The sequence below is a fragment of the Loxodonta africana genome, chromosome 4 (assembly GCF_030014295.1).
Source record: "Loxodonta africana isolate mLoxAfr1 chromosome 4, mLoxAfr1.hap2, whole genome shotgun sequence".
Lineage (NCBI taxonomy): Eukaryota > Metazoa > Chordata > Mammalia > Proboscidea > Elephantidae > Loxodonta > Loxodonta africana.
The window spans coordinates 105,936,635-106,079,598 of record NC_087345.1 but is presented as its reverse complement, the minus strand read 5'-3'; the positions used below and the strand labels follow the sequence as shown (position 1 = coordinate 106,079,598).

At 38.4% G+C, this 142,964-nt stretch overlaps 1 protein-coding gene across 1 annotated transcript; it reads right to left on the bottom strand.

Moving 5' to 3' along the window:
• Nucleotides 1–49,654: 49,654 nt before the first annotated feature.
• PKP2 (plakophilin 2) lies at nucleotides 49,655–134,810 on the bottom strand. The gene is made up of 13 exons (XM_003405716.4): nucleotides 134,586–134,810; nucleotides 117,048–117,160; nucleotides 115,794–116,491; nucleotides 108,667–108,802; nucleotides 93,868–94,075; nucleotides 84,708–84,885; nucleotides 70,722–70,839; nucleotides 69,643–69,807; nucleotides 68,533–68,706; nucleotides 59,626–59,779; nucleotides 55,474–55,663; nucleotides 50,118–50,205; nucleotides 49,655–49,965 (listed from the first exon to the last, which is right to left on the bottom strand). The coding sequence occupies exons 1-13, from the start codon at nucleotides 134,806–134,808 to the stop codon at nucleotides 49,897–49,899; spliced, it is 2,514 nt and encodes an 837-aa protein (XP_003405764.1). The 5' UTR covers nucleotides 134,809–134,810; the 3' UTR covers nucleotides 49,655–49,896.
• Between the last annotated feature and the right edge of the window lie 8,154 nt (nucleotides 134,811–142,964).

The window sequence follows — 142,964 nt, the reverse complement described above, 5'->3', positions numbered from 1 at the left end:
GCAGGGGATCCAGGTCCAAAATCCCATTTTAGAGTCTAATTCCTAGGAGCACTTTCAGTACCAACCATGTTAGGTAGAGTTCCCAGGAAAACAGAGCCTGAGTTGGAGATTCGTGTGCAGAGTTATTACGGTGTTTTCTTGGGAACAAGACCTGTAATAGAATAATGGAAGCAGGGTTGGGCAGAGAGACAATTTGAACGGTGAACAATTTATGACAGAGGCCTCAGACAATCCCACAGGGCGCTCTGGAATTGGAATTTCCTTTCAGAACCATCCTGAATGGAAGCAAGGGGGCAGAGCCTTTGTATTTATCGAGGAGTCATTAGATTTCGGATGCCCTGAGAAGGAGGCAAAACCTTGGACAAGGCTTTTGGCGGAAGGCTGTACCTGGAGAGGGCCTCAGCTCTGAGCCATCAGCAGCCAACACTCCCAGCAGCTGGGGGATTGAGTGCCTTTGCCCTAAACCAGGGACTTGGGCTATGCCTTAAATCATCCCCTATAAGACTTTTCAATTTCTAAACATTATAGCCATTTAACTAAATGAAATATTATTTAAAAAATTAATTTCTTTGCATGTAAAATCATCAGTGAGTTGAGTTGCATTTCTCATCAACAAAGAGTTACTTCATTAGGATTTTTAGATGCTCATTGAACATAATCCCAATTACTAAAGGAAATAATCAGGGTGTGTTCCTAAGTCTCATGTTGTTACTCAAGATACCTTGAAGTATGCAATCATAACATGTTGATATGTAGTGTTATGTCACATCGCTTTGATCAGGGACAGATTTCGGTATGTGTAGCAGGAAATTCTCCTAAACACACAGCAGATGGTGCTTTCTATTTAGTACCTAACACAGGAAGATTTGAACATTTTTAGAGGGAAGTCTTTCAGTCTTGAGGTTTCTGGTAGCTAATTGTAGCTTCTAAAAGTGCATCAGTAATTTTATATCAGAAAGCATGAGTTCATACTCTGGTTTGATTACTTAGTCACTTCGGGAAATTGTACTTACCCTTACAGAAGTATGCACAGTGTGCCAGCATTACTTGATGATCTATACTAAATAGAGAAGCTATTTGGTAGATGATGAAAAATAGAAAACCTCTACTTGAGATTAGAAATTGTTATATGGCCTTTTAAGATAGATTTGGGTTCTGCTTTGTCTCTTCTTAAGTTTATTTGTATCCTATTAACAGGGAGCAAAATCTAGTACAGAAGGTAACATCAGAGCAGGTGTTGTGTGAGCTTGACAGTAACTTAATGGCAGCAATGATTTGGGAAATAAAATTAACATCAATTATTCTACCATTTCCATTTGTCTTGGTGTAATAGGAAAAATGAGGCTTTGACCAAAGGATATTCAGGAGCAATAGAAGAAGATGGGACTTTTAAACTTTTGCTACTACACACAGGGCTAAAATTTCATGGGACTGGACCCATGACTTGAGCTTGGGTTAAGAAAAGATGTTCGAATTGATTTTTACTGTTTTTATTGGCTTGAAAAGTGAATTAATGAGTGTAAAAAACATATTTTAGAAAACATGGTTTATCTCAACCCTGATAACTTGAGATTGTTAGCTGACCTTAAATTAGGAAGTAGATCTTATTTTTCAATTATCCTTTCCTGCATCAAAATGTCACATACATATCGATTTGAAATGATCCCTATTTTACATACTTTGGTTTTTAAAATGTAAACCATTACAAATATAAGAGCATTCAAAAGGCACAGAAAAAATTTTTTCACTGGTAGTGCCCAACAGTTTACAATAAGACTGTCGTTGTTACTGTTGTTAGTTGCTGTCAAGTTGGCTCCAACTCTTGGAGACCTTATCCATAACAGAACAAAATGTTGCCCAGTCCTGCACCATTTTCAGGATTGTTGGCATGTTTAAGTCCATCATGGTGGCTATTGTGTCAATCCAACTCATTACAGTTAGGTAGTCCTACTTAATTCTGAAGTGTTTCTCTATGTGTAGCACAGTACGTATTCAAATTACAGCAGAGATCTGGGCTGGGTCTGAAATATGAGCTGTCCAAGATGACAGCAGAAAGGAGGCTGAGTAATTCTGATCATTATAATCACTATAAAAAATGATCCCCATGTGGTATCTTATTTCTGTTTGAGATTGGTGGTATTGGTTTCTTCTGGAACATAAGTGGTGACAGGATGTAAAAGGAGTGGACAGGAACAAGGAATAGATATTGTCAGTCATTTCAAGGGTTTAACTACAGCATCTCTTCCAGTTGAAGTACTTCCATGACATTCCTACTTTCTACTCCTTGGGAAAAGAAAAAGAATAATTTTTAAAGGTTGGTTTCAAGTCTTTGTTGTCTTGTATGAAAATTAATAAATCTATCTTCTGCATAATTGCATCCTCTTTCATGGCTTCATTGTTGCTATTATTCTTGAAACCTACACCTTAGGTCCTAAGAATCCACAAACTCTGCCCATCCTTACCTGAACGCAATTTATCCTCTTTCATTGGAAAGGAATTTCTTCCAGGAAGTTCCTCTGTATTAGGTTGTGCAAGGGGAAGAAAATAAACATCCTTTTGGTATTCTCTGCTTTCAGCCAGGATCCATCTGACATCAGCAATGATATCCCTGGTTCCATGTCCTCTTCTGAAACCAGCCTGAATTTCTGGCAGTTCCCTGTCGATATACTGCTGCAGCTGCTTTTGAATGATCTTCAGCAAAATTTTGCTTCCATGTGATATTAATGATATTGTTCTATAATTTCCACATTTTGTTGGATCACCTTTCTTGGGAATAGGCATAAATATGCATCTCTTCCAGTTAGTTGGCCAGGAAGCTGTCTTCCATATTTCTTGGCATAGATGAGTGAGCACCTCCAGCGCTGCATCTGCTTGTTGAAACATCTCAATTGATATTTCATTAATTCCAGGAGCCTTGTTTTTCACCAATCCCTTCAGAGCAGCTTGGACTTCTTCCTTCAGTACCATCGGTTCCTGATCATGTGCCACCTCTTGAAATGGTTGAATATGGACTAATTCTTTTTGGTATAATGACTCTGTGTATTCTTTCCATCTTCTTTTGATGCTTCCTGCATCGTTTAATATTTTCCCCATGGAATCCTTCACTACTGCAACTTGAGGCTTGAATTTTTTCTTCAGTTCTTTCAGCTTGAGAAACGCCAAGCATTTTGGTTTTCCATCTCTAGCTCTTTACACATGTCATTATGATACTTTACTTTGTCTTCTTCAGAGGCGCTTTGAAAAGGCATTCATCTGTGTGGATCATAACAAACTATGGATAACATTGCGAAGAATGGGAATTTCAGAACACTTAACTGTGCTCATGAGGAACCTTTACATAGATCAAGAGGCAGTTGTTCGGACAGAACAAGGGGATAATGATTAGTTTAAAGTCAGGAAAGGTGTGCATCAGGGTTGTATTCTTTCACCATACTTATTTAATCTGCATGCTGAACAAATAATCCGAGAAGCTGGCCTATATGAAGAAGAACAGGGCATCAGGATTGGAGGAAGACTCATTAACAACCTGCATTATGCAGATGACACAACCTTGCTTGCTGAAAGTGAAGAGGACTTGAAGCACTTACTGATGAAGATCAAAGACCACAGCCTTCAGTATGGACTGCACCTCAACAGAAAGAAAACAAAAATCTTCACAACTGGACCAATGAGCAACATGATGATAAATGGAGAAAAGATTGAAATTGTCAAGGATTTCATTGTATTTGGATCCACAATCAACAGCCATGGAAACAGCAGTCAAGAAATCAAAAGACACATTGCATTGGGCAAATCTGCTGCAAAGGACTTCTTCAAAGTATTGAAGAACAAAGATGTCACCCTGAAGACTAAGGTGCTCCTGACCCAAGCCATGGTGTTCTCAATTGCATCATATGCATGTGAAAGCTGGACAATGAATAAAGAAGACCGAAGAAGAGTTGACGCTTTTGAATTGTGGTATTGGAGAAGAATGTTGAATATACCATGGACTGCCAAAAGAATCAACAAATCTGTCTTGGAAGAAGTGCGGCCAGAATGCTCCTTAGAGGCAAGGATGGCAAAACTGCATCTTACATACGTTGGACATGTTGTCAGGAGGGATCAGTCCCTGGAGAAGGACATTATGCTTGGCAGAGTACAGGGTCAGTGGAAAAGAGGAAGACCCTCAACGAGGTGGATTGACACAGTGGCTAGAACAATGAGCTCAAGCATAACAACGATTGTAGGGATGGCGCAGGACCGGGCAGTGTTTCGTTCTGTTGTGCCTGGTGTCACTATGAGTCGGAACCGACTTGACGGCACCTAACAACAACAGCAAGGGGAAGAATGCTTTTAACATGGAGGTTAATCATGCTCCTGCGATGTAGTAAAATGTGAAATCAGTAATGCTTATCCTCTATACAAAAAAAAGGAAGACCATTCAATTCTATTAAAAATACACACGTATGTAAGCTAGTCCACATTTATTGATTGAAGTGGCTCTAAAGCTTTTTGAGCTAGTGGTCATTTTAATATACAAAACATTTTAGAGAAGAGATTAGTTTCTTTTAAGCTGTTGATGGTAGGAGGATATTAAAAAACCAAAAACCAAACCCACTGCCATCGAGTCAATTTGACTCATAGCGACCCTATAGGACAGAGTAGAACTGCCCCTTAGAGTTTCCAAGGAGTGCCTGGTGGATTTGAACTGCCAACCTCTACGTTAGCAGCCATACCACTTAACCACTATGCCACCAGGGTTTCCAGGAGGATCTTAGAAAATGAAACTGTTACTAAATATGTTTCTTTTCGGTGTTAGAATTTAGAGAAGGATACACGCAAGTGCTTTTTTTTTTTTTTTTCTTTCTTTCTTTGTTTTAAACTCCTGTTACAGTTGATGGAATAACAAGGAGGTCTCAGAATTGCCTTAACGGTATGTGTGGTCCTTTATCCACATGGCTGGATAATATTGTGAGATATTTAAGCATTTAAAAAAAATCTTTTATTTCATCCTATCCATTTAAGCAAGTAGCCAGTTCTGTGTGCCAGCGTCTTGGGGAAGGTATAAGTTTGAGAGGAGTGCAGAGTAAATCTGCAATTTTTTGTGGCACTTATTTCCAAAGTTGAATTCCTAGAATCAGAATAAAGTTTGAGGAAATAAGCAAGGAAGTTTGCAGAAGGAGAATAGAAACAACTAGTATTCTCCTTAAAGAGAGACCCTAACCTGGGCAAGAGAATGCAGGCTATTGGTTCAGTTTGGGAATGGAAAGCGACAGGGACCACTGTGGGTTTGGCCAACAAGGATGGCTAGAATGACCAGAATGTATTGGACATGAGGGTTTTTTTTTTCTGGGCATCATGTAAGATGATCAAATCCTGGTGCAATGCTGGAAGGGGGAAAAGGTTCAAAAATGAAGAAAAGCAAACTCCTACTCTTCTATTGGATTAAGGACTCAGAAGTTTGCTCTTCCACTTATTCATTTAACAAATATTTATGAAAAGATACTTGATGAGTCAGGCACCGTTCTAAGAGCTTAGAACACATCAATAAACTAAACAAAGATAGCTGTCCTTGTGGAGATGAAATTGTTTTATTTAAAGAAAATAAAATGCTTTTTCTCTGAGTGGTCCTGTTCTTCACCAACCTTCTCTTTCAGATCTGAGGTCCTTTCCACCCCAATCATTGGAGCATAGAGAAGAATTGAGTACAAAGAAATTGTGGAGGAACCTGCAGATTAGGATGGAGGTTGAGGCATATTGCTAACAAGGGGAGGATATCCCTGGTGGAAGGGTGGAAATAGAAGTGTAGAGTTAAAGGGATCCTGGTCACAGAATTCAAAGAAGTCTTTCCTTTTAATTTCTCTTTACAATTGCTAAGTTGAATTTTTTTTCTTGTGCAACCCTTTCCCAACACCCTCTCCCGCTCTGAGCTTGGTGATAGAGCAGTCCCCACCAGCATTTTGTTTCATATGCTTTCTTGCCAGGACCATGCTTCAGGGGTGATTGGAAAGCCCTGGAAGCTGCCTGTTTGCCAATGTGAATTGAAAAGCTGGCTTGTCTCTTAGAAACAAAATCTTGGAGACACTAAGTGTGATTACATTTTGAAAAGTTTCATTAAAAAGGATAATATCTTCAAGATAAATTTTGAATTTTCCCATTTCTCAATTTAATCAAAAATCTCAGTGATTTTCTGGTCTCTTTGTATAAATGAATCAATTAACTAATCATTGTCCTTCTCATCAAGGCCTACTGTAATTACTTCTCCATTAAAGAAGAAATAAGACAATAAGCAATCAGTCTACTTTTTATAGAGCACCTCCTTTTTGATCAAATCTATTTCTGGCATTTTCTTCTTCTTTTTTTAGTATCTTAAGGCTATGTGCTTCTGTTGTAAGCACCGAATGATCAATTATCTAATGACAGCCAAGTCTGGAAATATCTTCTATCTTTACCACTGTTCCATAACATCACAATGGGAACAATTACGTGCATTTACTTGCCCAAGCAGCAGAGTCACACTACTTCCTCCATCCTCACAACAACAAAAATATGGTACTAAGTTGTTGTACAAAGAGTGCTGGACAAAGAATCATAGACCTGGTCTTGTAACTGAACACCTCTCAAGTTCTTGTCTTGTCCTATTAGCTGATTGAAATAGGAGGGACACCAGTTGCAAGAGAAACAGAAAGTGGAAAGTTCTTTTGTCTGCACAGACAAGGAGTGACACGGGGTCTAGTCACCAGAAGACTTCGAGCTCCTTGGACCGCAGATTTGGGGGTCTTTTATTGAAAGACGGGTTCCGGGTCCTACGCCTCAGTCTCCCTTAGCCTGCCCATTCTTGAAATTCCCCTCCATTGTCCAAGTTTGGGCATTCAGTTGCTGAGTCATCTTGGGCTGGACATACCGGTGGATGGACCTCTCACTCCAGAATGGGCTCCGGGTACAAAGGTGGGCTGGTAAATGTGCTCTCCTCCAGTGGAGGGAGGTTCCAAGTTCAGGTTAGGACATGTCTCTCCCAATCTGTGCAAGTGGGGGGAGTGGGGAATGGTGAGGGAGTGAGGGTGGGTGGGTGGGGGGTTGGGTTGAGGGGGGGGTGGTGCAGCTTTCTGGTGGTTGGACTTCCTGGAAAACACTGCTTAAAATATACCTGCAGTTAGTTGTGACAGGAGTGGGGGAACGGCTTGTAAAACAACTCTATCTTGGGGTGTCTCTCAGGGGTTCCCAAGTGGGATTTCAGGCTCAGCTCAGACTTTACTAGCTGTGTGTCCATAGATAAATCATTTAACCGTTTAGGGCTTGATGTCCTCATTTTTAAAAATTAAGGAACTTGATTGGTGTAGCTCTAAAGTTTCTGCCAGCTCTAAAATTCTGAGATGCCTGTTCGCTATTACATTAGCTGAAGGCCATATTTATTACTTTTTAACTTTACTTTCACTATTTAAGCTACTGAACTAAAGAGGAGGTTAAATGTGTGTTCGTCTATCTCTTCCTTTCCTGAAATTTGTGTAAGTTGTAACAACAAGTTTAAGTAAGTGTCTACATGGTTGTAATTAGAAAAAAAATAGAGTCAAATTATTTTATGACAATTGTGAAAAACAAAGATTTGGAAAATATCAATTAACCAATGAAACATGTACCATATTTTCAGAAATATTCCATCAAGACCCATGCAGCTGTGCCAGATCCAAGCAGTTCTGGTCCTCAGTGATCTCATTCACAGTTATCCACAGGGAGTATGTTATGGATTGAACTGTGTCTCTCCAAAATAGGTGTTGAATTCCTGGCTCTTGTTTTAGGGTCGCTATGAGTTGGAATCGACTCGATAGCAATGGTTTTTTGGGTTTGTACCTGTAGATGTGGTCCTGTTTGGACATAAGGTTTTTTTTGTTGTTGTTGTTATGTAATTGAGCGCATAACAGGGTAGTGTGGATCTTAAACCTAATCATTTCTGGGTTATAAAAAGAGCAGAACAGACAGAGACACACACAAAAACTATCTAAAATTTCTACACTGGATAACAAATTAATAAAAAAAATAGTTAAGGGTTTGTTTTCTCTTTGAGACTACATAATTGTTTAATGTTTCCTTTTAAATCAAATTATACATTCGCATAGTTTAAAGCAGAGTTAAGGGCTTTTAAATATGTTTTATGGAGGATTCCCAAATATGAATCAATTCTCTTTAGCAATATGAGTTTTTTAACAGTCACAATATAGGGGCAAATGGGCACACTGAGCTGGGACAGTGAAATTAGATGATACTAGAAAGGCAAAAAAAAAAAAAAAATTTTTTTTTTAGAAAGGCAATGTGCATAAAGAACAATGAAATGTTGACATAGTTTGATCTAGATCATATGAAATATGGAAAAAGACAGACACAAAGATGCTTATTGGGATATTATTTTAAATATCAAGCTGTTGGAAACAACTAAATATCCAACGATAAAGAAAATATTAAATAAATTATAGTAACTCTTGCTGGTATGTTACATAGCTATTAAAATTGTGGTTATGAAATATTAAATGAAGGCAAGAAACAAAATTATTCATCTTTTGTATTGTGGCAGGAAAGGATTCTCTAAAATAAAAAAAAGGTGGGGGTAGGGTAAGGGACCATAAATGAAGAGATTAAGAACTTTTTGTTAAAAAAAAGGAATGGTAAAAATATACTTAAGATATATACAAGAAGCAACTTATAAAACATATTTTAAATATGTTTAAGAGTACTGAGTATTTAATGAGAAGAAGCCTAATACTATAATAGCAAATGAATAAGTAAACCACACACACACACACACACACACACACCACCCAATGGCAATAAAATACCTTAAACAAACGTTCAGGCTTACCAGTAACTGAAGAATTATAAATTTAAACTGCTTTTTCTTGTAAAATATGTTTTGGTGTCTGAAGAACAATTGAAAATATATTTCAAAATTGTTCATACTTTTTCTAGCAATAATTCCCCTCCTAAAAAGTTAACCTAAGAAAATAATCTGATATTCCTATAAAAGATATGTTTATTGTTATTGAATAGTGAAACACACATACACACACAAAAAACCTTAATGTCCAACAGTAGGGGATAGGTAAAACATATTAATATTTATCCTGTTAGTGTTTGGTGGTTATGGTGAAATCCTCTCCATGAATTTGGAAATAAGAAAAATAATACTGTCCTCTCGAAGTTAAATTGTAATTGCATCATATAAAAGTGGATCATACACAGAAAGTTTAGGCTCATCTGTGTCTGACAGTATGTGACTCACTTCAAAGGTAGCAAGAATTGACCTTGCAAAATTAAAGATAGAAGAGCTAAAGCATATCTATAAGAAAAATGGGTCTAGAATACTAAGTACTGATCAGAAGGGGCTGGTCAGTCTTACAAAACTAAAACCAAACCCATTGGCATCCAGTCAGTTCTGACTAACAGCATGCCTATAGAAGTATTCCAAGTGAAAAAAAAAGGCTACATCTTTTCTCTGTACAGTGGCTACCTGGACTTTACTGATGTTTTCCTTTGTGGATCTTTAAATTATGCTTCCAAGACTGACCAAAGGAGCCCCGGTGGCACAGTGCTTGAGCTCTCAGCTGCTAACCAAAAAATAGACAGCTGCTTTGTGGGAGAAAGATGTGGCAGTCTGCTTCCATAAAGATTACAGCTTTGGAAACCCAGTGGGGCAGTTCTACTCTGTCCTATAGGGTAGCTATGAGTTGGAAGAAGACAGATATGATTCTTCTCCTTGGAAACTTTGTAGTTTAGCAGGAGTTTATATAGTTGGATGGTACCATTGACAAGATTAGGCCCACCATAAGATGAACACATTCAAAAACACCAAAAAACCAAATCCATTGGTGTTGAGTCAATTCCGACTCACAGCAACCCTAAAGGACTGAGCAGAACTGTCCCACAGGGTTTCCAAGGAACACCGGGTGGATTCAAACTGTCGACCTTTTGGTTAGCAGCCATAGCTCTTAACCAGTATGCCACCAGCATTTCCAATGAATACATTAGGCTCTACTACTTTAAGGCCATTTGTGCTAGCAATGTTGGGTTGACATCTATTCTTAATTCTCTATATATGCCTTTCTGTGTTGCAGGGGCTTAAAATCTAAAAGCATTATTTCTCAGATTTCCTTGCAGCTAGTTACCACGTGTCTGTCAGTTTGTTGTACTATTGTGGCTTGTGTGTTGCTGTGATACTGGAAGATACATTACATGTCATTGAATGGTGGGGGAAAAAAAAACCCTTAATGTCCAACAGTAGGGGATGTAGTAGAGGCCAATAGATTTGATGCATTGAACACTAATAACTGAAGACCAGAGGAGTTGTGTAATGACATCAAGGACATCATACATAAAGAAAGCAAGAGATCATTAAAAAGACAGGAAAGAAAGAATAGACCAAAATGGATGTCAGAAAAGACTCTGAAACTTGCTCTTGAACCTCAAGTAGCTAAAGCGAAAGGAAAAAATGATGAAGTAAAAAGGCTGAACAGAAGATTTCAAAGGGTGGCTTGAAGAGACAAAGTAAGGCATTATAATGAAATGTGCAAAGACCTGGAGATGGAGAACCAAAAGAGAGGAACATGTGTGGCATTTCTCAAGCTGAAAGAAATGAAGAAAAAATTCAAGCCTCAAGTTGTAATACTGAAGGTTTCTACAGGGAAAATATTAAACAACACAGGAAGCATCAAAAAAAGAGGGAAAGAATGCACAGAGTTACTGTACTAAAAAGAATTGGTTGATGTTCAACCATTTCAGGACGTAGCATATGATCAAGAACCAATGGGGTGAAGCCAAGATGGTGGAATAGACAGACACTTTCCGCGAGCCCTCTTTACAACAAAGATTTGAAAAAACAAGTGAAAAGAGCATATTTATGACAAGCTGGTAGCCCTGAGCTTCAAAGGCAAGCTTAGAAAATGAACTGAGAGGCAGGGGAAGGAAGAGACCATTCCGAAGCGGAGAGGCGTTACCGGACCTGAATTGCAGGGAGCCCTCAGGCACCATTTCTGAAGCCGCGGGGGCAGCTGGTTCTAGTGTTTGGCCAGTTTCCTCAGGGAGAAGCAGCCAGCCACACAGCCTACTCACACCTCTGGAACCTGAGAAGAATGGCGCTCTCGGCAAAAGTTAAGTACTTGCATATTTTTTTACCGTGCCCCCCTACCCCCAAGCTGGCTTCAGTGGCTGAATTCCCTGGGCCTGAGATAGGCCTGTTGAGTGCTTACAGCCATACTCCCACCCTTGGAGAAGGAAAGACTTTGCAATTGGGGGAAAAGATAATTTGCTAGCTTCACTAACAGGGGAAGTTCAGGACAGAAGCTGCTCCTGTCCAGGCATAACTGGTTGGTGGACTTTGAGCACCTTTCTCGTTTGCATGGACCTGTGTGGGCCTATTTCGGGAGAATAGACCCGTGTTGGCAGACTCCAACTGTTTCAGCTGTGCAGTGGAGAGGTGTGTATTGATGTTTGACGTTGCTTTGCCTATTAAACAAGGCCCTCACCTACCCACATCAGGGACCTAAGGACTGGTAGCTCTGCTCAGGTCACCCAGCCACATGCCACAGGGGTCCAAGGGTAACTGGTACCTCCCAGTCCTTACAACCAAAAACTTTGGATGCCCATGGTCTGTCTGCAGAACCCACCCACCTGCACGCTCTAGGGAACAGGGACACCCTTTCCTCAGAGACACTCGGAGGTCGGTTCTCAGCGCCCTGCCTTGTTGAGTGTGACCCCCTGCTGCAATCAGATACCGGTATATGTGCCAATCACCCCTGCCCCTCTATTACTGTAGGACAGAGCCTGTACCACACACTTGATGGTCAGCTACCTGGATACCTGAGCTGAATTTATACAAGAAAACTGAATGGACTCCTAGACTGATATACCTGAAAACGGCTCTAGCCATCTGGGGACAGGATGTCAGAGCTCTAAGGGCAAAAATAATCAAGCTAGCTCACTCAAGCAACCTGTTTGGGTATATCAAAACAAAAGAAAGCAAGAAGCTATGACACAGGAAGCAAGCATAAACTAATACAATAACTTACACATGGCTCAGAGACAACAGTCAATATTAAGTCATATAAAGAAACAGACCGGCGAGGCCAAGATGGCTGACTAAGTAGACGCTACCTCGGATCCCTCTTACAACAAAGACTCGGAAAAACAAGTGAATCGATCACATACATGACAATCTATGAGCCCTGACCATCAAACACAGATCTAAAGAGTTGACCTGAGTGACAGAGACTGAGAACGAACAGCCACGGGGAAGCAGCGACTGTTTCCGGAGCCTGGAGCCAGCATCCCAGTCAGGAAACCTTGGCGCCGGGCTTTGGACTGGGCGCAGGGGAGCGGAGCACGGCATCCTGAGAGGGTGCAAACACGGGGCGCAGCCCTAGCCCCCAGAACTGACCTCGGGGGAAGCCCAGCCAGTGCACACAGGCAGCGCAGCAACACGGCTGACAGGAAGAGAAGTCACCGGGAGGCAGCGACTGGTTTTGGAGCCAGGAGTGCGGCGTCCCAGCTGGGGAACCTTGGTGCTGGGCTTTGGATTGGGAGCGGAGGAACTAACCACGGCTTCTGAGACAGCACAAGCACAGGACGCGGGCCTGACCCTCGGGGGCAATCTCTACCCAGCCAGCGCACACAGTCCACGCGCCCCTCGGGAATCTCAGATAAAACAGTCATCCCAAGCAAGATAAGTAACTTTGTCTATATTCCGGGGTGCTACTCTCTCCTATTTATCTGAACCCTCCCCTCCCCTTCCCAGGCAGCTTCATTAACATTGGAATTTCCTAAGCCAGAAAGTGAACTGTGCTGCAGTTTTTCTTTCTTTCTTTTTATGGTCTTTTCCTAACCCATTGTCCTGGCCTGAGAGAAGCAGCTACAAAAAACCCAGGGACTAAAAATCCTTCCCTAATTGGACTAAAAACACAACCAGCTCCAGGCAAGCATATGTGACCCACAGTCTTAGGCTTTCATCCCTACAGGGAACAAGGTGGCTATTATACTGCAAAGGCATTTCTGATAGGGATCTGACTGTGATTGTTTTAGTGGATTTACTGGAAAGACAAGTTTCCCAGGTCTGATATCTCTGAGTATTCAACAGAGCCCTCACTGACCCACAACAGGGAACTGAGGGCTGAAGCTCCCCCCAGACCACTTAGCCTCCTGCCTTAGGGGTCTAAGGAGGGTGACACCTACCAATCTGTAGAGGTACTTGCATCAGGGGCCTAAGGTACAGCTGCAGAGCCCACCCACCAAGGTGCTTTAGGAATAGAGACACACCTACCTCACTGACACTTGGGGGAAGCCTGTCAGCATCCTGCCCCTCCTGGAGTGTGAACCCCTGCTGCTACTAGAATCTGGTGCACACAACTATCGCTACTACTTATCTAGGTGGATTGGTGACAGTCTGCACCACACACTTGATGATCCAAAATCAGATTCTACTCAAGAATAGTGAACGGACTCAGGCTTATATATCTGGTAACAGCGCAAACCAGCTGGTAATAGGACATAAGTGAGTCAAGGGCTACAACAATCAAGACAGCGCAATCTAGTAGGCCATCTACATATACTGAAAGAAAACAAAACAAGATAAGACTCAGTGAGCAAATATAGAATAAATCACTACAATATCTTAGTGATGGCTCGGAGAGAGCAGTCGATATCAAACCACATAAAGAAGCAGACCATGACTGCTTCTACAACTGCCCAAACAAAAGAATCAAAATCTTTCCCAATTGAAGATACAATCCTGGAATTGCCAGATACAGAATATAAAAAACTAATTTACAGAATGCTTCAAGACATCAGGGATGACCTCAGAAATGAAATAAGGCAATCTACAGAAAAAGCCAAGGAACACACTGATAAAGCAGTTGAAGAACTCAAAAAGATTATTCAAGAACATAGTGGAAAAATTAATAAGTTGCAAGAATCCATAGAGAGACAGCATTCAGAAATCCAAAAGATTAACAATAAAATTACAGAATTAGACAACGCAATAGGAAGTCAGAGGAGCAGACTCGAGCAATCAGAATGCAGAGTGGGAGATCTGGAGGACCAGGGAATTAACACCAATATAGCTGGAAAAAAATCATATAAAAGAATTAAAAAAAAAATAAAGAAACCCTGAGAATCATGTGGGACTCTATCAAGAAGAATAACTTGCATGTGATTGGAGTCCCAGAACAGGGAGGGAGGACAGAAAACACAGAGAGAATAGTTGAAGATCTGTTGGCCGAAAACTTCCCTGACATCATGAAAGATGAAGGGATATCTATCCAAGATGCTCATCAAACTCCATTTAAGATTGATCCAAAAAGAAAATCACCAAGACATATTATCATCAAACTTGCCAAAACCAAAGATAAAGAGAAAATTTTAAAAGCAGCCAGGGAGAAAAGAAAGGTCTCCTTCAAGGGAGACTCGATAAGAATAAGTTCAGACTACTCAGCAGAAACCATGCAGGCAAGAAGGCAATGGGATGACATACACAGAGAACTGAAGGAGAAAAACTGCCAGCCAAGGATCATATATCCAGCAAAACTCTCCCTGAAATATGAAGGCGAAATTAAGATATTTACAGATAAACACAAGTTTAGAGAATTTGCAAAAACCAAACCAAAGCTACAAGAAATACTAAAGGAAATTGTTTGGTCAGAAAACCAATAATAGCAGATACCAGCACAACACAAGGTCACAGAACAGAGCATCCTGATATCAACTCAAACAGGGAAATCATAAAAACAAATTAAGATTAAAAAAAAAAAAAAACGCTCAAAACAGGGAATCATGGAAGTCAATGTGTAAAAGATCACAATAATCAAAAAGAGGGACTAAATACAGGTGGCATAGAACTGCCACATGGAGAGGGATACAAGGTGATATAGGACAATACAAGTTAGGTTTTTACTTAGAAAAATAGGGGTAAATACTAAGGTAACCACAAAGAGGTATAACAACTCCATAACTTAAAATAAAAACCAAGAAAAACATAACGACTCAGCAAACATAAAGTCAAATACTATGAAAAGGAGGAACACACGATTTGCAAAGAAAAACATCTCAGCACAAAAAAGTAAGTGGAAAAATGAAATTGTCAACAACACACATAAAAAGGCATCAAAATGACAACACTAAACACATACTTATCTATAATTACGCTGAATGTAAATGGACTAAACGCACCAATAAAGAGACAGAGAGTCTCAGACTGGATAAAGAAACACGATCCATCTATATGCTGCCTACAAGAGACACACCTTAGACTTAGAGACACAAACAAACTAAAACTCAAAGGATGGAAAAAAATATATCAAGCAAACCATAAGCAAAAAAGAGCAGGAGTAGAAATATTAATTTCTGACAAAATAGACTTTAAAGTTAAATCCACCACAAAGGATAAAGAAGGACACTACATAATGATAAAAGGGACAACTGACCAGGAAGATATAACCATATTAAATATTTATACACCCCATGACAGGGCTGCAAGATACATAAAACAAATTTTAACAGAACTGAAAAGTGAGATAGACACCTCCACAATTATAGTAGGAGACTTCAACACACCACTTTCGGAGAAGGACAGGACATCCACTAAGAAGCTCAATAGAGACACGGAAGACCTAAGTGCTACAATCAGCCAACTTGATGTCATTGACTTATACAGAACACTCCACCCAACTGCTGCAAAGTATACTTTTTTTTCTAGTGCACATGGAACATTCTCTAGAATAGACCACATATTAGGTCATAAAACAAATCTTTCCAGAATCCAAAACATCGAAATATTACAAAGCATCTTCTCAGACCACAAGGCCGTAAAAGTGGAAATCAATAACAGAAAAATCAGGGAAAAGAAATCAAATACTTGGAAACTGAACAATACCCTCCTGGAAAAAGACTGGGTTATAGAAGACATTAAGGAGGGAATAAAGAAATTCATAGAATGCAACGAGAATGAAAATACTTCCTATCAAAGCCTCTGGGACACAGCAAAAGCAGTGCTCAGAGGCCAATTTATATCGATAAATGCACACATACAAAAAGAAGAAAGAGCCAAAATCAGAGAACTGTCCCTACAACTTGAACAAATAGAAAGTGAGCAACAAAAGAATCCACCAGTCTCCAGAAGAAAACAAATAATAAAAATTAGAGCTGAACTAAATGAATTAGAGAACAGAAAAACAATCGAAAGAATTAACAAAGCCAAAAGCTGGTTCTTTGAAAAAATTAACAAAATTGATAAACCATTGGCCAGACTGACTAAAGAAATACAGGAAAAGAAACAAATAACCCGAATAAGAAATGAGAAGGGCCCCATCACAACAGACCCAACTGAAACTAAAAGAATCATATCAGATTATTACGAAAAATTGTACTCTAACAGATTTGCAAACCTAGAAGAAATGGATGAATTCCTAGAAAAACACTACCTACCTAAACTAACACATTCCGAAGCAGAACAACTAAATAGACCCATAACAAAAAAAGAGATTGAAACGGTAATGAAAAAACTCCCAACAAAAAAAAGCCCTGGCCCGGATGGCTTCACTGCAGACTTCTACCAAACTTTCAGAGAAGAGTTAACACCACCACTACTAAAGGTATTTCAAAGCATAGAAAATGATGGAATACTGCCTAACTCAGTCTATGAAGCCACCATATCCCTGATACCAAAACCAGGTAAAGACATCACAAAAAAAGAATATTACAGACTTATATCCCTCATGAACATAGATGCAAAAATCCTCAACAAAATTCTAGCCAACAGAATTCAACAACATATCAAAAAAATAATCCACCACGACCAAGTGGGATTTATACCAGGTATGTAAGGATGGTTTAATATTAGAAAAACCATTAATGTAATCCACCATATAAATAAAACAAAAGACCAAAACCACATGATCTTATCAATTGATGCAGAAAAGGCATTTGACAAAGTCCAACACCCATTTATGATAAAAACTCTCAGCAAAATAGGAATTGAAGGAAAATTCCTCAACATAATAAAGGGCATCTATACAAAGCCAACAGCCAACATCACTCTAAATGGAGAGAGCCTGAAAGCATTTCCCCTGAGAATGGGAACCAGACAAGGATGCCCTTTATCACCGCTCTTATTCAACAGTGTGCTAGAGGTCCTAGCCAGAGCAATTAGGCTAGACAAAGAAATAAAGGGCATCCGGATTGGCAAGGAAGAAGTACAATTATCTGTTATTTGCAGATGACATGATCTTATACACAGAAAACCCTAAGGAATCCTCCAGAAAACTACTGAAACTAATAGAAGAGTTTGGCAGAGTCTCAGGTTATAAGATAAACATGAAAAAATCAGTTGGATTCCTCTACATCAACAAAAAGAACATCGAAGAGGAAATAACCAAATCAATACCATTCACAGTAGCCCCCAAGAAGATAAAATAGGAATAAATCTTACCGAAGATGTAAAAGACCTATATAAAGAAAACTACAAAGTACTACTACAAGAAACTAAAAAGGATCTACTTAAGGGGAAAAACATACCTTTCTCATGGATAGGAAGACTTAACATAGTAAAAATGTCTATTCTACCAAAAGCCATCTATACATACAGTGCACTTCCAATCCAAATTCCAATAACATTTTTTAATGTGATGGAGAAACAAATCACCAACTTCATATGGAAAGGAAAGAAGCCTCAGATAAGTAAAGCATTACTGAAAAAGAAGAAGAAAGTGGGATGCCTCACTCTGCCTGAGTTTAGAACCTATTATACAGCCACAGTAGTCAAAACAGCTTGGTACTGGTACAACAACAGGCACATAGACCAATGGAACAGAATTGAGAACCCAGATATAAATCCATCCACATATGAGCAGTTGATATTTGACAAAGGCAGCAAAACAGTTAAATGGGGAAAAAGACAGTCTGCTTAACAAACGGTGCTGGCATAACTGGATATCCATTTGCAAGAAAATGAAACAGGACCCATACCTCACACCATGCACAAAAACTAACTCCAAGTGGATCAAAGACCTAAACATAAAGACTAAAATGATAAAGATCATGGAAGAAAAAATAGGGACAACATTAGGAGCCCTAATACAAGGCATAAACAGAATACAAAACATTACCAAAAATGACGAAAAGAAACCAGATAACTGGGAGCTCCTAAAAATCAAACACCTATACTCATCTAAAGACTCCACCAAAAGAGTAAAAAGACCACCTACAGATTGGGAAAGAATTTTCAGCTATGACATCTCTGACCAGCGCCTGATGTCTAAAATCTATATGGTTCTGTTAAAAATCAACCACAAAAAGACAAACAACCCAATCAAGAAGTGGGCAAAGGATATGAACACGCACTTCACTAAAGAAGATATTCAGGCAACTAACAGATACATGAGAAAATGCTCTCGATCATTAGCCATTAGAGAAATGCAAATTAAAACTATGATGAAATTCCATCTCACTCCAACAAGGCTGGCATTAATCCAAAAAAACACAAAATAATAAATGTTGGAGAGGCTGCGGAGAGATTGGAACTCTTATACACTGCTGGTGGGAATGTAAAATGTTACAACTACTTTGGAAATCTATCTGGCGTTTTCTTAAAAAGTTAGAAATAGAACTACCATACAACCCAGAAATCCCACTCCTCGGAATATACCCTAGAGAAATAAGAGCCTTCACAGGAACAGATATATGCACACCCATGTTTATTGCAGCTCTGTTTACAATAGCAAAAAGCTGGAAGCAACCAAGGTGTCCATCAACGGATGAATGGGTAAATAAATTGTGGTATATTCACACAATGGAATACTATGCATCCATAAAGAACAGTGACGAATCTGTGAAACATTTCATAACATGGAGGAACCTGGAAGGCATTATGCTGAGCGAAATTAGTCAGAGGCAAAGGGACAAATATTGTATAAGGCCACTATTATAAGATCTTGAGAAATAGTATAAACTGAGAAGAACACATACATTTGTGGTTACTGGGGGGGAGGGAGGGACGGTGGGAGAGAGTTATTTACTGATTAGTTAGTAGGTAAGAACTACTTTAGGTGAAGGGAAGGACAATACTCAATACGTGGAAGGTCAGCTCAACTGGACTGGACCAAAAGCAAAGAAGTTTCCGGGATAAACTGAATGCTTCAAAGGTCAGCGGAGCAAGGGCGGGGGTCTGGGGACTATGGCTTAAGGGGACTTCTAAGTCAATTGGCAAAATAATTCTATTATGAAAACATTCTGCATCCCACTTTGAAATGTGGTGTCTGGGGTCTTAAATGCTAAGAAGCAGCCATCTAAGATGCATCAATTGGTCTCAACCCACCTGGATCAAAGGAGAATGAAGAACACCAAGGACACAAGGTAATTATGAACCCAAGAGACAGAAAGGGCCTCATGAACCAGAGATTACATCATTCTGAGACCAGAAGAACTAGATGGTGCCTGGCCACAACCGATGACTGCACTGACCGGGAGCACAACAGAGAACCCCTGAGGGAGCAGGAGTTCAGTGGGATGCAGAGCCCAAATTCTCATAAAAAGACCAGACTCAATGGTCTGACTGAGACTAGAGGAATCCCGGCGGTCATGGTCCCCAAACCTTCTGTTGGCCCTGGACAGGAACCATTCCCGAAGACAACTCATCAGACATGGAAAGGACTGGACAATGGGTAGGAAAGAGATGCTGATGAAGAGTGAGCTACTTGTATCAGGTGGACACTTGAGACTGTGTTGGCATCTCCTGTCTGGAGGGGAGATGGGAGGGTAGAGAGGGTTAGAAACTGGCAAAATTGTCATGAAAGGGGAGACTGAAAGGGCTGACTCATTAGGGGGAGAGTAAGTGGGAGTATGGAGTAAGCTGTATATAAGCTTATATGTGACAGACTGACTTGATTTGTAAAAGTTCACATAAAGCTCAATAAAAATTATTTTAAAAAAAAAAGAAGAAACAGACCATGATCACCTCAACAGGCTCTCAAAACAATGAATCCAGGGGTCTTGTAAATGAAAGCCCATTCCTGCATTTACCAGAGCCAGAATATAAAAGTTTAATATACAGAACCCTTCAAGACATCGGAAAGGAAATGAGGCAATATGCAGAACAAGCCAAGGAACACACAGATAAAGCAACTGAAGAACTCAGAAAGATTATTCAGGAACATAAGGAAAAGTTTAATACGCTGGAAAGATCCATAGATAGAAAGCAATCAGAAATTCAGAAGATTAACAATAAAATTTCAGAAGTAGACAACTCAACAGAAAGTCAGAGGAGCAGAAATGAGCAAGCAGAAGCCAGAATTTGTGAACTTGAAGATAAATCACTTGTCACTAATACATATGAACAAAAATCAAATAAAAGAATTAAAAAAATGAAGAAACCTTAAGAATTATGTGGGACTCTATCAAGAGAAATAACCTATGAGTGATTGGAGTGCCAGAACAGGGAGGGATAACAGAAAATACAGAATTGTTGAAGATTTGTTGGCAGAAAACTTCCCTGATATTGTGAAAGATGAGAAGATATCTATCCAAGATGCTCATCAAACTGCACATAAGGTAGATCTGAAAAGAAAGTCACCAAGACATATTATAATCAAACTTGCCAAAGCCAAAGATAAAGAATTATAAGGGTAGCGAGGGAAAAACGAAACGTCACCTACAAAGGAGAGCCAATAAGAATAAGCTTGGACGACTCGGCAGAAGCCATTCAGGCAAGAAGGCAATGGGATGATATATTTAAAAAATTGAAGGAAAAAATTCTCTGCCAAGAATCATATATCCAGCAAAACTGTCTCTTAAATATGAAGGGTGAAATTAAGACATTTCCAGATAAACACGAGTTTAGGGAATTCGTAAAAACCAAACCAAAACTACATGAAATACTAAAGGGAGTTCTTTGGTTAGAAAATCAATAATACCAGGTATCAACCCAAGACTAGAACACTGCACAGAGCAACCAGAAGTCAACCCAGACAGGGAAATCAAAAAAAACAAAGCAAGATTTAAAAAACAAACAAAAAGCTCAAAGCAGGGTAACAGCAATGTTATTATACAAAAGAAGACAACATTAAAATAATAAAGAGGTATGATTACATTTTTTTTTTAAGAAATGTAATCATAGACCTTTCACATGGAGAGGAAAATATGGCAATACAAAGAAATAAAAGTTAGTTTTAAATTTAGAAAAACAGGGGTAAATAATAAGGTGACCACAAAGGAGACAAACTATCCTACTCATCAAAATAAAATACAAGGGAAAAATAGATACTCAGCAGAAACAAAATCAACGACAAATATGGGGAAAGGACAATATATAATCTACTCAGCACATAAAATTAAGTGGGAAAAAGAAACTGTCAACAACACACAAAAAAAGACATCAAAATGATAGCACTAAATTCATACCTATCCATAATTATGCTGAATGTAAATGGACTAAATGCACCAATAAAGAGACAGAGAGTGGCAGAAGGATTAAAAAAACTCGACCTATCAATACGCAGCCTACAAGAGACACGCCTTAGACTTAGAGACACAAACAAACTAAAACTCAAAGGATGGAAAAAATATATCAAGTAAACAACAATCAAAATAGACCAGGAGTGGCAATATTAATTTCTGACAAAATAGACTTTAAAGTTAAATCCATCAGAAAGGATAAGGAAGGACACTATATAATGATTAAAGGACAATACACCAAGAAGATATAACCATATTACATATTTATGCACCCAATCACAGGGCTGCAAGATACATGAAACAAACTCTATCAGCATTAAAAAGTGAGATAGACAGCTCCACAATAATAGTCGGAGACTTCAACACACCACTTTTGGTGAAGGACAGGACATCCAGAAAGAAGCTCAATAAAGACATGGAAGATCTAAATGCCACAATCAACCAACTTGACCTCGTAGACATATACAGAACACTCCACCCAACAGCAGCCAAGTATACTTTCTTTTCTAGTACACATGGAGCATTCTCTAGAATAGATCACATATTAGGTCATAAAGTAAGCCTTAGCAGAATCCAAAACACTGAAATATTACAAAGCATCTTCTCTGACCATAAGGCCATAAAAGTGGAAATCAATAACAGGAAAAGCAGGGAAAAGAAATCAAACACTTGGACACTGAACAATACCCTGCTCAAAAACGACAGGATTATAGAAGACATTAAGGATGGAATAAAGAAATTCATAGAATCCAATGAGAATGAAAACACTTCCTATTAGAACCTTTGGGACACAGCAAAAGCGGTGCTCAGAGGCCAAATTATATCAATAAATGCACACATCCAAAAAGAAGAAAGGGCCAAAATCAAAGAATTATCCCTACAACTTGATCAAATAGAGAGCAACAAAAGAAACCCACAGGCACCAGGAGAAAATAAATAATAAAATTTAGAACTGAACTAAATGAAATAGAAAACAGAAAAACAATTGAAAGAATTAACAAGACCAAAAGCTGTTTGCTGAAAAAATCAACAAAATTGATAAACCACTGGCCAAACTGACAAAAGAAAAATGGCAGAGGAAGCAAATAACCCAAATAAGAAATGAGATGAGCAATATTATGACAGACCCAACTGAAATTAAAAGAATCATATCAGATTACTATGAAAAATTGTACTCTAACAAATTTGAAAACCTAGAAGAAATGGATGAATTCCTAGAAATACACTACCTACCTAAACTAACACAAACAGGTAGAACAACTAAATAGACTCATAACAAAAGAAGAGATTGAAAAGGTAATCAAAAAACTCCCAACAAAAAAAAGCTCTGGTCCAGACGGCTTCACTCCAGAGTTCTATCAAACATTCAGGGAAGAGTTAACACCACTACTACTAAAGGAATTTCAGAGCATGGAAAAGGATGGAATTTTACCAAACGCATTCTATGAAGCCACCATATCTCTGACACCAGAACCAGGTAAAGACACCACAAGAAAAGAAAATTATAGACTTATATCCCTCACGAACGTAGATGCAAAAATCCTCAACAAAATTCTAGCCAATAGAACTCAACAACATGTCAAAAAAAATAATTCACCATGACCAATTGGGATTCATACCAGCTATGCAGGGATGGTTCAACATTAGAAAAACAATTAATGTAATCCATTGCATAAATAAAACAAAAGACAAGAGTCACATGATTTTATCAATTGATACAGAAAAGGCCTTTGACAAAGTTCAACAGACATTCATGACAAAAACTCTCAGCAGAATAGGAATAGAAGGAAATTCCTCAACATAATAAAGGGCATTTATACAAAGCCAACAGCCAACATCACCGTAAATGGGGAGAGCCTAAAAGCATTCCCACTGAGATCAGGAACCAGACAAGGATGCCCTTTATCACCGCTCTTATTCAACATTGTGTTGGAGATACTAGCCAGAGCAATTAGGCTAGATAAAGAAATAAAGCGCATCCAGATTGGCAAAGAAGTAAAAGTATCTCTATTTGCAGATAACATGATCTTATACACAGAAAACCCTAAGGAATCCTCCAGAAAACTACTGAAACTAATAGAAGAGTTCAGCAGAGTATTGGGATACAAGATAAACATACAAAAATCAGTTGGATTCCTCTACGACAACAAAAAGAACATCGAAAAGGAAATCACCAAATCAATGCCATTTACAGTAGCCCCCAAGAAGATAAACTACTTAGGAACATATCTTACCAGAGATGTAAAACTCTTATACAAAGAAAACTACAGTACACTTCTGCAAGAAACCAAAACAGACTTACATAAGTGGAAGAACATACCTTGCTCGTGCATAGGAAGACTTAACATTATAAAAATGTCTATTCTACCAAAAGCAATCTATACATTTAATGCAATTTCAATCCAAATCCCAACGTCATTCTTTAATGAGATGGAGAAACAAGTCACCAACTTCACATGGAAGGGAAAGAGGCCCCGGATAAGTAAAGCATTACTGAAAAAGAAGAACAAAGTGGGATGCCTTACTTTACCAGGTTTTAGAATCTATTATACCGCCACAGTAGTCAAAACAGCCTGGTACTGGTACAACAACAGATACATAGACCAATGGAACAGAATTGAGAATTCAGACATAAATCCATCCATATATGAGCAGTTGTTATTTGACAAAGGCCCCAAAACAGTTAAATGGGAGAAAAGACAATCTTTTTTAACAAATGGTGCTGGCAAACTAGATATCCATCTGAAAAAAATTGAACTAGACACATACCTCACTCCATGCACAAAAACTAACTCAAAATGGATCAAAGACCTAAATATAAAATCTAAAATGATAAAGACCATGGAAGAAAAAATAGGGACAACATTAGGAGCCCTAGTACATGGCATAAACAGTATATAAAACATTTCTTCTGTAGAAGAAAAACTAGGTAACTGGGAGCTCCTAAAAATCAAACATCTATGCTCATCCAAAGACTTCACCAAAAGGGTAAAAAGACTACCTAAAATTGGAATTGTAAATGTTCACTTGAAGCTTAATAAAGGTTAATTGAAAAAAAAAAAAAAAGACTACCTAAAGACTGGGAAATAGTTTTTAGCTATGATATTTCCGATCAGCGCCTGATCTCTAAAATATACATGATATTGCAAAAACTCAACTACAAAAAGACAAATAACCAAATTAAAAAATGGGCAAATGATATGAATAGACACTTCAGTAAAGAAGTCATTCAGGCAGCTAACAGGTACATGAGGAAATGTTCACGATCATTAGCCATTAGAGAAATGCAGATCAAAACTACAATGAGATTTCATCTCACTCCAACAAAGATGGCATTAATCCAAAAAACACAAAATAACAAATGTTGGAGAGGCTGTGGAGAGATTGGAACACTTACACACTGCTGGTGGGGATGTCAAATGGTACAACCACTTTAGAAATTGATTTGGCGCTTCCTTAAAAAGCTAGAAATAGAACTACCATACGATCCAGCAATCCCACTCCTTGGAATATATCCTAGAGAAGGAAGAGTCTTTACACAAACAGATATATGCACACCCATGTTTATTGCAGCACTTGTTTACAATAGGAAAAAGATGGAAGCAACCAAGGTGTCCATCAACAGATCAATGGATAAATCAATTATGGTATATTCACACAATGGAATACTGTGCATCGATAAAGAACAGTGAGGAATCTGTGAAACATTTCATAACATGGGGGAACCTGGAATGCATTATGCTGAGTGAAATTAGTCAGTTGCAAAAGGACAAATATTGTATAAGACCACTATTATAAGAACTTGAGAAATATTTAAACTGAGAGGAAAACATTCTTTTGTGGTTACGAGGCGGGGGGAGGCAGGGTGGGAGAGGGGTATTCACTAATTAGATAGCAGATAAGAATTAATTTAGGTGAAGGGAAAGACAACACACGATACAAGGGAAGTCAGCACAACGGGACTAAACCAAAAGCAAAGAAGTTTCCTGAATAAACTAAATGCTTTGAAGTTCAGCGTAGCAGGGGCAGGGTTTGGGGACCATGGTTTCAGGGGACATCTAAGTCAATTGGCATAATAAAATCTATTAAGAAAACATTCCGCATCCCACTTTGAAGAGTGGTGTCTGGGGTCTTAAACGCTAGCAAGCGGCCATCTAAGATGCATCAATGAGTCTCAACCAACCTGGATCAAAGGAGAAAGAAGAACACCAAGGACACAAGGTAATTATGAACCTAAGAGACAGAAAGGGCCTCATGAACCAGAGACTATATCATCCTGAAACCAGAAGAACTAGATGGTGCCCAGCTACAACCGATGACTGCCCTGACAGGGAACACAACAGAGAACCCTGAGGGAGCAGGAGCGCAGTGGGATGCAGACCCCAAATTCTCATAAAAAGACCACACTTAATGGTCTGACTGAGACTAGAAGGACCACGGTGGTCATGGCCCCCAGACCTTCTGTTGGCCCAGGACAGGAACCATTCCTGAAGCCAACTCTTCAGACAGGGATTGGACTGGACAATGGGTTGGAGAGGGATGCTGGTGAGGAGTGAGCTTCTTGGATCAGGTGGACACTTGAGACTATGCTGGCATCTCCTGCCTGGAGGAGAGATGAGAGGGTAGAGGGGGTTAGAAACTGGTGAAATGGACATGAAAAGAGAGAGTAGAGGGAGAGAGCGGGCTGTTTCATTAAGGGGAGAGTAATTGGGAGTGTGTATCAAGGTGTATATGGGTTTTTGTGTGAGAGACTGACTTGTAAACTTTCACTTAGAGCACAATAAAAATTATTAAAAAAAAAAAAAAAAACCCATTGCCATCAATTCCAACTCTTAGTGACCCACCCTATAGCACACACACAAAAAAAAGAACCAATGGTATTGAAGGAAGAGGTCCAAGCTGCCCTGAAGGCATTAGTGAAAAACAAGTCTCCAGGAATTGACAGAATACCAATTGAGATGTTTCAGCAAATGGATGCAGGGCTGGAGGTTCTCGCTCGTCTATGCCAAGAAATTTAGAAGACAGCTACCTGGCCAACCGACTGGAAGAGATCCGTATTTGTGCCCATTCCAAAGAAAGATGATCCAAAAGAATGCAGAAATTATCAAACAGTATCATTAATATCACACATAAGTAAAATTTTACAGAAGATAATTCAAAAGTAGTTGGAGCAGTACCTAGACAGGCAACTACCAGAAATTCAAGCCAAATTCAGAAGAAAATGTGGAACAAGGGATATCATTGCTGATGTCAGATGGATCCTGGCTGAAAGCAGAGAATACCAGAAACATGTTCTATTGACAGTGCAAAGGCATTTGAGTGTATAGATTATAACAGATTATGGATAACGTTGTGAAGAATGGGAATTTGAGAACCCTTAGTTGTGCTCACAAGAACCTTTACATAGATAAGAGGCAGTTATTGGAACAGAACAAGGAGATACTGAATGGTTTAAAGTCAAGAAATTTGTGCGTCAGGGTTGTATCTTTTCTCCATATTTATTCAATCTGTTTGCTCAGTAAATAATCAGAGAAGCTGGACTAAATGAAGAAGAATGGGACATCAGGATTGGAGGAAGACTCATTAACAACCTTCAATATGCAGATGACACAACCTTGCTTGCTGAAAGTGAAGAGGACTTGAAGCACTTATTGGTGAAGATCAAAGATCACAGCCTTCAGTATGGGTTACATTTCAACATAAAGAAAACAGAAATCCTCTCAACTGGACCAATAAGCAACATCATGATAAATGAAGAAGAGATTGAAACAGTCAAGGATTTTACTTTACTTGGATCCACAACTGACATCCATGGAAACAGCAGTCAGGAAATCAAACGACACATTGCATTGGGAAAATCTGCTGCAAGAGACCTCTTTGAAGTGTTCAAAAGCAAAGATGTCACTTTGAGGACTCAGGTGCACCTGACCCAAGCCATGATGTTTTCATGTGTCTCATATGCACGTGAAAGCTAAACAATGAATAAGGAAGACCAAAGAAGAATTGACGCCTTTGAATTATGGTGTTGGCAACAAATATTGAATATACCATGGACTGCCAAAAGAAGGAACAAATCTGTCTTGGAAGAAGTACAGCCAGAATGCTCATTAGAAGCAAGGACAGCAAGACTACATCTCACTTATTTTGGACATGTTATCAGGAAGGATCAGTCCCTGGAGAAGGATATCCATCAGGCTTGGTAAAGTGGACGGTCAGTGAAAAAGAGGAAGACTCCGAACGAGATGGATTGACACAATGGCTGCAACAGTGGGCTCAAGCATAACAACGATTGTGAGGATGGCGTAGGACTGGGCACTGTTTCATTCTGTTGTACATGGGGTTGCTATGAGTGGGGACCGACTTGATGGCACCTAACAAACACCGTGCAGCTAATGTTCTCAACTTGAATTGGGTCTTCCAATTATACATACTTATGGGAGATTTAGAGGTGAAAATGAGTTCTGATGCTGTTTCTGCTGGCAAGCAATTCATGTGGATGTGTCAAGAAGTGACTTTGTGGCCAGATTCAATGTTTTTATGTCTAGTGTCCATTTTCATGGGTGTTGAGAAACAGATGTGGAAGTAACGGAAGAAATTATGGCTTCCTGATCCCAGCTTTCTGATCCTTCTTAGGAACTTAACAGTTTCAGTGGTAGCCCCTGGGCTCCTACTCCTTTGGCTCTTCCAACAATCATGATTCTGTTTTAAACCCTTTGCTCCTTAAATACCTGAAGTTGTTTGTGTCCTGCACTGAATCGTGATGGATACTCTAATTCTCATTTAATTCATTTAGCTCTCCTGGTTCTATTCCACACTCCCTTAGTTATCTAGGGCTGCTGTAACAGATACCTGGAGTGGATGGCTTTAACAAAAGAAATTATTCTCTCACAGGAAAGGTCCAAAGGATGTGCTCCATGCCCTGCTGCTCCCAGCCTTCTTTTGGTGGTATGAGGTCCCTATCTCTCTTCTCATTTCTCTCCTTTTATCTCTTGTAACGTAAAAGCTGATGTAGGCCACACTCCAGGGAAACTCCCCTTACATGGGATCAGTGCTGTGACCTGAGTAAGGGTTTTACTTCCCAACGTAATTTTCTTTAACATAATCTCATCTTGCCTCATTAACATAACTGCCTCTAATCCAGCCTCGTTAACATCATAGATGTTAGGATTTAAAACACAAAGGAAAATTACATCGGATCACAAAATGGTGTACAGCCACATAATACGGGGAATGATGGTCTAGAAAAGTTGACACACATTTTTTGGGGGACACAATTATAATCCATAACACTCCCCAAGCAGCCATCTGATTGTGTTGAGAGACAGTCTTGTGCAATGACTGAGTATAAGGTTTGGAAACAGACAGATTTGGGATCAAATTCTCTGTGGTGATCATGGGCAAGTCACTCAACCATTAGGAGCCTCAATTTCCTCACTAGAAAACATGAACAGTGATGCTAATGAACCTCATAGGATGGTCATGAGGATTAAATGCTGCCGTGTGTAATAAGTATTTTGTGTAGCGCCTGCTATATAATGAAAGCTGATAAATAACTGTTATATTTTTCCAATTGTTATTGTTGTTATTAATATATTTGTCTCCCTTAGAGTGTCTCTGACTTTCACACACATTTTCTGGACCTTCAAAGCAGAGGACAAGTCTTTAAATTGACCTACTCGAGGCCCTGTTCTTAGATACCACATGCATGACAAACACATGAACTGAGGGCATGATCCAACCAAAGCGTTGTCTGAAAAAATCTTTTTTTTTTGGTCTTCATTTTTGAAAAAATTTTTTCTAGCTACACAATTCTTGGTTGAGAGTTTTTCTTTCTCTCAGCACTTTAACGATGTAATTCCATTTATTTTGACTTGCCTTATTTTTTTACAAGAAATCTGGTGTTGTTCTTATGTTTGTGTCACACTATATAGGTTTCCCCCTGCTTTAAATATTTTTTCTTTATTATTGGTTTTCAACAATTTGATTATGGTTTTCAACAATTTGATCTCTATTGAGTGCCCTTGGTATCCAATAAATTTTCACCACTGATAAGATGGGACTCAAACAAGCTCAAGCTCTGAGTTTGTTCTGCTTACAGCTCTTGTAATTATTTTGCCCTGCCTTCTGTAGTTTCCCCCTATACACGTGCAGCCTAATACTTCGCAACATATTCAAAGGGGACCTCTCTGCAGTTTTCTGGGGCTTTCTTATATGTTGACACCTCTTCTGCAGAACTGTGTTCCACAAATTCCAGCCTCCTCGGCCTTCTTTGGTGTTGATTTCTGTCGCTTTCACCTTATTATAACCACTGTTCTCTGGTTGGATTCTCTTTCTCTATGCTATGGACTGGAAAATCCCTCTGGACAGAAAGCCAGTTGACTGTAGGGCTCATCTCATCTTATTCTCTTCCCTCAGTGACCAAGGTCTTTCAAAGCCTAATGTCTAATGACTAAAAACTTTTTTTCATAGAATTTTGTTTACTTTTGCAGTTGTTTACATTGGAAAGACAAATCTGGTATGAGTTACTCCATCATAGTGGAAAAAGAAAGCTCTCAATAAATATTTTTGATTGAATAAATGATAAAATACTTGAGGAACCCTTATAACTTTATTTCTGTTTTCTCACCAAATTTATTTTATAGCTCCCCAGGGACTGAAGATAGTTCTTCCTCTGGGGCTAAAATTTCAAGATTATAGTCTTGTACCTTTGATCTTTTCTCTGTAGTTCCTAGATCCCAGGTTGTCACCAGGCTTTTTTCCCCCCACTCTCACTTACTGAGGGTGGGAAAAAAAAAAATTACTGTGTATGGATTACAGTTTACTAAATGATTTATAGTTTAATATGTTACAAAAAAAAAAATCTATCTGGCTTTGGATCTCTTTCTGGCTTCCTAACATGTCTAGTGGCTTATTTTAATGCAATTCTCTACCACCTTCATTCCAATAATCCTGGATACCAAAGAAGCAAAATTCTTCCCATCTGGTTGCTCTAATTCCTAGCTTGAAGCAGTGGTCTAGTGGTCTTCAAATATTTTTGGTCATGCACTCCTCCCAGTAAAGAAAGTTTGAGTGTCCATCCCCTAATATCCCAATATGTATGTGTGTGGGTATTAAACATGTACTTCTGAAAGAATATATTATGCACATAATAAAGCATCCAGAAATTGAATTACAATTTTAAAAATAAAAATTCTGATTTTTCACCCTGTAACTTTTTTTTATTCCAATAGATGGAGCCCTGGTGGCTCGGTGGTTAAGAGCTTGGCTGCTAACCAAAATGTCACCGTGTTTCAATATACCAGCTACTCCTTGGAAACCCTATGGGGCAGGTCTACTCTATCCTATAGGGTCACTATGAGTCAGAATTGACTGGATTGGCGATGGGTGGGTGTTACTCCAACAGATAAATTTGTACATTTCATTGAGTACATCCATTCCATTTTAAATCTAATGCCCTATAGTCAGAACAAAGTACAAATCAGCCAGTCCCCTGTGGTGTTAAATCTCCCTTGGCTCTCCACTATAGGGACATTTTCAAACTAGCTTTTAGAGGCTTTTCAGTTTCTTAGTGCCTACACACAATCCTTTTTCACTTCAGGCCATAACTAACTTAATCTTTGATTTTTCTTGTTCTTTTCTGGCTTATGTCTTTTTTTCCTTTTGTTCACTCTTATTTAAACCAGCAGCCTCATTTTCTTTCAGGAAATCTATTTCCCAACACATTTGAACATTTAAAACATGCATTTGCACTGACGTTAGATAATATCGAATGGCAATATTGAAAGGATACACATGTAAACAAGGAAGGTGTTATTTCATTTAGAGTCCACTTGGATTCTGTCCAAGATGCAAAGGCCCTGGAAGCCATTCAAAAATTGGATACTTTGCCAATTGGTTAGAAAATTGAAAGCAAATTGAGATTTCCCACACATAAAAATATACAAAAGAGACAAAAACAAAAGTAAAATCTGTACCGCTTTTCATTAGAAAAATAACTCTTTACCTAATACATAATAAAAGTTGTGATCTCAGCCATTTGGTCAAATCCTGGAATTAATTTTAAAAGCCTACAGGTCAGATTTGAGGTATTTAAAGATAAATTCACTTTTCTCCCAGAAAAACATCACTGTTACCAGTTTCTTTTGCGTCCTTTCAAATATACCATATATAACACTAAAAATAGTATGCTATAAGACTTCTGCATCTTTATTTTTACATTTACCACCATATCTTGCCAAACTTTCCAATAAATACAGGAAGAGCACCCTCATTCTTTTAATAGTCTCATAAAAGGCTATAACTTATTTAGTACTTATTGATGATCATTAGGTTGGTTCCAATCTTTTGCTGTTACAAATGCTGCTGCATGAATAATCCTGTAGGTGTCATTTAAAACGCAGCAGCCCTGGTGGCACAGTGGTTAAGAGCTCGGCCACTAGCCAAAAGTTGGCAGTTCGAATTCACCAGCTGCTTCTTGGAAAGCCTATGGGGCAGTCCTACGCTGTCCTATAGGGTCACTATGAGTCGGAATTGACAGCAATGGTTTTTTTTTAAATAATTTTTATTGTGCTCTAAGTGAAAGTTTACAAATCAAGTCAGTCTCTCACACAAAAACCCATATACACCTTGCTACACACTCCCAATTACTCTCTCCCTAATGAGACAGCCCGCTCTCTCCCTCCACTCTCTCTTTTCATGTCCATTTCACCAGTTTCTAACCCCCTCTACCCTCTCATCTCTCCTCCAGGCAGGAGATGCCAACATAGTCTCAAGTGTCCACCTGATCCAAGAAGCTCACTCCTCACCAGCATCCCTCTCCAACCCATTGCCCAGTCCAATCCCTGTCTGAAGAGTTGGCTTCGGGAATGGTTCCTGTCCTGGGCCAACAGGTCTGGGGGCCATGACCACCGTGGTCCTTCTAGTCTCAGTCAGACCATTAAGTCTGGTCTTATGGGTTTTGTTTTTTGTCATTTTACATATGTACTAATGGATCTGTAGTATGAATCCTGCAAATTCAGTTGCTAGTCAAAGGGTATGCACAGTGCTTTGTAGGTAGTACACACTCACATTCATTTATTGATCACATTAATTGTAAAAACAAAATAAAGCAACGTATGTAAAAGAAATGGGAAGTATGTTATCTTCAAGACCAAAGCATTAATGATTATTTTCAAGAATAAATTCAGAATCAGCTTATGTTAGAGAAACGATGTTCTGTTTTTTTTGCTTCCTTTTCTGGGCTGGCCAGTGGGAGATAACTCAGAGATAAACTTTTAAACTCTACCCTAAGTTTATAAACTCTGCATCGTGCTAACTGCAATGGCTCTGGCTTAAAAAAGTTCTGTAAGAAAGAAGGTTAATGTTCTGTTTTCAGAAAACAAAAAGCAAGAATAAATCATTTCCACAGAACCTGTTTGTTCAGATGAGAAATAAAGCTTGCTTTGTCGTCCCAGGTGCACTTCTTTGGATAAAAAGATGTTCCGCTTAACGCCTCAATTGAAGTCAACCTGCTGAGCAAAGGATAGTGTTCAGCATTATCTCCAGCTGAAAGCATTTAGAGTGTAAATGAAATACTATTGGCAGGAAAAATGGCACCAAGATGCCTAGAGCTCTGAATTGACTAAGTAGTAGACAGTGGGTGCAATGTTGATCAATATGGTTGGTGCTCTGGCATTTAGGTTTGCTTACATTTGTTAATTTGCACTATTTGTACCTTTCCTCCAAGCAGTGGAGATCATGGTTGTAACTCTTGTGCAATTACAACAGCTGCTAGAACTATGAAGGCCTGTAGAGGGCCAAACTTTCTACTCTAAAAAAAAAAATAAAGCGCATGTAAAGAGTCTTGCTCTGAGAGCTAAACATAACTTGGCCTTATCTACCCACATATCACATGAACCTTAAAGCGAAGGCAAAGACAGCTACTACCCTGGGATAAGCGGTCAGTCTTGCCCAGGGATACTGCTCTGTGGATACCATCTACTTTGAAAGGTTCCGTGGTGCTGGTCTCAGTCCAAACAGCTCTAAACTCAGTTTCATTCTTGATTTTTGATCAGGGGTGCATTACGCAGGAAGCAAGGTAAACACAGCCTTTTTTGTTTTTACCTACTTATCTGCAGTGAGCAATTTCAGATGGGTTTCACCGTATCTTTTTGCAATAATCTTTGATGTGGTGAAATCCATGTGAAACTGTTCATTACAGATTAGTAAACACAAGTAAGCCCCTGCTTACCTTGCCTACTGGCTAATCCGCCCCTTTGATTCTGTAGGAGGGTGCTGGGGGATTGGGAAAGAGACAGGTACCAGCCACACCTAGAAGCAGAATCTTTGATGTGGTGAAAAAATGTGAAATTTTCCACTACAGGGGATCTAGTAAGCAAGGTAAACACCATGCTTACCTAGCCTATTGGATAATCCGCCTCTGTTTTTGATAGTCATTTTAAACCTTAATTCCGGCCTGGATCTTGCACTTTACAATTCTGCTGCTCCTAGTTTAGGCCAGTGCACGATGACCTGTTATTCATAATCTTGCCTCTAGGGGCTTTAATTCCTCAATCTGACCTGCCTACTCGGTGTTTGAATTTTCCTGGCATTCAGAGAGAAGGGGGAATCCCTGGTGCTGCAGTAGTTAAGAGCTCAGCTGTTAACCAAAAGGTCAGCAGTCTGAATCCACCAGCTGCTCCTTGGAAACTCTATGGGACAGTTCTACTATGTCCTATAGGGTCGCTGTGAGTTGGAATTGATTTGATGGTGAGTTTTTTTTTTTTTTTTTAATTTCTACTTTGCTGTCAGAAGTCATAGAAACTAGATTCCCCCTTTGTATGAAAACTGGCTCATTGCTGAGCCCTGTAGGCTTTGTCCTGGCCTAGCTGCTGTGTATCTGATTAGGGCCCCCCTGAATCAGGGGAGTCGCGTAGTGTGGTTAAGATACAGGCTTTGGGATAAGACAAGCATGGTCTTGAATCTCAGTTCCATTTCTTTTTGGCTGTGACCTTGAGCAAGTTAGTTTATTGCTTTGAGTTTTCTCATCTATAGTATGGTAACAATAGTGTCTACTTCATGGGCTTGTTGGCAGGATCAAAAATGATAATATATGTAATATTTTTGGCAAAATCTGGCCCTTTTTATGCATTATATTATTATAGCTCCATCCTGCAGCCACCTTTGACCAGTGTCTACTTTTCATCTTCCAGTCAATGAAGACTGTGATAGTTCTGATGACTTGTATGTGGTTAAATTAGGTGAAGGGGAAATATTTCTTTTTCTTCTCTTCTAATGTGAAAGGCAGGTAGATTCCCCTTCTGCACCATTCTGAATAAAGTGATGAGCTTGTTGTTTAGCCCCCAGTTAGGGCATAGCCCAGTCAATTCTCTCAGCAGATAAGAGAGAGGGGCTTTTATGGGAAAGTCCAGGCCAGAGCTCTCCAGTCTGTACTAGAAAAGGCCTTTTAAAAAGGATCCTGCTGGCTATGAATATGTAGACTTTCAGCTATAGAGCTCAGCATATAGCTCACATACCCATTTCCCTTATAGGAAGCTTTTATAATTATCTTGGGACTTTATAATAATAAATATTGAAGTAGATTAGGAATTGCTGTTTCATCATGAATATCCTTAGATAAAGAAGGCTAATAAACATTAGTTAATATACAGACCAAGAAAACAACAGATAAATAAATTGACTATTTTGTGAAAAAGGCTGTAAAGAAAAGGAACAAGTGCATTTGCTAACGTCAAGCACTTGCATGGGGAGTTTTCTTGTCCTGTGCCCAAGAGAGATTCAAAATTGGTTTTTTCTCTTCTTTTGCAATAACCTTTTGAGTCTGAAGAGCATTATAAGTCTCCCCTTTTCTCTCTTATCAAGCTAATTAATTCTAATTTTTAAAAGTTTTAAAATATGTTCTATTTTTCAGCTGCTTTTTTTTATTCCACTTTGAATTCTCTTCAAAAATCTCCATATTTTAAAGCTGAACAAAATAGAACTGATTAGTTTTGTGCAGTCACAATTATCTTGTCTGATGCTTTATCACCTTGAATATTAGAAACAAATATTTCTCATACACTGAAAACAATCTTCAACCTAGGTATATATATATAAAAAAAAACCCAAACCCATTGCTGTTGAGTCAATTCTGACTCATAGCAACACTACAGGACAAAGTAGAATTTCCCCATAGGGTTCTCAAGGCTGTAAATCTTTATGGGAGCCGAGGAGCGGCTGGAGGGTACAAACCTAAGGCCTTTAGGCTAGCAGCCAAGTGCTTTAACCACTGCACCACCAGGACTCCTCCCAACCTAGATACCCCTATCCAAAAGAAAGCAGGTTAGCTGCTTTGAAACGCGGTAGAGGGCTACAGCTTTTGTGAATGTGCCTAGCAGGGACATGGGGTAGAGCTTTGGGGGAAGAGGGAAATGTGAATCAATGGCAAACATAAAAGGTTGGTAATAAATTATGATAGCTAACTCCCGTCCTCTTGTAAATTTAAGGGAGGAACCAAGAGAAGAACAATATGTGAGGCAACAATACCATAGAGTATTTTACAGTTGGAAGAAATCTGCTGATCTTCTGGTCCAAATGTTTCATTCAGTAGGTGATGATCTAGAGTCATGATGCTGGACAGTGGCAGGTACTACAACCCTATGATATAGGTATAATTATAATACCCATTTTACAGACGGTAAAATTGCGGTAACTCAAACAGTAAGTGGTAGAGCTGGGATTTGAACTCAGATTTGTTTGGTTTCAGTGCCTAAGTTTTAGCCTCTATGCTGTATTATGCACACACGTGTATGAGGTCCTTTCTTGCATTGGCTCAGTCGTCTTTGTTCATAATGGGTGACTGAATTTGCCCCATTGTTGTGTTCATATTCCCTAAAGAATTTAGGTGGTTTTAGTGTAACAAAGAGGCATTCATTTATATTTAAGAAACTTGTATTCATAGTTGTACTCTTCCTGTATGGAGACTCACTTAATCCTCCATGGCTTCTCAGAAGATAGAAATGGCAAAGGAAAAAGGGCCAGAGAGTCAGAGAAAGCCATAGAAGGACCAGGCTGAGGGTCCTGCAAATAAATGGGGGTAAGATCTGGGGAACAATCACCAAAGGATGCTTGTAGTAAATTAAGACACTGAAAATAAAACTAGTTTTACTTTTAAATTTTTTAAACGGACATTTTCTTTGGAAATGTTGTTAAAGCAGGTAGGTCGAATGGAGAGGCTTAGGCAAAAGGATTTTACTATGAAAGGAAAAAGGGCCTCAAAGTCAAATGTCTTAGCTCACTGTTTTTTCCAAGGCCCATCTTGGAAGTTTTAAACATTTCTTGTACTTGTAAACGATAACCAGGTAGGAAGAGAAAGAGGAAAGTAGGAAGCCCTAAACAAGGCACATTGCAGAGGACACACTTATTTCAAAATACAAGTAATAAATTTTCCACGTAAAATTTATTGAGCACCTATTCGGTGCCAAGACCTGGATAAAAAGTCGAGAATCTATAGATGACTAAAACACCAATCTAGCTTCAATGAATTTATCGCCCAGCAGGTGAGGCAGGCAGTTAAACTGATATTTACAACATAATGATAAGTGACTGCTAAACAAATAGGAAAACAGAACTTTAAGGCAATAAATTGAACAACCAACTCTGCTTGGAGTATCTGGGATATCGTTACAAAAATTTCTTCTGAGTTACATTCTGAAGGATGAGAGATTTTTTAGGAGAAGAAATGAGGGGTGGGGAGGACATTTCAGTCGAATAGTATTACATGACCAAAGACATAGAAATATGAAAGGACACATATGCTAGGTCTGGAGAACTGTGCTGAGTTAATGTGGCTCTAGTTGGAGGACTGGGGTTGGTGGCTATAATTACATTGTTGTTATCAGGTGCCATTGAGTCGGTTCTGACCCATAGTGACCGTATGTACAACAGAATGGAACATTGCCTATTCCTGTGCCATCCTCACAATCAATCATTACATTATCTAGTTATAATGGGAACTGTAATAGTTATTATAACAAGCTGGTTCCATTTAGCTAATGCTAGGCTGAAATGTAGGATGAGAGAGGCTTGATCTAAGAAAGCGAGGAAAGAAAGTTCTGCATATGGTATTCCCTTTGCCATCGGGTCAATTCCGACTCATAGCACCCTATGAACAGAGCAGAACTTCCACATACGGTTTCCAAAGCTGTAATCTTCATAGAAACAGACTGCCATATCTTTTCTCTCGTGGAGTCACTGGTTGTTCAATTTATTGCCTTAAAGTTCTGTTTTCCTATTTGTTTAGCAGTCACTTATCATTATGTTGTAAATGTCAGTTTAACTGCCTGCCTCACCTGCTGGGCAATAAATCCATTGAAGTCGGATTGGTGTTTTAGTCATCTATAGATTCTCGACTTCTTATGCAGGTCTTGGCACAGAATAGGTGCTCAATAAATTTTACGTGGAAAATTTATTACTTGTATTTTGAAATAAGCGTGTCCTCTGCAATGTGCCTTGTTTAGGGCCTCCTACTTTCCTCTTTCTCCTCCTACCTAGTTTGAACTACAAACTTTCGGTTAGCATCTGAGTGCTTAACCACTGCACCACTAGGGCTCCTTTGGTAGAGATTATTAAAGATAAGACAAAGAGGAGCTTCCTATCAGAATGATAAGCAATCTAACCAAGCTTATCATTTCACAAGCTGAAGGAACTGTCTATAACAGAGAGACACAAGGATTATTTGACCCCAAGACAGTAACGTTAAGTGCTTTTTTTGAAGACCAGATCAAACTTGCAGGGATGGGAAGCAAAATGTAGATAAGGTGATGACTACACAGAAAAATTTGTGTAATCCTCTTGGATTTTGTTTTAAAGAACAGGTCTTGGGAAAAGAGCATGGCCTTTAGAGCATGAAGTCTGGGGTTTGAATTCTTGTTCTGCCACTTACTAGCTATGTGGCCTTGGGCAGCTTAACCTCCAGGAGATGCAACTACCTCATCTGGAAAATAGAGATAGTAAGAGGTGGCTTGTAGAGATGATGCAGTGAAAGGCCTAGAACAGTACTTGGCGTATAGTCCAGAACCCACAAATGAGAGTTATCATTGCAGTGATTTCAAGGTTATTGCTTTAAACTTATAACCAAAGCTGTCATCTTCCAGACAACTCTACAGCAGATCCCCTGGAATAGGCCATGCTCATCATGAATCATCTGTGGGAGGGTCCTGTTTAGTGGATGTATGTTTACGGATATGTGAGCAACTGTGAATGAACTGGGGATGAATGGATCTGCCAAAAATCACAATTCAGTGTTCAGTGATGCTTTGATCTAAGTTCTTGTATTTTTTGTACTTCAAATACTTTTATGGGTGGTGTCCCATCCACCTGGAGCCCCCTTTTGTCCCTGCCAGTCCAAATTCTTCTTTCTGAGTTAAGTGTGAGAGTAGGCTTTCCTGCCTTTTAAGTTCTGTAACACTGTAGACCAAACAGCAAATAAATGGCTTTATAGCTTTCTCTCCCTGGTCCATATGCATGTGTTCTGTCTCTCCAGCTATGTTGCCAAATCCTCCAGGTAGGAACTAACAATAGTGCTGGACCCATTTTAAAGGTTTAATAAATGACTTTTCATTGAAATCATTTTAAAACAAAGAAAAGGAAATTCTACTTTGTTTAGTGAGTGAATGGTAAACATAAGAAACTTTGTGTTGAGACATGATGACTACCAACACTCCCAGGAGCTGGGGATGGGTGCTGCAGACATGGCATAGAGGATCTTGGTGGCTCACTATGGCCTCTATTAGAGACAGAGTGGGGCAAGTGTGCAGGGTTCTACCACAAGTCCTGTGTCTGTACAATGTTTAATCATGGCAGCTCATCTTTAATTTTTAAAATTATTTTAAAACATTTGAATGATGACATATATGATACTAGAGAAATCATATACCACATTTACTAAGAAATAGACTATATCCAATACCCACATGACTACCCTAGTTATATCCTGCCTCCTACAGGTAACCGCTGACTTAAGTTTAGTGTTAATCATTTACCCATCATTTTTATATCTTTTTAAAGTTACATGGGAAACCCTGGTGGCGTAGGGGTTAAGTGCTACGGCTGCTAACCAAAGGGTCGGCAGTTCAAATCTACCAGGCGCTCCTTGGAAACTCTATGGGGCAGTTCTACTCTGTCCTGTAGGGTAGCTCTGAGTCGGAACTGACTCGACAGCACTGGGTTTCTGGGGAAAGTCACATGTGTATCTATTCTTAACAATTATGTTTTGTGTTTAATTTTGATTTTGAACTTTATATAAACAGAACCATACCCACTCTACATTGTCTTTGTGTCTTGCTTTTTTTATGTAACATGATCTAATTTAGGCTTGTTCTTATTGATACTTGCAGCTATAGCTCATTCATTCTTTTTCTTTACTGTATATTATTCCATTGTATGATTATTTACTGTGTAATATCGCTGGTTTGCTTTATATGGTCTTTTGTTGTTGATCTGACTTATAGTGCTAAGTTGCCTAAGATAATTTGTATTTTAAAAGAGATTTTATATTTAACTGAAGCCTTCATCTTTAATTGCTGAATTTCAGGCACTATGACAACCCAGATATAATTATTTTACTCAGGCTGGAAATTTTTTGGAGGGGAATGTCTTCTTTATAGCACTTAATCAGACTTTTTCTTTTTTTTGGGGACCCACAAGGCATGGTTGGTTTTTGTCAGAGCACAGTAACATTAATAAATGTAAACATTTTATAATTGCTTGATAAACTGTGACTGTACAATTGGAAGACTATATAAGTGAATACTTAAAAAAAAACAGAAAAATGAGGTCAAAAGGGTAAGCAAGAATCAATAAGAAACTGTGGTATACAGGAAAAAAAATTTGTGTATGGGCACCCCCTGAATTACTCTGCCCATTGTCTAAGTCTTATTGCCATGATAATCAAAGGTAGGGCAAAGCTCTGAGTACGCCTTTTCAAAATAATGACTTATGGGCAGTGAGTCAAGAAATGTTGAACTTCAGCCCATAACTCTAAGAATAAGGACTTCAGCTAATTGCCTGATCTTTAGTATTATACTAATGTTGCAAATAGCTTTCCAGAAAAGATTTTGCCAGGCATAGCACTGCTGAAAATAGTCTTTTTCTAATGGGTTTCCTGATGCAGAATAAATTCCTACAAGAAACCTCAGCCTTCAGTAAAACTTCTGGTAGCTAAAGATAGACCAAATCAACGGCTTTAATTATCTTCTAATTATCTCCTCACCAACACTGAACTACAACTCTTGAGAGCAAAACCCCAGTAGGAGTTCGTTCAAAAATGACTTTAAAACATCTCAAACTGCTAAGTATTCTTGATTCAGGAAAATATCCTTGAACTGTGATGTAAATTCAAGACCTGGAAGTGCCTTTCATTTCTCATGAATGCAAATCTATTTCAGACTCAGGGACAATGGTTTTTTTTCCTCAGGAGGGAAAAAGGGAAGTTTTTTCTTTTTAAAGAAACACCGGTCCCTAATTTTTAATCTTTTAGACTTTTTGTATCAGGGTCAAAAGTCAGCAATGTCCATATTAAAAAATGATGGCTGATAAGTTACAAAGTAAAATATAAAAAAGGTGAATTACAATGTGTGTCTGCTTGCAGAACTCAATTAACTCTAAACAGGCAGCAAAGTGGTTAGTTATAGGTTGGTCTGTGTGGGTGTGTGAGTGCAGGTGTGTGTGTATGAGTAAGGAATTCAGCCCACCTGAATAAGATAAAATATTGAAAGAGGTTGAGAAACAGGACTAGGTAGCAAGAAAAAGTATCTGCTTCATAATGGGAAACCCGAGGTGGAGAAGGGGAGAGTGCTGACACATTGCGGGATTGGCAACAAATGCCACAAAATAATATGTGCACTAATTGTTTAATGAGAAACTAATTTGCTCTGTAAACGTTCACCTAAAGCATAATTAAAAAAAGAAAAGAAAAAGCATGTGCTTCAAAATGCTTTTAACTCTAAAATAATCTGTGGGAGAGAGGTCATCTCTAGCTTGGGTGGCTCGGACAGACTCAAGTGAAGCCAGCACCTGAATCCCTTGTCCAGGTCCTGAATCTCTGTAACCAGATCTGAGACAACATTGCCGTCCTGGTTTGGCACATCAAATGGACTCAGCTATCCTGAGGTGGTAAATCTGCTTTCAATAGTTGCATAAGTAACTTTGTAACCTTGTAATGACTTAGAAACTATCATAGCAATGCAGACATAAACCAAAATAATAATTTTAATGCTTGTATGTACACCTAGGACACCTTGGTGGTGTAGTGGTTAAGTGCTATATGGCTGCTAACCAAAAAGTCAGCAGTTTGAGTTCACCAGGCGCTCCTTGGAAACTCTTATGGGGCAGTTCTACTCTGTCCTATAGGGCAGCTATGAGTCAGAATCGACTCGACGGCACTACGTTGGTTTTTTTTTTTTTTTTGGATACCTGTGGGTGTAATGTAATGTAATGATCTTCCATAATGCAATCTAGTGGAATGTAATCAATCAATCGGTTGATTGATTGTAGGGTAGATATTAAACCTAATCACTTGAGTTACATAAAGAGCATCATGAAGACATTCCAGTAGACACAGGGGGAAGACAGACACTGATGACAGAGGCAGATGCATCTACAAACCCAGGAGCTCCAAGGATTGCTGCTTATGGAAGCTTAAATAGACAAAAAAGGACCTCCCCCTAGAGTCATGCTTTGAATTCAGAATTCTACCCTCCTGAACTACGAGAAAAGAAATTTCTGTCCTCTAAAGCCACTCACTTGTGGTATTTCTATTAACAGCAGCACTAGAAAACTAAGGTAAATAACCTTCTCAAGTTATTCCAGGACAGAAATTGCCTTACCAAGATAAACTAAGATATAAAGTCTAGGCACACCTTCAATCAGCTGTAAGCTTTTCTCTGTATAACTCATGATTCATGTCTGAGTTCTAGGTCAGTTGTGAGGGAACCTAGGGAAACATTAGGTCAATACTTTCAACTCCAAATTTGCTTACACTGAGAAATTCCTCAGAAGATGGATCAGATGAGGGGCTGCTCTGGGGGTTCAAATTTTTGTGAATAGAATACAAAGATTCTGATGACAGTAGGATGTTCAGAATGTGTAGATCCATGATGCAAGTCAGAAATTGGATGCCTCTAGTCAAACAGAGCCTCTGCTGGGTACATCATATTAAGCAACTATGGTTGGTTTTCCAGTAGACCTCTTTATCATGTTTGTGACCGAAGTTAGGTGTCCACTTAATGGCTCTTTTCGTTGTATAGAAACGATTTCCTCTTGACATTTGCCAGCAAATACACTGTAAAAAAACAGGCTCTGCTAATCCCGTAATTTTGTAGATTGTATTTCAGCTAGTACTTTTTTTTTTTTTTTTCTGGGCAATGTGCCCCAGAGCATGCATCTCAAGAAAAATTTGACACCTTTAGGTCAAGCCTGTGGCTTCCAGTTCCTTGCTGGAATTGTATTTATTTTTCTATTGAGTAGAATTAATTCCAGGACATGGGTAAAGACTGTTCTGCAAAGGGATTATCAACAGGATAAAAGGAGATGAAATCCAAAATTAACTCACTGGATTCACCTCTCTTTCTCTGTATTCTTGCTAGCAGTTTAGTCTTGCAGCTGGCATTCTGATCTAGGACAGAGGTATTGTACCTTCTAGGTTTGGGAATTTCTTTATTTGATTTTTCTCTAGCTACTAGCATCAAGATGCAATGTTAGAATTAGGTCTGACTGTGAGTTATAAAAACAAAATAATAGTGTAAATCAGGTAAAAGTTAATTTCTCTCTCATATATGTGGTATCTGAGGGTAAGTGGTCCAGAGCTGGTGTCGCCAGGCTCCTCTCAGGGCACTGTCCTGTGACACCAGAGTTTGGCCTTCATCCTTGTGGTTCAGGAAGGTAGCATCAGCATTCCAGGCAGCAGGAGGGGCATAAGGGACAAAAAAAGAGCTGCACCATTTGAAACAATGCTTTGAACCAGTTCCTTCTGATAATTTGCATTTCCACTCCAGGTGTACTTAATCAGCATCTACAGTTTAACAAGATCCCAAGGTGATTCTTATGTATACATTAAAAAGCTCCCTAGATGATCTGTTTAAAAAGGAAAAATAGAGTATGAGATAAGGAACTGGGTCACATTAGGTATGAGCCACCAAGAGAAGCAGGGATGTGCTACTCAATACATTCACACATAATTCTTACATAAAGCTGGCTAGGCAGTAATACGAAATAGAATACTTCTATGTTTTAGTTAGGAACTGTAAAAACCTCCAATTACAGCGAGAGGTAAAATAAAATTTCTTTAAAGAACAGATTAAATACTTTGTCAATTTTCTAAGTGTTAGGGACCCCCTCCCATTTAGTCTAGGTTCTTTCCCTTGCTTCTGGCATTAATTCTGACTTAAATGGAACTCTGACTAAAAACAAAGGTATATTCTTAACAATTCTCTGCTTCTCACTCAAACCATTGTCTTCTAAGATAGATCTATACCAGAATATCTGTATGGGTCTAACTCATAACCAACTAACCTGTTGCTGTCGAGTCGATTCCAGCTCATAGAGACCTTATAGGACAAAGTAGCACTGCCCCACAGGGTTTCCAAGGACCGCCTGCTGGATTCGAACCGCTGACCTTTTGGTTAGCAGCCATAGCTCTTAACCACTGCACACCAGGGTTTCCTTATGGGTCTAGAGCTCCCTAACTCTCTCCACACAGTTGATAACTCTTCATTTCTCGGGTGGAGCCAATGGTACTGTAAACTGTGAACCTGTCTATCATAGCAAAGTAAGTCTCACTAAGATCTGTGAGCCCTTTCCTCATAAAGTTAATCTCACCTGTTTCTAGCTCCAGGAGTAAGTGCTCAATACATGCATGTTGAAAGATGTAATTAAAAAGGGAAATGCCTAGCTTTTCTCTAAGAAAAAAGTACCCCTTCCCCTAAAGGATTAGTTGTTATTGGGAAGAACAACGTTATCATGGTTTTAAGGAAAACTGCAACAGTTTGAACTTGTTTTTTTTTCTGCTTTGCCAGATGTATTGTGTTAGTAGCTTATAGGCAAATTCAGCTTTCTGAGATTGGAAACCCTGGTGGCGTAGTGGTTAAGTGCTATGGCTACCAACCAAAGTGTTGGTAGCTCAAATCTACCAGGTGCTCCTTGGAAACTCTCTGGGGCAGTCCTATTCTGTCCTATAGGGTCGCTATGATTCGGACTCAACAGCACTGGGTTTGGTTTTTCTTTTTTTTGGATATGAGATTTATGAGGAGGCTCTGATCAGCCGGATGTGGGAATGTCTGTTCCTGCTTCAACCTGCTTCTTTGGACTAATAACTGCATTCAGAGCTTGCTTCCTGTCAGCAGATGAGCAACACTCCAGGTAGGAATGAAATAAAATGTTCAATAAATAGTCCTCGGCCTATTAACAGAAATCACTGATTTTCAGGTTTTAGTAAAAGACTGTTCAGGACTAAACCCCCCAGAGGTAAGGTTTATTAGTAGTGGCTTTAGCCTGATGCACTGGACTAGACTGTGAACCAGATAAACATCTTTTACCCTCCTGCCTACGGCTTAGATCACTGTTGATCAGTGTTTACAATAGAAGCATAGTTTTGAGAGTCAGCTAAGAAAAAAAAAAAAGGTTTATTAATTCAAAGAAAAGGTTTGGGCCATGCAGTACACATCATCCATTTTTGGAAAGAGATTCACAATGCAGGTTAGTGTATTAAGGACTCTGAGAAATCTTGTAGTCAAGAACCTTTCAAACTGTTCAATTCAGCCTTTCTCAAACTTATTTTACTCTGGGATTTTTCTTTTCACATAACACTTATAAATACCCCCAATGGAATTGTGTTCTGAGGAACAGACATTCAGAATCACCTGTGTGGAGCATACTTGTTTTCCTCATTTCTGTCTGGCCTTCTAAGGGAGGTGCTCCAGGTGCCTGTGTAAAATTGGGGTCGGGTGAGGATTTGGGGCTTTTAATGGAATCAGCCATGTCGGAAAAGAGGAATTCAAAGAGGCGTACTAAAAAAGAAATGCAAGGACTCCAAAACCAGGGAAGTATAAATAATTTTAGTTAGCAATTAAACAGTATCAGGTACTGTTTAAAGTGCTTTGTATTTATTAAAATATTTCATACTCTAAACAACTCAATGAAGTAAGTACTATTATCATTCACGTATCAAAGATAAGGAAAGCTGAGGCTCAGTGAGAGAGAATAAGACACTTACCTAAGCTAGTAAGTACAGAAGCCACAATTTGAGCTCAGGTTGGCTGGTTCTCTTAACCATTAGGCCACACTGTCCCTTCTTTGCTCTCCGAAGAGAGACAAACCAAGGAGAATCCCTACAGTTTACCCACCATAGAGACATGAGCCTTTCATTCCTGGTTGTCAGGTTCCCTCCCTACTCCCACCCCCCACCTCCATATCCCTCTTAAGGGAAAGAAGTTGTTAAGCACAGTTCTGGAGTCAGACCATCTGGGTTCATATGGTCCCCCTGCAATTTCTAGCTGTGTGACTTGGAAATGTTTTTTTTTTTCTTCCCAAGCATAAAATGCAAAAAAAAAAAAAAAAGCATATACTTCATAAGGAGACTGTGAGAATTCAATGAGGCAATGTATGTAATGGCCTGCTAAGTCTCAGTAGATGTCCACTATTATCCAGTCAAAGCCAGTCTCACGATAGCCTCCGCCCACTGACCCCCGTTCTATCCTCTGTACAATGACAGAATTAGACTGTGTCATCTTCTACACAATGGTCTTACAAAATTTAAAGCTAATACAACCTTTTCTTCAGACAAAATATTGGTGGATTCTTTGACTGAGCTGCACATCCTAGGGCTTTCAGAACCCTTTCTTTTCTGCCTAAATTTTAAACAGTTCTTAGGTCAAGATGTAGCATTTGGATTTCTCTTTCCCGGATGCAACAACATAAACAGAGGGAAATTTGCTTCCTTTCTTACAATCCTTAAGAGGCTAAGCTTTATTTCATAAAAGATGAAACTGTCAGTACCACTGTAAACTAAAATGTTCAATTTAAATGCAGAATTTTATTCTGGAAAGTTTAATATTCCCTTTTTTTTTTAACCTACTTTCTCCCACAGCAAATACTTGAATTAACAGTTACTGAGTCTTAAGATAGGCCAGTTACAGGGTCACGTTGGACATGAGTTGAATAACTGACTGCATACTTTCCTTCCCTGTCACTTTAATAACTGAATCTTTTTTGACACAAGAAGATACTTTAAGGAGGACTTGACCAGATGCCCTCTAAATTCCATCCTAATCCTGAGATCTGTGAGTAAGGCTGCTTCTGCAAATGTGTTCCAGGTACACAGATACTGCAGTCTTCCTCGTTCTGACACAAAGAGTTCATTACACATTTTATTTAGAGGAACTATCATTTATAACTATATATACATTTTATTTAAAACCCTATATATATATATATATAGTTCCCATTTTCTATCGTTGTCTAAGGAATTGCCTCTTCAGAGGGTGATTAAATTGGTTTTAAAGTGGTTGATCTACTCCTGCTGCTTATGTTTCCGTCTTGACATGTTAATCCCCTCTCTATCTTGTCAGATAACCCTCTGGGTATTTCACATCAGGAATAAACAAATGTCACTAGTGATGGAAACCTAGGCCAGCAACATCCCATATTCCAGAAGACCATTAAGAATTCTCCAGATGTGGCAGCAGCCCTTTGGAACCCTTAGCACAAATAAAAAGACCTAGCCCAGCCTGTCAGCTCCTTTGATGGCATGGGTACAGTTTGGGACATATAGAAGGAAAAGACCTGTGATCAAAACCAACACTCATTCATGTAAGGAATCACTCAGAGGCATTAGAAATTGTTATAATAGTGAGGTTTTTGCAAACAGAGTAGACGAAGCAGGACATGGGGCTCAAACATAGCCTATCTCTTCATGGTCACAAACCCACTCAATTTACTAAAATCTAACAATAGATAATGCATTTGTGTTACTCCCCATTTTTATATGCCTTAGTCACTTGCTAGTCCCATCTTTCTTACAGGAAACGTGTCTTGGTAAAGACTGTAGGACTTCAGGGAAGAAATATAAATAATCACAAAGTATTAAACCCATAGTAATTGAAGCTGAAGTTTACAAAGTCATATCCTCAAATGTCATGTCAGATATACCACATATACCAAAATATACACATAATAAAATCAGATATACACATATATCAATGCAAGAAACATTATTTTTTGCCAAATTTCATGTTTAATATTATTGAAGGCTCTATTAATGCCTTAAAAAAACATAGAAACATCTTAAACGTACACCAACTACCTGGAGGAATAAATATACTCCAAATTCTTACTGTCAGAACTCTGGAAAAGAAATTACTCTTCAGTATTTTAAAAACTGGTATCTAAAATACGTTATAATTTCATCTTGACTCAGGTTAGTTACCTAAGTCTTCTTCAATAAGCTTTTAAAATTGAGAAATTTTTTTAATAATTTTTATTGTGCTTTAAGTGAAAGTTTACAAATCAAGTCAGTCTCTCACACAAAAACCCATATATACCTTGCTACACACTCCCAATTACTCTCCCCCTAATGAGACAGCCCGCTTTCTCCCTCCGCTCTCAAAATTGAGAAATTTTTTAAGTTCCAAATGTAATAAAGACTTAAGTACACATTCAAATTAGAAATGGGAACTTACTTTCTATTCTACTTCTTTCTGGAGCTGAAGTATTTTTCCCTACCTTACTTTCTTATGACAAATATCTTCTTCAGATTAAAAAAAAACAGAAAAGGGCAAAATACCATAAAACCTGCGAAAGCTGGAACCTGTGTAAGGTAGAAACCTGTCAGAGAAGGAAAACTCACCTAGCTTGTACTAATAGAGAGCAAAAGTGGTAAGACTGTACTTGTCAAAGGTGGAAGACTTGTGAGACCTGGAAAAACAAGGCTGTCCTCTTGAGTTCTGGCTCTCAAAGCTTTCAGTGTATAACAATTTTAGTTGAGAAGACGTTCTATATGAATGGTTTCAACAATAGCTCAGTTAAAATAACACATTACAGATTTGCTTCAACAGATGATGTCACCTTTTAAACAGAAAAATTTTTCATATCATTTCTGGATGGGTTAGGCACATTCTTCCTCAATAAGACCTCTTCACTTTTCTAGTTTCCTTGACTTAAAATAATAGGCTGAGGATAATCACACGAGATTTAGTGGCTCTGTGCTACTTTTTAAAACCATATTTTTTGATAACCCTGGTGGCATAGTGGTTAAGAAATACTGCTGCTAATCAAAAGGTCAGTAGTTCGAATCTACCAGGTGCTCCTTTGAAACCCTGTGGAGCAGTTCTACTCTGTCCTATAGGGTCGCTATGAGTCAGAATCAACTCGACAGCAACGAGTTTGGTTTTTTTTTTTGTGTGTGTGTGTGCTATTTTTAAAATGTTGGGCAAAGTTAGGCTGGTTGATAACATAACTCATTAAAAGGGCTGTGCTTTCGATGCCCTGGACTGGCCCAACAGTCTGAGAGAAGGCCTTGATTCCCACGGTTGTTAAAGAAGAGGGTTAGCATTGCAGTGGCTGAAAAACCCCAGAAAACAGATTACACCAAGTGCCACTGTTCAGAGGAGATTTTGTGTTTGATGATATTGTTATCGCTAAAGTATTTCCTTGAGCAAAAAATCCATTTACTCAGTATTTAGGAGAACAATGAATTTTATAACCATGGTTGCCTTCTCTGTCGAAAAGATTTTCAAATTTGTTACGATTTCTTTCTTTTTCTTATAATCACGCATGCTCTGTGATCTAAATTTCTTAAATTCATTTAAAAACAGATTAAAAAAAAAATCCAAGAGGATAAGAACAAGCAGAAGCAAACAACAACTTTATCATTACATTGTCTTCTGGATAGCTGCTCAAATATTTGTTATTTCCATTGTTTTAACACTGCAGAACAATACACTCGTGGCTCAGTGAACAAGCAACGTGCATGAGTGGCAAAACATGGAAACCAGAAGAGGAATATAAATGTAAATTAACCTTTAAAAATTCTAGTAACATAACAGCCTCTTTCCTTATTTACTCCATTAATGTCCATTCCACATGAATTCACATTTTGGTTCCAGGAGGCCATGTACCATAAGCCCTGAAAACAAAGACTACTATTCGTAGAGGGGAAATTAGAACCTGTTTCCAGTATTCACTGGTGGCAAGCTTGCCAAAGTCTTCTGGAAGACTAATAAAATTATAATCTGATCATTTGTTTTAGGATTCTGGGGACCATGGAAATGGAAAAGGATAGAAACAGGGCATGCTTTTTTGAGGTTTCTTGAGCTGGGTAGTAGAAAAATAGGTGTTTTTCCTCTGGGGCTTTTTGTAGCTGAGAATGGAGAGGCTGATATTTCTGAGAGTACTTTTCCATTTTCCTCAGTCTTTAAGGGAGTGGTAGGCTTTGGCAGTCCGGCTGTTGACAAAATCTGTCTTCTTAAACTGAGCCTTTGGAATAAGCAAATAGAAATGTGAAAGGCAACAAAATTTTCAAATAAGAAAATGCAGTGTTTTTTTCATGATCCCTCACCAGAGTCAAGCCAACCAGGCTGTTATTATCTGGCTCTGTTAACTACAACACTCCTTTTTAGCATTCTTACCTTCTTGTAGGCATTGTGGAGTTCAGTGTGTGTCCACAGAGAATACAGCAGAACAGAAGCAGCTTTACTTGCTTTGTTGGGGGTACAGCTGAAAAGAAGAAAAGGATGTTCCAAGATCAATGGGAATATGTGAGCTTCTGGATACAGCACTGGGCCATTGCATATATCTTTAACTGCTGATGCTCAGTAGCCATCCATTAAGTCATGTCACTCATCATGAAAAAGGAATTAGATGGTGAGCTTCGGAGGGTAGGGACCATGTTTTATCTCTTTTTAAACTCCTAGCACAGTGCTAGTAAAGGGTTTACAGAGTAAACCCCTGATATTTATAAGGAATACATCTTTAGACATCTACAAATCCTCAAATTTATTTACAGAATATGTTTTTCTTCATAAAATGCAGAAAAGCATGACTGAAAAAGATACACGCCTCTTATACTTGGTGACCCCCACGTGTCTGTCAGTTTGTCATACTGTGGGGGCTTGTGTGTTGCTGTGATGCTGGAAGCTATGCCACAGGTTTTCAGATACTAGCAGGGTCATCCATGGAGGACGGGTTTCAGCTGAGCTTCCAGACTAGGAAGAAGGACCCGGCAGTCTACTTCTGAAAAGCATGAGCCAGTGAAAACCTTATGAATAGCAGGGGAACATTGTCTGATATAGTGCTGGAAGATGACCCCTCAGGTCGGAAGGCACTCAAAAGATGACTGGGAAAGAGCTGCCTCCTCAGAGTAGAGTCGACCTTAATGACGTGGATAGAGTAAAGCTTTCGGGACCTTCATTTGCTGATGTGGCATGACTCAAAATAAGAAGACACAGCTGCAAACATCCATTAATAATCAGAACCTGGAACGTACGAAGTATGAATCTAGGAAAATTGGATATCATCAAAAATGAAATGGAACGCATAAACATCAATATCCTAGGCATTAGTGAGCTGAAATGGACTGGCATTGGCCATTTTGAATCAGACAATCATATAGTCTACTATGCTGGGAATGACAACTCGAACGTTTCAAAATCTATCCTGAAGTACAATGCTGTCAGTGATAGGATAATATCCATATGCCTACAAGGAAGACCAGTTAATATGACTATTATTCAAATTTACGCACCAAACACTAGGGCCAAGGATGAAGAAATAGAAGATTTTTATCAGCTGCTGCAGTCTGAAATTGATCGAACATGCAATCGAGATGCATTGATAATTACTGGTGATTGGAATGAGAAAGTTGGAAACAAAGAAGAAGGATCAGTAGTTGGAAAATATGGCCTTGGGGATAGAAACAATGCCGGAGATCCAATGACAGAATTTTGCAAGACTAACGACTTCTTCATTGCAAACACCTTCTTTCACCAACATAAACGGCGACTATACACATGGACCTCGCCAGATGGAACACACAGAAATCAAATTGACTATATCTGTGGAAAGAGACGATGGAAAAGCTCAATATCATCAGTCAGAACAAGGGCAGGGCCCAACTGTGGAACAGACCATCAATTGCTCATATGCAAGTTCAAGCTGAAACTAAAGAAAATCAGAGCAAGTCCACAAGAGCCAAAATATGACCTTGAGTATATCCCACCTGAATTTAGAGACCAACTCAAGAATAGATTTGACGCACTGAACACTAGTGTCTGCAGACCACACGAGTTGTGGAATGACATCAAGGACATCATCCATGAAGAAAGCAAGAGGTCACTGAAAAGACAGGAAAGAAAGAAAAGACCAAGATGGATGTCAGAGGAGACTCTGAAACTTGCTCTTGAGTGTCGAGCAGCTAAAGCAAAAGGAAGAATTGATGAAGTAAAAGGGCCTCTCAAGAAGACAAAGTAAAGTATTATAATGATGTGCAAAGAGCTGGATATGAGACGCCAAAAGGGAAGAACACGCTTGGTGTTTCTCAAGTTGAAAGAACTGAAGAAAAAATTCAAGCCTCAAGTTGCAATAGTGAAGGATTCCATGGGGAAAATATTAAATGATGCAGGAAGCATCAAAAGAAGATGGAAGGAATACACAGAGTCATTATACCAAAAAGAATTAGTTGATATTCAACCATTTCAAGAGGTGGCATATGATCAGGAACCAATGGTACTGAAGGAAGAAGTCCAAGCTGCTCTGAAGGCATTGGTGAAAAATAAGGCTCCAGGAATTCATGGAATATCAATTGAGATGTTTCAACAAACAGATGCAGCACTGCAGGTGCTCACTCGTCTATGCCAAGAAATATGGAAGACAGCTTCCTGGCCAACTGACTGGAAGAGATCCATATTTATGCCTATTCCCAAGAAAGGTGATCCAACTGAATGTGGAAATTATAGAACAATATCATTAATATCACACACAAGCAAACTTTTGCTGAAGATCATTCAAAAACGGCTGCAGCAGTATTATCGACAGGGAACTGCCAGAAATTCAGGCTGGTTTCAGAAGAGGATGTGGAACCAAGGATATCATTGCTGATGTCAGATGGATCCTAGCTGAAAGCAGAGAATACCAGAAGGATGTTTACCTGTGTTTTATTGACTATGCAAAGGCGTTCGACTGTGTGGATCATAACAAACTATGGATAACACTGCAAAGAAAGGGAATTCCAGAACATTTAATTGTGCTCATGAGGAACCTTTACATAGATCATGGGGCAGTTGTTCAGACAGAACAAGGGGATACTGATTGGTTTAAAGTCAGGAAAGGTGTGCGTCAGGGTTGTATTCTTTCACAATACCTATTTAATCTGTATGCTGGACAAATAATACGAGAAGCTGAACTATATGAAGGAGAACAGGGCATCAGGATTGGAGGAAGACTCATTAACAACCTGTGCTATGCAGATGACACAACCTTGCTTGATGAAAGTGAAGAGGACTTGAAGCACTTACTAATGAAGATCAAAGACCACGGCCTTCAGTACGGACTGCACCTCAACATAAAGAAAACAAAAATCCTCACAGCTGGACCAACGAGCAACATCATGATAAACGGAGAAAAGATTGAAGTTGTCAAGGATTTCATTGTACTTGGATCCACAATCAACAGCCATGGAAACAGCAGTCAAGAAATCAAAAGACGCACGGCATTGAGCAAATCTGCTGCAAAGGACCTCTTCAAAGTGTTGAAGAGCAAAGATGTCACCCTGAAGACTAAGGTGCGCCTGACCCGAGCCATGGTATTTTCAATCACATCATATGCATGTGAAAGCTGGACAATGAATAAGGAAGACCGAAGAAGAGTTGACACCTTTGAATTGTGGTGTTGGCAAAGAATGTTGAATATACCATGGACTGCCAAGAGAACCAACAAATCTGTCTTGGAAGAAGTGTGGCCAGAATGCTCCTTAGAGGCAAGGATGGCAAGATTGCGTCTTATATACTTTGGACGTGTTGTCAGAAGGGATCAATCCCTGGAGAAGGACATCATGCTTGGCAGAGCACAGGGTCAGCAGAAAAGAGGAAGATCCTCAACAAGGTGGATTGACGCAGGGGCTGCAACAATAAGCTCAAGCATAACAACGATTGTAAGGATGGCATAGGACCGGGCAGTGTTTTGTTCTGTTGTGCATACGGTCACTATGAGTCGGAACTGACTCGACGGCACCTAACAACAACAACATACTTGGTGACTCTGTGAATATAAGAGTAATTTTTTTAAGTTAGGAAAATAATTTTCTTTGGAGAACTTGTTAAAATAGTTTTAAAATCCTTCATGTTTTTATGTAGAACAAATAGAAAACCTGTTCCTATTCTAAATCCAAGTCATCAATGAATTTGATGTGTTTAGGTTTTTACATCCTGCTCTAACTTCTTTTAGGCTAAGAATCAATACTTTCTTAGATCTCTTCTGTCACCTGAAGTAGCACGTGGCTGATTTTGTTTCTTTTAAAAGAAACAAAGTCCCCTCGCCACCCCGTATCATCAAAAACCAAACCAAACCCATTGCTGCTCAGTCGATTCTGACTCAAAGCAACCCTGTGAGACAGAGTAGAACTGCCCCATAAGGTTTCCAAGGCTGTAATCTTTATGCAAGCAGACTGTTAAATCTTTTTCCCGCAGAGCGGCTGGTGGGTTCAAACAGCTGACCTTTTCGTTAGCAGCGAGGCGCTTAACCACTGGGCCATCAGGGCTCCTCCCCATAATGAAAAAAACCCAAACCTGTTGCAGTTGAGTTGATTTTGACTCATAGAGACCCTACAGGACAGAGTAGAACTGCCCCCATAGGGTTTCCAAGGAGCACCTGGTGGATTCGAACTGCTGACCTTTGGGTTAGCAGCCAAGCTCTTAGGCACTATGCCATCAGAGTTCCCCCCCGCTGCCCCCCATATCATAGGAATCTAGAAACATGTAACAAAGAATAGAGAATGCAAAATTACAGAGACCTGCGTGTTTGGCAGCAGACTAGGTTTATTCATTAACTAAAAATCTTTTTTCTTCCATACCAGCTTGGCAGAGAGGATAAGTCAAATCAGCACCTCAGACTTTTCAGTACCTTATCGACTTTTCAGAGCTGCTTGCTAATAACCAAAGTACAAATAAATCCAGGAAAGCTACAGGTCTATAAGATTTAAAATTGGGAAAGTTTCTTAAATTCCCAGGGTTTTATATTCATAATGTTTGTTTATAAGTTGGTTTGTTTGGCACCTGGAGCTCATTTATTTAAAGATACAATGTTGTATACAGTAATTTGCTCTCAGGCTAGCCCACAAATTACAGGTCAGATATACAAGGAAAGGGTAGTAGGTAGAAGGAACTGGCTATACAAGGTTTTTTCATTCTCTTCTCAACTTTTTTTTAAATAAACTTTAAAAACACAGAAACAGGGATGTAGGATGACTAATATGCATTCAAGTTGTCCTCAAAAGAGAATAAAAGGTGTAGAGAAAACTGAGAAAGTATTTCTTGTTATGCTACTGCCACTCTTCTCCTGGTGCTATCACTGCTTCCTCCAAGTCGCCTGGTGTGGTACTGGCTCCACAAATTTAAGTGAGGAAAAGGGCATTCCCTGTTCATAAGACTCCCAGCTTGCCTACAATTTGTTGTTCACGGATGACAGCTGTGGCTCCAGGGAGCAAATTAATTTCCTAGAACAATATAAAGTGTTGGAATGAACTACCAAGAGAAGCTATAAAGTTTGATTATCTCTTGATATTTGAGAAGATAATAAACAATTATATACTTGATGACTCAGTTTTTCAGTTCCTAGAACCGGACCAGATGATTCAGCCCAGCTTTATGACCTTGTTTCTGGCTGAGTTGCCCATGGTACTTATGATTGAACATGCACAACAAATTATCTGCCACTCAGGAGTGATGGCGGGGAAAGGTGACGCAGTGGGTGGGCAGATGCTACAGGACTTACACATCGCCTGTGCTGATGGCCATAATTTTCTGGAGGCCCCCAGTGTTTAGAAGGTCCCGTGCATTCTGGTAACTATTTTGGATTATATTGTTCAATGTATAACAGGCAGAGGCTGTAGTCTCAATGAGAATGTCGGTACTCGGAACTGCGTCAGGAATTATGGAAACCAAATCAGGTAGAGTTTCTTTGGCTGCAAGATAAAAGGAAAAGAATACTTGATTAAAAATGATTATATTTCTTTATCTCAAGATCCCAACATAGTATGAATAAAGAACATCTAAAAAAATAAACATAACACATATGTAAAGATACAACTGCTCTAATCAAATTAAATTACAGATTTTTTAAAAGATAATTCTCTACTACTTCACTCTCACTGGGGTGGCTATTATTAAAAACAAAACAGTAGGAACAACAACAACAAAAGGAAAACAAGTGTTGGCAAGGATATGGAGAAACTGGAACTCTACTGCATTGCTGTTAAGAATGTTAAATAGTACAATGTTGTGGAAAACAATCTGGCCTTCCTTATAAAGTTAAGCACAGAAATACTACATGACCCAGGAATTCCATTCCCGGGTGTATACACAAAAAAACTGAAAGCAGTGACTCAGATACTTATGAATCAATGTTCATTGCAGCATTATTCACAATAGCCAAAAGGTGGACATAACTGTAATGTCCATCAACAGATGAATAAACAAAACGTGGTACATGCATACAATAAAGTATTATTCAGTCACAAGGAGAAATGAAGTTCGGATACATGCTCCGATATGGATGGATCTTGAAAATGTTATAGTAAGTGAAATAAGCTGGACACAAAAGGAAACAAATATTATATGGTTCCACTTACACGAAATATCTAGTGTAAGTAAATTTATGGAGAAAGAAAGTAGATTAGAGGTTGCCAGGGGCTGGTGGGAATGAATGGGGAATAGGGAGTTATTGCTTAATGGGTACAGAGCTGCTGTTTGGGGTGATAAAAAGTGTTGGAAATAGACAATGGTCATGGTTACACAACACTGTGAATGTAATTAATATCAGTGAATTGTATACTTAAAATTACAAATTTTATTTTATATATATTTTATCACACAACACAAAAAATGATACTCTGCTCACTACATTGGTAAAATCTTTTCAGAAAGCAATTTGACAGAAATGTCTAGACTTTTTAAAATGTTCATATTCTTTGATTCAGTGATTCTACTTCTGGGAATTCATCCAAAATATATTATTTTGAATATTATCAGAGCTTTATGCAGAGATATTTAAGACAGTATTGTATATAAGAGAAAATCACAAAAAGTCTAAATATTCTAATAAGAATATAATTAACTGAAATATATCTGCCAAGAATATTATGCATCTCAAGATGTAACTATGATGCATGTATAGTAACAAAAAAATATTTGCTAATATGCTAAGCAAAAAAAAAAAACAACTGTATACTTATGTAAATAGTATATACTATTATAAAAGAAAATACAAATGAAAAAACAAACTAGAAGTACATATTAATAGGAGCTATTTTTCTACAGTTAGATTAGCAGAGATCTAAAAACATTTTTTAAAAATTATCTGTACTTTCCGAAGTTTCTTTAATATGCAAGTAGTAGTATTATTGGAAAAGGGGGGGAATAAACTATTTTAAACTTACTTTTTCATTACGTATGTAAGTTTTTCATTACAGGGTTTGAGTCTGACTTTTTTTGATAGTAATGAGATGTTTGATGACTTCACTATAACTTGTTCTATGGTATGTATCTTGGGCAATATGAATTTGTACTTGATTTTGAACAATAATTCTTTGCATGTAGGTTTTTCTCTTTTAAGAAACCCTGGTGGCACAGAGGTCAAGCCCTCGGCTGCCAGCTTAAAGGCCAGCAGTTCGAACCCACCAGTTGCTCCGCAGGAGAGAGAGGTGGCAATCTGCTTTTGTAAAGACTACAGTCTTGGAAATCTTATGGGGCAGTTCTACTCTCTCCTATAGGGTCACTATGAGTTGGGGTCATCTTTTTTTTTCTTCTTCTGTTTTTCTCTAATTACTACAGACCCTCCTTAAATGCTTTTGTTGCTCCTCACAGTTCCTTAATACGGTGCTGTGTTTATTGTGGATGTCCAACAAATATTAATTTTATTGTTCCTTCATCTGTGTTCCTGTGGCACCTTGAACTGAACTTCTCTCTATGATATTGTTTTTTCGTGTGTGTGCCTGCCTTTTTTTCTAATAGGAGTATGGATTCCTTAAAGACAATTATCTTCTTTATCTCTGGATTCCCAGCAGCTATCACAATGCCAGAAACAGAGGTACTCAATAACGGCACTGTGTGGTAGGTCATCCTTTCATAATACCTGGACCTGACTGACAGGTAAGACATACTTTCTGCTCAAAGGCCTGAACACTTCCTTTTTAACTATGGTTTAATATCATAGCACACTGTTATGAGTGCATAGCTCAGCTTCTGAAGGAAGACTTCTTTAATTTCAGCCCTGGCTCTGCCACTTAATAACTCTGTGATGCATTTTTCTAATTTTTAAAATGAGATAATAATACCTGCTTCACAGGGTTGTTTTGAGGAATTTAATGAGTTAACACATGTTAACTATATCACAGTACCTTGCACATAATAAGCTCTCAATAAATGTTATTTATTATTAGAAGGCACATAAAAATATTACCTAGCCTAGAAATTCCTCATAAAAAACACAGAGCATGCATTTCAAACTGATTTTCATTTATTCCTGGCTATTAATTCCCTGAATTAAGAGATGGCCTTCTACTTAAATTACTATATTTGACATAGAGCTAATTTGGAAATTTAAAATTACATTTATCTTGTCACTCCTCTCTGTTGTCCTTAGAGTGAGGGAAGGTTTTTCATCAGAATCATCTTATAAGAGCCATGTGGTACAACTATAACTTCCCAACGGTTAGAGGACTGTAGAGCCTGAGACCAACAACATTTCTGCCCTGAAGGTATGTGTGCAATATGTACAGTGCAGTTATTTTCCTTGGCGATGTTTTAAAGGATAGAATGAACATTTCATTCCAGAGAAGGAAAATAAAAATTCTAAGGATAATACACCTATATTGAAGTGGAGCATAAAAGCCCACAAAAGACAATGAGGAGAGCACTTTATAATTTTGAGAGCACCTAAGGCAAAGTTTCTTTTAGGTTCATTGAAAACTTTCCAGACTCTCTACTTACAATGGGAATGAAACAATTATATGGAACAGCTTGTCAACTATTGCACTGCTCTCTGTCTCTGGAAACAACATTAGTAAAATATAACCACGACATACTGCAATATCCTTGATTGTGTGTGTGTGTGTATGTGTGTAGATGCCAAAATACAATCCATTAAAAAAACAAAAACAAAATTTTGTTTACAATTTTAGTGGAATTTTGTAGAAAACTGAAAATCAAGTTGTTAGAAATTAATTTATAAGGCATTTGGAAGCAGGTTTGATTTTAGCATTATCTTCCTGTTATCTCATTTTATAGTTTTCAACTTGATTCAACAAACATTTATCACATATTTCTAGGTATAAAACAAGTGAGTGAAGAATAAATCATTTCTGTCAAAAATACAGACTCTTATTCTAAAAACCATTTATGCTTGAATCTGGGCCTCCTTTTTGTCTTTTTCTTGTGTTTATCTATCTATCCTTTTTTTTCCTTCAACACAACACCGCCAAGTTTCTAAAGTATGGACAACTGTTACATGTACTTTTCCTAACATTCTAGAAAAGTGGTGCTTAAACAGACCACAGAGAGAATATTCTGAAGGACAGCTATATAGACTAAAAAGACTATTGGATAGCATGGCTGAGGGATGGAAACATACCAAACATATTACTTTATTTTTAATTACTAGTATTTTAGTATAGTTCAAATTTTCTCTTCTTTAGTTACTAAAACAAATAACAAAAAAATGCTAAATACTGAGAAAAAACCTCTTTGAAATCCAGTGAGAAAGCCTACCTTTGATGGCTAGGTGTACAAAAACAAGTCTTATTTATCACATTCTACTATTTGTTCACATTTTCAGTTCACTATTGTGAAAAGAGTGCAAGGACAATTTTTTTTTTTTTTTGTATTTTCAATACGTGCATATTGCATTTAGATGCTTTCCCCAACTCACCAATTTCATTCTGCAGAGAAAGATTCCGAGACAAATTCCTCAGCAGAGAGACTGCAGTCTTCTTCACACTTGGGTCACCAACATGCAGCATCTTTCGGATGTGCTGAAGGCCATTTTCCTTTTGGACAACTGTCTGAGCTACTGAAATTGGCATCTGTTTTGTAAGACATGTACTATAAACACTATTGCATTTGATTTCATGGTAATACAAAGTTTTCCATAGATTACTGGAGGTTGAGCAAGATGTTTTAAAAACCATTTGTAGCTCTGATGAAACCAGTTTAAAAATGCTTAATAGGTTTCCAATTATTGGCACAAATAGTTTATTCTGAAAAAAATACATGGGGCTTTTAAAGGAAGGAAGGTCTGGCTAGTAAGGTATCTGTCATTCTATGCTCTGTATCAGAAGCTATGTGTACGAGTTACCGGTTCAGGTCCAGGTCTGCTAGCGGCAACTCTTATTTTGGAATTAGGCTGGCCTTCTACTTTCAGGGGATCCAAATACTGATCAGGACCTTCCTAGCATCTGCAAGCCTCCAACAATACTAAGGCCTTAGCTTGTGCCTGCAACTTTATATTAAAAACCCAGTGCCGTTGAGTCGATTCCGACTCATAGCGACGCTATAGGGTTATATTAGATTTTATTTAAAGACAGTTTGAGGCTATCATGCTAACATTTCCTATCGTTATTGGCCATTCTTCGGGGTATCTTATCTTCTCCATCTCATCTCCATTTTGCTTGGTATTTTTTTCCCTTCAGTCTTGCCCTCTTCCTTACACTTCTCCATCTAGATTAGGGATTTTTAATATAGACTACAGGGATAGGCTCCAGGGAGGTATAGGGGTCCCTGTAACTATTTTTGTGTGTATAATAAACTTTTCCAGGGAAAGGGTCTATAGCTTTTATTAGACTTTCAAAGTGTCCATGACTTAAAAAAGTTTCATAACTAATACTTTAGAATGCTTTTTCTATTGTAAACAAACCATACTTTGTCTTTCTTTAATTCACAGAACATTCCTATAGGCTATTTCATCTTTTCTGAGGAGATTCCTTATCCTGTAGCCATTGTAGCCATCCAGAGAAGAGCTTATTTATTCTGCTCAACTCCTGTATCTTGATTCACAAGGTCAGCTTGGTGTTCCCCTCTGTCTTAGCCATCTAGTGCTGCTAAAACAGAAATACCACAAGTGAATAGCTTCAACAAAGAGAAATTTATTCTCTTATAGTCTAGTAGGATAGAAGTCCAAATTCAGGGTGTCAGCACTAACTCAATTTCTACATGTATAATTCAGTAACATTGATTACATTCTTCAAGTTGTACAATCATTCTCGCTATCCTTTTCCAAATCATTCCACCACCATTAACATAAACCCAATGCTCCCTAAGGAAAAACACTCCCTTTCCCCCTCCCTCCAACCCTGGTAACAACTAAGAATCTTTGGTTGTATGTATATGCTTATTTCACACAAGTGAGATCATACAATATTTGACTTTTTGCAGCCGACTGATTTCACTCAGCGAGATGTTTTCAAGGTTCATCCATGCTGTGGGATACACCAGAACTTCTTCATTTTTCTTTATGGCTGAGTAGTATTCTGTCGTGTACATGCCACATTTTATGTATCCATTCATCTACTGACGGACATTTTGGTGGTTTCCACCTTTCGGCTATCGTGAAAAGTGCTGCAGTAAACATTGGTGTACAGGTTTCAGTTTGTGTTTGTCTTCACTTCTTCTAGGTACATGCCTGGAACTGCGATTGCTGAGTCATATGATAGTTCTATGTTCAAATTCTGAGGAACTGCCAAACTGTTTTCTATAATGGCTGCACCATTTTCTATTCCCACCATCAGTAGATGAGGGTTCTAGTTGCTCTACAACCTCACCTACATCTGTGGTTTTCTTTTTTGTCACTGCCATTCTATTAGGGGTGAGGTGGTATCTCATTTTAGTTTTGATTTGCATCTGTTATTTATTTACTTTTTTTAATGGCTAATGATAAACTCTGGTGGCACAATGGTTAAGTGCTCAGCTGCTAACCAAAATGTTGACAGTTTGAACCCACCCAGCAGCTCTGTGGGTGAAAGACCTGGCAATCTGTTCCCACAGAGATTACAATCTAGAAAACCCTATGGGGCAGTTCTACTCTGTCACATAGGGTCTCTAGGAGTTGAGACCCTAGCAACTCAATAGCACCAGACAACAACAATAGCTAATGACGTTGAGAATTTTTTCATGTGCTTGTTGGCCATCTGAATATTGTTTTTGGCAAAATGTCCAAGTCCTCTGCTCATTTCTCGATTGGGTTTTTTGTCTTTTTTTTTTTTTTATTAACTTTTATTGAGCTTCAAGTGAACGTTTACAAATCAAGTCAGACTGTCACATATAAGTTTATATACACCTTACTCCGTACTCCCACTTGCTCTCCCTCTAATGAGTCAGCCCTTCCAGTCTCTCCTTTCGTGACAATTTTGCCAGCTTCCAACTCTCTCTATCCTCCCATCCCCCCTCCAGACAGGAGATGCCAACACAGTCTCAAGTGTCCACCGGATATAATTAGCTCACTCTTCATCAGCATCTCTCTCCTACCCACTGTGCAGTCCCTTTCATGTCTGATTTTTTGTCTTTTTGATGTTAAACTGTAGCTCCCTCAAACAATCCTACTCAAACTGTTCCTGCCAGTTGATTTTCTTCTGCTGTGGCTATAAGACATTTCTTTCTTTACCTTTTATTGAAGCTTTTGACACTCTTGACTGTAATATCTTTCTTAAAATTTTCTTCTCCAATACCACACTGTCATAGTTTTTCCTTTAGCTTTTTGGCAGTTCCTTCCTAGGCATTACTTCTTTTGCCAACTCCTAAATATTGGTATTCTCTCGGATTCTGTCCTGAGTCCTTTCTCTTCTCATTCTATATGTTCTTTCTGGGTGATCTCATTTTACTCCCTTAGTTTCACCTATGATTCATACGTTAATGACTTTAAAATTTATATTTCCATTTCTGATTTTTTGTTGTTGTTAGTTGCCGTTGAATTGGTCCTTGACTCATGGTGATCACAAGCACAACTGAACAAAATGATGCCCTGTCCTGCGCCACTCCCATGATCGGTTACAGGTCAGATCATTGTGATCCATAGGGTTTTCACTGGCTGATTTTCAGAAGTTTGTCTTACCCTACAAGCTTTGCTGAAACCTGTTCAGCATCATAAGCCACCAGTGACAGGCAGGTGGTGGCTGTGCACGAAATACATTAGCTGAGAATCTAACCTGGGTCTCCTACACGGAAGGTGACAATTCTACCACAAAACTTCTGATTTTCATTGTGTTCCCAATCTGTATGTCCAAAGAACTACTGAACATCATTACCATTAACATCACATTCACCATACATAATACTAATCAACTCTCCTTCCTGTTAAGTCCCTTCTCCACCTATGGCCACTCATCTTCCTGCATTATGACTTAGTATAATAACTGTATTAAATGTATATTCCAGAGATTTGAGTATCATCTATAACACCTATCTTCCTCACCTCCCCCATCTGATCAGCTACTATTACTCAGTAAGACGTAGACTTTCTCTAGGCCCACCACTGTAGTTCAGGCCCTTTCTATTTCCTATCTCTAATAACCTCCAAATTAATTTCCTTGGCTGTGATCTTGCCTTGATTACATCAATACTACACACTATTGCTAGGATGATCCTTCTAAAATTTAACTTGATTATGCTCTACCCCGGTTTAAACCCTTTAATGACTCTCCAATTGCCTTTGGAATGATATTCAACTTTTGAATGTGGCACACACAACCCTTCATAGCCTGGCCTCTTCTTTTTTTTCCTTCCTTGGCCCTCACCACCCTCCTTAATTTTCTAGACTACAACTATACTAAACTGTATACCTCTCTTAATTGTCTGTAAGTACCTTGAAAGTAGGAAGTGTATCTTATCAACTTTTTTTTTTTCCTTAGCACCTTATGTGGTGCCTAATACATTTTAAGTTCTATATAATTGTTTATTGAACTGAACTGTATAAATAATACATTATCAAGTTATCCTGACCATTTACTGTCATCTCAGAAGGTGTTTGATAACATGAGGAATCAAGATGAATTAAAATGTCACAAGGTATTTATTTCTTAAAAAGTTTTTCCTTTGAAAACATGAGATGGTGTTAAAATTTAAGTCTTGCTTTATATACGCATCTACCATGCTATTTAATATGTTTAGATGTATTAATGAAGACGTTTGATGTTAATTTATAAAAATTATAATTGAAAACACACAATCTAGAAGGAATCTGGGCCCTCAAATGACATTTGCTCAGCTAGAAGAAAGCACAGCAAAGCCTTATTCATTCAGATTCACTGAGGGAAATGGGAGAGTCTGAAATGGGACAGTCTTTAGAATTTGCTCAGTAAAGAAAATAATCAGATTTATCAAAGAGACATTTTATATTCTAGCTCAGGGAAGTATATGTGAGAATGACTGTTAATCAGTTGGTCAACTGTTTGGTAAATAACACTTCTAGTTTATATTCCCTTGATTATTCATGAGGTTGAACACCTTTCTAAATGTTACTGGACGTTTCTATATTTATTCTGAGAAGTGCTTATTCAAGTCTCTTGTCCATTTTTGTACTGGGTTTATATTTTTTCTGTTAATTTGATGAGTCTTCTATATTTTCTGGATACCAATGTTTGTTAGTTATACGTGTTGCAAACATCTTTTTCCACACTGTGGTTTGCCTTTTTACTCTCTATAATGTCTTTTGATAGCATAAATTTTTAATTTTAATGTAGTCCAGTTTATCAAATATTTATTTTATGGCTAGTGCTTTTAGTGTTCACTTTTAAGAAGTCTTTCTCTATTCCAGGTCATGAAGATATTCTTCTACGTTATCATTTATAAACTTTATTGTTTTACTTTCCACATTTAGATATCAATCTAGTTGGGATTAATTTTGGGGTAAGGTACAAGGTAAGTTTAATTTTTTTCCAATGGATATTAACTACTTTAATGTTTTAGGAACTTGAAAATGTTTTCATCAACTACTTTTAACTTTTACTGTGTAATGTTTAATCTTTTTAATTTATACTGTACTTAGAAGGCATATTAACTACCTATTGCTGTTCTAACTAATTACCTCAAACTTAGTGGTTTAAAACAACACAAATTTATTCTTACAGTTCTGGTAGTCAGAAGTCCTCAAAGTGTCTTAATGAGCAAAAATCAAAGTGTCAGTAGAGCTGCATTCCTTCTGAAGGTTCTAGGGAAGAATCTGCTTCCTTATATTTTCCAGCTTCTAGAGGCTGCCTGCATTCCTTGGCTAGTGGCCCCTTCCTCCATCTTCAAAGGTTATGATTACACCCTCTGCTTTGTTACATCTCCTCTGACTCTGACCCTTCTGCCTTCTTCTTATAAGGACACTTGTGATCAAACCCAAATGATCCAGGATAATCTTTCCATCTCTAGGTCCTTAACTTAATCACATCTGCAAAGGCCATTTTGCCATGTAAGGTTCTAGGGATTAGGGGGTGACATCTTTGGGGGAAAGAGGGCAATATTCTATTACAGAGTTTGCTAAACAAGGGTAAATTTTATGAATCCATCCCCCATTCCTTATTTATTACTAGAATGCCCATTATATCTTAATTAATGGAGTTTAAATTAATATATTTTTATTACCTACAAATTACTGTCATAATTTTATGCTTAAATTATATAATCTATCCCTTAGGAAGGAATTTACTTCAGTTTAGGTTTTTTTGCTGTTTAAAGCACCTGGCCATCAATTGCTCAGTACTCTGTCAATTATGATCACGTGGTAAATGGACTGGGTATTTTCTGGAGGTATGCTTAATAGCCTGCTTTTCTATTCAATTATTCCTTTTAAAAATTATAAAAATAAAGATCATTATTGTACCATCTATGTATGACAAAATTAGGAAAAGTAATAATTAGAAAGGATTACATATAAGTCAAAATTTCAATAAAATGCATCTTATAACATAAAAGAATTAAGACTCCTCATATCACTGTTCCATGTGGTAATGATTTTTTCCTAGTCTGTTAGGTATGACTGTAAATGCTTTGATATGATTAGAACATTTGGGAAGATTTCTCCTTTGCTTGAGTCCTTTTTGTATCTGGCATCTTCTAGGACCTTAAATTTTTGTTTTTCCCTCCAGCTACACTATTATTGTAGTGGTTTTTTTTTTTTTTACACTATTATTAAACATAAGGATTCTGTCTTATTCAACAATATATTCCTAGCCCTAGGTTATACCCATTGCCTTTGAGTCGATTCCAAAATAGTGACCCTATGGGACAGAGTAGAACTGTCCCATAGCCTTTCCAAGGAGCAGCTGGTGGATTCAAACTGCAGACCTTTTGGTTAGCAGCTGAGCTCTTAACCATTGCACCACCAGGGCTACTAGCCCTAGGTTAGTACCTGTTACATAGTAGGTTCTCAAAAAAAAAAAGGTTTAGTAAATGAATGAAAGACCTTAGAATCTAGATAATAAACTACATAGTCAGAGCTTAAATGGCACGAATTCCTGGTATCCTCAAGAACATGGAAGAACCCTTAGGTAGTCTGGATTCCATGAGAGGATCTTGGAAGTACAGAGGCTTAAATTCAAATTTAAAGAGTTAGTTCATACTGAATGTTACTCGGAACATAGGGAGCTTAAAATATATACATAGACACAAACAGGAATTACTGTTTCAATTCTGACTTTTTTTTTTTTTAAGTTGGCTAGGAGTTATTATTATAGTTTAGAAAAGTAGAAAAAATGGTTTTGGGAAACCCAGCATGGGAAATAAGATGACACATTCATGTCCATGTGGCGTTCAGGGCTCCCAGGTAGTTCCTCCATTTTTTTCTCTTTGTGTACAATTACATCTTGTTGCAAATCAAAGAGATGAACATTTGGCTGTCTTTTTACCCAGAGCCAAGATAAGAGAAATATTGGTTTTGGCATTTTACAGTTTTATTCAAAACAAAGAGCAAGCTTCTGTATAAACCCACTTATATTAAAGAATGAATATGATTTCTAAAATACAGAATAAATAAATGGATGAGATATTATCTGGAGGTATGCTTAACAGTCTGCTTTTCATGTTTTCTATTCAATTACTTTTTCTAGAAATTAAAAAAATTTTGTAGTATTTTTTATTACAATATTTTTGTTACCTACGAGGGTGCTTTTCTCTGTGAGGATGGATAATTGGAGGTCGGCCATAAAATGAACTGTTCTTGGGGAGTTTATTCTAATCATTTTGTAGTCTTGGCAAAGAATAGTTATAATAATTAAATATTCATAAAATCCCTAAGTATGTATGTAGCCTGGTGTACTACGTAGCATGGGGAAGGAAATAAACTTTCACTGTTTTATATATTTTGACTTTTTTCTGGTAAAGCGCATCTGGAAAGAGAAGCAGCTCTTTATTTTGTGGTTGAATTTTTGGGACACAAAAGCACAGATGTCCTCTCCAATCCGATATTGCAGTGGACATCTGTTGTTTTTGTCTGCCCAACATTCATTCCTCCTTCTCATAATAACATTCTGATTTTCCAATAGAGAATCATTCCTTTCCCATGTCAGTCCATGTGCTATAAGTGGCAGTGACCCCAGTCCTCTCAAACCCACGTCCCTGAAATTCTCATGTGGGCACGTACCCTAGACCTGGTCAGTTGGAGCATTACAGCCATAGTTACTGCTTCAGAAGTGAGCAAGAGACCCCAACCAGGCCAGTGAGACTCATTCCTGAGTTTTTAAGAAGCTATTGGGAAAAAAAAAAAAATGCTTTTTTTCTTGGGGGGATATTATTGTTGTTGTTAGGTGCCTTCGAGTTGATTCCGACTCATAGTGATCTTATTCACAACTGAACAAAACACTGCCTAGTCCTGCACCATCCTCACAATCATTGCTATGTTTGAGCTCACTATTGCAGCCACTGTGTCAATCCATCTCGTTAAGGGTCTTCCTCTTTTTTGATGAATCTCTACTTCTCCAGGAACTGGTCCCTCCTGATAACACATCCAAAGTACATGAGATGAAGTCTTCCCATCCTTGCTTCCAAGGAGAATTCTGGCTGTACCTCTTCTAAGACAGATTTGTTCGTTCTTCTGGCAGTCCATGGTATAGTCAATACTCTTTGCCAATACCATAATTCAAATGCATCAATTCTTCAGTCTTCGGATATTAGGTGGGTAAAATGTAAGCCTGAAAAAAGGTGACTATCTCTGGGTGGCACAAGGGGTTTGCAGTCATTTACTAAATGTTGGAGGTTCAAACCCACCCAGCGGCGCTGCGGACAAAAGATCTGGCGATATGCTTCTGTAAAGATTATAGCAAAAACAAAGCCCCATGGAGAGGTTCTATTCTGTAATATATAGGGTTACCAAGAGTCAGAACTGACTCGATGGCAACAGGTTTGGTCTTTTGGTATCTTTGTCACCATATGGGGAGAGCCTTTGGGAATGAAACGAACAAAGAAAAACAGAGTCCAGAGATGGAGAAAGTCATAATCATACTTTTTTTTGGCATCTTAATCTAGCCATGACGGAAGGAAGACCCACCCTATGCTTTCAGTTTTACAAGCCAAGAAATTCTTCTTTTTTGCTTTAACCAGTTTGAAGTAGGATTCTATGCCTTGTAATTGAAAGAGTTTGACTAATACAAATATCATATGAGGGCTCCACTCACAGTCTGGCTTGGTGTTGCAGGAGCAGAGGCTGAAGATCATAAAAGCTGAAACGCTCTCTGGCAATTCCTGAGAACTGTCTTGAATAAAGTGAGAAAACTTTTGCTCTTACCTCATTACCTTATCTCTGAATCTAATGTGGGTATGTCTATAATAGGATTATTTTAAAAAGTAGACAAACAAGCATGATACTCACCGGTCCACTTCCTGCTGTGAGATTCTGGAGAGCTCCCAGAGAGGCTTCCTGTGTGTAGTTTCGGACACTCTTGGCGATCAAGGACAGATACATCCTTATCACGATGGAGTGCCACAGCCACTCCACACCCTTGGGGTTGCTCTTTTCCTCTGGCATTGGCATGTCCTGGTATTGCTGACCACATACACAACAGAATCCAGAGTTAATGCACCTCAAGCGATTTAACAATTCCATACCCAGCCCGAGAGGACGGAAATACTGTCTAGTCTAGAAAGACTAATAATATGCCGAATAAGAAGACCTCGAAATGTAAATGAAAAATATGTATGATTTCTAATCACTGAACTTTAGCCCATGGTAATTATTTCTTCCTAACAGCCTCCCCCCACCCATTTTACATTTCACAGTGAGGCTGTTCTAGAATCATTTCAGGCTATTGTTAAGCTAAAAGCTAAATTAGTCCCAACCACCCTGAAGATAAGAAAAACACGCCTGTTCCCTCAGAGTCTTGTGAAGTTGTTTGGGATAGCATCAGTGTTCTAAATTTACCAGGTGTTCTCCAAGTTGACAAATACTCTGATACTCAGAGGGGTCGGATAAAAGGTTACATTCTTTCAGTTTCCATACCAGCATGGAAATAAATATGCATTATTTCATATGGGGTTTCCTTTTAATATGTCCAAAGTTTGTTTTTAGAATGTCCAAAGCTCACTAGCAGGGCTGCTTTTAATGTTAAAACAATGTATATACTATTGGCTAGGTGACATTAAGCTTATTTCCTATAGGCATATAGCAGTATGGTTTAATGGTTAAAAATGAAAATCTGGAGTTGGATTGCCTAGGATGGAATTTCACACCTTCTGCTTATTTGCTTAATTATTCTGGGAACAAATAATAAATCTTTCTGTATCTCTCTTTCCTCATCTATAAATGATGATATTAATAATGCATATCTCATAGGATTGATGTAAAAATTTAAAGCATTTAAAATAGTGCCTGGCATACACTAAGAGCTCAGGAACGCACACATGTGGGTACGTACACACACGCACACACACACACACACACCCACATTCTCTCTCTCATTCTTTGAAAGACCAACTAATATACCTCTTTCACTTTCCTGCTTCGATTGCCAAAACACCCAATACTTTTGCTGTTGTCAGTCTGGATATTCCGGTTTTGAGTATAGATACTCTGGGAATATTTCTCTGGGAGCTCTGCCTCCAGCTGGTAGGAGAGGTTATGAAGAATGCACACAGAGTTCTCTGTGGCCTGGAAAAGCAGAATATGAATGTTGACTATATACATATAGATATCTTTTCGCAAGTGTGATATCACAGGACTTAATAGGCTTTGGATCTTACACGGTTTATTATATGGGCTTCTGTGTGCTTGAACTGTGGGGGCCTGGGGAGAGTGGAGTAAGTATGGCTAGAAAGGCTAAGGCTGGATCATGAAATGGTCATGAGCACAATGCTAAGAAGGGACTGGTTTTTTTTTTTAAACAATGAAGAGCCTTTCTAATTTACTTTTCTAGAGAGTATGTCCAGAACAGCTCTATGTTTTAGAGACATAACTAAGTAGCTATGCAGAGTTGGAGGCTAGGAGAAGACATTGTTTATAGAAACAAATTAGGAGTTTACTGTGATAATCAGTATGAGAGATGCGTAAACTAGGATAGCAGTACAGCACTAGAGAAGAGTGGCTTAGCGAAAAGACACTTCAGGGGTAGAACGTGTGTGGACTGTTAACAGTGGATATGTGAGGGAGGAGATGCAGTCCAAGATTATTCAGATTCCTACCTTCATTTAGTAAAAAAAAAACTACCTTCATTTAGTAGATGGTGATAATTATTAAGAAGGGTTACAGAGAGAAGGAGCAGGATTGGGGAAGAGGGAAAAGAGGAATCTAAGTTCTTTCCCAAACATATAGAAACTGGTTTCCTTTCAAATATCTAGGTAGAATCATTAAACACGTAGTTGAAAATTTGTGTCTGGAAAGTAGAAAAAAAAAAAAAAGGACTAGATAGATTTTAACATTTCTAAGCAGATATGGGAAATATTAAACTCAGCAAATGTGTCAATGACTAAATTTAAACCTAAGCAGCTACTTCAAGTATACACTGAAGAGTCTTAGTAAGACAAAATAGGTAATTTGATATGCGAGATATTTAGCTTTTGAATTACTTTGTCATCTGGTTGGTAATCTGCGATGGTTCCTCTGACATAATGGACCAAGGAATCAATCAATCCATCACACCTTCTCATCACCTTTCTCCCATCAGGGCCAGCAGAACTCATGTTTCTATCAAGAAAAATAAAAGAAATAAAAATAAAACCACAAGGCTTAGGCTTTGTGCCCAATAGGTCTTTGTTTCAAAGCTTTTGATGCTTCTTCCAGGTATTTGGAAAATTGGTGAATTTATAAAACGGTGACAGACTTGTCCTTGGGTTAATAAATCATTTGTTGTCTAATGGTCACCAAATATGGATACAACTTCTAAATGGGATCATACAGCATGTAATCATGTCAATAAAAGTGTGCTGTTTACTGCACGCTAAGCATCGAGGTGAATGCATTATTTACTTAATTTTCGCCCCATTTTTGAGAAGGTAGATATGAGGCAAATATTTTACAAATAAAAAGAGAACGAATGGTGCAGTAGACATAGCAATATACTGGATGTCCAAATGCCAATTTGTTCCACGTAGTTATCTAAAGTTACTTAACTTCTCTGGAACTCAGTTTCCTAATGTGCAAAGATAAGAGTGTTGAACTGTATTATTTTGGGGGTTTGTAGATTTTGGTATTATTATTGACAAGTATTATATCAGATGCTCTAAAATGTGATGACTCTAACTAAAATGGCAGAGAAATGTCACAGAAAATTCAGAGTTCTACAGTGTGCAAGACCTAAAGCAAAACATGACCTATAAATATCTTTGCACCTAGTCTATTTCTAATTTTGCTAAGCCTTGATACCTTTCTATAAATAGTAACTAAATCTACAAGAGGAGGCTGCTTCCTTATAGAGAACTGCAGCTTATCAAACACAAATAGCAAAGTGATGCATTTGGGGATCACACTTCAGATCATGTTTATATTCTGGTATTATAATAATACTAGGTTACTATTTTCTTTTAGATTAAGTTTTTCTTGTTAGCATTAACTTTTTAAAACTTTTGCCTAAAAAATGATAACACCTCTGGCAACAAGAATGGCAAAAGAATAGTGCCTTCTGGTTTTTAGAAATTTGAGATTTACCCGTTTCCACCTTTGCCAACTTAATCGCTGCTAAAACCATAACTATTCTTGTAAAATTTATCAGACCAGCTTCTTTTACTGGCAGGTAGAAGATTCAAAGTATATTCAATACTTTTTGCTTATAATGTCTCAATGTCATTCTGAACATCAAAAGAACCACAAATCTGAAAGCTTTGTGGGCCTTATTTTAACCATCTTTAAAATAACATAATTGTGCTATATTGGTCTCAAAATACTGCCCAAAATACTGGTTTCAATACATATTTGTCAAAGAACAAATGTGCTCAGCATTGTGTCAAGAACTACAGGGAACAAGGAAGGAGTACACAATACTGTAGCCAGGTCCCATGGAGATTATTACATTTATAGGTTTAACTATATGATGCTGACAGTACTTGACTGATTTTGACCCACAAAAATGGCAGAGTCATGATTCAACCTAATAGTTGAGGAGGTAAGATTATTCACTCAAAACTAAGAATATACGGGTAATTTTAGTGTTTGCTGAGTTGATACAGTGAAATTTTTTCTTTTAATAAAACCCTTTCTATGACTTTGGTTCTTATTTGACTCTTCTACTTAAAGATTCACTTCCTTATTTAATTTTTACTGTCCCTGGAAAACTTTATACTTTGTCTACAAAAGAAAGATAATGGACAAACTTATAACCTGTAAGTAAAACCATACTTACTATAGCTTTTTCTCAAAAAATGATCATTTGAACCAGATCCTCCATCTACTGTTTGAGCCCTTTAAGAATCCTGGGATTGCAAAAACTTCAACAGAAACTCTAATAAACATCTTTCCCAGTCTCCTTATTTTACTCATGAAGAAACTGAGGTCCAAAAAATTTAAGGTACTTTTCCTGGGTGACAGCAAATTCACGGTAAAGTCAGGAGAGGAGAGCTGCTCTTTTTTCTGTCCCCAGGGTGACTCCAGAGAAGAGGCAAACTTCACCTAGCCTTCATTCTGTCTGCCATTTGTTTAGCAAATACCATATGTCCTGGACACCAAGACAATGTTATCATATGTTTCAAAGCTTCCCTTTGACCTTTCCAACCTTTGGCTTGGAAGGGTGGCAATAGTTCAAAATTGCTTTGCCAAATCAAAGGGTCTGTCTTTCTCACTAGCTAGGCCCACTACATACCTTATTGATGGATAACCTAGCTTTGTTTAACTTCAAGGTGTTTATTTTAGGTCGAACTGGTAATTCGATTTGGCAGTACTGCCAGTTCACACATACTAACTGTTGTCTTGTAGTTTGGCATTATCCAGACTCTACTTGCTTGAAATGGGACTTATCAGGGTTTTTTTTGGCAGTTGATATCTTTGTTGACAGAAAGTGCATGGAACCCCTTTGCTTCAGTATTTGCTTCTCCATATCAAAAATAGTTCCCACCTTACTGAACCACCCAGAAATATGAATGATAAGGGTAGATTATTTTATAGAACTGCACCCATGAATAGAAGTCACTGTACAGAAAGGAATTTGCTAGAATAAAACCAACCAAAAACCAAACTTGTTGCCACCAAGTCAATTCCAATCACGGCGACCCCATGTGTAGCACTCTGAAAATAACCAACAATAATTAGAGAATGATATATCCATCCTTTAGGGTTTTTTTTCCAAAAGCTAATACTTAAGTTTGCAGAAATCAGAGAATTACCATGGCTAATCTTAAGCAGAATTGATACTTTTACAATGTCTCTCCTGAATACTGAGAAGTATTTATTTTTTCCTGTTTCTTATATGTAGCGCAGTGGAAATCTAATAGGGAAAAATGTCCCAAAACTATAAAGCAAAATGTATTAAAACAACTACCTTGTTGGAAGTAAAAGAGAATGAGTATACTAACACAGTAGTTAGTAAAAACTGATTATCAGAGTTATAAATAGAACCTATTGGAAATGTTTAATTCAGCGTTTATGGTTTGAATTGGATTAAATGATGCGTTTATTTCCCTTGGTATAATCTAGCCCAAGTCTGAGTAAATATGTAGGTACGTTTCAGGAAAGGAAAACCTCTGGTTTCCTTTCATTGCTGAGTGAAGTTGTAAACTGAAATTTTAAAAATCCTTGGATTGGGGGTTGGAGGCTGGGGGCAGGGAGTGATGGTGATAAACTGCTCTCCAGACAAATGTTGGATTGTTTTGAAGCTCTTCACCCCCACTGGATCTGTAGTTTATGTTTGATATCAGGGAGAATTTTTATGGGAATATGACTTGTAATCAGCAGGAAGACATAATCTGAACCTCTGTCTCACCTTGAAATGGTCAAGGAGCTTCAAATGTTTAATAGAATTCGGGCATTTTAACTGAAAGCAAATCTGTGATTAACTCTCTCAAGGACCACTTATCTCACACATTCCTGAGTGTCACAGTGAAAAAGAGAAAAAAACAAAAACAAAGCACTCCAAGCCTTGCTAGAATTAAAAGAAATAATAGTATGTCTTTGTTAAGATTAATGACAGTGTGAATGAACCTTAAATCCACATAGTAAACCACAGAATGGACAATGTCAAATTATAAGAACAGCTGCAATTTAGTGTGTGTGGGTACTTTTCAAATATCATGACCTGTAATTTTCACAAAATTCCTTAACTTAGGGTATCTTAAAATGTCATTTGAATGTTGTCTTCCAACTCTCATTTAAAATCTAAGTTAACCTGCTTTCACGGGAATTTACTACTCTGGTGACATGGTGGTTAAGAGCTATGGCTGCTAACCAAAAGATCAGCAGTTTGAATCCACCAGGCACTCCTTGGAAACTCTATGGGGCAATTCTTCTACTCTGTCCTATAGGGTTGCTCTGAGTTGGAATCGACTTGATGACAACGGGTTTGGTTTTTTTTTTTTTGGTTTCCATATAAAGTGGAGCCCTGGTAGCACACTGGTTAATGCTTGGCTGCTAACCAAACCAGATAGTAACTTGTTTTATTATTAACAAGACAAGTAATTATAAGAGAGATAAAATATGGGATTATTTCTACTGATAATAGCTGTGGTTTCCTACTAAGACACAGAAGTTTAGGAGTGCATCATATCCAAGAACTGCAGGCTATGGGACCAGTCTTCAAGGTTTAACCAGCAGACTGAGCTAGTGATCAACTCAATGGTTTTAAAAACTTGTGGGTACATCCTCATAATCACCAACAATTATAGTTTTACTTATATGGTGTATTGTAAATTGGGCAATAAGGCCTGAAGTGGTACCAGTCAATTAAATGCTTATTACTCAAACCCAAAAACCAAACCTGTTGCCGTGGAATCAATTTCAACTCACAATGACCCTAATGGACAGAGTAGAATTACCCCATAGACTTTCCAAGGGATGGCTGGTGGATTCAAGCTGTCAACCTTTTGGTTAGCAGTGGATCCCTTAACCGCTGTGCCCATTCCAAGACCAGTAAGCACTTGATAAAGCACTGGCTGATAAAGAGGCATCCTTCTTCCTCTTGTTATTTGAAATTTAGGTCCAGGCTTTTGTTTAACTCAACTGATACATATCAAACAGTTTGGTCCTCTCTGTGACGAACCAAAAGAAAGCAGAAGAGGCAGCATGTGGTTGCACAGAACAAAAGGAGAGCCTCATTTGAACTGGCAGAGGAAGAGAAACTCTATGACAAAAGAAGGTCTTGTCTGTCATTCTGAAGTAAACATCAGTTCCTGAAGATATCTGCAAACATCAGCCAAAGTCAACTGTTCAGTCTGCAAACAGAAGCAACATTGGGAGGTAGAACAAGGCTCTACAACTTACATATCTTGTTCCTTTCAGGACAAGAAAAATTAACCAGAGATATGTCAGCATCTATTACAAACTGAGACGCTAATACGTGGGGGAGGAAAAATTCTGTATTTGAAAAAATCCTTTAACTCTGCTTTCCTGCATTTCTGGGTCTTCCAAAAGTATTCTGAAAAGTCAGTTCAGCCAGTAATTATCTAGCTGGTATGCAACAGCCATTTCCTCCTGATTTAGCTGAGCAGGTTACTCAGGATAGGGTGTCAAATTCCATTTAAAGTCAATTATAAACAGCAAACCACAATTTAAAAATTCACCTTGGAGCCAGTGCAACTTGAGTAGGCATTTCTGACAGCTAAAGGAGAAGATGTCTGGGACGCCAGACTAGGGTTGACAAAGATGCTTAAGAACTTAAGAGTAGAAGGATGTGATGCTCAGATGATCTGCACCAACAAGACAGGCACAGCTTTTAGTTTAATCATAGTTTATGACTATGCCATCAGTTGCTTCATTAAAAAACACCAATCCACCTCTTTTTTTTTTATAAGGATGAATTAAAACATTTATTAGTATAAGTCTTACTGTAACGATACTCTTAATTTTATTTTTTAAAAAGACTTTCAGTGTCAGAAAACATAATACCACCTCCAATTTAAGCAAAGATTTTTAAAAATGTGGGATGCTTTTCAAAATCTTTGACAAATACATTCTTGAGAATTTCTTTTTCCAAGACAAACCTCATAAACTAACCAACGCAGAATGGCCAGCAAAAACAGTCCTCTTACTATAATAAATAAAAGTTATTCTTCTGTTTCCTTTGCTGATTTTCCTTCTTCCACATTATCCCTATTTATGAATTTTCTTTAACAATTATCCCAGAGCCGGGCTCAGGTAGGCAGTCATTGTATATGAACTGATTGATAGGAATAAAGACAGTTTCTTAAGCTAAGAGAAATGTTATGTAATTTCTCTGAAATACAACTTTTAACCTGGGCTTATCTGGTAAAGACATGAACAGGACAGTGGAAAATTTAGTCTGAATAGCGGGGGCCAGATGAGCTGCTTGACAATGCCAATATGACAGACAATCTTAAACATGATGGGTTCAGGGAGATCAAGGAGGGGTGAGCAGGTAAGTTTGGCCATGTTTTGTTTTGTTTGATGTTTGATTTGTTCACTTTAACAACTTAAGAATTGTTGAGAATCCAAACCCCTGAGAATTAGCTTATAAAACAATCATTTTTAAAAGCTAAGATTTTTACGCATTTAAATACCACTTATAGCTTTTTAATTTACTTGAAGAGAAATTTACAAAGTAATTTAATTCATTAAACCACACATTTCTTTTGTGTGTGTATCTACTGATATCAAGACCATACCAAACCCAATGCTGTCGAGTCAATTCACAGCAACGCTATAGGACACCAGAACTGCCCCACAGGGTTTCCAAGGAGCAGCTGGTGGATTTAAACTGCCAACATTTTGGTTAGCAGCCAAATGCTTAATCACTGCAACAACCAGGGCTCATTAGAAAGATTGTTTATTATGTTACCTATAAACTTCATATTGTTTATGTTTACACATCAAACATGAAGGGTTTGAGTAGTTAGCCAAACAACTGAGGTTAAAGTTTTTACGGTAAATTATTTTCTAACCTTAAGTAACTGCATTTAGATTGCGATTTAATAAAGTAAATTCTGACCTGTTTTTGAGTTCATACTCTTACAGAAAAGAATATTAGTTATTTGATAATTGGGGAAATTAGATCCTCATTAAGTGAGGATCTAAATTACTTGATCAATTATATAAACCACAGCCTCATCTACCCCGAGACCAGAAGAACTAGATGGGACCCGGCTACCACTACTGACTGCTCTAATCAGGGCCATGATAGATGGACCCTGATAGAAAGGGAGAAAAATGTGGATCAGAACCTCAAATTCCTAAAACAAAACAAACAACAACAAAACAGACTTACTGGACTGGTTGAAACTGGAGGACTCCCCAAGACTATTGCCCTGAGATGCTCTTCAAACCTTGAACTGAAACTAACCCTTGAGGTCACCTTATAGCTAAATAACAGATTGGCTCACAAAATAATGAATATCACCCTTAGGTACTGTGCTCCTTTAAGAAAAAAATTACCTATATAAGACCAAATGGTCAAAAATTACTTTAAAACAAAGATAAGAATGTAAGAGGGCAGGGGAACTAGATTAATGGAAATAGAACAACCAGATGGAAATAATGAGAATGTTCATGCATTGTGAATAATGTAACTAATGTCACTGAATAATCTGTGTATAAATTACTATATGAGAACCTAAACTATTATGTAAACTTTCACCAAAAACACAATGAAATATTATAGACTGATAGAGATGAACTAGTGATAGAACAATGAGCTAATAAAGACTGAGATTCAAACACCTACTGACCCTTTAAAAACTTCTCAAATGAGATTTTCTCCAGAAGCTTTCTCCAGTCTCCGTAGGCATAGTTAGTTGAGCAACTCAGAGCCTCCCTAACAGTTGATTCATACCTCTATTACAGTTCTTATCAAATGTACTGTCATTATCTACTCAAGTATCTGTCTTCTCCACCAAACCCTGAGTTCCTCAAGGGCGAAAATATATCCCATTCCTCTTAGAAACTTCGGAAATTTAAACAGTGCTTTGAATATAGCAGGATTTCAATAAGTAATGAAAAGGATGGATACAAGCAAAACAAACGGTAAACCAAAAGGGAAAATCCCAAGAAGGATGAACAAGTTTCCATTCTCAAATTTCTGATAACTAGTTCTATAATTGCAAAAGAGTCATTGCCACTTAATTTCTTCAAGTGAAGAGTGAGACTACTAACAGGACACGCCTAGACATGTTTGTCTTTGGCCTGAGGTGTTTCCCAAAACTTTGAATCTCACTATTCTTGGGGCAAGCATTTTTCCAATTCTCTAGTCTACAGGAAGCTCTAGTGGTGTAGTGGTTAAGTGATATAGCTGCTAACCCAAAGGTTGGCAGTTTGAATCCACCAGCTGCTCCTTGGAAACCCTATGGAGCAGTTCTACTTTATCCTATAGGGGTCGCTATGGGATGGAAAAGACTGGATGGATGGCAATGGGTTTGTTTTTTTCAGTTAGTCTGACAGAGCCTCCCCTTGCCCCCAACCCAAGGTTTTACATCTGTTCACTTAAGAGCCTGCCTCAGCCCTGAAGGCATTTTACATAATTTCTGACTTCTAAATTACTTTCCCTCTCCTTTGAGAGAAGAAAGAAGACTAGGGGAGGAAGAAAGAAAGGGGAGGAAGAAAGAAAGGGGAGGAAGGACGCCATAAAAATAACATGGAGGAACAGAGAACTAAAGATAAAATTTTGGCAGAAATTTCAGACTCGATCCTAATAATAACCATTAGTTTTATTTACGTCACATCCAAAAGATTTCCAAGAGTGTGCCAATCAATGAGGTGAAACAAAGATTTGACAGCCAAGTCACACCAATTCCCAAGGAGCTACTCACACTAATAGAAAAGGAGTAACTCCAATGTGTGTATGTGTAATCAAAGGTGGCAGCTATTGCTTTTTAGTAATTTACAATTCTGTGATGATCACATGAATCTTTCAGAATTTGAGATATTTGGAAGAGTATCCTACTAATATTTTGACTAATATCCTACTAATACTTATTACCCTACGTATATAAAAGCAACTTTGGGGGAAAAAAAAAGAATAGGATGTTTTAGCAGCTTTTCTTCACTCAAAAAAAACCCTGACATTTCATATTACATTCCAAGAAAACAAAGGAATTGTTTCTTCTCTGAAAAGGGATGTGTGGGGAGAAATATACCTATGCCCTAATTGTTGTTATTGTTAGTTGCCAACAAGTTGGCTTCAACTCATGGTGACCTTATGTACAACAGAACAAAATGTTCCCTGGTCCTGTGCCATTTTCATGATTGTTGGTATGTTTGAGTCCATTGGTGTGGCTATATGTCAATCTATACACTGAGGGTTTCCCTTATCCACATTTTGATGTTAAAGTAACTAACTAATGGAAATTCGGCACCAGTGGTATGCTGGTAAATGTTTATCAACTTTGGGGGTGGTACTGGGGGAGGGCGTGTCCCTGATTTGTCATGTCTGCTAATTTCTGTGGTGTAAATAACCCCCTAACTTGCATTTTATTCCTCATTCTTGCTAGTGTAATATTATTTAAAAAAAAAAAAATCCTATTGCAAAATTTATATCAATCTTTAGTGAATGACTTTAGTCTACTGCAAAATACGTAATGCCAAAGGGACCTGTTGAAAGAACCAAGGGCCATGGTATGTGTTGCTGCAGGCAGATGCTAGTCTTATAGATAAATGACCTGACACCTGACATACAGTGTACCTGATACAAAAAAAAAAACCTCATTGCTGTCGAATTGATTCCGACTGATAGCAACTCCAGTGCTGGTTTTTTCCAGGGCTTCAAACTGATCCGTTCCAGTTAGGCCCCTTGCTGAGAATTTACATTTGCATCCCAGATATACTGAATCAGACTCTATATTTCAACAAGATCCCCAAATGATTCTTATGTGTATATCTACATTTCAACAAGATCCCCTGGTGATTCTTATGTAATGAGCTGTTCAAAGCCCTGGATTTTTCAAAGAATAACTGTGCATGCTCTTCTGTATGAATGTAATCTCACTGTAGCAGTTCCAGGTGGGCAGAAATGTATGTAGTCCTTGCCACAAAGTCATTAACAAAGCAAACATTTTGCCTGTGACCAGCTTCACTCGGCACCATTGTTATACACAGACCAGAGAAGTCCTTCTAGAACTGATCTCAGCGTCAAGGTGGTAAAGGGTGAACACAGAGGCGATTAACCAGTATACAAGGTATGCATGGATTTACTTGTATTTACTTACTAATCTGTAGTGTACAACTTCACATGGGTTTTACCACTTAATGTGCACTCTAGATTAGTAAGTAAGCACAAGTAAGTCCGCATGTACCTTGCTTATTGGTAATCCATTCCTAGGTGAATTTCACTAGTGCATGAAGAAGTTGTTTTCCAAAATGAATTGATGGCATTTAACGATACTAACCTAAGTCAACTACCATGCCAAAAAACAACTCAAGATGCCAATTCATAGTTTGTTGCTGGCTTGGAACCCAGGGGAGGAGAGAACGCCTCAAATGTATTTGTAGCATTTGAGGCTAGGACTTCAAAACGGTTCTAAATGGTTCATTCATGGCCCCTGATGGAAACAAGACAGGGCTTAGAAGCACTTCAAACTGATTCTGACCCCTGCCTTGTTTCCGTCTGCCATGACTGAACCATTTAGAACCAGTTCGAAGCCCTGTTTGAGATCTTCGCTAAACTTTATGACCTCTTTATGTAGCTAAAATTCACTCTTAGTAGAACTAGTCAACAGTTGTCTTAAAATCTTTTTAGAGTAAGCTGGAGTCATAAATAAGCAACTTTTTAACACATCCTTCTATCATCATGAAAACTAATACTATTTGATTTCAGGTTCTGTAATGGTCTTTTCTTAAGGATCTCCAGGGGATGGTTAAGCGTTCGACTACTAAATGAAAGGTCAGCAGTTCGAACCCATCGTTCTGCAGGAGAAAAGATCTGGTGATCTGCTCTTGTAAGATTACAGCCTAGGAAACCCTGTGGGGCTGTTCTACTCTGTCCTGTAGGGTCGCTATAGTAGGAATCGATTCAACGTCATACAACAACAACATTCTTGTAAGTTAGATACATAGATGAAATAAGAACAAATAGTAAGCATATATTATGACAATCAGTTTCCTAGATTTTTGCTATATAATCTGCTTTTGAGAGCAGTTCAAATCAGTGGTTTGGATTGACTTTGCAAACATTGCTTAAAATGATGTCATTCTGTTGGGAGTATATTCAGCTACTACATGTTCTGGACAATGTGTGCCAATCAGGGGACTGCTTCACCCAAACTATTTGGCTCTTTTCTTCTTTGTTCAGAAAGGGAGACAGGAAGAGATTTGTTAACAAATTATTTTTGCTTTTAGATTTTCATCTTTTCAATATACTTTTTCTGTTGTTACTGGATTTTCATCTTTTCAATATACTTTTTCTGTTGTTACTGGAATTGTTCTTTTTCACATAGAACTTAACATATTTTTATGTTCCCCACACTAGCTAACCTTGCTTACAGAAAAAACAAACACAAAATAATTCCTTAACAAGACCTTCAAGGCCTCTACAATCTGGTCTTAGCCTATGTTTCCAACTTCTGTTTGATTATTTTCTTCCACAAACCTTAGACTCTTGCCAGAATTATTCACCAAATATTTTCATTTGCTCATTCATACATGCATTTATGCTTCCTTCCTTCAGTCATTTATTGTATTTTATCCATTTATGCATGTTTACTAAGTTCCAGAAATTTCACTAGGTATTAGGGATTAAACATAATAAAAGGGCTATGCTTAGTTTTTAAGAAGTTCACAATCTAGTAGAATTAAAAGATATATAAACAACTAACCATAAAATAGTAATGTAAAAAAAGCAATAACAGAGGTGATTCACCTATAAAGCCCTGTTAGAACCAACAGGAACAAGCAATGAAAAAGGGTGAAATTTACGTTTGGTGTTAAATGATTAGGAGACTTAGTATTCAATAGGCAGATAACACAAAATGTTTTATCAGGCAAATAAAATTGAATAAAACCATGACTACATGAAAGTACCTAGGACATTTAAGAAAAAGCAAGCAGCTTGATGAGTATGAGGTATGTTTGTGAGAAAACAGAAAATAAGGTTGTAAAAAAAGTTGCAGACAGACTGGGGAAGGTTGGGTATGCTGTAAGGGAACAAGGTGTCTACTGTTTTTGTTTTGTCCACTGAGCAAGTGTTCTAGTCCCTCTTCTCTGGTAACAGACCTCTCCACTGTTGCCATGAAACAGGCGTCTGATCTAGGCCTGGCCATTCCAGGCAACGGTGGCTCAAGTGATGGGCACCCTTCAAAAGCAAGGAGAAACCTTCCCTGTGGTTGACACAGTCATTTGGAGAAGGAACTGCATTCTTTCTGTTGTGTGGCTAAGCAAGGGCTGCCTATGATTAACTTACCTGCTAAGTGGAGAAGACTTGTATACATTTGTAAAGAATGAGCCCAACATACAAAATGAAGAACAGAAAGTGGGAATGGATATAAATATAAAAGGAGTTAGTTCCAGGAATGCTCAATTTCTGTTTCAGTCTCTGGGGCCACGGTTCCTGGTACAAGTTCTTTACTTACACGTGTAATCCCCAGCATCTTCTCAGCCACAGGAACCAATGAATCCTTGGTTGGCATAAGTGAATTTGAGTTGGATATCTACCATTTTCAATTAAAACAGTCCTGATTGATACATCTGCGGTGTTAAGAACTCTGTTTTATACAGTGAAGCAATGGGAGCCACAGAGAAATTTTTAAGACATGAAGTGTTTTTGAGTAAGTGATGGATCAAAAGCGCATTAGAAAGACAGTTCCAGTAGACAGTGCAGAAGATGGATTGGGGGGAGATCATTTGGACACCTCTTTCAAAAATTTGGTTCTTCATCTTTTAGAGAATCTATTAAAATAGTCCACCAAGGCCCAGCTCACTTGGCATCTCTTCTGTAGTGTCTTTTTGAGCCCACTCAGCTGGAATGAATGGCATTCTGTTAGAATTCCTGCAACTCTTGTACCTGACACATGGTTCTCAAACTTCAGTGTGCGTCAGAATCACCCGGGGGCTTGTTAAAACTGCCTGCTGGGCCCCAGGGCTCAGAGTTTCTGATTCAGTGGCCTAGGGTGTGGCCTGGTAATTCTCAAAAGGTCCAGGTGATGCTGATGTTGCTGGTTCAGGGGCAACACTTTGAGAGCCACTGCTCTAATACATTTCATTTGGGCCATACTCTAGTTAATGGGCACATCTTCAACCTTTTTATGTTATAAGGTCCTTAAGAATTTTCTTATTCATCTTTCTAAAACTCTTAGTTACTAATAAAATGCTTTGCACAAAGTCAGCATTTGATGTCCATTACTGTGTGTTTCAGTTCTACTTTGTCCTATAGGGTCGCTATGAGTTGGAATCGACTTGACGGTAGTGGGTTTGGTGGTACTGTGTGTTTAACTGTGGAGTTAAGTTTAACATCTTACTGTATTAAATCTCCTCAGTTACCACTTCAACACAGATTCCATCAAAAAATGAAGTGTATAACTAGAAAAAGGGCTGAAAGGCAGAATATATCTCAACTTCTTTTAGGCTGCCAATTTGATTATGTCTCCTATCTGATTTAAGCTTTGCGTATAAAAGACAATGATTATTTTCCAAATATAAGAAAGCTTGAGACACATTATCCTAGAGAATTAAGGGTAGTGTTTTTGTTTCTCCTGCATGTTTCTACCTTCTTGATTTAGCTGGCATCAGAGCAGAGATCAACCCCAGGGGAGAAAACATTCAAAGTATTTTTCTTATCCTGATGTTTCAAAATCCTGACCAAACTAACCTCTTTTGTAGTTGTTCTTACAGCAAGACATTCTGTCCATTTAGACTCTTTGCCTTATTACTAGTTACCAGATGCTGGCGGGTCAATTCTGACTCACTGCAATCTTATGTGTTACAGAGCAGAGTTGTGCTCCATAGGGTTTTGAAGGCTGTGACCTTTTGGAAGCAGATTACCAGGCTTTGCCTCTGAGGTACCTCTGGGTGGGTCTGAATCTCTGACCTTTTGGTTAATGGTCAAGCACTTAACCATTTGTGCCACCGAGACTCCCCTTTGCCTTATAGCTATTTAAAAACACCAGATTCAAAATTATTTTTTTAACCATGACATTAAATTTTCATGAATTAAAAAAACAGCATGCAACCTGCCATAAACCCTGTGAAATAGGGAAGGCCAGTCTTGAAGGATTCTTAGAGTAGGTCAGACCAGCTCTCTGGTCCCTCTATTGGAACTAACATCTTCTCTTTTATGGGTAGCTTCTGGGAACAGATATGGCTGGAAACTAATATGCTGCTGATACTTGACCTTTCTCTCTCACTACATTGTGTTTCCTGTATTTAGAATGATCTTTAGAATTCTTGCAGCACGAGGTAATGGTGTTATTAGATACACCCGGATACAATATTTAAGTATAGAGAAAAGGAGAGGGAGAACTGTGTAATGGCGTTACCTTAGGCATCCTGTGGCGTTGTAGAATATATCAAAATCGAGCAAGCCATTTGCTTTGGGGTAGTCTCCTTCTGGCCACCCCGAAAAGGGGATGATGATACTCTCAGTCAAGGTAACTAGGGCTTCTGTTATCATGAGATTCTTGAGTCTATCATTAGAGGACAAATTCCACAGCAAACCTAGAAAAGTAAAGAGCTACCGTCAGCCAGGGCAGGGTGGAGCCGAAATACCTGTTGAAAAGATCAGTTAAGTCTAGCACCTCCAGGGCTATGATTAATTAAAAAAAAAAAAGAAGGGGGGAGACAGCCCTTTTTCTAACTGAACTAACCTGTTTAGAGTTCATTGAATGGCAATGGAAGATGATCCACAAAGACAACTTAAATTAAAAAAGTGTATCTAACTTTTGATATAAAACTGTATAGGTTTAAATTAACCAGGAATTTGAATGGAAGCCAGAAATACACATTTATTGCTGTTTCTCGGAAAAGACCCTACCATAAACCTGACCTCACTGGGATAAATAAATTCTGGGCTCACCCACAGGGCGGCTTAATCATGTTGATATGATTCTTTTGTAACTAAGACTTTAACATTTTAAAAGAGTCACATTTTTATTGTCTGTTAGATATATGGAGACAATATCTCCCCTGCCTTTGGCTCCTCACTATCTGCAATGCTCCCCTGACATTCTGCCACCCAGTAATAGCAGGAAGTACCTGCAGAATGTGTTTCCCACGCCTGTCAACAGTAGGCTAATCAACATCACCAATTAGTGTTTATTGACTCCTACCCAATGATAGAGTTTATGCCCCCCAGGGATCTATGCTGGCTCGTTTATTTCTTCATTTATAGTTTGGCACTGAAGAAGAGACAAGAGTATCTTACCCACCTGCCAACTTGTATGGTCTAACCACTCCGAAGAGTAGTACCACACTTACTTTATTTTCCCTTTCCTCTAGAATCCCCCACATTAGAGAAAAAGGCTATATATGCCAACTAATTAAGATAACAGTATACTGGACTTGCCAAGGCATTTGTGAGATAGAGACCGAGGCTGAGTACTAAGAGAAAATACAAAGTAGCATATATGTTTAAAAAAATTTTTGTGTGTGCGTGCAAATTTGGAATTTGGTGTTCAGATATTTTTGATACAGTGGAAAAAGGGCTACACCTATTGCTTGCTAATCCAGTGACTCCCAGCAAATGTAAAGTTGCCTTGACATCTTTTATGCCTTAATAAATTGCTCTAACTCACATCATTCAGGAAAGAGGGAAGAGAAAGAGATGGGATCTCTTCCTTTTCCGCCTTCACTCCCCTCAGTTAATAATATCTACTCTACATTTACTGCCTTGCCTGGGCTAAGGAAAGAAGCAGCACAGGTATATAGGGCATTCTACTTGATTTAAAAAGTAGATGGTAGTGAGACTGCCTGCTAGAAACATGGCAGTCTTGGATGAATTATGTGGTGATATCACCTCCGCTGATTTTAATGACTAAAATAATATTCTGTATGGTTAAAACTTGGTAATTATTCAACCATACTTGTATTTGGCAAAGTCAATTGAGATACTCTAGGCCTGATGCAGTCTTTTGAGCTTAAATAGTTTGCTTTGGCTGTGTCCAAGCAACTAATTCCTGAAACAATAACTGAATTTCCAATGCAACCTACACATAGCCTCCAGTAGCTACAATGACACCAAGTCTAGGGTCTTGTGAGGACTAGAATTCTGGCTTACAGGGATGTCTGTTCCTGATCAAAGTAGCAACTGGGGTTAGTCATGAGCAGTGTCCCTCAGCCACAGTGTTACAATACAATGACTTCATTCTTCCCACTTCATCATACAGGTCCCGGAAGAGGGAGAGACAGAGTAAAACCCTGAGGGTGGTTGAAAACAATTTAAAGGCAGGTCTGAGGTTGCGTTTTGTTACTAAACTACAAAAGAAAGTTGAAAAGAAAGAAAGAAAAAAAAAGCTCCCTGACTTCTAAATAAGCAAACAAATTAATAGTCTCCGCCTGCCAGAGGCTTAAAGATGTGAAGCACAATAATTTTTCTCCTTTTAAAAAGGACCACACAGGGTACTCAAAGGAAAATACACCTTACAATAAAAGCCAGAGAGGATTAATTTGAACAAAGGGAATGGAATTTTCCTTCAGCAGCCTTGCTTGGCATGCTACATTATTTCTGCATGAGTATGTGTTTTAGGAAGTTTTAGTATAATTTTTGAGTATATAAGGAAGGCTATTGCATAGAAATGCCATACATGTCAAATTTCTGGATGGTCTGAAGCTGGGAAAGAGCTAAAATGTTTAACAGAGAATTGGGATTATATATACTTATACACAAACATATCCACCCTCACACACAAACACACACACACAATCAATAAAAGATCTGAACATTTTGATCAAAGATTCTATAGAAGAATCCTGATCAAAAGGGGGAATTCTCATGGAATCTGGAATTTCTGGAGCCATGGAGGCTAGATGAACCCCTGAAACTATTGCCCTGAGCTCACCTTTAAACCTTAAACCAAAATATCCCCTGAAGCTTTCTTAAAACTATAGTTTAGCTTAACTAGTAAAGAATGTCTGCCTTGAGCATCATGCTCTTTTAAGATCTATCTATATGGGATCACACAGATGATAACAACTGGAAAGATTAAAAAACCACCAAAACCAAACCCAGTGCCGTCGAGTCGATTCCGACTCACAGCAACCCTATAGGACAGGGTAGAACTGCCTCATAGAGTTTCCAAGGAGCGCCTGGTGGATTTGAACTGCCAACTCTTTGGTTAGCAGCTGTAGCACTTAACCACTATGCCACCAGGGTTTCCCTGGAAAGATCAGATAGGAAATTTAGGGGGCAGTGAGTTTATGTTAATGGGAAAGGAACAACTCAGAAAAGGAGGGTGAGAATGGTAGCACGACTCAAAGAATATAGTCAGTGTCACTGAATTGTACATGTAGAAATGGTTGAATTGGTGTTTGTTCTGTTGTGTATATTCTCAAAAACAACAATGAAAATAAAACAAATCATTAAAAAGTGACCAGTTAAAAACCGCGAATATATATAACAATAAGAATGATAAAGAGCTAATGTCCTTAATCTACAGAATTCTTATACACTGTTAAAAAATGAAACACCAGTACAAGAACTAGGAACATAGTAAACAAAACCCAAAAGATATAAGGGGTTAATATACCTAGGAATACGTGTTTCCTAGCATCTAAAGAAATGCAAATTTAACCAACTAATCATCCTTTTCTGTGACTCCAGAGGGTAAAACTAGAGCCAATGAGTGCAAATTCTAAGGAAGGAGATTTGGACTCACTGTAAGTTTAAATTTCTAAAAGAGCTATGAGAAACAGGTTCTATTCATTAGATCCAGCTATCACTGGAGCTGATAAAAATTACCTCATCCCATCAAGGTGTCAACATGGGGTTTTATGCTGAAGTTAAGAGTTAGATTACAATAAATACTTCCAAAAGAGCCTGGTGGCAAATCAGAATCACACATTTCTGGCCACACCCCATATTTACTGAATCAGAATCTCAGGAAAGAATCTAGACATTTTTATTTTAAAAAATGATTCCCATTTCTGGCTTTGGGAAACTTCTGGACTAGATAACCCTTCAGTCACTTTCAATGATAAGATTCTAGATTCTCTGATCTAACACTTAGGGTTCAGTTTCTGTGTTTTACTTGTCTCATTCTGAACTCTTGGTCAATTTATTCAGTGTCTAAATTTGTTATTATAGCTCTTTGTATAGTTCGTCTGCCTGAAATTTTCTGTCCTATAGGGTCACTCACTATGAGTCGGAATCAACTCAATGCCAATGGGTTTGGTTGATTTGATGCACTCATTCAAATAAAAAGAAAAGAGAAATAGATTCTGGTAAAGAATCTGCAATTATATAAAAAATGATGATACTTGCATTATCTAGAAATTTCTTGCCAATTGTTGTATTTGTAAAAAATAGCTTACTAGTAAAGGGAATTTATAGATATTAGAACCTATGTTTTATTAATACTATCTTATAAGAATGGAAATTTATTTTTTAATTAAATTTGTATAATACCTCAGTAGCAAAACTTGCAAAACTTTATGATTAAATGAATTCTTATCTTGATTACAGAAGGGGAGAGGGAAAAAGAGAAAGAAAATGACTGAACAAATTGATTTTCAAAGTTGTCACACAGCAGGAGGAATTTTTTTTTTTTTTTTTTACAATTTCCTTTGCATTAATATATTCATCCTTTCACCCAATTTTTGTAAACCTTACCTGGCATATCAGGTTATTGCAGAGGTCAGTTAATCCAAGTTATGTATAAACCCAGGGCACCTTGCTTGCACATTATGAATGCAGAATTACATAATATACAATTATTCAAAGAAGATGTAAAATGAGTATTTTATAGTAAAATAGTTTTGATATTTTACTAAAATATAGCAATCCAATTAAACATTTCTACAACATAGGTAGAGTTCAATATGTATTTTTAATAAATTCCATTGATGATCATCCCCTGGCTTTTCCTTATGCATTAGGCCTAAGAGGGACAAGAACCCCCTACACTTCAGTCTTATTATGACTTGTCTGTTTCAACACAGGCACACCTTTTCCCTCTAGCAGTGCTCATTAATCAGTGACCTTGGAAATGAACTTCTGAGATGAGAATGTGCTCTTCTCATTTTAATAAAAAGTACACTACCATGTTCCTTTGGTAAGGGAGGGGGAACAATCTCATTGCGGAGGGTAAGTATTTTTTCCTGAAGCTTTTCATCAGAAAAGTGAAGAGCTTCCTTCCTAGGCTGGTACTAAAAATGCTGGAAAGGTCAGTGAGTTTATAATCTTTTCCAGTGAACAAAGCTCTGATGCTGAACTTCTTAAACCTACGTAGAAAAGGATGGTTCATTTTTTATATCTTGGTTGGCAAAATCAAGGTCTCATTTTAAAACACCCTTAGGCCTCTTATGTTTAATTTAGATATCCCAAGGCTGGAGCCCTGATGGCACAGTGGTTAAAAGCTTGGCTGCCAACCAAAAGGTCAGCTGTTTGAATCTACCAGCTGCTCCTTGGAAGCTCTATGGGGCAGTTCTACTCTGTCCTATAGGGTTGCTGTGAGTCAGGATCTACTCGATGGCAAGGGGTTTGGGTTTTTTGGCTTTATCCCAAGGCCACAAGATTCTTAATTATATTGGGTCAGAAATTCACAGCTATTGAGAAATTTATGTGATTATCACAGTTGTTATTGCAATAAATACAGTGGCATGAAATTTAAGTGGCAGTCTAATATTAAACAATGTAAAGGTAGTTCAAAGAATTGCCTTCAAAACTCTCCTGAGGGGGAGGGACTGAGAAAGTATGGAAGGATGGCATTTGAAAATGCTTCAAAGGAAAAGTGATATTTGAGTCAACTATTGAAGGATGAAGGAGCCCTGTGGTGCACTGTTGAGCCCTTGGTTGCTAACTGAAATGTCAGTGGTTCGAACCCAATAGATGCTGTGTGGGAGAAAGACATGGCACTCTACTTCCATAAAGATTACAGCCTTGGAAACCCTGTTGGGCAGTTCTACTCTGTCCTATAGGGTTGCTATGTGTCAAAATCAACTCAATGGCAATGAATGTTTTTATTGAAGGATGAGAGGGTTCACCAGGTGGTCCAGGGATGGAAAAGGACAGCAACAGAGACAAATATACAGAAACAGAGCAACACATAGAACAGATCAGGAGGTCCTTTGGGATATCACAACCTGGGCTGGAGGGATGTGAAAGGAAATACTGTTGACAAGAATTGCCAGGGTCATATTATAAAACCCTTGAGTGGTATGCTACCGAGTACATACAGATTTTAGGTAATGAGGAGCATGATGGAACAATAATTTTATTTTGGAAAGGAATCAGTCACTACAAGCAGAGTGCAGGAAAGATTGAGAATGGACAATACTGAACCACAGAGACCAGTTCACTGCAGGAGTAGAGCAGAGACATAAAGAGGGCCTGAACCCAGGCAGTGGCAGGAGACAGATGAAAAGTCAAAGAGAAACAAGGCAGAGCTCTCAGTTCAGAGCCTCTTGAAGAAAAGGCCTTTCCCAAAGAAGTGTAAAAATGAGTCATCATCTGCTCCCAAAGGAGAAAGTAGGAGCCACTATGCTATAGCAAAACATACAGCTAAAACTAGATTCAAATCTGGGCTTTGCCCTTCACTAGCTGTGTAACCTTCAGCAATTTACTTAACCTCTCTGAGCCTCGCACTGATCATATGTAGATCATCGATAAACGCTCCCATGCCTCGCAAGGCTGTTAGGAGGAAGAGAGATGAAAATGCCGAGTTTCTAGGCTAGCACAAAATAGGGAGGGGCTCAATAAAAACATGTCTAAGAAATAAATAAGAAAAGATTCACATATATGGTTACTTGTTTTGTATTTCTAAAAAAAAGATAGAAACATGTCTATATTAGGCCAACAATTTATTTCTGGGGTCCAGAAAGCACTTATTTAGCTTTTCTATCAACAGAGCTAAAGGGAATAACTGGGAACGGTTTGTATCAAATGTTCAAGGGTCAATTCAATTCACTTAACATGTAATGTGTACCATCTGGGAGGGATGTTTGGCTTGTACTAGAAATCCTGAGTATTGCACAATCAACTTTCATTTAGCAGCTCTGTAGATTATTTACGGAAACCCTGCTGGCATAGTGGTTAAAAGCTGTGGCTGCTAACCAAAAGGTTGGTAGCTCGAATCTACCAGGTGCTCCTTGGAAACTCTATGGGGCTGTTTAACTTGTCCTATAGGGTCGCTGGAAACCCTGGTGGCATAGTGATTAAGTGCTACGGCTGCTAACCAAAAGGTCAGCAGTTCAAATCCACCAGGCGCTCCTTGGAAACCTGATGGGGCAGTTCTATTCTGTCCTATAGGGTCACTATGAATCAGAATTGACTCGATGGCAATGGGTTTGTTTTTTCTTTTAAATAGGGTCGCTATGAGTCGGAATCGACTCAATGGCAATGGGATTTTTGGTTTGTAGATTATCTAAAAATGCCTTGGATGGTTTCTATGGCATCAATATTACAGAATGTTCTCTGACCTTAAGTTCCTATGCAAAAAAAAGAGGAAGTATTATTCTGTGAATCATTCCCCTGAAACACACACACATACCCTCCCAAGCTTTCTAGGTACCATGCACCTTAATCCCCAATCACTCTATTATCAAAGTTTCCTCTAAATGATCAGCAGCTTTTTTCCATCTTTTTGCCTTGCCAGTGATGCTCACTTTGCTGGGAATAACTCTGATTCTCCTTCAAAACACCAGTCTAAAGCCTATTCCTCTTTTAAGGTCCAGAATGAACATACATCCTTCATAAAGTCTTTTTTTGGCTGCAAAATATACATATTTACACATTAAAAAAAAAAAAAAAATGTCAACCACGCCATAATCTCTCATGTTTTAGGGCATGGTGGAAAAAAGCCAACCTTCCTAGGCTGGAATTTTTGAAGGGCAGGGACTATATTCTCAGTGCCTGGCAACTGATAGCTGCTCTATAAATGCTGGTTGTTGGTTGAATGAATGAAAAGATAAGATCACTCTTAATTTTGCAGGTATTTTAAAAAGTCCTGGATATTAAAGGCCATAACCTCATGGGGTACAATCTACATGCTGTCAGAGGGTAGCATGGTACCACCCTTCATGCAGTTTATATTAAAAAAAAAAAAATGTAGGATAAAAATGCAATAGAGATAAAATGGCAAAATTTTTATAGAAAAAAATGAAAGCTGTCTTATAACAAAGGGAAGGTGGCACACATTTTACAGACTCAGTGCAAAACATATTCCATTCAATTTGAAACAATATTTATTAAGCACCTTCTTTTTAAATACGTATTTACCAGAACACCGTCAACTATTATCATTAATTAAAAAAAAAAAAGCTTACATAAAAAAGTCAACTATTATCATTAATTGAAAAAAAAAAAAAGCTTACATGGCATATTAAAAAAAGGTTAACTTCTTTGAGCCTGTTTCCTCACCTGTAAAACCGTTATTTTAATACTGGTATTAAATGGCTAATAATACCTCACAACTCATAGTTTTTATGATAGTTAAATTTAAATAAAAAAAAATAAAACACCTGGTCCACAGAAGATGTACTTTAATAAACGTGTTCCCTTCCATTTTCTCAAGCAATGCTACTGACGATGGCGCTCAGTAATCCTTCTTGTACTCTTTGTGGTGTATACAGGGAGTATCACCAGAGAGCTAATGGTGATGGCAGGCAGGGTGGCTTGTGCTGGAACGTTAGTGAACCATTTTCTCCTCCGATATATGTACTATTTGTTTAATGAAATCAGGTCCCCTTTCTCCAGGCTCTGAAGACATACTACTGAAACTGTTCCTTTAATTCTACCTTATAATTTCATCTTTCCAATCTATTGGGCAGAAAAGGGATATTTATTTGTTTAAATCAGTATTCGAATAGACATATGAAGCAGAGAACTGAAAAACTTATTCAACCACTCTCTCTCTCTCTCTGTTTTTTTTGTGTGGGAAGGTGAGGCAGGAGGAGGTGAGCCAGGGAGCTAGTGCTGGAAGGAGTCCAAGTAATGAAAAGATTGGGAAAAATAATTTCTGATATACTGATTAATTTGATTAAATTAATCTTCTACATTAGGAAACTATTTGACTCTTCATTTCACTTTCCTTGTATAGATCCAGCAAGCTGATTGTGGAGTAAATAATAAAAATAATTGGGTGTGGTTTCTGGTTTTCTTCAGAATGCTTTGGACATCTGGGACAGTACTGAAACCCCACACATTCTCAAACTACAAGGTGCCTTTCAGAAATTTATGCAGGATTTTTACACAGTGAGTCGTGTCAAAAAGTTGTTTTGAAGACATTTAGTCAAAGGTGCATAGAGTTTCTAATTTAAAATATCAAGGAAAACCTCAGAATCTTTTCCCCTTCAGATAAAAGGAATTTAAACTTGGCTCGAATCTGGGGTCTTAGGCAGCAGGTAACAATGTCCCTTTAAAGCCATCTCTTGGATAACAATGAGCCCATCAATCATTTGTTCCCAGAAACTTAAGAAAAACAGATGACATAACACATCCGGCTGAGTGCCACTGTGTTATGCCCTTCAATGTTCCATAAGTGCTACCTGTTATTTGCTTTTTAGTCTCCAAGTCTCTGGTTTGCTTCAGCACCTGGAGCAGCCGAGGTACCCCATTTAGTTCAGCTACCTCCAACTTGTTGTCATTGTCTTCAAATACCAAGTTTCTTAAGGCCCCACACACGGCTCGCTGAACATCTTCATTCTGAACCTTGAGGAGCTGCAGAAGTTTGGGTATGCCACGGAGCTGATTAACCTGGGGAAGATGAAGATATATATATGTCATATATTTATTAATTTTGATGTAACATCAAGACATTCAATACATGAACAGATGAAGTTCACTGATGTTGATTATAACTCCTAACCAAACAACAACTCTACCTGTGGCTCAACCTGAGACTCACATTGTAAATCACACCCCTGCCGTAAGATGGCATCTGCCATCAAAGAGCTAACAATAAGTTTGGGAAGTCAGGCTAAAACCTATAAAATAATTAAAGGAGAAAGTTAAGTGGCAAGGGGTGGGTACAGGCCTTGAGCATAGTAAGAATGAAGAGAACTGAGGAGTCAGGAAAGTCCTATGGAAGAACACCAAATTACATGAGTGTTTTTCCCAGGACAAAACTTCAAAGTCAATATAAAATAAACAAAAATCATCTTCATTAACAGTAGGAATAAAAACTGATTTACCATGACAACCCTAGTAGGGATGCAAGCTAACCCTAAATGCAAGCTATTTTTTATAATCAATTGCTTTGAATATTTAAAAACATGTACATAAATTGAGCATGCAACATTTTTATTTAATTAAATAACAATTTTACTGTTTAATGGTGCTATTTTTAAAAATATTTCTTCTAGCCAAATATACAAAAAAGAGCAAACTATTAGAGAAAGGGCCAGAATTAAGGACAGTAAAGAAAAAGAGAGAGTTGAAATTCTGAAATTTGTATCTGCTTAAGAAGAGGCCATATAATCCCAATCTGAGCAAGCTGATTTTGTGTTTTAGGCTGAAAATATTACCTAAAGAAATCAAGAGGTAGGCTCAGGGCTGGTGAAGAGAATTGTTATGTTGTAGACTAAGGGTTCTCCTTATCAGGTTTCCATTAACATCTGATTTTTAAATTTTTAAGTTGGCAAGAGCTTTTGGTGATCCCATTTTCACCATCTTGATGCAGACTTTTAGGAAATATGTTGTCATGAATGAGCATGAGCTTCCCTTTCAAATGAGTTTTATTACTTGTGAAAAAGATGTGCTATCTGCAAAAAAGTGCACTCTCAGGGGAGAGCTGCACTCTGGCCCAGAGGCATATTTTCACATTTTCTACCCATCAAACTCTAGTCTTCCTTTCGTAGGTAGATAAATGGCAATTAAGACATCTTCTTCCAGTTTTATATTTTCCTTTGTTAAGATTTGGAAGAAGACTGTCAAGGAAGGAATAAAAGTCATGGCCATAAAATAATCTTAAAGATAAAATAATAAATATTAATAATAATAATAAACAAAAATAACAACTCCTCCTCTTCCCACTTCTACTATTACTACTACTATATATTGAGTGGTTACTAGGTGTTGGGCATAGTATTAAAGAATTTTATATACATTATCTAATTAAAATCTTACAAGAACCTTAAAAGGAAAGTACTCTTGATACCTTTATGGTCTCACTGCTTGTTAGTAATGAGAATACTTCTACTTACCTACCTATTGGTGGCGCAGTGGTTAAGAGATTGGCTGCTAACTAAAAGGTCAGCAGTTTGAATCCACCAGCTGCTCCCTGGAAACTCTGTGGGGCAGTTCTACTCTGTCCTATAGGGATGCTATGAGTTGGAAACAACTCGATGGCAATGGGTTTGGTTTTTTTGTTTGTTTACTGGCCCTGGTGGTGCAGTGGTTAAGCATTTGGCTGCTAACCAAAAGGCTGGCAGTTTGAATCCACCAGCTGCTCCCTGGAAACTCTGTGGGGCAGCTCTACTTTGTCCTTTAGGGTCACTATCAGTCGAAATCGACTCAACAGCAATGGGTTTGGTTTGGTTATTGGCTCTCTTGAGAGGAGACATCTGCAGAACAGCAGACAGATGGGAGAACAGCATAGCAATTTTGGTTTTGGTATGTCTAAAGCCATTCTAATGCATTTGTATGACAATGTGAATGAGAAAGGTTTCTTAGTTATCAATTAAATCTGGTCCAACAGATCGTCTATTTGGTCCCTTCATTTATTCCCATTACTATACTTCCTTACAAGCAAAAGAGCACAATTTATTTAAAAATAGCCTGTAATTCACATGTTCCATGAACTCCCTCGATTACTACAAAATGGTTAAGTTTTAAGACAATTAAATTCACACTCCATAAATTTTATAAATTCAAAATTTTCATAGTAGCAATATGCACATCAGATGCAAAAAGAAAACCTAGTTTGTCCTGAGGTACTTTTGTAGCTTTAGAGATATTTATTACTTAACTTATAATTTATAAGTTGCCTTCTTCAAAATATGATGTGGAATAGCTTACTCATCATATTGCATTTCAAGCTGCGATGATAGAATTAGCGAGAATTGGAATGTGGAAGCCTCTCCGGCTCTGACTAGGAAGCATGGATAACAGTGCTTCTGCTAACCGCCTCTGACTGGGTGGTTCACCTCCCCTGTCATCTTTACCCTCCTGGCTTTCAGTGCTCACTCCAGCCCTGAAATAGGGAGCCGCAGATACACCAGTGCTCAGAGAAATGCTGAAATCCCGCCACAGCTCTACTTACTGTATAATTTACTTCCTAGTGTCTGGCATTTATCCCAAGTTTAAAAATAGATTTCAGTTACTTTTTTCATTTTATCAAGCAAATGGATATCAATCATGTTAAATGCAACACATCGATGGCATTCTCCTCGTATTTGGGACTGTCAGTGATGAATTCAACCAATGGATTTTTGGTCCATTAGGACCAAAGTCAAATGCTCTTGCCCCTTTGAATTCAGGGAAAAAGCTGGAACAGGAGAGTTCTGATGAGTCTCCCCATTCTACTGAATCCTCTGGGGATTTTTTTTTTTTTTCAGACAAAGGAATAGATTAACATGAATGTCTCAGAACTTCAAAAAAGCTTTCATCTGAGACAGTTTCCAAGTATATGAAAGGGCAGAACCACAAGTTAGAATCTCAGCTTTGTCTTTGAATCTATTCTGATCCTGTTCCCTGCCAACCATAAAATAATGAAATGATGAGGATTTCTGGTGGCAAATAAGCAGGTGCCAGGGAATAGACTGACTCTTGGGGCAAAGGCTCTTCAGAGCCCCCCACTCCTGCTCCTTTGCCCCCTCTTCCTCCTCCCATCTGGAATGCTTAGCTCACTCTGCCTCCTCCCTGGCAAAGTCCTGCTTATCCTGCAGGACCCAGCTCAAATGTCACCGCTCTGTGAAATGTCACTCGCTTTCTCTCCTTTCCCTCCCATTAGAATTAATCACTCCAGTAAATTAGTGTAACCTTTCAGGAAGGCAATTGGCAGTATGTGTTAAAAACCTTAAAAAAAAAAAAATTTGCTTCTAGTAGCGGATCTTTAGAAGATAATCAGAAATGCAGATGCAGACTAACATATAATTTATGAGAGTGAACAATAAAAAAACATAAATGTCCAACAATCGGTGGGGGGAGATTGGTTAACAATTAATCTGCAAATATCCATATGCTGAGGTATGCACGGGAGAAGCAAAGCAGAGTTTGAACTGACAGACATTTTACTAGTCATACAGTTCCCTCCTCAGGCAAATGAGGATTCTCGTGTAAGTTTAGCAATCACATGCCAGACCCATAAGAGTTACTCACACCATAGCTGCTACTATCACCATTAATATTATACAGCCACTAAAATGAATTTTATAAAAATTATTAAGGTTATGAGAAAATGCTAATGATATGTCATTACAAAAAAAACTCATAAAAATATGCATTTCAATGCATAAACACAGACATAAAGAGGAGAATGAAACTAAGGGGGTAAGGAGAAGTGCTGAGAATGTGAGTCATGAATGGCACCGGCTACTTTGTATTTTTTTTAAACAACAAACACGTATTTGTGCATACTTTATAGAATTAAAAACAAAAAATCCCCACAAAGCTACATATTCAGTTTGATTGCAGCTATGTAAATGCTGCATTAAAAAAATATGGAAAGGAAAACTAAAATGATAACAATAGTATGGTCATGAGTACTCTTTTCTCTTTTATATATTTCTCAAATTTCTAGCAATGAGCTAGTGTTAGTTTTATAATAAGATTTTCTAAGACACTTATGGCAGTCGCTACTTAGGTGATGAGATTCGAAGCTGGAGGAAATAGGGCCAGCTCAATCAGGAAGAGCTTTGCAGGTTGAATTAAGGGATCTGTCCTTTATCCTACAGGCAACACAGACAGCTATTGGAAAGGTCTTTCTGGGTGCTGTAAGAAAGGACTAGGAGTGGATAGGCATGGAGGCAGGGAGATTAATTAGGCAGCTGAATTAACAGAGATGATGGCAAAGGTACTAGGATAGTAGCATTGAGTGGGGAGGGAAAGATATGGGTTCATTCAGAACATTTTTAGAGGTTGCATTAATAGGACTTGAAGACTGACTAAATATGAGAAGTATGGAAAAAGTTCATGTTTCACTGAAGGCAATGGCGAAAAACAAGGCTCCAGGAATTAACGGAATATCAATTGAGATATTTCAACAAACAGATGCAGCACTGGAAGTGCTCACTTGTCTATGCCAAGAAATTTGGAAGACAGCTACCTGGCCAACCAACTGGAAGAGATCCATATTTATGCCTATTCCCAAGAAAGGTGATCCAACTGAATGTGGAAATTATCAAACAATATCATTAATTGACCATGCAAAGGCATTCTAATCTGTGGATCATAACAAATCATGGATATCATTGAGAAGAATGGGAATTCCAGAACACTTAATTGTGCTCGTGAGGAACCTGTACATAGGTAAAAGGCAGTTGTTGGAACAGAACAAGGAGATACTGAATGGTTTAGTCAGGAAAGGTATGCATCACCATACCTATTCAATCTGTATGCTGAGCAAATAATCCGAGAAATTGGACTATATGAAGAAGAACGGGGCATCAGGATTGGAGGAAGACTAATTAACAACCTGCGTTATGCAGATGACACAACCTTCCTTGCTGAAAGTGAAGAGGATGTGAAGCACTTACGGATGAAGATCAAAGACCACAGCCTTGAGTATGGATTACACCTCCACATAAAGAAAACAAAAATCCTGTGCTGGACCTGGCAGTGTTTCATTCTGTAGTACACAGGGTCGCTATGAGTCGGAACTGACTTGATGGCACCTAACAACAACGGTGGAAAAGTTTTGGAACAGTTTTGATGTTAAAATACCTGGATGGCTGCTAGTATAATTTACTGACAGAGGGAATAATATATTTTCAGTTATTATTTTGGGACAGGCATTGTACCATTATATGATTGAATTCTCATGACAACCTTTTGCAGTAGGACAATTATCTCTACTTTATAGTAAGAGCTGAAGCGTAAAATATCTTATCCAAGGTCACCCATGTAATAAGAATGCTAGGATTCAAACTCAGGTCTGAATGACTCCCTGAGAATCCATGATCAAACCAAGTGTCCTGGCTCCCCTCCCAGGAGGAAGTATAGGTTTAGGGGGAAGGTTGGAAAGTAGAAAAGGTAACCAAAAGAAGACAGTATGTTTACTTTTGGATATGTTGACCTTCAGAGTTCAATGGAGATGTCCAGAAAATTGATAGACATGAGGTTTGGAACCCAGGAGGGATATAGGCTGTAGATCGTGAGTCATCAGCATCTAGACCATAAAGGAAGCTGTAGGAATGGATTAGGCAGGTCGGAAGATGGTATTGAATAAGAAAAGAAGTGCCTGGGAAGCATTCAAGGACTGTGAACATTTAAGGGACAGGTAGAGGATAAATTGCTCACAGAGGAACCTTGGAGAAGTCACAGGGATGCAAAGAGAATCAGGAGACTGTGGGCAACAAAAGCAAGTGTTTCAGAGGGAGAGAGCCATCGATAATGTCACATGCTGAGAGTCCTTATCAAGTAAAATAAAGACTCCCTCAGTTTTATAATCTATATGCAGATCTTTATGTCCAAATTGTAGCTATCTTTCATACAGAAATTAAAAAACTACAGCATCATGCTTAATAGGATTTTGTTAATGTCCTGGGTTATAATGTCACAATTCTTAGGTTTTTCTATCAAGCATACATACATTTTTTAGGCTTGAATGAAGTTTCCATGTTTCATTATTCTCAAAGCCAGTCTTTGTTCTAGTTTTATTTCTGAATAAGAGCTAAGAAGGCAAGCACAGCTGTAATCCTATGTATAAGCAAAACTGATATTTGTAATCAAACTAGTAATTTAAGAGGTAGTGGAAATCAAACCCAACTTGGACAACATTAAAAAAAAAAAGTTTAAGTCATTCCAAATTACAAAAGGAAAGCACACCTAACAATGCCCAGTTTTTAAAAATTTGAGTTAAAAAAAAAAATCCTAAACATTTTACGTGACTAGCCATAAAAAGGACCTGTTTTCAGCCCAATTCTCTTCTCTATATGTATATATGGAAACCCTGGTGGTGTAGTAGTTAAGTGCTATAGCTGTTAACCAAAGGGTTGGCAGTTTGAATCTACCAGGTGCGCCTTGGAAACTCTATGGGGTATTTCTATTCTGTCCTATAGGGTCGCTATGAGTCGGAATTGACTTGACAGCACTAGGTTTGGTTTGGTTTTTGGTATATGTATATATAGAAGCTCATTTACTAGCTAAATATATTGTTTTAAAACATACCTATTTGTCATGGATTGAATTGTGTCCCCCAAAAATATGGGTATCAGTTTGGCTAGGCCATGATTCTTCGTATTGTGTGATTGTCCAACATTGGTCATCTGATGTGATTTCTGTATGTGTTGTAAATTCTATCACTATGATGTTAATGAAATGGATTAGCGACAGTTATATTGATGAGATCTACAAAATTAGATAATGTCTTAAGCCAATCTCTTTTGAGACATAAAACAGAGAAGCGAGCAGAGAGATATGGGGACCTCGTATCACCAAGAAAGTAGTACCAAGAGCAGAGCGAGGCTTTTGGACATGGGGTTCCTGTGCTGAGAAGCTCCTAGTCCAGGGGAATACTGATGAGAAGGACCTTCCTCCAGAGCTGGCAGAGAAAACCTACCCCTGGAGCTGAGGCCCTGAATTTGGACTTCTAGCCCACTAGGCTGTAGAGAATAAACTTCTGTTTGTTAAAGCCATTCACTTGTGATATTTCTGTTATAGGAGCACTAGATGACTAAGATGCTATTCTCCCTATGGAACAAACCTATAGGCAAAGTATAATGAAAAATACCCAATAATCATATAACTTTAAAAAATAAAAATAATCTAAATGTGGGGGTAGGTTTTAAAAAATATACCTAAAATACAGATGCCATAAAAAATAACTTAAAATATAGATGTCATGAAGAAAAGTACTAACAAATTTGACTTCATAAAATTTTAAAATCATGTATGATTAAAGACACCATTAACAAAGTCAACAAAAACAACAGTAAAAATAAAGCAGGAGAAAATATGTCATATGTAACAACAGAATTATATGCATAATATGTAAAAAACGCCAAAAACTCCTACAAGTCATTGGCAGACACACATCTTTGAGGAAAAATAGGCAATGGATAGAAAATGGCAACTGACAGAAGAAACACAATGTCAACAAAATCTACCAAAAGATGCTCAGCGGCATGATTAATTAAAGAAATGCAATAATAATAATAAAAAAAAAAACCCACGTGTCTGTCAGTTTGTTGTACTGTGGGGGCTTGTATGTTGCGGTGATGCTAGAAGCTATGCCACTGTTTTTCAGATGCCAGCAGGGTCACCCATGGAGGATAGGTTTCAGCTGAGCTTCCAGACTAAGACAGACTGGGAAGAAGGACCCGGCAGTCTACTTCTGAAAAGCATTAGCCAGTGAAAACCTTACGAATAGCAGTGGAGCATTGTCTGATATAGTGCTGGAAGATGAGCCCCCCGAGGTTGGAAGCCACTCAAAAGATGACTGGGGAAGAGCTGCCTCCTCAAAGTAGAGTTGAACTTAATGACGTGGATAGAGTAAAGCTTCTGGGACCTTCACTTGCTGATGTGGCACGACTCAAAATGAGAAGAAACAGCTGCAAACATCCATTAATAATCGGAAACTGGAATGTACGAACTACGAATCTAGGAAAATTGGAAATCGTCAAAAATGAAATGGAACGCATAAACATTGATATCCTAGGCTTTAGTGAGCTGAAATGGACTGGTATTGGCCATTCTGAATCGGACAATCATATAGTCTACTATGCTGGGAATGACAACTTGAAGAGCAATGGTGTTGCATTCATCGTCAAAAAGAACGTTTCAAAATCTATACTGAAGTACAACGCTGTCAGTGATAGGATAATATCCATATGCCTACAAGGAAGACCAGTTAATACTACTATTTTTCAAATTTACGCACCAAACACTAGGGCCAAGGATGAAGAAATAGAAGATTTTTATCAGCTGCTACAGTCTGAAATTGATTGAACATTTCAATCAAGATGCATTGATAATTACTGGCGATTGGAAAGCAAAAGTTGGAAACAAAGAAGAAGGATCAGTAGTTGGAAAATATGGCCTTGGGGATAGAAACAATGCCGGAGATAGAATGATAGACTTTTGCAAGACCAACGACTTCTTCATTGCAAATACCTTCTTTCACCAACATAAATGGCGACTATACACATGGACCTCGCCAGATGGAACACACAGAAATCAAATTGACTATATCTGTGGAAAGAGACGATGGAAAAGCTCAATATCATCAGTCAGAACAAGCCCAGGGCCCAACTGTGGAACAGACCATCAATTGCTCATACGCAAGTTCAAGCTGAAACTGAAGAAAATCAGAGCAAGTCCACGAGAGCCAAAATATGACCTTCAGTATATCCCAGCTGTATTTATAGACCATCTGAAGAATAGATTTGATGCACTGAACACTAGTGACCGCAGACCAGACGAGTTGTGGAATGACATCAAGGACATCATCCATGAAGAAAGCAAGAGGTCACTGAAAAGACAGGAAAGAAAGAAAAGACCAAGATGGATGTAAGAGGAGGTTCTGAAACTTGCTCTTGAGCGTCGAGCAGCTAAAGCAAAAGGAAGAATTGATGAAGTAAAAGAACTGAACAGAAGATTTCAAAGGGCCTCTCGAGAAGACAAAGTATCATAATGACATGTGCAAAGAGCTGGAGATGGAAAACCAAAAGGCAAGAACACGCTCGGCGTTTCTCAAGCTGAAAGAACTGAAGAAAAAATTCAAGCCTCGAGTTGTGATAGTGAAGGATTCCATGGGGGAAATATTAAACGACGCAGGAAGCATCAAAAGAAGATGGAAGGAATACACAGTCATTATACCAAAAAGAATTAGTCGATATTCAACCATTTCAAGAGGAGGCACATGATCAGGAACTGATGGTACTGAAGGAAGAAGTCCAAGCTGCTCTGAAGGCATTGGTGAAAAACAAGACTCCAGGAATTGATGGAAAATCAATTGAGATGTTTCAACAAACAGATGCAACGCTGGAGGTGCTCACTCATCTATGCCAAGAAATATGGAAGACAGCTTCCTGGCCAACTGACTGGAAGAGATGCATATTTATGCCTATTCCCAAGAAAGGTGATCCAACCAAATGTGGAAATTATAGAACAATATCATTGATATCACATGGAAGCAAAATTTTGCTGAAGATCATTCAAAAGCAACTGCAGCAGTATTATCGACAGGGAACTGCCAGAAATTCAGGCCGGTTTCAGAAGAGGACGTGGAACCAGGGATATCATTGATGATGTCAGATGGATCCTGGCTGAAAGCAGAGAATACCTGAAGGATGTTTACCTGTGTTTTATTGACTATGCAAAGGCATTCGACTGTGTGGATCCTAACAAACTGTGGATAACACTGCGAAGAATGGGAATTCCAGAACACTTAATTGTGCTCACGAGGAACCTTTACATGGATCAAGAGGTAGTTGTTCAGACAGAACAAGGGGATAATGATTGGTTTAAAGTCAGGAAAGGTGTGCATCAGGGTTGTATCCTTTCACCATACCTATTTAATCTGTATGCTGAACAAATAATACGAGAAGCTGGACTATATGAAGATGAACGGAGCATCAGGATTGAAGGAAGACTCATTAACAACCTGCGTTATGCAGATGAAACAACCTTGCTTGCTGAAAGTGAAGAGGACTTGAAGCACTTACTAATGAAGATCAAAGACCACAGCCTTCAGTATGGACTGCACCTCAACATAAAGAAAACAAAAATCCTCACAACTGGACCAATGAGCAACATCATGATAAATGGAGAAAAGATTGAAGTTGTCAAGGATTTCATTGTACTTGGATCCACAATCAACAGCCATGGAAGCAGCAGTCAAAAAGTCAAAAGACGCATTGCTTCGGGCAAATCTGCTGCAAAGGACCTCTTCAAAGTGTTGAAGAGCAAAGATGTCACCCTGAAGACTAAAGTGCGCCTGACCCAAGCCATGGTATTTTCAATCATATCGTATGCATTTGAAAGCTGGACAATGAATAAGGAAGACCGAAGAAGAGTTGACACCTTTGAATTGTGGTGTTGGCGAAGAATATTGAATATACCATGGTCTGCCAAAAGAACAAACAAATCTGTCTTGGAAGAAGTACAGCCAGAATGCTCCTTAGAGGCAAGGATGGCAAGACTACGTCTTACATACCTTGGACATGTTGTCAGGAGGGATCAGTCCCTGGAGAAGGACATCATGCTTTCCAGAGTACAGGGTCAGTGGAAAAGAGGAAGACCCTCAACAAGGTGGATTGACACAGTGGCTGCAACAATGAGCTCAAGTATAACGATTGTAAAGATGGTGCAGGACTGGGCAGTGTTTTGTTCTGTTGTGTATAGGGTCACTATGAGTCGGAACCGACTCGACGGCACCTAACAACAACAACAATTGAAAAAAATCAGTAGAAGTTCTTGTCTAATTTCTACTTAACTGATTTGCGGGATTAACCACGTTCCCCTTTTCCTCTATGAAAAGTACTGATTCCAGAAATACCGTCAGGGATGTTAGCTCACTGTCTGTGGTTACTCGCTGCACTCATAATTCTTCCTGTTGAGCAGCTATATGTTACCAAGTTACCAAGAATAACTTGGGTTTGTTTCCTGATGTACTTAAGCCAACTGTACTTATTATTGTAATTATGTAATATTTTACCTATTCTTAACTAAATGAAATACAGTTGTAGCGTTTTGTTTCTCTGAAAACGAACTGAATGCTATGGAAAGGCTAGATAAAGATGAAGTGAATAAAAATGCTCTGTAATTGGTTGTGGATGAGATTAACAGAAAAGAGTAAGGAAAATGTAAAAATCTAGAAGTTTGCACTTATATGACTTTAAGTGTCATTAGGTTCCCATTCCACTTTAAAGAAACTTAAACTAAAAATGGCAGATGATATTTAATGAGCACAGATTATCTAAACATGATGAAAAACTTTATAAATGTGTATATATATAACTTTAACAAGATTTCCTCTGTAACTCTGATTAACTGATCAATTGTCTTGATTCCGACAAATAAGAAAATTTCTACTATAGTGAGATTGCATATATCTTTGCTTTGTAGAGTAACAGAATCAAACAGAATAATATCTTATGTTAATAATGGTGCATAGTAATGACCACTTTGGTACAATATTGGTGGGAATGTAAAATTGTACAGTTTTGGGGAGGGTTGTCAGTGAGTTACTCATCAAAATTAAAAATGACTCAATAGAAATAAGGACAGATTTACCTACTACCTGAAATGACTAGTAAACTAGACAAAATGTGTAAAAGTAATTTTTTAAAATTGGACATGAGGCAATGATGGTAAGATGGAAAACAAGGAAGATGAGCTCAATTACTGCCTTGAGAGTTCCCTATGGCTATGGTGTGATAATGGAAAACCCAGGTGGAGTTCAATTCTAAGAGTTGAGGAGAGAGAGCTCAGAGTTTGGGGTGGGTGACCAAAACGGCTAGTAGTTTGCAGAGCAGAGTAATATAAAAAAAAAAAAATTTTTTTTTTTTTTTCATATATAAAGCTGCACAGAAGGAGAACTCTTGAGATTTGCAGATGGTTCCCCTTTAGTATTCAGTACAGTATTGATCAGCTCACTGTATTTTAACACGCAAATAATAAAGGCCTTCTAAGTTTGTTTGCTAACCACTCCCACCTTGAGGTATTTTGGTACACACACTATGCTATTTTTTTTACAACATGTGAAAAAAAAAATTGGCATAGCAGCACTTAGGAAAATACCTTGTGGGGGGAAGGGAGCGATTCGAAAGCAAACGTAGAAGGCACACATTATTTTCGTAAAAATATGGTAACTACCTGAGGTCAGGGAAATAACTACCCAAGAAGATTTGAGAGAATAGCTCCTCATGCCCACCTAGGACCAGGAACAATACCTATTCTCACCAGATAGCCAAAAAAAAAAAAAAAAAATTCGTGGTGCATTGGATAGAGTTCTCAGAAATCTTGCCCTTAGTGTTGTCATTGTTAGGTGCTACTGAGTCAATTTTGACTCACAGCAACCCCATGTACAACAGAACGAAACACTGCCCGACCTTATGCCATCGTCACAATCGTTGTTATGCTTGAGCCTATTGTTGCAGTCACTGTGTCAATCTATCTCCTTGAGGGTCGTCCTCTTTTTCGCTGACCCTGCACTCTACTAAGCATGATGTTTTTCTGCAGGGACTGGTTCCTCCTGATACAACATGTCCAAATTAAGCCTTAGTAGTGGGGACTAATTAGCTTTAGACTAAATGCTGCTCTGTTCTCACCTAACAAATTTTAAAGGCAGAATTTGAAAGAATCAACCTGCTTTCAAGTAACCTAACTATATCCCAGTTCAAGGCTCAAGAATATTTTTAGGAATACAAAAATATCTAACATCCAAAAACGTAAAGCTCACAATGTAAGGCATCCAATTAAAAACTAAGAAATATATAAGAAGGTAAATACAACACATAATGAGGAGAAAAAGCAACTAATCAAAACTGACTCAGAAAGGACACAGATGTTAGAATTAGCAGACCAGGATGTTAAGACAACAATCTTAACTATCTTCATATGTTCAAAAAGCTTGAGGACTCAATGGCAATGGATTTGGGTTTTTTTTTGGTTTTATACATCTACCATATCATGGAGACATTCTACTCCTAATTACTATTTACCAAAGAGAAATGAAAGCATATGTCTACACAAAGACTTGTACACAAATCCCTATAGCAGCTTTATTCACAATAGCCAAAACCTGGAAACAATTCAAATGTCCATCAACAGGCAAATGGATAAAAAAATTGTGGGTATATCCATACAAAATATTATGCTGAGTAGAAGAAACCAGACGAAAATGGAGTATATACTGTATAATCCCATATATTAAAAATTCTAGAAAATTGAAACTAATTTATAGTGACAGAAAGTAGACCGTTGGTGGCTGGGGTTTAGGAGTGGGCTGGGAAGGGCAGAACGTATAGATTACAAAAAGGCAAAGGGAAACTTTTGGAGGTGATGGATATAATCATTACCTTGATTCTGGTGATGGTTCTACATATGTAAAAACTTTGTCAAATTGTCAATTAATCAGTTATCAAAACTATCAAAAATCAGTTATGTACATCTAGACAACAGAAATCCATCCAGCAATTGTAAAGAATGGGGTAGGGCTAATAGACAATGAAAACTTCTAAGATATATCGTTAACTGAAAAATATAAAGAGCACCATGAATAATATACAACCATTTATGGTTTTTTAAAACAAAAATGTATACACAATCAACCCATCCAACAAGCTTTTCTACATGTACAGAATATCTCTGAAAGATATGCCAAAATTGAAAGACCTCCCCTAAAAAGGAGACTAGGGCTTGGAGTGGGAGAGAAACTTATTTTTCATTCATGCCTTTTTGAATGATATGACCCCTCGTCTACATTTTATGTTTTGAAAACAAACATAAAATGACCCATCAGTTCCATTTTTGAGGATCTGTCCTACAGGAAGGATCCCTGGGGGTGCAATGGTTAAAGCACTTGGCTGCTAACTGAAAGATCAGTGGTTTGAACCCACCAGCTGTTCCATGAGAGAAAGATGAGGCAGTATGCTTCCATAAAGATTTACACTCTTGAAAACCCTATGGGGCAGTTCTATTCTGTCTTATAGGGTGGCTTTAAGTTGGAATCGACTCGACTGCAGTGAGTTTTTGTTTTTTTTTTCGGTCCTACAGAACCACTTGTGCAAGTGCAGAAAGATACACATACAAGGCTGCTCACTGAACAACTGTTAAAATATGAAAAATTGAAAGCAATGAAAATGTATATGTTAAATAAAAACAATTTAAAAATTGCTGATATTTAATATCTTTGTAAAATATACAAAACAATTAGCCTTACATACACTTATATTCTTCCCCTTATTCTCGTTGAAAAATCCGGAAGTACATGGATTGTTTACAATTGCCTCTAGGGATGGCTCTAGAAATTGCGAAGGCAGGCAAAGGGGTAACTTACTTCCTAAGTTTCTGAATTGCAGGAAATTTTTTGGGCACTGATCATAAAAAAAAAAAAATTAAATGTAAAATAACTTCAATGAAAATATTTAAAAATTTAAATAAATGAGTAGTTTCTGTTTGCAGGGCCACCTTAACAGATGTGAAAGCGTGGTGGTTTTTGCACTGGTTGTAAAACCACTCACCCTTTTCCGCGCTTCAGATTTCTGGAAGCACTCGTGCTGTATGAAGGTAGCTGCAGCAGAAATCCTGCAAGCGGGCACGTGTTCTGCATCAAGCATGCTCACTGCTCTCTCCAGAGTCATCTCCACGTCGGCATTCCTAGACGAACAGTCACAGATTCAGCCAAATACCAAACTTGCTCCCTCGTGTTCACCAACCTGATCCTCTAAAGACAACTTGGCTCATATCGGGAAACACCTAGGATGTCTCAGCTGTGGCTGTTTAGGAAAGGGAAAAGGAAGTATAGGAAGCTAGTAGCAGAAATACTCCAGCTGAATTGATTAAAATATACCAAAAAGAGAAACTGATCTCTTTTTAAGATAATTATACCTTAAAAACAATAAGACTTAAGATGAAATTAAAAGAAATTTGTTTACAGAAATTAAAAATTATTCCTACCCTAGTAATTTCACATCTGTAGAGGAAATAACCTCTCTGCAAAAATGACTAGCTTTTTCTCAAAGCTGCTCAGTATGTTATTTCACCTGGAAATGGGTTAAAAAAAAAAAAAAGGCATTCTAAAAGGGTTATTTAATGCAAGTAACAGTACATAACCAGCGAAAGCTAGAAAAACTGAACTTGTTTTTTTAAAAGGAAGTCATGTTAGTGTGACAGAAATACTTCAAAAAAGGTAACGATGAAATACAATTACAAATGTGTCTTTTCTTTTTTCTTGTGTACTTTTTGGTGACATCATTTACCTTGGTCAAGCTGTTCACATTTCACTCACATTTGGTGTTGCCTTTCTTGTCACCAAAAATAACAAGTGTCTACTACCTAGAGATCCTCCCTGAAACCTGACACACCTATCCCTGGTAACCACCAGTGAACACTGTATACCTATTTGTATCTTTTTATAACAGTGAGATCATATAGTATTTGTCCTTTCGTGATTGACTTATTTTACTCTGCATAGTGTCCTCCAGATTTATCTACGTTGTAATATAATTTGAGAACTCATTATTATTCTTTACAGCTGCATAGTATTCTATTGTATGTATGTACATTTTGTTTATCCATTCATTCAATGACAGGCACTTAAATATGTCTTTTCTTAAAGAAGACAATTTTATATACTTCCTACTACCATTTGGTTTGCCATTTTATGTAATGACATTCTATTTGTCTATTCTATCAATTACACGTACTTTATAGTGGTGATAAAGTCTGATATACTTTGGCACAAAGAAGATAATTTATATAGGACAAATAAAATAGCTACTTATAAAATAATAACTCCCAAATGCCTCATAGAACTATTTCCCCTCCCCACTTTTATTTCTGTCTGGAGCGTGACTAAGTTAGGCAGTCTGTTATCGACGTGGATGTAAGCACGTTAGTCCTTCCGTAAGCACTGCCTCACAGAAGCCATTAACACAGGATGGCAATATCTTAGAATTGTTGCTAAAGATACCTCTTAAAGGTAATCTAAGACCCTTCTCTGGCTTCAAAGAGGGTTACTTACGCCTGATTCATTCCAGGTTATAGAGACTCCTTAGTCATCTTGGAAGGTGTTTTCCAATATCTGCTAACAGAACAGTGACTAAATTCTCTCTGTCAGGCTAACCAACTAATACATGCATGCGTATATAGATGTCAGTATGGGTAGTGTCATACCTGGCATGTCTGTATGTGGGTGGGTGTGGCAAGTTGAGGGAATAAGGAGTAATGCCCTCAGGACTAAAAACTAATTTCCATTGCTTCTGAAACACACGTTCAAAAATAAAAGGGTTTCTTCATGAGTGTACGGATATTAAAAGTAAAGCAGAACGTTTCTGGCATCTATATTAAGCATTATATAATGATCTCATACTCCAAGATGTTGTGCCTCAGGATTCGATTTTAATTGGTAAAAAATGCAAGTTATTGCCATTGAAACCAGAATTTGAATCACTTTTATTTAATATAATGCATTTTTTACAAATGTGGAAATACTTCACAAGCATGGACTCCAATGCTTTTATAAAGATATTGAAACTGTATAAATCTTAATTTCAGTGGCAAGTTTATGTCTTTATCACCCATCACTATACTTGTTTTAACTGATGAAAGATCATACCTAACATAATAATAGCCTTTTGTTTAATGAAGTTTTTTTTTTTTTTTGAAGATTCAGCCATTAACCAAAAAAAAAAAACAAAAAACAAAAAAAAAAAACTTTTTTTTTTCTTTTAAGCCATACATGACTCAGGAAACATTGAATTTCCCGGGTCTCCAACACCCACAAATAATTCCATTACCCTAATCCTTTATTTTCCTGAACATGATTTACAAAGAAGCTCTGCATTTCCTCCCAGCCATTCGAATGCTACTTCACTTTATCATGAAAAACAATTCCCAAACTGAACGAAGGCTTCCTCAACAAGAAGCTTTGCTGCATTCGTCAGACTGTGAGTTTTCTATTTTGTTATTGTTTGTAAAGTCCAACTCTATAACATGGCTTACATTCTGACCCCAGCATGGCTCCATTCCTGTCACCCTCAGTCCCCTTTCTTCCCACTCCTCTGATCTACTACTCCACTCTCCAAGTACACCGTTTATTCTAGTTCTCTGAATACTTGCATGTCTCTTCACAAATGTTTGTTTTTTCTGGAAAGTTCTTCCTTCTACCTGACCAATTCTTACCCATCCTTCAAGACTTAACTCAAATATCATCATTTCTGTGAAATCTTTTGTGTTCCCACCCTCAAGTAGAGCTGTTCCTTTCATCCTCTATTCTCCTATAGCACTCCTTCCCTCCCCAACTTCCACCCTCCCTCCCTCTGTCTCTCTCTCTTTTTTCCCTCCCTCCTTCCATCCCTCCCTTCCCACTCACTCATAATACACTTCTTGATGCCTGAGGAAATGTGGCTTAGGAGATGGGGTTGGGGATGAGAAGATCAGGAAGAACAGTTGTTGCCTGGCTCCTATTGTACCCTGAGCATATCCTCCAGAAGTGAGCCTTTATGACTTTTAGTTAATATGTTAAAATGATGGTTAATTTAAAAGAAAATGTAAGAAGAAGCAGTATAATATATCATTGGTCAACATATGAAATATTGCAGGAAAATATAAAAAACAGAACTTATTTTCATGTACTCAATCCCCCAGGAATCAGTTTTCTTGCCAGCTGACAACATGGCCCTGCCACAGGCTGGTTCCCCTGATATCAGAATATGGCTAATCCTCTAAAGGTCAGGCAAACAAGAAAGAACAATGGAAAGCTCCTGCATGTCCTTGGATGCAAAATAAATGCAAATTCTCTACCTCACAAAGATTTTAAAGCCTGATAAAAGTACTGCTAGGAAAGACGACTCTAGAGTGGACATATGTTTCTAGGAACAGACAGTTATGAGGACACTAAAAGAATCTTAGCTGAGACAACAGAGGCTTGAATGGGGCTGTTAAAATGGGAACAGAAAGAGATAGCGAAATAAGAAATGAAGAATAGAAGATGGAAGAACTGGGAAAGAGAGGGAATGTGGAAGAAAATCAATGATATCTTTTCTGCTCTGTACCACTCTGTCACAAACTTGACTATGATCTAGTCTCTGCATTGTCTCCCTCAACTAATTCCAGAGAACAACGCTCTTTTCATTCTCTGAAACGCTATAGACATTAATATGTACCATACAACCTAGTAGTTGTTTATATGTGATATTTTCTTTTTCACTGATCATCTTCTGGGCCTTCATATATTCTACTCGACTTTTATCTCTTCTGGTGCTTACCACAATGCTGGGCACACTGAAGGAATCTAATATTCATTTGTTAAACCACCAGTCCCCAAAAGGTAGGTAAACAATATTTTCAGAAAAATTAATCTAGAATCTTTTACTCGGTAGTTTTTTAACCCATTTTCATCAATCTGATTTAGAACAGGTATTGACCTTCTCTAATACGACGCTTTGGTTTTCAGGTACACTAGTAACTGTCTGATCAGCCATTCTTTTTTAAAGACAGATCCATTGCTGAATATACCATTAAGTAGTTTTATAGGGATGTTCCACATATATGAAAGAACATTCCTTTACATGTGTGAATTTCATTAGACAGAAAAAAGTAGATGCAAAAAATACGGGATGGGCAGAGTTTGAAATGTGAGACAACAAAGGGCAAAGGAGAACAGAGTGTGGTCTTTGGTGAAGATCACTCAGAGAACAGCTTGAAATGAGCCATGGGCACAGCAAAGGAAGGAGGAAAGTCAGATATAGAAGCTGCCTTGATCGTTTACTTCTTCATCATAGGTAATGCCTGTAGCCCTCTCTCTGTTTCTTAGAAAACAAAGTCTTCCCTTCAAAGATCAAAGAGAGGAGTTGGTTTCTATGATTTCTGGTCTCCAGGAGGGCAATCCAGTGAATAGTCAAGAATAGAAGCTATCTTACTTTTTACTTTAAATTTCTTGACCTCGAGTGTTCCTTCCATTCTTTGAAATATGATTAAATAGTATAATAAAATTTACCCTATCCATTAAAACAACAATCCTAAATAGTGTGTTTAATATTTCTTCTAGAATCTGAGCCACAGCAACAAAAAAACTCAGATGGCAAAAAGTAGAGTCCCTATTTCATTTCTTCCTTCTTTAATTCCTTCATTCTTTCACCATACATTTACACAGTGCCTACTACATACCTGCCTGTCTTAGAATACAGAGAATATACAGATGAGTAAGATACTTGCAAGAAACTCAAGGTCTAGATGGTAGGCAGACAAGTAAATGAACTACCACAATCTATCACTCTACTAGACACCTACACAGAGCTGCTACCTGAGTATACAGCAGGGAAATATCAACTAGATTTGTAGGGAGTGGTCAGGGAAAAGGTGGTATTGGAGCTAAATCCAGAATTATGAGTAGCCAGGCAAAAATAGAGCTATATATGTAAAGGGTTAGAGGGGAGGGTAGGGAAAGGAGAGAAAGAATGAATATGAGTATCTTCCATTAAGGGAAGTGCAAGAGGTTCCAAGGGGTTTGCACGTTTGTGTGTTTAGAGAGGGCAGTGATGAAGGATGGAGGAGAGCAGAAAGAGATGAGACGGGAGCGATAAACAGATGAAAAATGCGATGGGCCTTTTTCACCAAGCTAAGATACATGAATACTTAGCGGAATTTTGGAAAGATTTTACACTGGCAAGAGAAACAATCAGATGTGGGAATACCATTCTGACAGTCATAGAGAGTGGTTTTGAGCAAGGCAAGGCCAGAGGTAGAAAGGCATGCAATGAAGATGGAAAGAAGGGCAAAAACTTCAGACCATTAACGGGGTAAAAAAATGGTTTGGTAATATTTGACTGTGGAGGAAGGAGATAAGAATTATTCCCAGGTTTATAAATGGATGGACTATAGTGGGAGGAGATGATAAATTTAGTTTAGGATATATTCAGTATGTGATGTTCTAGAGGTTATTAGATATAAAAGTCTGGAGTTCAGTATAGAGGACAGAGCTGAGGCTAAGACTTTAGAAACCATGAAGATACAGGTACTAGTACATAGGGTCTCCTGGGAAGAGTACAAAGACTTGGAAGAGGACTGAAGACAACGTCATTGGGCATGCAGAAGAGGAGCATTCAAAAAAGACTAAGAAGGAACAGCTGGAGAGGCGAGAGGGAATCAGGAGAGGGTGGTTCTCTGAAAACCAAAGAAGAGAGAATTTCACAGACAAGGGTGTCATATACTGCTGACAGGTTAAATAATAGAAGCACTAGAATATGTGTCTGCTTATGATGTAAAAATAAAGCTTAGGCTGTAAATCAGCACATTTGTTAGGAGGCTGTTCCAGTGAAATGATGGGGACTGATGTCGTATTGCAATGAGCTGAGAAATCGAGAAGTGACAGGGTGGATACAATAAGTCTTTCCCTCTTTCAGGAAGCATGCATTCACTGAGAAGGAGGAAGTGAGGGACAGGGATGCCTGTTGATGGAAGATGTGGGGTAACAGAGAGAGTTTTGTTACTGTTAAAATCATTTTGCTAAAACTGTGCCTAGCGCAAATCCTAGAATATAGGAGGCATTCAAAAAAAAATTTTTTTTCTTTTTTTTTCAATAAATTCTGAATTACTACGTTTAAAGCCTCCATTATCTTTTTCTTCCATAATTATCTCATACAATTTTTCCTCTTTATAAGTGTATTCATACTGACAAAATATCCGCTTTCTATAAGAAATGGTAGAAGTCTCATGGCAAATTTTGCTTCATAAAAATGTTTCCTGCTTCCTGATTAGAATTGGCCTAAAATCTTTTTGGAAAGTAGTTTATCACCAGTGCCTCCACAGTTTGTGGGTATCACTGCACAATTTCACTTAAAGGTATAATTAACTTTCTTTAAGCAACTTTAGAAAGCCAACAAAAATCACATATTTAATATTTTGTCATAATGACACTAGATTACTTCATGGGATACTGATTTAATCATTCATCCATTTCTTAGCCTTTCTCAACATCCCTCAGTTTATAAAATTTGTGTTCAAGATTAAACTCAAACAAGGGTTAAGTTCCAAAACCTAGTCAAGCCATAAAGTAAATAGGAGAGACAAAGGAATGACTTTCAAAGTTCAATTATTTTCATTATTCAGCAGTTGTCAAAAAAATACGCTCCAAATTTCTGATACTAGAATTAATTAAGGTCTCAAGTATCAAAGGAAGGAAAGGGGCATCTAGAAATCAGCTCCCTTTCCTTTGCTTTCATCATTTTTTATGGTAGTAGTTATCAAAACAGCATTTGAGGTTCACTCTTAGCACCAGAAGCAAGTATTTTTGCCTTTTCCTTCCTTTATTTCAAAGAATTATTGAGAAAATGCATGAAATTATCCATTTCTTGGTCTACTCACTCAGAGCAGAATTTCATATAGTCTAGGGGTAGACATCCCTCCAGCCAGCATTTAATCTGTAACAGATGGACGAAATGTCATATTTCCCTCACAAAGCTGCCATATGAGCAGGTAGGTTGTCCCTTTTCCCTGAGGTAAATGGGCTTATCTGTCAATTAGGCAGCTGTGTAAAAAGCCATTATTTTAATCACTTATCTCCGAAAGCCTTTCTTTCCATCCTAGAAGTGTCAATTCACACTGAAGGGGTGTGGGAACAGAATGTGCTGGCACTGACTGAACTTACCCAGGCTGGGAGTCGGTGAAAGTGCCTCTCTCTGAGAGCAAATTCCCACCTCCTCCTGCTGCCACCTGGCCAACTGTCATGAGTGTTCTCCTCCCGCTTAAATCAACAGCGACACTGGCCCCGGCTTCCCTCAGATTGCGGGTGCTGTGGAAGGAGCTCTGATGCCAGGAGGATCTAGCTGCCCTGTTCTGGGTGACAGGCTGCAGGGGCACCAGTGGCCTCACTTGCCCAGCGGCAGACCCAGAAATTAGGTAGTTTTCTTTCTCCAAGAGGTTGCCCATGCTGTGACTGGTCCCAGGCCTGGGATATGTGAGCAGTGTTGGGCCGACAGGAACACCATCAAAAACACTGTCGTTAACAGACCCGTACTTGTACTGTCTCTGGTAAGTGTCATAGTGGCGCTGTCTGTTCATGGCACCGAGATGGTTGAAGCCAACAATTTCTGAACGAGCATATCTTGGTGGCATGAGGAGGGTGGATCTTTTGCTTTCTTGGTGCCGCAAAGTATGCCCAGCTTGGCTTCTCTGGCTGTATTGGTAATCGCTGTGGGCATAGTGAACCCGTTCGGGACTGCTGTCAGGAGAAATCTCAAGTCTCCTCAGAGGCTGCCTTAAGGACCTTTCTTCCATCGACTTCTGTGAACTGTACTGTACAGTTCCTTTCCCCCAACGATTTTCATAGGTGGCTGTTGTTCCTGCCTGCACAAGTGAGAAATAAATTTTAAATGAGCCACACATCTGTTTTCATTTTTGTTGAAAAGCAACCACTCCTCTGGACTCGAACATACCAATCATGAAGATGGCTCAGGACTGGGCAACATTTCATTCTATTACACATAAAGTCACCATGAGTTGGCGCTAACTTGACAGCAACCATCAACAACAACTCCTCCAGGACTATTAAACAAGATGTATGTTTCTCTGGCTCAGGTGGGGAAGTTGGCCTCATTCTGGGTAACGACTTTAATCAAACAAGACTTATTTTACTTGGGTCATATTTATTTGCACTCATTTCAACTGAGTCAGAATCGACTTGATGGCAACAGGTTTGGTATTTTGGTTTATTTGCACTAGAACTTGATACTGTTTAAAGTTTCTAGTTTTCCATGGTGTTCGCATCAAATCCATTTTCTTATAATTCATTTGGTAAATGATAATACTTGGAAAAGGTAAATATTAAGAATATAATCTAAGGAAGTTTGAAAATGTTTTCATGGTAATCTGATAACTGGGGTTTTATTCTTTGATATCCTACCTGTAACATGTCGTAAGTTTTAGTAACGGGGGAACGCCCTGTGGCAAAATCATTTTCAACCAAGTGTAGGTTATAGACATACTCAGGAACACTGCTGGCTCGATGAAGGTTTCCTGCAATCAAGCATACATGAAAATAATTCAGTATATAAGTGGGCTGGTCAATACTTAAAGAACTTATAACAATAGTATGTTGAACTTTCAAATTTAAGTAATTAGGCTAATAAAATAAGTATCAGATTTATAGTAGGGTTTTTAATTGCTGGTTTAACACCATTCTTGGATGTGGCAAAAATAAAAAAAAAAGGTTATCACAACATTCTCCACAAACTTTTCAAAATAAAAATCTAATTTTAAAAGTTTTTTTTTTTGAGAAAAGGGAAGAGAAAGCGGGTTCACAAAATTCCAAAAATGTTTGGTTTTTACAATGTTGAAGAATCTGGAAAGCACTCATTGGTTTAGGTGGTCCATTCTAAAAGGTTCAGTTTCTTAAGTAAAAAAAAAAAAAAAAAAACAGTTCCCAGGGCAGGATCTCGGAAGCTTCTTGTAATAAGTACGTGCAGGCAATAAATGTGATGGTGACTCAACACTTTCAGATAAGGCGGCTTGTATGAACCACAGGTGAGTCAGTGAGGTTGCAATCTTGAAAAAGGTTCCACTTGAAAATGGTCAAGGCTGGGGTTGAGGTACTTGGAAATGCGAGAGTTAGGCAGTAGAGAAAATCAACCTTTACACTAAAAATTACTGAGTTTGTAGAATCACAGGGCTCATTCTTTGCTGGTCTAATAGCCAGCCTATTCTCACACAAACACTAAGTAGGAGGTACCCTTTGTGCTCAGTTGTGGGGCTTACACAGATTCTCAATTGATGTATGTCTCATACATCTTAAAATGTTCCTTTTTGAGAAGAGGAGGGCAGTAGAAGACTATTGTGTCCCTCTTCATCTCCTTTATCCTTCTCTCAGCTTTTCATTTTTCTTCTTTCATAATCTCTCTCTTGCTTATTTAAAAGAAAAAAAAAAGCTAATTAAAATAATCAAAGAGCTCCAAAACCTAGGTAATTTCTAGCTCCCTAATTTCAACCAAAATTTCTTTCTCTGTCATGTATAATTTTTTTTAGAAATCCTGGGGGAAAAAAAATACTCACCTCTTCTAGCCTTCAGAGACTCATGAAAGATGTAGAGAATAAAACAACACAGGTAGTCCCTTTCCAACACAATTGGAACACATCAACATGCTTTTCCAACATATTGTTGTAATGTCAAAATTTCAAAAGACTAACAATAAATTCAGAAGTTATTTCGGGGGGAGAGGTGGGGGTGGTTGTTGCCAGAGAGCTAAAATATATGAATCAATCCCACATTATGCTTTGTACACGTGTCCTTGTTTCCTGGAGCCAAGGAATTTGACTGGCAAACAATTTTCAGGCCTTAAGGGGTCTTGGAGGAGGGAGCTGCGAGCTTGTAGCTGTCACCTAAGGCCCAGGGAAGCTGAGCTGACCAGGCATCTCTTTCTCTAGGGGGCTGATTTCTCCACAAGGGCTGACAAAAGATCAGGCACCCCTTTAGTTGTTAACCTCTAATGACAGAGAATGCCTGGCACGCAGACCTTGAAAGGATGAAAGGACTCTTCTCCTCAGACCTCCCCTGAGCAAAAGTTGTGAAAGGCCTTGAGGACTCAACTGTCAATGTCTGTTTGAGAGGCTCCAGCCTAGGCTGTCTTTAGTCCCTAACACAGCACCCACTGTTTGGTGTCTCCTCCCCATCCACCACTCCCAGGCCAACAGGGAGGCAGGGCTGCAGAGGCTGTGCTGGTAGGGAAATGAAGGCTAGACTGGATAGGTCCAGGGAACATCCATGGCTGTAGACAGGTAATATTGAGCACTGGGGGATTAGACAGAAAGGGGGTGAGAAGAGGGAGGAACAGAGATAGGGACTGCTTAAATTTCCCCTTCCAGAGCCCTGGTGGTACAGTGGTTAAGAGCCATGGCTGCTAACCAAAAGTTTGGCAGTTGGGACCCACCAGCTGTTCCTGGGAAACCCTATGGGGCAGTTCTACTCTGTCCTATAGGGTCACTATGAGTTCTTCTGGTCTCAGGATGATGTAGTGTCTGGTTCATGTAGCCCTTTCTGTCTCTTGGGCTCGTTATTATCATTGTTCTTCGTGTTCTTCATTCTCCTTTGATCCAGGGGGGTTGAGACTCATTGATGCATCTTAGATGGCCACTTGCTAGCATTTAAGACCACTGGGCATAGGCTTTTTTAAAGCAGCTTATATAAACTCCTTACATCTCAATATTACCTTTCTTTAAGGAGCTCAGTGTTTCTTTACAACGTTCTGTGACACACAGCTGGCTACTGTTATCTCCATTTATAAATAGGGAATTTTACGATACTTGTTTTAAACTGGAAACACTGGTGGCATAGTGGTTTAGTGCTACGGCTGCTACCCAAGAGGTTAGTAGTTCGAATCCGCCAGGTGCTCCTTGGAAACTCTATGGGGCAGTTCTACTCTGTCCTGTAGGGTCCCTATGAGTCGGAACTGACTCGACAGCAGTGGGTTGTTTTAAACTGCAAAGAGATTTAATAGGCTTGGTTCCTCCTTTCCACTGTTCTTCGTTGTTTAGATGGTAATTTCTCTGAAATTGTCATTTATCAAAACCTGGAGGGATTATCGTAATTTCTGATATAAGGACTAAAACTATCATTCTATCATTCCTCTCGAACCTTTGCCTGGGCAACTCCAAATAATTTGTAAATATAAAGTCTTTCTTTGCTCACATAAATTCTTATAAGGAAGCTTCTCCTTTAGTTTTCACACAAATGAACTGCGACTGGTATAATTGTTCCCAAAACAACTACAACGTAATTGTTGGTAAAAGAAAAAAAAAAAAAAGATTAGTTGTTTTAACCATGGACTCTATTCCTGAGAAATACACACATAAGAAAAGACATGACATCCGATATTCAACTTGCAGTTGGCACAATATATAGTTTCTTTGGTTAAAAAGCCAATAGAAAACAATGGATACTGCAGATTAATTTGCCTAAGCAGTCATGAGTTTGAGCTCAAAATCGTGGATGAAAGGTGAATTTGCAGCTGGGTTCTAAAAGTTTAAAGAAATTTTGAACTGGGTGGAATAAAAAAAAAAAGGTAAATATTAACCAGGATGGGAAATTATCTCTTGAGAGAAGTCGTTATTTTCTGCCCAACCAAAGAATGAAATATATGACTACTGTACTGAACATATAAAATAACTGAGCCACATCTTTCTCCAAAAATAGAAGGAAACAAACAAAAATATATATATATACGTACAGGTGGATCTTGTTTTAAATAAATCCAACATGAAAATCCAGGTTAGGATGTGATTATATTTCAAAGGATTTGTTTACAAAAGGAGGTAAGTATCTTCGGTAAGTATTTCAAATAAATCTGCGAACTCGGTCTTGAACCCTGGTTCTACTACTTTCTGAGTGCACAAATCACTTAGAACCTCATTTCCCTGTAGTTCCAACTACTGACAGGGTTGCTGTTGCTGAGAGAGAGGTTTACTTGAGAAAGCATACATTCAAATGCTTTTAAAATTGTAAAGCAATATGCAAAAATGAGATGTGGTTTTAAAAACAGAATTTGGTTCAAAAAGTTTGGTTTTCACACTTTTTCATAAATTAATCTGTTCTGGAGAGAGGGCTAAAACTAGTGTGTATGTTGTAATCACACTCTGTTGTATCTCAGAGGTTTTTTTCTGATAAGTTTACCAGCGGTGTTAAATTTGACTTTTTCTGGTTGATTTTTTTTTTTTTATTGTACTTTAGATGAAGATTTACAGAACAAACTAGCTTCTCATTAAACAGCTAGTACACATATTGTTTTACGGTACTGGTTAACAACTCCACAACAAGTCAACTCTCTCCCTTCTCGACCTTGCGTTCCCTATTACCAGCTTTCCTGTCCCCTCCTGCCTTCTAGTCTTTGCCCCTGGGCTGGTGTGCCCCTTTAGTCTTGTTTTGTTTTATGCACCTGTCTAATCTTTGGCTAAAGGGTGAACCTCAGAAGTGACTTCATTAGCTTAGTAATAGCTTTTCAGCCGTTCACTTCACTAGCCTAATGCACAATGTGCTTTTGATGTTTCCTAAAGAAGGTGATGATTTATTAGTGAATAATTCAAATTAATACTGACTCAGGCAACATTACCCAAACCTTTTCTTCTAAGAACACCATGGTCATTTTAAGGAGCCCACTTTAGAGGAAATGAAGCTGGTAGTTGTAGAACAACTTTAAAAACTCCACCCTCTATTCTCAAATAAGCAATTCAAGTCAAAGCAATTCTGGGGGTGGGGGAGAAAACGGGAAACTGGATTTCATGGTAGAAAGAATTCCAAATTGCTTAGAAGACTGATGAGGTCTAGCCCTCACAAGACAATATAATTTTTTCTTTTTTCTGGTCTGAATGTTACATCTGAATGACATGATCCCGAAGCAGCTGTTAGGAGAAAGGTATCTTTGATTCTGGATAGCTATGCAAGTATTACCCAAAATAACAGATTATTGTTAGGGTTAAAAATACTAAATTGATTTCCATAAGCACAGTTTTTTCTTTGTGGGTTTCGTGAGCAGCTTAATTAACTGACTGGTTAAATTTAATGTTGATTATATCAAACTAACAAGGCTCTGTTCTGACTCCATTACCTGTATCTATGGGCACACTCCAAAAAACCAACTAAGCTTTCCTTATAGTTATATGATAAGTAGATGATAAAAAAAGTAGATGATAGAGAATGCTAAACAAACAAACAAATAAAGCTGGTATATAGCCTGCTTCTATTAGAAGAAGGCAGCACTCGCTTTCAGAAGAGTATCTTTTCTTTCAAGATTCCAACACTCTATGAGAATGGTTTAAAAAGTGATTTGGTTCGCACTGAGCTCCAAAAGGAGAATTTCTAGTGATGAAGGTATAAAAAGAGATTCCCATAAAAACAGGTCCAGATAAATTTATGCATATAAATTAGCAGATGTTCACTACTAATACTGATTTAAATGCTAAAGTTGATTGTGCTAACAACCACAAGTAGTTGCCTTTCCACTCTGTTGACTTACAATCAGCTTTTTGCTGGAAACAGAGCCTGAAAGTCTAAAGCTATCATATTCCTGTATTTGGTCTTTCTACATCAAGCTCTGGGTGAGAACAGCTCTTTTGCAGATCTTAAAGATTTAGACTTAATTTCTTCTATTAGAATGAAAGTGGAGGCATGTTATTACAGATGAAGCATGGCATCTTGAAACTTATTAGAAGGAATTTACACAGAAATTCATACTCACAGGGCTCATTAGGGTCATTTATTAACAAAATTAGGAGCTCAAAAAGAAAAACATGAAATAGTGAGGACCCATCAAGAACATACATCAGTATCTCTGAGTTGGGTGGTATTTTCCTTGCACTTGTGGGCATGTAACAGAGGATTCATTTCCTGGACTCATATTTTTAAAAGATAACCTTGTTCTATTCTCATTTCCTACCCCTCCCCCCTTTAAAAATTAGTAGCTATTTATGGGACCCACAATTCTATACCTTGCATAAAACTTGGGTAAGTACTTGCTCAGGCTGGAAAATGAATGAAATTTATTGGTTTAGAAAATTATAGTAAAAAGTTTTTTTTTTTTTGCTAAAGCAGATCCACGTCTAATGTTCTGCATTATTAAAAATTTAACAGAAAGTGTGCAGTGCTGTTTATTGTGAGGAATTAACACAACTTAAGAATTAACCTTAAGAAACAACTCAGTGTATTGAGCGTATGTGGCCATGTGCGCTTACAAACTTGAGTCGGTGAGGGATAGGCCAGCTCTCCTGGGAGAACGGGCCACAATCTCCATGTGCCAGTGTGTGGACTTGCCAATGGCTCTATGACTCACACAGCGTATCAATGAGTAACCAGCAGTTCCTATTTTTCAGGAACCCCCCATGCAGTTTGAGGAATATTCCCTGATAAACCAGTTTATGGAATTTTTTGACAACCCTCAAATTACAGATATCTAGATAACCACAAACACACACACAAAAGGCCCTTTTATACTGCATCTATCTATATCATTTATTTGAGTAGTCAGTGATTCAGCATACTGATGAAGTAATAAGGTTTCTAAATCTATTAATTTTCTGTGGCTCGTCTCCTTACTTTGGCATCCCTGACAATTCATTTGCTGAGACATACCGTAATAATTTACTCGTAAGACTTTAGAGCTGCAGTGATCAATATCATATTTGACTCACTATGATACAACTAATAGTCAAAAATGTGCATTTATAAAACTAATAGATGATTATTTTTTTGCCTTATATTTGCACTAACCTCTTCCTAACTGATTCATGGCTACTGTGCCTTCTCCTTTAAACCCACTGTTGATACCTCTGCCAACATATTTTCACAAAACCCCTGCATTTTTCATGTTTCTCCCCTGCTGAAACATCTTCTGTGATTCACAATTATCAAACTTTCTTACTTGTATTGAAGATCTCACTTTACAATATGAGGTGGAGAAGAGTGGTGAGGGAAGGCTTCCTATAAGAGGGCAAAACAGATTTCAGTTTTGAGAGAATGGCAAGAGTTAACCAGGCAAAGTGAAGAAACGCAGAAGTGAAGGGGGTAGGGGGAGGAGTAGGAATACCAAGCAAGATAAATTCCACCTGTCAGTTTGGTGGAGGGTGGGGAGATAGGGATGAAGTTTGAGAAGTTGCAGGCATCAGATCATGAAGAACTTGAATGCCATGTCGAACGAGGATTTTACTCCTGTAGATAACAGTAAGAAACTGAAGGAATTTTAATGGGGAAACGATGCGATGAGATTTCTGGAAATTCCCACTAGTAGCTATGTGGGGAATGGATTAGAGTGAGGCCAGACCAAAGCAGGAAGAGGCTGTCTCATCTCCCAAGTAGATTTTTAGCTCCTTGACGTCAGGAGTCATGTCTTATACTATCACTTCTGGCACAGTCCTGTATCAGCTCTTGACAAGTTAACTTTAATTAATCGTATCTGTGTGTACATTCAAAGTGTCCAATTTAAACAAATTCACTTTGCACTTAATCCTTCAGGTTGACATCTGTTCTATGGATCACTACAGTGGAGTCAAATGTGACGAGGTAGTTGCATATGTGCTTTTGTCTTGGGATGGATGGAAGACATTCAAATAGCCTAATTTTTCTTCGTCATTCTAGGAATACGGAAAAGAAGGAAAATTCCCTCCTCCTAAATGTAGGCAGATTCTTTATTCCTGAGAAAAGCTTACTATGTCCGTTTGAAAAGGTTGACTCTATATCTGGGTGATACATATTTACTGTCATTCTTTTATCTGTATGGTTTGTGTATTTATTATTATTTTTAATTTAGTTTTTGGTGAAAGTTTACACACCAAGTTAGGTTCTCCTTTGACAATTTCCACACAAATTGTTCATTGACATTAGTTTCATTTACCACGATTTGTCAACATTCTCTTTAATTGTGTCAATGCCCATACATATGTGCTCAAACATTTGTTTTTACTTTGGTTGTGCTGTGTTCACTATATCCACATACGGTGCCACTTTTCCCATGACCAAAAATAACAAGTCTCTACTCTGTGGTAACCACCAATGAACACTGATCTCTCTGTATTTATCTGTTCTTGACTTCTTATAAAAGAGGGATCATACAATATTTGTCCTTATGTGCTTGACTTATTTCACTTAGCATTATGCCCTCCAGGTCCATTCATATTATGTTTCTCAGACTTATCATTGTTCTTTATAGTTGCATAGTATTCCATTGTATGTATACACCACATTTTGCTTATTCATTCATCCATTGATAGGCACTACAGTTGTTTCCATTTATTTGCTATTGTGAATAAAGCACCAGTGAATATAGATGTGCATAGGTCTGTTCGTGCCATTATTTTTAGGTCTGTAGGGTACATACTTAGAAGTGGGATTGCTGGATCAGAAGGTAGTTCTATTTCTAGATTTTTAAGGAAGCACCATTTTCCATAGTGATTATACCATTTTACAGTCCCACAAGCAATGGATAAGGGTGCCAATCTCCCCATGTCCTTGCCAATACTTGCTGTTACCTGGTTTTTTCAATCAGTGCCGTTCATTTTCCAGCCTGAGCAAGTACTTACCCAAGTTTTATGCAAGGTATAGAATTGTGGGTCCCATAAATAGCTACTAATTTTTAAAGGGGGGAGGGGTAGGAAATGAGAATAGAACAAGGTTATCTTTTAAAAATATGAGTCCAGGAAATGAATCCTCTGTTACATGCCCACAAGTGCAAGGAAAATACCACCCAACTCAGAGATACTGATGTATGTTCTTGATGGGTCCTCACTATTTCATGTTTTTCTTTTTGAGCTCCTAATTTTGTTAATAAATGACCCTAATGAGCCCTGTGAGTATGAATTTCTGTGTAAATTCCTTCTAATAAGTTTCAAGATGCCATGCTTCATCTGTAATAACATGCCTCCACTTTCATTCTAATAGAAGAAATTAAGTCTAAATCTTTAAGATCTGCAAAAGAGCTGTTCTCACCCAGAGCTTGATGTAGAAAGACCAAATACAGGAATATGATAGCTTTAGACTTTCAGGCTCTGTTTCCAGCAAAAAGCTGATTGTAAGTCAACAGAGTGGAAAGGCAACTACTTGTGGTTGTTAGCACAATCAACTTTAGCATTTAAATCAGTATTAGTAGTGAACATCTGCTAATTTATATGCATAAATTTATCTGGACCTGTTTTTATGGGAATCTCTTTTTATACCTTCATCACTAGAAATTCTCCTTTTGGAGCTCAGTGCGAACCAAATCACTTTTTAAACCATTCTCATAGAGTGTTGGAATCTTGAAAGAAAAGATACTCTTCTGAAAGCGAGTGCTGCCTTCTTCTAATAGAAGCAGGCTATATACCAGCTTTATTTGTTTGTTTGTTTAGCATTCTCTATCATCTACTTTTTTTATCATCTACTTATCATATAACTATAAGGAAAGCTTAGTTGGTTTTTTGGAGTGTGCCCATAGATACAGGTAATGGAGTCAGAACAGAGCCTTGTTAGTTTGATATAATCAACATTAAATTTAACCAGTCAGTTAATTAAGCTGCTCACGAAACCCACAAAGAAAAAACTGTGCTTATGGAAATCAATTTAGTATTTTTAACCCTAACAATAATCTGTTATTTTGGGTAATACTTGCATAGCTATCCAGAATCAAAGATACCTTTCTCCTAACAGCTGCTTCGGGATCATGTCATTCAGATGTAACATTCAGACCAGAAAAAAGAAAAAATTATATTGTCTTGTGAGGGCTAGACCTCATCAGTCTTCTAAGCAATTTGGAATTCTTTCTACCATGAAATCCAGTTTCCCGTTTTCTCCCCCACCCCCAGAATTGCTTTGACTTGAATTGCTTATTTGAGAATAGAGGGTGGAGTTTTTAAAGTTGTTCTACAACTACCAGCTTCATTTCCTCTAAAGTGGGCTCCTTAAAATGACCATGGTGTTCTTAGAAGAAAAGGTTTGGGTAATGTTGCCTGAGTCAGTATTAATTTGAATTATTCACTAATAAATCATCACCTTCTTTAGGAAACATCAAAAGCACATTGTGCATTAGGCTAGTGAAGTGAACGGCTGAAAAGCTATTACTAAGCTAATGAAGTCACTTCTGAGGTTCACCCTTTAGCCAAAGATTAGACAGGTGCATAAAACAAAACAAGACTAAAGGGGCACACCAGCCCAGGGGCAAAGACTAGAAGGCAGGAGGGGACAGGAAAGCTGGTAATAGGGAACGCAAGGTCGAGAAGGGAGAGAGTTGACTTGTTGTGGAGTTGTTAACCAGTACCGTAAAATAATATGTGTACTAGCTGTTTAATGAGAAGCTAGTTTGTTCTGTAAATCTTCATCTAAAGTACAATAAAAAAAAAAAAATCAACCAGAAAAAGTCAAATTTAACACCGCTGGTAAACTTATCAGAAAAAAACCTCTGAGATACAACAGAGTGTGATTACAACATACACACTAGTTTTAGCCCTCTCTCCAGAACAGATTAATTTATGAAAAAGTGTGAAAACCAAACTTTTGTGAACCAAATTCTGTTTGAAAACTGTTTAAAAACAGTTATTTCTTTTCTGTGGTATCTTTGCCTGGTTTAGGTATCTGGGTTATGCTGGCTTCATAGAAAGAACCGAAAGAGTTCAGTGGTATTCCTTCCTCATCTGTTTTTGAAGAGATTGAGTAGGGTTGGTGTCAGCTCTTCTCTGAAATCTTTGGTAGAATTCTCCAGTGTTACCATCTGGGTCCTGGGCTTTGTAGTTGTTGTTGTTGGCAGTTTTTTGATGACATCATCAATCTCTTCTTTTGTAATATGTCTGTTTAAAATTTCTACCTTGGTCTGTGTTAGTTTGAGTAGTGTGTTTCTAGGAATTTGTCCATTTCATCTAGGTTTTCAAATTAGTTGGAGTATAATTTTTCATAGTAATCAGTTATGATCTTTATCTCTGTTGGATCTGTTTTAATGCCACCAATTTCAGTTCTTAGTTTATTTGCCTCTTCTGGTTTTTTCTTTAGTCAGTCTAGCCAGTGGTTTGTCTATTTTATTGATTCTTTCAAAGAACCAACTTTTGGTTTTGCGAATTCTTTGAACTGTGTTTCAATTTCATTTATTCCTGTTCTAATCTTTTTTTTTTTTCTTGGTAGCTTTTGGCTTCTTTTGTTCTTCCTTTACTATTCTTTCAAGTTGTCAGTTTAAGTTAATGATTTTGGATCTTCTTTTTTAATATAGGCATTTATTGCTGTAAACTTCCCTCTGAGTACAGTTTTTACTGTGTCCCAAAGGTTTTGATATGTTGTGTTTTCATTTTTGTTTGATTCAAGGAATTTTTAATTTTACTTTTGATTTCTTCTATGACCCAATAGTTTTTTAGCAGTGTATTATCTACTTTCCATGTACTTATTTTTTTCCTTATTTATTCTTTTGTTGATTTCTAGTTTCATATTGTTCTGATCAGAGAAGATGCTCTGTATGATTTCAATCTTTTTAAACATGTTGAGACTGGTTTTGTGTCCTAGCATATTGTATATTCTGGGAGATGATCCATGTGTGTTAAAGAAGAATGTGCATTGTTCTGATGTGGGGCAGAGCATCATGCATACGATCATTAGGTCCAGTTGGCTTATGGTTTTATTCAAGTTTTCAATGTCCTTAGTGATTTTCTTTTTAGATGTTCTGTCTATAACTAAAAGTGGTGTGTCGAAGTCCTCTACTACTACTGTGGAGTTGTCAATTATCTGCAATATTTTGATGGTCTATAATAAGTTCATACTATCTCTCATGAAAAATTCCCATTTGTTAACCTCCTTCTAAGGAAAAATTAATCAAGGTAAAATAATCCTGGTATGATTTCCTCTCCCCAACTGTCCCAATGGATCTTTGTGTTACTTAGATTTAAGATTTAGTGGAAAAAATTTACTATGTTTCTAATGGGCAACATTTTCATCTGGAAATCAGGGAACTGCCAAACTTTGGCTATGATCACTTTGGTCAATTAATATTATTAAGCCTAAAGCTGGTTATTCCAAGAATATAAAGATGTGGCTTCTTTTATGGTGAGTTGTGATTTCAAATGCTCAACATTTTTTCCAAATATGCATTTTGATCCGGGCAACAAAAAAAAAAAATTTTTTTTTGTTGTTTTTACGTATTGAACTCCCAAGGTCTTTGTTAAAAGAGAACTTTAAGAACATTACAGCTGTTTTTATGTTCACTATCCAATCAGCATTAATGGCATTACACAAAGTATACAAAATAGATTTTTTAACATTTCTATTACAAGAGGACCTGAAATTCTGTACATTGTTCTTACACTAATAAGTCAAGGGACTGAGGTGGTTCACTCTAATAGAATAAATATTCCCCTAATTTATTGCCTATTCCCACTTTCATTACTGACTTTTACTGTTTACTTTCCTGGGGGGAATATATGGTATTTATGTCTTCATACCTTTGAGTACATGTAGAAAACAGCTGGAGCCCAACATTTACCTCAGAATTGTATAATTTAAAATTCTTGAATGTCATCTGAGTTGGAACCACATGATCTATTATATGCTATATTAGTCAGGTCTGATTTATAAACTCCAGAGGTCTTGGCAACATTTGCTATATTTCATTCATATCATAGATGGGTTGCTAATAATATGCTTTTTTTCTCACAGAAGAAAAAAAGAAATCAAAGATCTCGAATAGCTTTTATCGGTTAGACTAGAAATAAAATTCTTATCTTAGTATAAAGCCAACATTAAACTATATTTGAAGATAAAACAATGTCAATAATTATAGCCTTATTTTAATACATGAGAAAAAGAAGTTTTTAAAGCTAATAACCAAAGCAACACTTTAGAAGAATGAGGCAATGTGAACAACAGATACCTAGAATATCATGGGTCTGTTCCTATGATTGGAACCACCAGCACAGGGTATAGATAACATTTATGGATTCCTTAAAAGCCATAGTGAATAGCTGTCTTCCCTTTAAGGTAACTGCCTCCATCTAATCTGTGACACACAGAACAAAGCAGCTTCATAATCAAACACTGTTACTCTGGGTCTTTGTGGTTTCATACAGTCCCATTGATTCTGAAGCATCCCTATCACACGCTCACTCTGAACTCTACCCATGAAACATGTATTCTCGCCATTTTAGCGGTGTGAAGTTTAGTTTTTGTAATCACTATTTTAACATTCTATTTCCTTTAACTAATTGTAATCAGAAGAATTTCCAAAAAAAAAGGACACTTAACATTTTTTGCACTTACTGCAATCAGTCTGCCAGAACTGAACAAAAAGTGGCCCATAGGCTGTATCAGGCAGATATTGAGGTACACTAAATCCAGTGGCACTACTGACACCTTATATTCAGAGCAGCTGGCCACATCCCTGTCACCCCACCATTAACTCTTTTTCCCCCGCCCAGCCCCTCCTCCTTTCTGGATCACCAGTCACCTCGCTCCCAGAATTGCTTCATTCCTGGAATTCCTTTTTGGCAAACAAAGAATTCATACAGTATTTGAACAATACCTACTCTTTTTTTCCTCTCATTAACACCTATTAGCTGCCCATTTTTCTACCCTTAGCCAAATGTCAGTGCCTTTTCCAGAACCGCTTCTTTTCACAGAGATTCAAAGCAGCTTGGCCAGGGAAAGCCATCTGAGTAAATGGCATGCCTCAAGTTTTTACAGCAGATTTCCAAAGAAGTTGTAAATTTCACTAGGGCGTTGTTCATTGTGTTCCATAAGCATTGCCTGCGTGATTTTAAACATGACTTTCTTCCTATCTAGGTATCTCAAGGGGATACTGTGTAATAAGTAAAGTAGTAGTACTTTCAAGGCAAGCATAATAAATAGGATATGGAAACTTAAAATTTTTCCCTTAGCTGACATTGGCAATTCTTAAATGTCTTCTCTGTGACTTTTATGAACAGATTTTTAAAAAGTCCCTACAGTAGAGATTCCTTTCACAATGCTGCTAAGCAATTCCCCCATCTCTGCTCTAGAAGTTACAGCCAACTGTAAAATGTTCAGCATTGTTTAAATTAACACCAGAAGTCACTGAGTGATTTACAATGAACCCCCCACCTATGCAAATAAATTAGAAAGAACCTTGGGGGTATTTATCAACAAATCAGTGACTTTAGTTTTTAGCAAATTATCTGCCACCTCAATCTTACAGGTTTGTCAACAATTCAGAATTCTCTAATAGTAATCACCAGGGCTGTTTCTTCCTGGATTTTCTTGTGTTGCTATAGGACCCTTTCCAGACAAGCACTGTTTTTTAACAATTGCTTAGCTGTTTAAACTTTACAGACACAAGAGTAATAAGGAAATAATTGAAACAATACAACCATCATGAACCCCACAGACCTTTTCAAAAAACCTTAATTAAACAGCATACATGAACTACCCCTGGTAATTCATCCATGGAGTGATAATGTTAAATTCCTTTGAGGATGATTTCGTTTTCGAGTCTTAGAAAGTTGAGGCTTTAAAGTCAGTAGGTGTTGTTTGCTGCCTTATCTGCCTGACTTGCACTTTTGTGTAGGCTGCTGAGGAAATTTCGGCTTGCAGGGAAGCTGCTGTTGTAATCAAAATATTTCAAACACTTTGTTCCTAAGTTGGAAAAAGACCCACTCAAATAGTTGCCCGAAGCATTAGGGCAGAAGCACCATTCATAGTGTTCTTTGTTCTAACGATACCAACTCTGCGAACTATGAAATATTCATGCTTTCACTTCCTAGGATGCTCTTCCACCAACCACCTCCCTATGTTCAAACCTACTGAATTTTTGAAATAAAAAATCCTCCTGAAGCTTTCCAAAATTCCCTTCATCTAGAAGTAACATATACTGCCAAACTCTATAATATGTTAGCTGTCTTTTTGGATTGCTTACCACCTTTTATTTGGTATTGCATTTTTTTAGACAGAGGCTTCCTTTTCCAGACTTAAAATCCTTGCTTTAAAGCAAGCAGAGTCTGTGTTTAATTCAGTGCCTGCACAGTGTCCTGCATGAAGAACATGCTCAACTGATAGTTGTTAGATTCACCAATCCACAGATGCACCATGTTGGAGACAGAGAAAATTGATCATACATGGGATTATGACTAAGCTTTAGATAAATGTTTGTTGAAAGACAGGCCTAGGTCAAACCTAAGCACATTATACTTGTAACATGTGTGACCATGAGCCTCAGTTTCTTCATATGTAAAATGGATCCCCATATACTTTATCTGGGGTGGTCAGTACAAGTTTATTAATTATTAAAAGAAAGGTCAATAAACAAAAATAAAGAAACCTTTAAGGAAAAGCTAAAACCAAAAACCAAACCCACTGCCATCAAGTCGATTCTGGCTCACAGCGACCCTACAGGACAGAGTAGAACTGCCCCATTCGGTTTCCAGGGAGCAGCTGGTGGATTTGAACTGCCGACCTTTTGGTTAGCAGCTGTTAACTCTTAACTACTGTGTTACCAAAAAAAAAAAAAAAACACAAAGAACCAACCCAACCCACTGTTGAGTTGATTGTGACTCAAAGCAACCCTATGGGACAGAGTAGAACTGCCCCATAGAGTTACTGTACCATCAGGGCTTCATTAAAAGAAAAGAAAGTTCAATAAACAAAAACAAAGAAATCATTAAGGAAAAGCTAAAGCTTTTTTTTAAAAGCTCATTACTCAGGGTCAAAGGTATTTAAAAATGTAAAGAATTAAATAACTTTGGCAGAGTTTGGAAGAAAGGCCTGGAGAGCTGCTTCTGAAAGGTCACAGCCTTGAAACCCCTATGGAGTGCGGTTCTACTCTGCAACACATGACGTTTGGCAGCTGATTTGGCTTTTTCAGTTTAGGGCCGAATTACCCTCAATCTTCCTTTAAATATTTTATGTTTGGCTAACATCCACCTTAGGTAAACCAAAAGATAGCTCAGATTCTCAGGAAATTCAGAGGAGACAGGAAGTGTGTAATAAAGGAAATTAGCCGGGGCATGGCAGGACTGACCAGAGGTGCCACAGAGATTTAAACAACAAAAACAAACAAACTCATTGCTGTGGAGTCAATTCCCACTCACGACGATCCCATGTGTTACAGAGTAGAACTGCTCCACCGGGTTTTTCTTGGCCTTGATCTTTACGGAAGCAGATCGCCAAGCTTTCTTCTGCAGCACCGCTGAGTGGGTTTGAACTGCCAACCGTTAGGTCAGTAGCCTGGTGCAAGCTATTTGAGCCACTCAGGGACCCCACACAGACTTTAACAAAGTTTAATAATTGCTACTTTGTATTAATAACCAAAATGTTTAATTGGAGTTTAAATACCAGCTCTGCCACTTACTGTCTATAGGAATTTGAGTGTTACTTAACTGCTTAATTTCTTCACCTGTAAAATTGGAATTAAAATACCTCGTCACAAGTTTTTTGAAAATGTAAATTATTTAATGAATGACATAGCCCAATTCTTGACATATACCAGGTACTCAAAAAAAAATCGTTTATCTTTTGAGTATGTAAATGTAGACCGCCTAATCCTTTATGATTCTTTTACACAAATTGCCAACTCCCAGGCTCTTTTCTGCTTTTAATCTGTGGTCTGATATGACAGCATTTGTTTTTTCCCTAATGGGGAAAAAAAAGGCAAGTAACTTGCCATAACCCAAGTTACTTCCTAGCAAAACAGGTACACGGTACACATTACAAGTGATTCCCCAATTTAATTGCTCGATTTCTTTCCTTTTGTTATTATTCTTTTAAAATAAGCCTAGAATACCTTCATAATGAAAAATTAAAAAACTGAAAAAAGAGTTACCGTGTCACTCCGAGTAGGGGAGAAAATGATACATTATGTTCTCTAATTTTCACAACTGACTTGCCATCTTCTTCCTTCATCACCTCCCCTATCAATCACTAACACAGTTTTTTTTTTCTAATTCCTTTTATTTCAGGGTTTACTTTTTTGGAGAGAGTGTCAACAGTGCTGCACAAGAACTGAGTGGGACGCGGAGGAGGGGAGGCCAGGCGGGGCTTCTGCGGGCCTGGCCAAAGTCCCCTTCCTCCTCCCTCCATGGACAGAGGCCTGGCGATATGGGGGCCAGAAGAGGTGAGGATTCTGAGCTGCCACAAATATGAAAGGCGCCTGACTGAGGCAACGGGACAACGGGGGGGGGGGGGGGCGTTTCTACAGACAAGTCACCTCTAGCAACGTTATTCATCTTGAAATTGGGGGGGGGGTGCAATTTAGATATTGCTCCTGGGTGTTCGAATTGGGCGTGGGCAGCAGTTTAGAGATTGCCCCTGGGGGCTCGTTACCCTCCCTACATCTCTCTCTGTACGGTGGTGTGGCTGTTCCTGGCCCAAAGCCGTCTGAGTCAATTTGATCACTTCCTAGGCCAACCACTCGACCCAGTACACTGGGTGGGACGCCCCAAGTACCTGGGTGAGGCAGTGCAATCCCAACTTACAGGTTTGAGGAGCGCCTTTTTCAAGTATTTATGGGGGTCGTGAACTCTTTCAAAAAAAGTCTAATAAAAGCGAATGGCGCTTTCTCCCAGGAAAATGATAATTCTGAATAGAACTGCAAAATGTTTATAGACGCCTTGAGCCTCCAGATTAAGTCCTCCTGTGCCAGCGGTTGAGTGAGGGCTCGTTAAATAAGGGGCGAAAATCTTGGACTGAATTCTTAGAGATACATATATATGCATTCAACATACACACATCTTAGATACAGATACGACAAAGCTGAGTAAGAGATTATGGAGAAAAAGAATGCTTTCTCCAACTAAGTCGGTCTGAACCCAGAGTCGCAATGGGTCGTATAAAAAAGCCATGAGCAACAGGTGGGCCGAACTCCAGGTTCCGCACCCTCAGGACGCAGCGAGTCCAAGCCACGGGGCGAGGGGCGTGAGGGAGAACCGGGGAAGGGGTGAGGTATGGACCGGGGAAAGGGTGAGGGGCAGGGTCGGGCGGCGGAGCTCCACTCACCGTTGCCCACGAAGCTCCGGCCCTTCCGGGCCAGGGTCTGCTGCACCTGCTCCTGGATCCGCAGGTTCTTGGCTGCCTGGCCGCTGCGGCCGCTGCTCCCCGCCAGCTTCAGCTTGGCCTCGGAGGGCAGGGCCAGGGTGGAGCTGTCCAGTTGCCCCAGGATTTGCTGGCCGAGGACCGTGCGGATGTAGCCGCACTCAGCCGTAGTGCCGGAGACTGCCATCGGGCCAGAGTTGCGACCGAGCCGCTTGCCAGCCGCAGGACCAGAGGGAGAGGGGACGGCGAAGTCCGGGGCGCGGGCGTAAGCCCTGCCCTGCCGCCTGAGCCCCGCCCCGGCCCCGCCCCCGGTCCGTCCCCCGCGCCGAAGAGAGGTCCCGGCGGGGGAAGCGCGGCCTTGAGAGCCCGGCGCCCAACCTCCACTGGGGCAGGGGGCGCGGCTCCGGCCAGGCACGCGCACTCGGGCCCGGGAGCGGGTACGGGGTCGACCGCGCGCGCGCGGACACCTGGCGAGTAGGGCCCTCCCTCTCCGAGGCGAGGAGAGGGCCCGAACCCTCTGGGGTCACGCACACCCTCGGAGTCACCTCAGCGCCTGTCAGCCACGTCCGCGCCCCGCGCGCTATCGCTGTCTCGCCCAGCGCTTGGAAACGATGTGATTTCCGTTTGGTTGCTGGAGGAGCCGCCCTCCAAGCAGGTGCGCCCTGGGGTGTCGCCTCTGTTCTTGGGCTGAGGCTTGCCTCTGGGATCCCCGAGTGAGCAGTTTATCTGGTTAGTCAGGCTTTGTCAGACTGTGTTAGAAACGTTTTGTGATTTTCCTGCACCTGAGGGTGAGAAAGGGCTTTTTGGTCAGGACAGGGTTAGGGAAAGGACAATATGAGGGAAAAATTGCCAAGAAGATGACTTTTGTAAAATAAGAGACTTTGCAAAAAAGTCCCCCCCCCCCCGCTTAGTGCAACTTAGGGACTGAGTACTTTTTGCACAGATGCTGTCCCAGAGACATATGTTCTTCCCCTTTGAGAGCTTCTGTTTTCTCTTGCAGATACACAAATTGTACCCAGTGCGCTCTCGCTCACCCACTCGGCTTTTGACGAACACACCTACACACAAAATCCAATGAGAGGCGCAAGGGAAGAGCCGCCTTTTACTAGGTGAAACTTTTTAATAGCCCTGCTAACTAATGTTGATTAAGTCCTCTTTTTCACAGGCTCTTTGTAGGGGGGTCGAGGAAGGGGCCTCTGACTTTTCAATCATCTCTTCAACAATTTAGATTTATCCTGCTATTAATTATGTTTTACACGCAGTTGACTACTGAGAAATTGAGAGCTGAACTCAACAGATGGGTCCTTGATCTGAAAATTTACAATCTAAGCCACTTGTCCTGATTTTCCTCTTTGGACTTGAGAGGCAGACAGGAAAACGTCTTTCCCCAGTATTAAGTAAGATAATCTTCCCTTTGTTTGCTTGAGTTTGTATGTTTAATTTCCCTCAAATCACTCAATTGCTGCAAAACTCCACTTATTCAGGTCTGGAGTGGCTGTAGAACACAGTTTCTCCCTTCCCTATTTTTCTATTAATTTCGTTTACCCTTACATACTTAATGCATAGGTACGTGGCCTCCTTTCTTACATGAACTTCCCGGGGGATATAGAGGAAATCAAAGAGCTAGAAGCCTGAACAGTCAATCACATGGCTAAGGCCATGTGGAATATAGGCTTGAGTGGGAGCCATGTGCATGGTAGGTCTTAGTAGTAACTCCTCCACCCCTGGAGGACCATTCTTTAGGTAAATTATACCTTGTGTAAAGCTCAATTATGTAGCCAGATGTAAACATTTAACCCTGATGCTTCCATTTTGTTGAAAAGAGAGGGGTGGGATGAAGGGAAAGTGCTTGTAGAGACTTCTAAGAACAAACTCTGTTCTATCCTCCTCCTTCCTCTCCCCTCGCCATCTTCAGGCCTCTTTCAGGCAGCCCAGGAGTCTGTTGCTTTGGAAGCCAATTTCAATGGTTAATGAATTTTTGAATGCTCTTTAACAAATGTCCCCCAGAGACACACTTTTGGACTCCCTCACCTGCTTCCAGTCTCTGCTTGTGTATCAACTTATCTCTGCTCATATATCAACGTATTTAAATGAAACTTTCACACACACATGCACCCACACATGGACACACGCACACAGCCACTCACTATCTCCCTTCTCTGTTTAGGTTTTCTTCGTGGCACTTTTCATCACCACACACGCTTTATGTTACGCACTTAATTGTTGATTGTTTCTCTCCACCAAAGCAGGATTTTTTGTTTTATTCACTGCCATTCTTTGGGGCCTAAAATAGTGCAAATGGTAGACAATAGATATATGTGGAATGAATTGTGCATAAAAGCACTTAGTACATGAGTAGTCAACAACTGTTAGTGCTATTTAACTTTTCGAACTCTTGGTAACTCTATATCATTTTAAAAAAAGTCAAATAGATATCATTATGTATTCTAGATATTATAGTTACGAGCAGTGTAATATTCTTTGTCAATTAAAAAAAAAAAACCAAGATAAGGTTTTTAAATTTTCAGATACCTGAGAATTCAGTGATCCAGTAGAAAAATCCCTTTGAATATAAGATAAACATATCACCTCATTAAAAGGATCCCTTTGGGGTGGGAATCCTATTGCAATAAAAAAAAGCCAAACCCAGTGCCGTCGAGTTGATTCCGACTCATAGGGACCCTATAGGACAGAGTAGAACTGTCCCATAGAGTTTCCAAGGAGCACCTGGTGGATTCAGACTGCCGACCCTTTGGTTAGCAGCCCTAGCACTTAACCACTACACCACCAAGGTTTCCTATTGCAATAGCAATAGTTAATCAGAGTGAAGGAGTATGCAGACTTTGGCATTGTGCCCCAAAATGTAGTCTAGATATGCCTCTATTCCAGTGGAGTACAAGACCTGTCACGTTCTCCATGTTTCCTGGGAAAGCTGCCTAGCCAACTTCCTAAATTGTAAGCAAGGGTGAGATAACTCTTAAAGGTGGACTTCTAGCCAACAAATTGAAGCATGGGCATAAAAATTCTTTGAATACTTTTGTGGTGTTTGGCTGCTCTACTATCTGCTACTTTTTAGTATTTAGGTTCAGTTTTGAAAACGCTTCCATTTTCGTTTGCTTTTCACTTACAACAAAATCTGTTTTTTTTTTTTTAAGTGAAACTGCAGGAATGTTGAAGTGGAATGTAAACAACAGATAACTGAATTATGAGGCTACAATTCCTTCTGCTGTGAACTTACAACGAGAATTCAGAAATTCTTGAGCTTTAAACGTGTGTTTTTATTTCATTTATACATTATAGCCTTGAAGCACTATTTTTTAAAAATTGTTTTCAAATCTACAGTTAGAGCTTCCTCAGAATAATCATTATTTTCTTCAACCATATATAAATTCCAGTATGGGAAATTCCAATACTCAAAAAGTTCAGGAAGTTACTAGAAGACTGAATGTAAGTTTAGAGCAGAAATCATATTTTAACGGAGAACATTAGAGAACATTAATGGCACCAAAACCCTTTGATTCATATTAAAAAAAAAAAAAAAAAACTTTAACACAGTTTCATGAGTGTCTTCTCTCTTGAAATATTCTCCTGCTACTATTTCTAGGCCATTAATATCTATTGCTTTAAAAATATTTTCTGAATTAGTATAAGAGAGCTAGCAAATAGAAAATTTAAAATAAACTTCAGAACCTATTTCCTCTTTTAGCAAACGGGTATGTTGCCAAGGCAATCAGTAGGAGTTTTATCATTAGCCACATATAATGAAACTGGATCAGGGCTGGAAAAGGAAGTATGAACATGTAGGTGCTGAAACCACTGTGATGGGGACTTTCAACAGCGGTGATGGGGAAGGTGCTTATCTTTAAGTCAGATGCTCATTTTGTCTGCTTTTTTGGATGCATTGCGAGTATTTAGGTCTGAAACGTACTCTTCTTAAAAGACCCGAAATGTGGTGTGGGAGGTGGAAACCAGGTGGGCCGGCAATGAGCAATTTGCTCATAGTTACGGAGGCTTTCAAGACAGTACCTCTAGTCATGACTCATGGGCACATATGAACACAGTATATCAGATAAAATGATTGTCTTCTGGATAGATCACTACAGTTGCTACATTGATTGTAAGATCGTTCACCTGATGGCCAGAGAAGCTGAAGGGAGGGACCAGGCTGGTAGATCTCTATCATACATTCTTGGTTTCATCAGAGACCATGTACAGACCCTTCTTTGTCTCTGTTACAAAACCTAGCAATAAGATAACTAGCAGTTGCTCGATAAATAGTTAATTGCGTGTAACCTGTTGCCTATAGGTATTCTGATTAATTAGTTTGGCTCTGAGTGGGCCCAGGTGTAGCTGAGCAAAAGGAATGATCCTGAAGGAGGTAGCCTGGCCTGAAACAATATTCAGAGTGACTTGAGTGCCTCAGGGAGCACAATGCTTAGTGACTTGTAGACTAATGAAGGTATCAGGGAAATTCAGTAGGATTGATTTTTATAACTTTATAGAGGATCTAGCACTTCAGCATCATGCATTGTTTAAAAATTATTTTGCTGAATGGTCGAGTGACATAAATATGTGCTTCAGAAAAAGTTAGACATAGAACAACCATACAACCCAGAAATCCCACTCCTCAGAATATACCCTAGAGAAATAAGAGCCTTCACACGAACAGATATATGCACACCCATGTTTATTGCAGCTCTGTTTACAATAGCAAAAAGCTGGAAGCAACCAAGGTGTCCATCAACAGACAAATGGGTAAATAAATTGTGGTATATTCACACAATGGAATACTACGCATTGATAAAGAACAGTGACGAATCTGTGAAACATTTCATGACATGGAGGAACCTGGAAGGCATTATGCTGAGCGAAATTAGTCAGAGGCAAAAGGACAAATACTGTATAAGACCATTATTATAAGATCTTGAGAAATAGTAAAAACTGAGAAGAACACATACTTTTGTGGTTACGAGGTGGGGAGGGAGGGAGGGTGGGAGAGGGTTTTTTACTGATTAGTCAGTAGATAAGAGCTACTTTAGGTGAAGGGAAGGACAATACTCAATACACAGAAGGTCAGCTCAACTGGACTGGACCAAAAGCAAAGAAGTTTCCAGGATAAACTGAATGCTTCAAAGGTCATCGGAGCAAGGGCGGGGGTTTGGGGACTATGGCTTAAGGGGACTTCTAAGTCAATTGGCAAAATAAACTCTATTATGAAAACATTCTGCATCCCACTTTGAAGTGTAGCATCTGGGGTCTTAAATGCTAACAAGCGGCCATCTAAGATGCATCAATTGGTCTCAACCCACCTGGATCAAAGGAGAATGAAGAACACCAAGGTCACACGATAACTATGAGCCCGAGACAGAAAGGGCTGCATGAATTAGAGACTTACATCATCCTGAGACCAGAAGAACTAGATGGTGCCCGGCCACAACTGATGACTGCCCTGACAGGGAGCACAACAGAGAACCCCTGAGGGAGCAGGAGTTCAGTGGGATGCAGACCCCAAATTCTCATAAAAAGTCCAGACTTAATGGTCTGACTGAGACTAGAGGAGTCCCAGTGGTCATGGTGCCCAAACCTTCTGTTGGCCCAGGACGGGAACCATTCCCAAAGACAACTGAACAGACATGGAAGGGACTGGCCAATGGGTAGGAGAGAGATGCTGATGAAGAGTGAGCTACTTGTATCAGGTCGACACTTGAGACTGTGTTAGCATCTCCTGTCTGGAGGGGAGCTAGGAGGGTAGAGAGGGTTAGAAACTGGCAAAATTGTCATGAAAGGAAAGACTGGAAGGGCTGACTCATTAGGGGGAGAATAAGTGGGAGTATGGAGTAAGGTGTATATAAGCTTATATGTGACAGACTGACTTGATTTGTAAACGTTCACTTAAAGCTCAATAAAAATTATTATTAAAAAAAAATATATATATATATATGCTTCAGGTGAGACAGAACTGAGTTTGATTTGTTGCTCTGCTCTGTGACCTTGGACCAATTTCTGAAATGCACCGAGCTTCAAGTTCTTGGTACTATGGTATCGTTAATAATATTAGCCTCATAGGGTTGTTAACAAGACTCAGATTTCCCAGTCATACTATGGGTGCATTTTGAAAATCCCAAAATTTAATTGCTTAAAACTACAACAATTAATTTAGCTTTCATGGTGTTGTGGTTATTTTGTGGTTGTAAAAAGCTCTTCTGTAGATAAGGCTTGGGCTCACTCCTGTGGCTGAGTCAGCTGCTGGCCTCCCTGGGGCTGGATAGTCTAAGACAACCAGATACATGTATTTGGGGCTTCAACTGGTATAGCTGAAACAGCTGGAATGGCTGAGCCTGTCTTTTCACATGGCTTCTCATCCTTCAGTAGGCTAGTTCAGGCTTTGTTATAGGTCTTAAACAGCATTCTAAGAAAGCAAGAATGGAAGCAATAGGTCTCTTTAGGCCTAGGCCCTGGCCCTTAGCCAACTTCATTTTGACGACATTCTTTGGAGCCCTGGTTAAGACCTTGACTGCTACCGAAAGGTCGACAGTTTAAATCTACCAGCTGCTATTTGGAAACCCTACGGGGCAGTTCTACTCTGTCCTATAGGGTCACTGTGAATCAGAATTGACAGCAATGGGTTCAGTTTCTGGGTTTTCTTTTGGTTTAAACAAGTCACAAGACCAGTCCAGATTCAAGGAGTGGTGAAAAAGACTTCACCTCCTGAGGGAGAAGCCAAGGGTTGTGCATGCAGGAATGGGAGGAGGTATTGTGGCCATCTTTGCCAGCTGTCTAAGACCCTTAAAAGTGCTCGATAAATGATAGTTACTATTATCATTTAGAATCGGCCTATCTCTAGGACGTTGGAGGATTGTTATTACCTTATTATGGTAGGAGGAACTAAGCAAAAGAAAGTCAATATTGATTTACCCAAGATTTGTGGTAGAAATAGGGCTATGTTTCATATCTTGTGGTTCTGAATGCAGTTTTCTGACTGTTAGAAGAACAAAGTTTAAGCTCTTCAGTGAAACTTTGAACATCTTTGGAAATCATGTGGTTAATCCAAACCTGTTTCATTGGACCCGACACATTCCTCTGGCAGTTCTCTTCTGGTTCAACACTGGGCAGGGTTCCAGTTTGCTCACCATCTTTGTATTCACTGGGATTTGAACAATCACCATCTTGGATTTTATTTAGAAAACACTCATTAGTAATTATAAATATTAATAAAAATACACAATCGAATCTCAACAGTTATTAATAGTTTAGTTTAATTTTAATATGGTATTGCTATTTATAATAAGAGAAAAATATGTGACACCTTTCTAATAATGAAAAACCAAACTCATTGCCATCGAGTCAATTCTGACTCATAGCGACGTATACAATAGTAAGAAGGAAATTGTATTGTTCTCTTGAAATATAATTGCCATATTCTAGAAGAAAAGTAATTGCCAAAAGAGGCTGTTAATAAGAAAGGCTAAACAACTGTTAGTCCAACCTCATTAATTTATATTACTATTCCGTTCTGTTCTATTCTCTTTTATTAGGTCTGCAAGATGGACCTCAATTTAAAAATTGTCCAGGTGATATTGGGGGATGGGAGTAGTGTCCTTTTTTATTTCTTAATGAAATAAACAAATGCCTTAGTTCTTTCCTCTTCCTGGAGTAGGCTCTCTCCAAATCTCACAGGGTTGACTTCTTTCTCTCATTCGGATTCCTTTCAATATGCCTTCCTCAGAGAGAATTTCCCTGGTCAACTAATATGAAGTGACCACCCAGACACTCTCTACATAGCGCTTAACCATTACCTGATTGTTTTCTTGTTTACAGATATGTGCTATCTTCTTTACTGGAATGCAAGATTCATGCAAGCAGAATCTTTGTCTGTTTTATTCATGGATTTATCTGTAGTGCTTAGAATCCATACATATATTAAGCTGACGGTAAATATTTGTTAAATGAATGAGTAGTAGAAACACATCTTTTGGTTCTCATTTTTTACAGAGTTTAAATGTGGGGACAAATCTTTTTATGCTTTTCTGAAAGATGGTTTAAAATGAAACATGGGATTCTAAAATTGTTTTAATTTTAGCTTAATGCTCTGAGTAATAATGTGTTAAATGAAGGTAAGGTTAAGCAATTGCCTGTTTTCACAATTTGTTTTGATTCTGGAACCTGAGACCAAGGCTTACTGCATAGTTCTGGCAAATCTCCCTGAGCCACCCCATTTTAGGTAGGGCTTATGTGGCAATCCTCTAAAGGGCAAAGGCCTTTTGGAAAGCCCTGAATTTTTATGGGATTTTAGGGACAGGTCTAGACTGAATGCATACATCCACATTCCTGAGGTCACTTGTT

What these genes read in the sequence shown, in the direction of transcription:
- PKP2 (XM_003405716.4), bottom strand. Translation starts at nt 134,808, where the DNA reads ATGGCAGTCTCCGGCACTACGGCTGAGTGCGGCTACATCCGCACGGTC. An exon ending in AAACTTACGACATGTTACAG is followed by an intron (nt 116,492 to 117,047) that starts GTAGGATATCAA and finishes TCACTTGTGCAG; the next exon opens with GCAGGAACAACAGCCACCTA. An exon ending in AACGCCACAGGATGCCTAAG is followed by an intron (nt 70,840 to 84,707) that starts GTAACGCCATTA and finishes TTTTCTTGATAG; the next exon opens with AAACATGAGTTCTGCTGGCC.